General features: G+C 35.4%; 7 protein-coding genes and 1 non-coding gene across 13 annotated transcripts in view; 1 reads left to right on the top strand and 7 right to left on the bottom strand.

Annotated features, from left to right (window-relative positions):
* kmt2ba (lysine (K)-specific methyltransferase 2Ba) overlaps nucleotides 1-13,727 on the bottom strand; it is a 48,679-nt gene extending 34,952 nt beyond the window's left edge. For all 3 annotated transcript variants that reach the window (XM_056480557.1, XM_056480559.1, XM_056480558.1), the window contains exons 1-3: nucleotides 13,379-13,727; nucleotides 2,019-2,082; nucleotides 353-1,813 (exon numbers count right to left, since the gene is read on the bottom strand). In XM_056480557.1, the coding sequence (XP_056336532.1) occupies nucleotides 353-1,813; nucleotides 2,019-2,082; nucleotides 13,379-13,666 (1,813 nt within the window). In that variant the 5' untranslated portion in view covers nucleotides 13,667-13,727. The remainder of the gene's footprint in view (nucleotides 1-352; nucleotides 1,814-2,018; nucleotides 2,083-13,378) is intronic.
* A 2,635-nt stretch (nucleotides 13,728-16,362) lies between these two features.
* Nucleotides 16,363-16,435, top strand: trnam-cau (transfer RNA methionine (anticodon CAU)). The gene has a single exon. It is a non-coding gene; the product is annotated as a tRNA-Met (tRNA).
* Nucleotides 16,436-18,775: 2,340 nt separating this feature from the next.
* Nucleotides 18,776-34,182, bottom strand: ndufv1 (NADH:ubiquinone oxidoreductase core subunit V1). The gene is made up of 11 exons (XM_056479813.1): nucleotides 34,102-34,182; nucleotides 31,565-31,735; nucleotides 31,401-31,483; nucleotides 29,797-29,967; nucleotides 28,803-28,986; nucleotides 26,823-27,012; nucleotides 25,222-25,434; nucleotides 24,791-24,957; nucleotides 22,868-22,949; nucleotides 22,075-22,220; nucleotides 18,776-20,306 (listed from the first exon to the last, which is right to left on the bottom strand). The coding sequence occupies exons 2-11, from the start codon at nucleotides 31,727-31,729 to the stop codon at nucleotides 20,229-20,231; spliced, it is 1,479 nt and encodes a 492-aa protein (XP_056335788.1). The 5' UTR covers nucleotides 31,730-31,735; nucleotides 34,102-34,182; the 3' UTR covers nucleotides 18,776-20,228.
* A 5,173-nt stretch (nucleotides 34,183-39,355) lies between these two features.
* hcn3 (hyperpolarization activated cyclic nucleotide-gated potassium channel 3) lies at nucleotides 39,356-57,250 on the bottom strand. Its single transcript, XM_056479974.1, has 7 exons — nucleotides 56,905-57,250; nucleotides 46,235-46,667; nucleotides 43,276-43,437; nucleotides 41,922-42,140; nucleotides 41,696-41,842; nucleotides 39,848-40,088; nucleotides 39,356-39,612 (listed from the first exon to the last, which is right to left on the bottom strand). Exons 1-7 carry the CDS (start codon nucleotides 57,183-57,185, stop codon nucleotides 39,398-39,400), a joined length of 1,698 nt encoding a protein of 565 aa, XP_056335949.1. The 5' UTR covers nucleotides 57,186-57,250; the 3' UTR covers nucleotides 39,356-39,397.
* Nucleotides 57,251-67,075: 9,825 nt separating this feature from the next.
* On the bottom strand, nucleotides 67,076-74,521 carry si:ch211-81a5.8 (uncharacterized protein LOC560648 homolog). Its single transcript, XM_056479101.1, has 4 exons — nucleotides 73,829-74,521; nucleotides 69,573-69,884; nucleotides 68,433-68,520; nucleotides 67,076-67,855 (listed from the first exon to the last, which is right to left on the bottom strand). The coding sequence occupies exons 2-4, from the start codon at nucleotides 69,761-69,763 to the stop codon at nucleotides 67,715-67,717; spliced, it is 420 nt and encodes a 139-aa protein (XP_056335076.1). The 5' UTR covers nucleotides 69,764-69,884; nucleotides 73,829-74,521; the 3' UTR covers nucleotides 67,076-67,714.
* Nucleotides 74,522-79,033: 4,512 nt separating this feature from the next.
* clk2a (CDC-like kinase 2a) lies at nucleotides 79,034-96,240 on the bottom strand. 3 transcript variants are annotated; one of them, XM_056479325.1, is made up of 13 exons: nucleotides 96,131-96,240; nucleotides 93,496-93,695; nucleotides 92,031-92,298; nucleotides 89,549-89,639; nucleotides 88,678-88,744; nucleotides 86,966-87,082; nucleotides 86,676-86,842; nucleotides 86,442-86,536; nucleotides 86,199-86,328; nucleotides 83,942-84,024; nucleotides 82,566-82,645; nucleotides 81,875-81,965; nucleotides 79,034-79,882 (listed from the first exon to the last, which is right to left on the bottom strand). In XM_056479325.1, exons 2-13 carry the CDS (start codon nucleotides 93,693-93,695, stop codon nucleotides 79,691-79,693), a joined length of 1,581 nt encoding a protein of 526 aa, XP_056335300.1. In that variant the 5' UTR covers nucleotides 96,131-96,240; the 3' UTR covers nucleotides 79,034-79,690. The 3 variants fall into 3 exon arrangements, with proteins under 3 accessions (XP_056335300.1, XP_056335301.1, XP_056335302.1); XM_056479326.1 differs by having other exon boundaries at nucleotides 93,496-93,698; nucleotides 96,131-96,237; XM_056479327.1 differs by lacking the exons at nucleotides 89,549-89,639; nucleotides 93,496-93,695; nucleotides 96,131-96,240 and having other exon boundaries at nucleotides 92,031-92,121.
* A 2,244-nt stretch (nucleotides 96,241-98,484) lies between these two features.
* On the bottom strand, nucleotides 98,485-131,114 carry setdb1a (SET domain bifurcated histone lysine methyltransferase 1a). 2 transcript variants are annotated; one of them, XM_056479810.1, is made up of 21 exons: nucleotides 130,835-131,114; nucleotides 125,596-125,796; nucleotides 123,655-123,857; nucleotides 123,524-123,549; nucleotides 122,091-123,351; nucleotides 121,807-121,938; nucleotides 117,960-118,164; nucleotides 116,309-116,382; nucleotides 115,715-115,905; nucleotides 114,168-114,327; nucleotides 111,315-111,546; nucleotides 111,010-111,238; nucleotides 108,093-108,457; nucleotides 106,932-107,048; nucleotides 105,413-105,582; nucleotides 103,635-103,862; nucleotides 103,488-103,538; nucleotides 101,880-101,978; nucleotides 101,577-101,773; nucleotides 101,402-101,490; nucleotides 98,485-98,835 (listed from the first exon to the last, which is right to left on the bottom strand). In XM_056479810.1, exons 2-21 carry the CDS (start codon nucleotides 125,787-125,789, stop codon nucleotides 98,718-98,720), a joined length of 4,341 nt encoding a protein of 1,446 aa, XP_056335785.1. In that variant the 5' UTR covers nucleotides 125,790-125,796; nucleotides 130,835-131,114; the 3' UTR covers nucleotides 98,485-98,717. The 2 variants fall into 2 exon arrangements, with proteins under 2 accessions (XP_056335785.1, XP_056335786.1); XM_056479811.1 differs by having other exon boundaries at nucleotides 103,500-103,538.
* Nucleotides 131,115-137,637: 6,523 nt separating this feature from the next.
* Nucleotides 137,638-144,179, bottom strand: part of lrrc71 (leucine rich repeat containing 71) — a 15,722-nt gene continuing 9,180 nt past the window's right edge. Inside the window, exons 12-14 of the mRNA XM_056480336.1 lie at nucleotides 138,035-138,167; nucleotides 137,865-137,953; nucleotides 137,638-137,790 (exon numbers count right to left, since the gene is read on the bottom strand). Coding sequence (XP_056336311.1) covers nucleotides 137,653-137,790; nucleotides 137,865-137,953; nucleotides 138,035-138,167 — 360 coding nt within the window. The 3' untranslated portion in view covers nucleotides 137,638-137,652. The remainder of the gene's footprint in view (nucleotides 137,791-137,864; nucleotides 137,954-138,034; nucleotides 138,168-144,179) is intronic.

The following is a 144,179-nucleotide window of genomic DNA, read 5'->3' as shown; positions in this document are numbered from 1 at the left end:
CACACAAATCTTTTAGAAACATTGTCGTGCAAACATGAAAATTTTCAAAACGCAACAGAACAATCTTTCCATTTTTGGATACATTGTTGTCATATAAAAATTCAAGACCTAAAAGACTAAGAAGTGCTAATAAACTCATTTCTTATTGTTAGTTAATGCATAACCCCCAACATTAACAAATGCATTGTTACTATGCTATAGAATATAATAACATTTACTGTATTTTGTTATAAGAGCTATGACATTTTATGCGAAATACTTGGTACTTAATGTAAAATGTAAAACTCCAAAGCACTTTGAGCTGCATTTCTACTATAAAAGTGCTCTATAAGTACGACAGCAAAAACCTTACCATTCTCCTTAGAAGAGGCTTCCGCTAAAGAAGCAAGCGGTGTCTGATCTGAATGTTCCCCAACACGTATGGCTACTTTAGGCACCACTCCCGGTGAATACATGTCCTGCAGTTTCAGATCAGACTTTCTTTCTTGACTATCTTGGGTTCCTTCCTCAGTATCTTCCTCTGTTAGCCTGGAACTATCACCAGCCATCCGCTGCATCTTTCGTTTGGCCAGGCAGGCCGTGAGCTTCTTCAGCTTCCAGTATATTTTATAGTGGTCCGCGGATTGGCCAATTCTCCCACCTCTTCCCCGAGCTCCACCAGAGAGCCTCGAAGAGGTCAAAGCAGGTTTGAATTCCTGAGATTGCATTTTTTCTAAAACACTTTTTTCATCGTCGTTTACGATGTCCAGTTCTTGTGTGGCCATTAGCCTGCTGCCGGATTCAAGCGTTTGATAATCAGTATTGGGTTTGCTGAGATCTGTTGGGAGCTCAGTAAGAGCTGGTTTCTTTAGAGCTGCTCTTTCTGGAAGAGCAGACATGCGCTCGTCATCCATGAACCTCTTTGGGATCTTGATGACACGAGAAGAACGAGCGCTAACAGTTGGTTTGGTGGGGTGTTTCAGCTCATCAGACTGGCCTCCAGAGGTGGATTCCAGGAGTGCTTGTTCTTGTCCCTCCATTGGCTGCAGAACATTTGTAGGGTCTGTATCTGTGACGGAAAGTCTTTTTCTCTTTCTCGGTATACTAGAGGCCTGCCTCTGACTGTCAGGTACTTTGCGGTGAACTTTCTTTAGTAGTAACCTTCGCTGGCCACGCTTTCGTCGCCTTACGAAAGGCTTCCTTTGGGAAGAAGTTAACAATCTGTCACTTAAAGATGCTCCAACATCTGTGCCAGGAGATTTAAGAGCTACTTTGTCTGCTGCAGATTTTCTGCCCCTTTTCTGTTTGGCCATTGGTTTTGTGGAAACCTCCTCTGCCTCATCACCAGCGGTGACTCCTTTTGTCTTGACCCTCTTGGCATATTCCGCTGAAGCTCTTTGGCCTTGGGTGTCTTTAAGTTTGGAGGCTCGCTCTTTACCTTTAACCAGTGTCAGAGTCCACACTAATTTCTCCGCTGCACTGGAACCATGTGTCTGAGACTTTACGCCGGTATCGTCCTCATCCACCGTAGTTTTATCATTTTCTGTCTGTGACGTGATCCTTGTTCCCGCTCTCTGGTTCCTGAGTACCCTGCCATTTGTCTTGCTTGAGCTGCCCTGTTTCAAACGTCTATCTCCATTTACAGATGTCTTTTTTGTTTCTCTTTTGGTCACCCTTTTGGCTGCCACTTTAACTACCATTTTGGTTCTTACAGATTTTTGGTCAGTTCTGGAAAAGCGTCTGCCTCTCATACCAGGTTTTTTCAATATTGATGATTTTAAATCTGGTGCTGAGGAACGCTTCACCTTTGATGATGCCAATTTAAGGGCACGGTCTGTATAAAAGAGAGGTATGAAGAGAATTAAAACATTCGATCATTCACAATAAATACAAAATAAACCTAAAAAACACAAGAGAATGTCAAATCTGAAATGAATTGATCAAACAATTGATTAATAGAGTACAAAAAGGTGAATATTCGTTATTAAAAATGCTGATTTATTTCCATTAACAGCAAATAAATTAAATTAAATACTCACTTGAACTTTTCCCAGAACGCAAGGACCCCTGACCGTCCACATTAAAGCCAGTGAAATCTCCCTCCTGAGAAAGAAAGATTGATTAAAATATAACACCAGAGATCTACAAGTGCCCTTGAATGTATAATATCTAAAAATGAGAAGACAGGAGATTTTGACGTCTGCTGTTTCTCTGCACTGGCTAAAATTACAGCAGCTCTAAAAGTGTTTTTAGCCCATTTTACAACTAACTGATGACGAATAAATATCAAAATGAAATGGCAGCACTACAAAACCCCTGTCCTCATTAATAGCTCTGGCATAAACAAAACAACAAATATTCAATAAAAGCAACCATTTCCATGCATTAAACTGGCTTCAAATACAACAGTTCTGTATGTTACATCCATGCTCCATCCATCTACTTGACTGAGTAGTAAGACATTATGTACTAAACGAATATAATAGACTTAAAATAAGATAACAACACATTGCTGTTAAGTTTTCTTTTTCTAACTTGCCAACACAGATGTAAGCATCTAATATTTAAATGTAAGTGAAATAATATATTATCACTCAGTACCTGCCAGATTGATAACGAAAAACTTAATATAGTGCCCTATATTTTAATATTAACTGTCAAAAAAAGTTGAAATAAAAAATGCAGCCCACCCCAAGTACCGCTTACCGGACCATGAAACTTCTCTGCATTATTTAAAGTACCCTATTATACTTTCCAAATATTACCTTTTCTGCAGATAAATAAACGTGAAAAGTGACATGCTTTTTCCTCTCCATATGCACCAGACACCCTCTAAGCAACCCTTCTGGAAAAAAGAGTGCAATTTGCAGAGTGCTCTGAAGGTGAGTGGGCTTGACAAACCACCTATAGGACATACTTTCTCCTTACCATATGCACCAGACCCTTTCTTATCAACACTATGTTCCAAGAAAAACATTGTGCAATTCTTACTGAGCTTCATGTAGGAACTGCACATTAAATATAAAATAAATTTTTACATTTTCGAACATAATAAAGCAATAAACATGCTGGAAAAAATAAATAAATAAAATAAAAAATATAGCAAAATAGAGTGCACTGCCAAATTATGGAAAATAAGGTTGGGTCGATAGACATCACGATGCCAAGCCGGCATCGCGATCCTATGCCCCTGCCCACATCGCAAACATGCGGGCGAAATATACACACTTAGGTCCTGTTTACACCAACACATTTTAGTTTTAAAATGGCATTTTAGAACGAAAACGATCCACGTCCACACTGGCGTTTCATCTACCATTTCTGAAAAGCCCTCCTTTCACACTATACTGCTTAAAACACATCACATGACAGTCATGCGCTTGTCTGAGCTCCAGGCAGTCAGCGGGCCAGAGAGCAGTGCACGTCAGAAAGTTTATCAAGGATGTACCGCGGGATCACGTCTCACTATATTTGTTAAATGTGATATTTAATTAATCCTGTCTCTATTTAATGACTTTTCTGTTTTTTGAATCTATCAGGTAGCATGTCACAGTGAAAACCTCAGATACTGTTGGTTGGTTGCGCACCTTTTTACCAACCAAGTTATACTTGTTATACGACGCCATTATAACGACATAGATCACAGTGCCTATTGATGCCAGAGTCCCGTGGAAAAAGTAATTGACAGGTGGCAATTTGTGTGTAACTTATCTTTATTTATTTATGATTTGGTTATGGGTAGCTAAAACAAAGACCATGCGGGTCAGGTAGTTGAAACAGTAAGCTACAAATAATTAATTTGTTATAAATTAATTAATTATTTATAAATAATTCACCCCTACCTACAACGACGATGCCATTGTCCATCGCGATGTTTCACATTAGACATCATACGATGCCAAATTGTTCCACATCGCCCAACCCTTTGAATAAACACTTTAAAATAGCTTTAAAATAAATTGTACAAACATACACAAGGTTGTAAAAATGCCTCCATATTCTATCACCAGCCATCATTTAATTAATTATTAAAATATTACAACAATTTTTGTTTCATTCACCATTTATTAAGGTTACACAATATAATGGAAATTGCGATAATAAGCTCCAATTAATTACATTTATTCTATGTGCCAAGCTGTTTATCCAAATTTGACCAATCTAATGGGACCATACTATTTTTATGCCCGCTTCCCCAATAGGGGTTATTATGCCAATGGGTGGATCGAGCTCATAGGAGAGCCTAGTGTCTCTGAGCAAAGAAATGAAAAAAAAAAGCAGGCGTAGAGACAAGCCAAGAGGGGAAAAGTCATGTGATTTTGTTATAATATGGCTCGTTTCAACTACCAAGGGTACCCTTTTGGTGGGCGTGATGTACGACACAAAGTTTCAGTCGACATCATTTTCGCTCAAGAAAATGTCTACAGTAAAGCTGTACGGTTCGCTTGCATATCATATGAGAAGCACTTCTCACAAAACAGAGGCTTCATACACATAAATACTTCTGTATAAATGTTTATTACTAACTTTTCTATGTACATGAGTTGATTATAACTGCAGATCAATGACAGTGCAAAATAGCCTACTGTAACGTCTGTAATTATATTAAATAAATAAATAAATGCAACATATATAAACACATACAGCCCCTTACAATCTCTGATATGTTTCCAACAACAGAAGAACTACACACGACAGACATTTAGTTCTTATTTAGGTTCAAAAACAACACAAAATATAGCCTACAGTCAGTGTAAACCTCTCATCTGTGTCTGTAATCTCTGTAAGCAAGAAAGCTCGCGCTTCAGACTGGGTCGTAAAAACTAAGGGGCACAGGGTAAAATCAGCTCTTCTTCTTGGCTTTGTGGCTGTTCCTCAAGACGACGACGAGGTATATTTGAGCTCGGGTCGACCATGGCTCGTTATTATATGTATATGTAATTCTGCTGTAATCTTTCGGCTGTGTATTTTAAACATGGCTGGTTTTTTGTTTTCATTCTGGCTTGTTGCGTTAGCGAATGACGTATCTCTGTAAGCCAATAGCGTTCAGCTGCTTGTCTAGCTCTGCCTTTTGGTACCCTTTCTCGTATTTGGTACCCTTTTGAATGGTGCCTAAAAAGTGGTACGGTTCAGTACACCTTTTGACAGTGGAAACGGCCATAAAAGCGTACCAAACCGAACCGTACAACTCAGTGGAATTGGGTCAATAGATCATGTGATGATAAAAATGTGTGTGAATGGATAAACCAGCAGGTTGAGCACACTGTAAAACAATGTTGTTTTGGCCATTCTAAAAAGTCTTAACCATTTCAGTATTAGTGTTATTGCTCCACGTCTCACACCTTCAAACATCACCATGCCTTCATTGCATGTCTGCATTTGTCTTCTGAGGCGCAAGTCATTTAATAAATAAAGAAAAGATTCTCACAGCTTCTCCTACCGCAGCAACTTTGTTTTTACTTTTGATATTTGGTGCCAGTTAATCAGGAAGTGACGATGTAGTTCCCTTTGGCTAGTTGGATGGAAGCGCTGCTTTATTTGCATGTCTTTTATGCAATATTCCAGTTTTGCGCTTAAATTTAATTAGCATTTTTGGACGGAAACATAGCTAGTAGTAGTGCATCACTTTATCATCAAATGGAAGTTTCATCTTTTTGTGTCAATGTTTATTGAAAGCACCTCTGTGCTTAAAGGTATAAGTGTTGTCACAATACTGAAATTTGATATCAATCGGTATCGAAATTTTTAAATCATCCATTTACCGCAAACATTTAAAGTAAACAATGGTGAGTTCGGTGAACTGATGTCCTTCACGGCCAATCACAGTCTTTTATGTTGAGCACGTGAACACAATGGCAAATCAGCGCTGTTTAAGAGCTTGCTCCATAGCACTTAAACATTCACGGGAAATGGACGTTTTTTAAATTTCAGTACCGACTGGTATCGAATTCCAGTATTGTGACAAACCTAAAAGCTATATTACTAAATGGATAACATTAACACCTTGGACACAATCACAACAGCAGCAGCAGAAACAACAGAACATCATATGGCCAGAAGTTACAATGTGTACATTTACACCATTTAAGTATTTGTACAAACATCTGAGTTCCAAACTAAGCAACTTTTAAAGTCAGACTGAAATTATTAGGGATGCACCGATATAGATTTTTTGGCCAATATCAATAACCTATATTCCGATCAAACTGAATGCAATCTTACATCAACACATGGCAAGCAACGCGTTGATAATAACAAATAATCACATTAGATTACAAACAACCCAACAACTTGTTTAGCACGTGTGCATTGCTGCTGTTATGTTTAAACATGTAATATTTTTTTCCTGAGGTGATTTAAACCAAAATACACAGTTACACTTAAACACATCTACAATGACAAAGAACATGGTTACATACGGAGTTATTTACGCATAGCAAAACCACATAAAGAGAGATGACTTTGAAGAAATAAACAATGTGAGGAGAGATCCATAGTGCACTGGACAAGTCTGAACAAGTTCCGCCCAGGCATGCCCGAGGCAGATATTGACCTAATTTAGACATCTGATCGATAATGATAATCTTACAAATAGCATTTATCAGCCGATAACGATATGGCCGCAGATATATCGTGCATCCCTAGAAATTATCTTAAGTGCTATGAATAAACCCCAGAACCTTATTTCCAATGGACATTTAAACAATCCAGAGTTAACAATGACACAAAAGGCTGATTTATACTTCTGAGAGCCCGATGGAGCGAGTGTTTACAAGTGTGGAGTCCCGTGAAGGAGCTCCAGATTGAGACTATTATTTTGTGTTTACCTTATGATTAAAGTTGTTGCATGTCTGCCGGTTCCCGCCTCAAAACGAGCGAGTTTGAGCCACCTTCCGAAAAAACAAAACACCAGCGAAGAAACTCAACACAAAGGAACAAAACAACCTCACTGCCTGCTAGCGTTTCGGCAGTGTTATTGCAGAGCAACAGAAACAGCGTACAGAAGTATAAATGCACGGCAAAGTGCAAGGCATGCGCCGTGGGTTACGCCGATCACTCGACGCAGAAGTATTAAACCAGGCTTACAGAGAAATTAGTGGTGTAAAACTGCACACTAATACACAAGATAATTCAATATCCAATCAATGCAATTTAACCAGCTCAGAAAGTTTGTTTCATACATATTTTCATGCACTATGAACTCCTTACTCAAAAAAGGAAAAACTGCTTCCTCTTGAAATTCACGTTTTGTCTTTCCATTTTTTTAAAGGCAGCAACTCCTTTCAACGCCAACAAAAAATAAGTGTAGTTTCCTTTTACAATGGATTTTTACAAAGACACTCAAGTGCTAATAAGCATAAATTTCACGTAAGAGCTAACACTTTCATATTATCAGCAAATTTAGCAATGCTAAAAGAGTATATTTCCAAAAAAAAAATTTGGATGCATTACATAGATTAAAAACAGAATCTCTCTCAAGCAGGTCTACGCAGTTACACAGCAATGCATTTCCTTACACTAACCATTCAAAGGTACTTACTCATCATGGCTAAAGAGGATTCAGGCTACAGAAATCAAGTAAGAGTTTCTCACATCCTCATAAAATGCAATGTCCACTCATTCAAGGATGATGCTGGATTGCAGACAGCTCAGAATTTCAAAGCCCAGAATCAGATTGCATCAGTCTAGGTGTGATGTCAAAGCTTAAAGTGAGCTCTGTGCTGGTTCAGCTATAAAGCTTTTACTGTATTTCTTTTACTGTATTAGCCAGGGGGATCTCTGAAAATATCCCCAGTAATGATGAAAAGCAAAGTAATGAGGGTGTTCAGAACCAAATATTGATAAGTGACTGTCACTACTGCAAAGTACCAATGTGATTAAAATATGTAATAATAGTATTGTATCGTTTATTTAATGCCACGTAAGCTTCATCTTCAGGGGGAAAAAACTATTCAGAAAAATCTGAACATAATAAAATACAATAAAAACGTTCAAATAAACAAACACAAGTTATTTACATGAGACTTTTTACATTTTTATTTAATAAAAATAATAAATGTTTCCTGGCAAAATCTTACTGAATATTTAAGCAAGTTCACTTCATCTATCTTTCATCCATCTGTCCATTTAAATCTATCTATCTATCTATCTATCTATCTATCTATCTATCTATCTATCTATCTATCTATCTATCTATCTATCTATCTATCTATCTTCACTTCTTTATCCTGCAGAAGCAGACCTTACTATTTCAGAATATTCAGTATACACTAAAAAATTATTTTGTTACTTATTCAGACTACAACTTTAAAATGAGCTGACAACACAATTCCTGAGATTTTTTTTTGGGACAACATAATTGTGTTCAATCCACTTAGACGTGTTAACACAACATGAATAAATTTAGTGAAACCCTGCATTTGTTTTACAGCGTATGCTATAGTTTAAAAAGTAAAGATATTAAAAAGGTCAGACTTTATTTGATGGATTATTTATGTTTATTTCACATGTATTGTTTGTATGAAGGCTAAAAATAAATAAGGTAAACATTTATTTAATTTTACAGCTTTTTTTCTAAAGTATTATACAGTTTTATGGAAGGAGGGTTCATAGACTTGGCAAACTCCTTTCTCAAACTTTAGTGCACAATGGGCATTCTAGGCAGTTACTTTGAAGCTTTTTGAATACTATTTCTATATCGAAATTATACAGCATTGAAAAGTTATGAAATATATCATGATTTATGAATTTTGGCCTTAACGTCTGATCCTATAATATTGTAAATGCAATGAATCAACAAAAATTAGAATTAATAAAAAGTCAACAAAGATCAACTGGTGTATAAAAATACACAAATACAACTTCATAAAAAATCCTATTTGATTAAGTTAATTGAAAGGATTTCTGTAACTATTGTCAAAAAAAATTACTTTGTATTATATATTTTTATAGAAGCACCAGCTACAGTAATACGCTTAAAAAAATGTTTTACCACCATGTAAATAGCAAAATAAAACTAAATTATATATATATTTTCCCCTTACGCGTGTTTTTTTTCCCAGGCCAATTCTTTACTATGACTTGTAAGCCATAAAGCCTGATGTAAGAACATTACACATTAGATGTTTTAGTCTTAATGTTATCCCAATGACAGCCTTTTGTATGGCAGTCAAACATTATCGTTTTACTCTAATTTATTCTATACAAGCTATATCATATTTTAATGTATTTATAAATGTTGTATTTAAGGTGATGTTATGGTACTCTATTTGTGCAGTAATTATTATGTATTTATAACCTGTTAACCACTTATAACCCTGCATAGTCATTCAAATGTAATGTTCAACTCAGGCCAGACTTCACAGACAGGTTTTAGACTAAGCCAGAATAAGGTAACAGTTCAATAAGGATATTTTAGTAATAGTTATAAATGCACTTTAACAAAAAAATCCTTACTGGTGTCCCTACAGGGCACTGATACATTTCAAGATCAATCAGCACATGCTTCTTTCAGTTAAAACAGGTCAGAATTACATTTGAGTCTGGAATTAAGTCTTCATCTGTGAAACTGAGATATTGTTGTAAATGTTGAATGCTTTGGAGAGCAGACTTAAAAAGATTCACTAAAAATGAAAATTTACTCACCATTTAAGCCCCCTCAAGTGGTTGCAGAACTTTATCAATGCTTACCAGTTTCCAACATTTTTCAGATTTGTGACAAGTGAAGATTGAATAAATGATGACAAACTTCATAATATGAAAAATACATTAGTCAAATTAATTTAGATGCCACATTTATGTTCCGAAATCTACTCTTAAACTAAGCAAACTGAAGTCATAAATTTAAATCCAAATTCAGAGTTGAGAAGTCAAAATAAATGAGCTTTCAGAAAGCTTATAATTGAACGCACTACCAAATTATTCCACTAGACGAAATTAGTTTCCAGTGGCAACACCTATACTAATGCCCAAACCCAATTCTATTTTTGTACCCACTCCCCTTGGCCCTGGAAACAGTGTGAAGGAGAAGGGCTTCAAATTTTACCCCTAACAAGTGAGACAGCACTACAACACCTGCACGCGTCATCAAATGTCATCGCAAGCTCTGACTTCATATAAGATGGACAATAGCGACTGCTGTAGTTATTCCAGTTGTGTTATTTTTTATATTATTTTCAGGAATTACTGAAGAAAACGATATGTTCTCATAACGATATAATGTGGCAATAAGCTCGTAACTGTACTGTGCATTTACACCGCTGTGTCTCATTTCAGAGGCTGCATCTTCCGAAGGATGCAGACTCCAAAGGTGGGTACTTCGAAGTCCACACAGGCCGAACCGAGCGTTTTGAAATGAGACAATCTAGCCTACAGAGGACATATCTAGTCACCTAGCAGCCATAACAGCTGCTGTTAAGAAGCGGTAATAACATTTGTAATGACTTTTTTCCTCAGAGTGGTTAAAACTTATTTTAAGCGATCTGAAGGTTTACAGAAGCTGGAGATATAATTCCTTAGATCCATACATGTACACAAACATGTAAACTGTCTATAAAATCACTTTTTAGTAAGACATGGCATGCTCTTTTTGTTTTTTATCCAAGTAGATCCAGAGTTTTCTTTTAAAAACGCCCTGCCGTTATCAGCGCGCAACGAATCTTGGGACATTTGAGGCCGCAAAGGATCCACGGGTTATGTCCTTCATTACCTGGGAAACGAAGGATGTATTTGGAGGCTACATTTGAAGGAGCCTTCAATTATTTATTTTTTTAAAATGAGACAGCTTTTGTTGCGCCGCAATGACGCAGCGCCCTTCCAATGCATCCTTCGGAGGATGCAGCCTCTGAAATGAGACACAGCTACTGTAAAAAGCTTATGCCCAGCCACTAGACTTTTCTGACAGGGTATTCGACCGTCATCAAGTGATAGATGTGAAAGTATGTTAAGGGACCACTGTACAGGAGTTATTATTATTATGGATTATACATAGCGAAATTCATGACGGTGAAACAAACACCTTTATGAATGTATTAAGACATATGCTTGTTTGTTGTAAAAATTCGTAATAATGACAAAAGAACACTAATTTGTGCATCTGCTTACTTCAGTGTGCAGCCATGCTGCTGTTGTAACTGGTGTTTTCTGGGAAACTTTCATACCCCTCTATTTCGAGTATGGTCCTGAAAAATCTCAGTTTCAAGGGCTTTCTAGCCCTTCCCCTTAGCCCTACGCCTTCATGCTAAAGAGAACTGGGACACCCATACCCCTTCATGTGAATGCACAAAATGAGGAGTAGGGGTAAGGAGAAGGACTAAGGGGAAGAACTGGGATTGGGCCCAAGTTTGTTGTTTTTCTGATAATCATGATCATTATAATAAATTATAATAATCATTCTGACACACAAAAATTAAAAAGCAGCTTCTACAAAAATTAAGTTTTGCTGAATGAAAAACTTGAAGTGCACTTCTAAGGAAATCAAGTTAAAGTTTATAAACAATACTGAGGTAAAGTTGGTTTTATATTCACACATTTGGACTTTCTCCTAAACTTAAATTTCAGAAAAGTATTTCTTAAAAATTCTAAACAATGAAATAATATTAGCAGCCAATGGCTACCAAAGTACAACATTGATCACAGTCAAATAAAGTGATAGCGCTGTTTTCAGGTCATACTTTTTGTGATTTCAGACCAAATATTCAAATTACCATGGTAAACCATATTTTGACAACCATAAGTTGTCACTAAACGAATGTGCAAATATAAATCCGACTTTACCTCAGTATAAACAATCCTGCCTGACACTGTACAAGCAGAGTAGAATTATTAAAGCCCTCATCCGAAATCAATTCCCTGCTGAAACACAACTTAATCCAGCCTAAGATGGTTGGCTGGTTTTAGAGGAGTTTTGGCCATTTCCAGCCAGGTCTTAGCTGATTAGGCTGGAAAATTACCAGCTAAAACTAGCTTGACCAACCTGGTTTAAGGTGGACATAGCTGGTTTTGGCCGGCCCCCCAAGCTGGTTTTAGCTGGTCATCTCCCAGCCTGACCAGCTAAGACCAGGCTTGGAATAGCTGGAAACCAGCCAGGAAATGGCCAAAACCAGGCTGGTCGACCAGCTAAAATCAGCCAACCATCTTAGGCTGGTTTAAGCTGTTTTTAGCAGGGTTCTGGAAAGAAAGAAAACATTCATGTAAAATACATACCGGGTGCAGACCACGCCTCCTAAGCATTTAAGCTAATTATACAGCCAAAATAAAGACAAACAGACCCATCAGCTATAAGGTCAACGAGTCTGAAAGCTGATAACTTTACTCTAACTCCCTAATAACTAACCAGCGCGCACCACAGTGTCACTGACCCACAAATACACACAGTATCCCCGGCAGCACCGCCAACCACAGCTAAATGCCCGCCTGGAGAGCCCCTTAAGCCCGGAAAATGATCAAGATATGACGGGGACCCTTTAAAATTGAGGTAAATATTTTCTCGCATCCGTTCACTTTTGAACAGTGGCAAATTGTGACACGTTACTTTGAATATAGAGTCTGAAACCGCATACAAGCACTCCAAAACAACATTATCACTATTTAATTGACTGTAAACAATGTTGTAAGTTACTTTGATAATCATTGGCTGCTAATATGATTTCTCCGTTCATAATTTGCACATAATACTTTTCTGAAACGATATTATAAAACCAACTTTACCTCAAACTATTTATTTTTATAAAGTTGTTTATATTTTCTTACATTAGTTCATTCTTGAATAGTGACAACCTGTGACACGCTACTTTGTATATTGGATCTGAAACCGCATGTTAGCACTTCAAAACATTAGCACTATTCAATTGACCGTGAACAATGTTGCACTTTGATAGTCGTTGGCTGCTAATATGATTTCCCCATTTAGAATATGCAAAGAATACTTTTCTGAAACTATACAAACGAGAAAGTCCGAATATAAATCCAACTTTACCTCAATCTCTTTATTGAGGTAAAGTTTTTTATATATTTTCCCATCTGTTCACTTTTGAACAGTGGCTACTTTGAATATCGAGTCTGAAATCGCATGTTAGCACTTCAAAACATTAGCACTATTTAATAGACTGTGAACAATGTTGCACTTTGATAGTGATTGGCTGCTAATATGACTCCAAAATGTAGAATATGCAAAAAATACGTTTCTGAAATTACATTATTGAGGAGAATGTCCGAATAGAAATCTAACTTTACCAAAACACTTTTCAGAGGCACCATCATTTCTGTAATCTGTAAAGCTCGCGGCCGTGCGATCAGGTGGCTGCATCTCTGCAGGAACTGACACCAGCAACTCGCCGACATGCTAAAAGCTGCACTTTAAATGCCCATTCGTGGTGTATTTTAGGAAGTAGGCGCTCACCTCCTCGTCGCTGGTGCAGAATCCCGCCTCGCGCTGCCGCCTGTGTTTCTCCGCGAACCCCAGCAGCCGCGACAGAAACGGATCTTCTCTCAGCGTCGCTCCAACGTCGACGGGCCGCGGCCCTTTTCTGTCTTCAGCCCTCACCCGACCGACATGAGAGCGTTTCTCCGTCCTCTGCAGGCTCCGGGCCGTCCATGGCCGACCTGGGAAACGGCAGCGAACGGTGGCGGTGGTGTTCACGGTCGCTCCAACAGCCGAGGCTGCTAATCCGCCTCCTGCTGCCGCCATTATTACATACCACAACAACAACTACGGCGCTGAGCTCTCGAGAGGAACAAGATGGAAAGGCGCGAGATAGCGGAGGAAATGAACGGCATTATGGGAGATGGAGTTTTTTCTTTTTCAAGCGTCATTCTGTAAATATTTCTAAAGGCAAGACACTAACAGTTATCACCATACTTCCCAAATTGATTGAGTACATTAATGCTGGTAAAAATTGCAGTAGTTTAAATTAATTTTAATTATTGTTTACATATGCAAATTAAGTAATTAAGTAATTTACATATTTCTAACACAAAATAAAATGTGTGAACTTTGGATGAAGGCAATTTCAAAATGTTGATGTCTTTTTTGACAGTATCTTATTTATTTCTCCATAATACAGAAAATACACCAAAAAAACTGATCACAACTAATCACAATTTTCTGTATTTGAGTTCAGGTTTTACAACGTATAAATATAGATATGAATAAAACTATGAATGTAAGTGTTGCTGAAGTGGAGGTCTATGCAAGAGAAATGTTTTTTTGTGAATATGGCTTTTATCTTTTATAAATAATTATTTTAATTCATATTGTAATTTATATCTTAAACCTGTAAATCTCAAAGTTGACAGGTGTGTGTAAATTCCTTTTTGTTTGCTTTTTGCCAAACATGTTTCCAAACATGTTGCCAAACATGATGTCATTCTGTAAATATATTTAAAGGCCAGACACTAACAATTATTACTTCACCTTTTGATTACAATTTTTCTAAAGTGTTATTTATATAAATGAAGATGCATTTATTTGCATATATTTTACCACAAAATAAAAAGATAAAAAAAACATTGAATGAAGTCAGTTGAAGTCAGAGATGCATATCATGGAAATGCGTATCAATCCATAATTCATAAATACTGCAAAAAAGTAAAATAAAAATACATTTTCACAATTTTCTGTAGTATCTCTCTCTCTCTCTCTCTCTCTCTCTCTCTCTCTCTCTCTCTCTCTCTCTCTCTCTCTCTCTCTCTATATATATATATATATATATATATATATATATATATATATATATATATATATATATATATATATATATATATATATATATATATATATATATATATTCACCGGCCACTTTATTAGGTGCACCTGTCCAACTGCTGGTTAACGCAAGTTTCTAATCAGCCAATCACATGGCAGCAAGTCATTGCTTAAAGGCATCATGTAGACATAGTCAAGAAAATCCGTTGCAGTTTAAACCAAGCATCAGAATGTGATAGAAAGGGGATTTAGGTGACTTTGAATGTGGCATGGTTGTTGATGCCAGACGGGCTGGTGTGAGTATTTCAGAAACTGCTGATCTACTGGGATTTTCACACATAACCATCTCTAGGGTTTACAGAGAATAGTCCAAAAAGAGAACATATCCAGTGAGTGGCAGTTCTATGGACACAAATGACTTGTTGATGCCAGAGGTCAGAGGAAAATGACCAGACTGGTTCCAGCTGAGCAACAGTAGCTAGAAAGACAACAGTAACTCAAATAATTACTCGTTACGACTGAGGTCCAGAGGAGCATCTTTGAACACACAACATGTCCAACCTTGAGGCAGATGGGCTACAGCAGAAGAAGACCACACCACGTGCCATTCCTGTCAGCTGAGAACAGGAAACTGAGGCTACAACTCACTCAGGTTCACCAAAATTGTACAATAGAAGATTGGAAAACGTTGCCTGGTCTGATGAGTCTCGATTTCTACTGCGACGTTCAGATGGCAGGATGAGTATTTGGTGTCAACAACATGAAAGCATGGATCCATCCTGTCTTCTATTAACGGTTCAGGCGTGGTGATGGTGGTGTAATGGTGTGGAGGATACTTTCTTGGCACACTTTGGGCCCATTAGTACCAATTGAACATTGTGTCAACACCACAGCCTACCTGAGTATTGTTGCTGACCATGTCCATCCCTTTATGGCCACAGTGTAGCCATCTTCTTATGGCTACTTCCAGCAGGAATAACGTGCCATATCATGAAGAGCAAATTATCCTAGACTGGTTTCATGAACATGACAATGAGTTCTCTGTACGCAAATGGCCTCCACAGTCACGATATCTCAATCCAATAGAGCGACTTGGTTGATTTGGTGAAACGGCAGATTCACATCATGGATGTGCAGCTGACAAATCTGCAGCAACTGCTTGATGCTATCATGACAAAATGGAGCAAATTCTCAGAGGAATTTTCTAATACCTTGTTGAATCTATACCACAAATCTTGAAGGCAGTTTAAGGCAAAAATGGGTCCAACGAGGTACTAGTAACGTGTACCTAATAAAGTGGCCGGTAAGTGTATTATCTACCAGAAAACATCCAGAACATATCTATGTTTGTGTAAGAGATGCTGAAGTGGACATTTAATTCAAATCTAAAGACAAAAAATGAATAGATAATAAATGGATAGTAAATAAAAGGATAATGTTATATTTTGATGTTTTCGTCTCGCCTGCAATATCAAAAGCTCTCGTTAGAGGTCGCAACAGTCTTATTTTTCGCTTAGAGGCCATTTCTGGCAACCGATTTAATAAAAGCAAATAGTATCTTAAAAGAAAAATAAAACGACATTTTCAAAAGTATTTAAGGTATAAATAAATAAATACATACACATTACGTCTGTTTGGGTTTGTATTTACCCAGAAACCATTGCAACTATTCCATCACCGCCTCGTTAGCGCAGTAGGTAGCGCGTCAGTCTCATAATCTGAAGGTCGTGAGTTCGATCCTCACACGGGGCAGGAGAATGTTTTAATTCTGAGTTTCACAGATTAATGTTGCAAGTAAAATAAAATAGTAATTGCAGGTGTGGTTTATGGATGTATCGATCTAGTGGTATGCACAGCCATAAACATATAACAGACATCTAGGTACACAGTCTGTAAAATAGAAATTTTCTAATGTGTATGTTAAAATAAATGCGTTGGTCGACGTTAATTGGTCCATTCACGTTGAAGCATGTGTCGTTTGCAATCACGTGGTTGGGAATGGGAGAGTGCATACATTGAAGTAGATTGATAAATATGGTCTTATTTTACAGAAAATCCTCTCAATTTTACAATGCATTCAGGATATTGCTGATTTTTGTCGATTGCATTTTAAGGTTTTATTTGTGTTAGGATCTGCTTGGTCCATCTTATTTCTAAAGGTGTCAGTTTATTCCACTGGGTGGCAGTAATCCTGTTTTGAACAAAAGAAAAGGTTTCTGTATTACAAAAATGACATAGTCATATTATTATTGTTGCCATTATTGTTATTAGATAGATATTTAAATGTAAATGTAACATTACTAAAAAAAAACATCAGTTTTACCAATTATCATAAAGCATGTTTTATTTCAGCATAAATACCAGAAAATCACAAAAAAAATGAGTAATCTGCTTTTGCAAATGAACTCCATATATTTTCATCATTTTTCATAACCTTCTATGGCTGCAAAATATAAATTTTCAGAAAATAAACAAAATATGAAAGATGCAGTCTCAGCTTGCATCATCAAGGCTCAAGCAGATACTATTGCTTCTCTCCGGTAATCACCCTCTGGAAATATTTTAAAAAGAATTAAACTTTTCACAGGAAGGCTAAGACAAATAAAAACCCAATTGAGGTGTTTAGAAAGAGTATATTTTATTTAGTTTGACCTGCAAAATCATTTGACAACAACGACCTAAAAGATAAACTTAGGAACAGAAAGAAAACAAAAAAAGCTATTATAATGTGCGCTCATGATAAACCGCGGTGCTCTTGACCGTTGTTCTGAATCGAGGATGGATTGACAACTCTGCTAAAAACAAAAGAGAACATCACAACATTCCAACAAACAGGCATACACTTACCATGTTTCTATTTTAAAAAATAGTAAACTAAAGTTTGAAACTATAGTTTAAAATAGACGATGAGTGGGCCATGCTGCTCACACCCACCGTAACCCTGGCAGCAGGTCCCACTACCGGCCTCCCGTGTTTCCCTGAGGGTCCTCGAAGCCCCGTGTAGCAACCTGCCTAACATGCACAAGCAAACCGGGCGCTGGTTACACCGAAATATTGCTTGGCGGCACAATTTGAGCAACAAACACAAACTATTCTTCGCGATATTGCGTTTACAAACGCAAACCGCGAAGAACTACAGCACAGACGGCCCGAGTGAAGCTTCACGAAGCGGACTTCGTGAGACTGGCGTGGCTCGTATACCGTCGGTATTGAATTCACCTTGTTCAAGTAAAAACAGCAATATTGAGAGAGAACTGATGAGATTTATGGGAATGCAGATCGAACGTTTAGAACGCGACGTCACTGGCTGAGAAATGACGTCAATTATAAGTACTGAAGAATTTTAGATTGACACACACACACACACACACACCATTTCTTTTCTCAATGGCAAGAAATCTATTCGCTTAAGGCTAGCTGAAAAGCAAATAAATAAACAACAATAGAAACCTGATAGAATCCATCAAAGGATTCTATGAACACAGCCAGGGATGAACACATCAAAGAATTCCATGAACACAGCCAGGTTTACTGATTTGTCATGCACATTTGTCATTCCAATGGTTTTCAAAAATATGCATTATGTTTATATTAATGGAATTTTCAATAAGTCTGTGAAGTTTTCTGAATATATAGTTTTAATTCTGGCTTCTTTAGCTTCTGAGTACTAGAAGTTTGTACACAAATATTTATACGAAAATATAATTTTGTTTTAACCATTAAAGACCGCAGTGATGAATGATTCTAAAAAAAATAAGCTCAAAGATCTCAAAAACTAAGCTTTATTGTACTTTTTTATACTGCTTTTATTTAAACACACAGCAAAAGTGCTTTTCTTCAGAGTTTTTGTCTTGTTTCTTTTCTCAATTATTTAATTCTTCTTAAATCAATAAACATTTTATAGATAATAGTTTTTTCTTGTTTTCAGAAATACACTATCTGACAAAAGTCTTGTCGCCTATCCAAGTTTTAGGAACAACAAATAATAACTTGACTTCTAGTTGATCATTTAGCAGCATCAGAAGTGGCTTAAATGAAAGGCAAAGGCCTCTAGATTACGCTTATTTTACCAAAATAAAGCATGATCATGCCTTGATTTTTAATTATTTAATTAAGACAGTAAGGTCTGACTTTGCTTAGACAAAATTCTTGTCACTTAACAGAAATAATATGCAGTATAGAATATAAAGTCATGCTGCAGTGGAAGAAGAGTTAATATGGTGTATGACTCTTATGAGCTTGGAGGACTGCATACATACGTTTTTGCAATGACTCAAATAACTTATTAATAAAGTCATCTGGAATGGCAAAGAAAGTGTTCTTGCAGGACTCCCAGAGTTCATCAAGAGTCTTTGGATTCATCTTTAATGCATCCTCCTTCATTTCACCCCAGACATGCTCAATAATGTTCATTTCTGGTGACTGGGCTGGCCAATCCTGCAGCACCTTGACATTCTTTGCTTTCAGGAACTTTGATGTGGAGGCTGAAGTAAGAGGAGCGCTATCCTGCTGAAGAATTTGCCCTCTCCTGTGGTTTGTATTGTAATAGGCAGCACAAATGTCTTGATACCTCAGGTTGACGATGTTGCCTTCCACTCTGCAGATCTCTCGCACACCCCCATACTAAATGTAACCCCTAACCATGATTTTTCCTTCACCAAACTTGACTGATTTATATGAGAATCTTGGGTGCATGTGGGTTCCAATAGGTCTTCTGCGGTATTTGTCATGATTGGGATGCAGTTCAACAGATTACTCATGGGAAAAATCTACCTTCTGCCACTTTTCCAAATGATCAAAAAGTCAAGTTACTATTTGGTCCTCTGACAAATGGGATTGACGACAAGACTTTTGTCAGGTAGTGTGATGTGTCCAAATTAAGTGAGTATTTTTCTTCAAACAATCAAATTAATCAGCCGGCGGGGTAACTTCATATCAAAAACAAGATTATGTTGCTTGTTTTAAGTAAAAAAACTCAATTTTGAAACATAACTTCTGAAAACAAGACTATATTTTTTTTATTCATCTAGAAAATGCTTCTTCATTTAAGAATTATTAAGCATTTTGACTAGAAACAAGACAAAAACTAAAAAAGAATCACATTTTTTGAAGTGTCTACCAATGTTCAACACAAACCCAAAATACCAAACATTTCCCTCAAACCGCCGATTAATGAACACCATTTTTTAAACGTCTATGCTCTTTATTTCCACAAATAAGTGTTTATACAGTGTACGATTTTCTTATCAAGAAAAACAGCATCAACATCAGTATGAGATTTAGCATAATTACATTAACCATAATCATTTTACTCACTGTTTATGAATACATCTGCTCAGTTTTCACTCTTTAATGCATCGCGGGTATAATCACCACGACAGGACAGACTCTGTTAAAATATTTGAACGTTCTGACTGCTTCTAATGGATGTAAAAGAAAGAAAAGGTGGATGGGAGCATTTTACACAGCAGCGAGCAAGAGAATTTGGTTTGCTTAAATAAATGTACTGTAAAGCGTCAGGGTGAGTGAGAGCAGTGTGGAGTCTTCAAGCGCGTGCCTGCTGTTTCTGTTGGAAGTCTGCGATTCTGCTCTCCATCAAAGGGCGGAAGTGACGGATCAAGCCCTGCCAAGGAAGAAAGGCACGTTTAATTAAAAGGCAGCATTTAGCGACGTTTGAATTATTCAGATATAATAACATGACATGGAGCGTTCCCACTTTAAGCCAAATATCAAATTCCAAGACTTTTTCCTGACTAACACGCTGAATTTGCATGACATCTAATAATGGAAAAAGCAGGCCGTTGTTGTGCTTCTACATTAGCGATACAGTGGGGGAAATAAGCTTTGAACATGTCATGTTTTTTCCTAGGAATAATATTTCTAAAGGAGCTGTTGAACAAAAACAATACAAACATAAAAATCTGAAAAATTTGTTGTGTTATAACAATGAAATGACACAAAGTGAAAGTACTGAACTACTGAAATGTATTTAATACCTTATATAATAGGCTTTTTTGGTGATGACAGTTTAAAGACGCCTCTCATATGGAGAATGAAGTCACATGCATTGCTCAGCTGTGAGTTTTTCACAGACTTCAATGGAGTGTAAAAATCTTGATAGTTCTGTGCGTCTCGTCTATCAAATCTGATCTTTATTTTGTATTTTCTATTGGAATCATATCAGGTGATTGGCTGGGCCATTCCACAGCTTGATTTTCTTTCTCTGAAAGCATTTGAGAGTTTCCTTGCCTGTGTTTTGGATCACTGTCTTGCTGAAATGTCCACTCTGGTTTCATCTTCATCCTTATGATAATGTAGATGTTAGACTGAAGCAGCTGATATTCATTTACAACGACGAAGGGCAGAGGGTTGCTGAAGAACTACTGAAAGATTTCAGCTGCTGTCTGGGCTTTCACTGCCTTTCTACACCTCCCTTTCTTCATGTGTTCAATACTTTTTCCCTGCGCCATTTCATTTTATTACACACAACTTAATTTGTAAACTAATTACATTTGTTTTCCTTGCATATATGGATGCTTCTTTGGTTGTTACCCATATCTGTGGAAAATTTCATGTACCTTTAGGAAAAATGGTGATGTCTTCAATACTTATTTTCCCAGCTGTATATTCAAACAGTGTTATTTACGTTAATTACGATATTTAAATCGAATATCATTCTGCATGACTTTAATAGCCACTATGAGAAAAAAAAGGCATTATTTAATAAAACAAAAACATATGGGGGAAAAAAATCTTACATTTAGGTTTTTTGTCATCCAAGATTGTTTTAACAAACTAAAACAGAGTAAAACTATTGGTCAAAAAACATTTTAATTGAAAACAAATGAAAAAAATAAAGTACAAAATAAATAAAAACTGACAAGTAAATGAAATTAAATAATAATTAGCAAAAACAACACTCAAAAATAACTTTTACTGCTTGTTCAAACTACTTAAAATGAGTTGAAATAACCCAATTGAAGTTTCTTGGAGACAATTTAATTGCTTCATGTGTAATCCATTTAAATTTGTAAAAATGATTAAGTTAACTTAATCGATTTGTGTTGGGACAAGAAGGAATTATATGGAACACAGCATTTTTTTAAATAGTGTTCAGAATTAATAAACACTCATTCTGTGGTGTAAAATCTTTATAAAAACACCTGAAGGGGCTTTTGGCAAAAATAATCTAGACATTTTTTAAGATATCAAATGAATAAAAGTCAAAATTCTGAAAAATTAGGACTATCTTTTTCATATTAAGTTTTCATAACTGACAAACAACATATAATAATGTCCTGACATTCAACGTCTGGAATAAACCTTTTAAAATTCCATGATATTCCATGACCCGTGGGATCCCAGGACATAAAAATAGACATTTGTTTCACCTGAACAGGCCATGCGGCTCCGTCTCCTAAAGCGCAGATGGTGTGTCCCTCAATCTGCTTGCTGATCTCCCAGATCATGTCTATCTCTGCTGACCGCGCGTCGCCTTTCACGAAGCGCCACATCATCTTGTTCATCCAGTCCACTCCTAAGAGCCACACCACACAATGACTGACATGTAGTAGATCGTGCATGTGAACACGTTTATTCATATATGGTTGAAGTCAAAATGATTAGCCCTCTCCTGTGATTTTTGTTTTTATATAATATTTCTTAAATTATGTTTAGGAGAGCAAGGAATTTTACACAGTATTTCCTATAATATTTTTTCTTCTGGAGAAAGTCTTATTTGTTTTATTTCAGCTAGAATAAAAGCAGGTTTTAATTTTTTTAAAGACATTTTAAGATCAATACTATTAGCCCCCTTAAGCAATTTTCTTTTTAAATGTCTACAGAGCAAACAATCGTTATACAATAACTTGCCTAATTACCCTAACTAACCTAGTTAGGCCTTTGAATGCCACTTTAAGCTGAATACTAGTATCTTGTAAAATATTATTTACTAACATCACAGCAAAGATAACAGAAATCAGTTGTTAGAAATGAGTTATTAAATCTATTATGTTTAGAAATGTGTTGAAAAAAATTGTTCCGTATATACAAAAATAAAAATATACAGGAGGGCTAATAATTCAGAAGGGCTAATAATTCAGGAGGGCTAATAATTCAGGAGGGCTAATAATTCAGGAGGGCTAATAATTCTGACTTCAACTGTAAGTGCTGATTTATTTTTACCCTCTCTGCAAGGAGTGCACTGCCCACAGCTCTCATGCTTGTAGAATTCAATCAAACGGGCGATAGCTCGGATAACGTCAGTCTGTGAAGTGGAAAAAACATGAAATGATCACATGCTCAAATTATCAGACATATTATTGATAAAAAAAAAAATGCAAATATTATATTCTTAGTCTAGCAGAGATAGTATGTTATTCAGCATCAGTAGCTATATTTACATCTAAAGATGCGAAAAACTTCCAAACTGGAATAACAACGGCACATACATTTTTCACACATTTTTTTCTTATCAGATAAGTCCATCCTACCCAGTTGTGCACATAAGCATTTTATGCTCATTTTCACAATTTATGCACATCTTGGCACGATACACCATAATGCGCATAAAATGGGTGGATGGATTAACGTCATTTTTAATGACGAAGACAAAAAAAAAATGTTTTCAGCAAAAAAAATTCAAAATTTACAGCAGAAAATTGCATCATAGAGGTAAAAATCTGTGATTTTATAAGCTGGTGATATTAACAGGACTGAGTTGCTTTTGCTGTTGGTAATTTGTTTACCTTTTACCGTACAGTTCTATGGGCTGACATAGACATAAATAAATGAAAAAGAAAAACACTAACAATTACGATAATGTAGTATAATATAGTTTATTAGCACTATTGCAAGACCATGTGGTAATTCTGTAGCAGCTAGACAACCAGCGGAGATGCATTAACAGGTTCACGCCTGACATATTTTTTAGATATATGTGCATTCGCCATCTTCTTGTGTTTATGTCTGTACTAAACATGCTGAAAGACTTCATGCACATCCTCACTGCATTCTTCTGTGATTTTAGACCATCCTGCAGCTTGGTTTGTTTGTTTGTTTGTTTACAGTGCCGTATATACTGTAGGTGTAGAATACATATCACACCATTTTAAACCAGTTTTACAGTTTCCATCAGACATTTCAATAAATGATACATGTATGAGTGCGAAACTTTTAGAATCCCAGAAAAACAAAAAACACGGATCTAGCCTTATGGATCTAGCCTAAATACAGCCTAGTAATTAAAATAACTGGCTAATAAACTAGCCGGTAACATGGTACTTGAACGGGGTGTTCATAAGACTGTCATGAAATCTTTATAATCATGACTTAACACATGTCATGAACGTGAATGAGATTATATGCATGCTTATACCAACCATCATTAAGTGTTTGTTATGACAACTTTACCAAGACAATAAAACCTGTCATAAACATGATAGTTTTTAAATCATTATAAATGTCGTGAATTTTATTACAGCTTCATTAATATAGTTTTTGACCTCAACTATAGTTGTACAAGCTGAATATGTCATTAAAATGTTTTTATACAATTATGACGCTCTTAAAAATGATTTGAGAGAGTAATGGAACTTTGAATGAGACATTTTAATGACAAATACAGTTTGTTCCGCTAAAACGTGATCAGAAAAAAATATTCATGACACTCATGTTTATGCCAGATTTATGACTTATTTACTTTATTTTTGACATAATTAGTTATGGCTTCCATACTCATGTTTATGCCAGATTTAAGTTATTTTGTCTTGGTAATGTCAAGTTGTCATGACAAAGACAAAAACAGGTTGTGATGTATTTGTTTATGTCAAGTTGTCATAACAAACAATGTCATCTTTGATTTTAAAACAATATAACTGAACCAATGACACCTAATAACAGTTGTTATCAGCATGCATAAAATCTCATTCATACGATTATAAAGGTTTCATGACAGTCTAATGAACACCCTATTTAAGTGTTACCAAATATCCTATCAGTGCACCTCAATAAAAACTATCATATTAAGTGAACAAAAAAAGATGGTCAAATATTAAAGTGTGTCACAGAAACAAAACCGATAGCATGTTACTTTACAAATGAACTCACCGATTTATCCATGACAATAAGTGCTGCAGTGCCGAGACCAGTCTGAGCCTGAATGAGGGCATCGAAATCCATGAGAACGGTGTCGCACACATGTTGTGGGATGAGTGGTGTGGAGGATCCTCCGGGAATGACACACAGGAGATTATCCCAACCACCCCGGACACCACCTACATGAAAACCATCAGTTAAGACTCCATAATCACCTCAGGAATAACCATTTCCATGTCAAATTCATATTTGATTTGTCACATGAACAGTATGATATGCAACAAATTGCTTACAGAAACATTTGTGACTTTGAAATTAGTAATAAAAAGATTGAGGTTATGCAAATTAAAATAAAAGCAAATATAAAGACTTTAGAAGTGCATCAGAGAGGAAGGGGTGTATCCTATAGGTGGTATCTCACGTGCAGCTGGCCTGAGGTGTACCTGCATGTCTTTCGATCAGCTCCTTGAGGGGAATGGACATCTCTTCTTCCACTGTACAGGGGGTGTTGACGTGGCCTGAAATGTTGAAGAGCTTGGTGCCGGAGTTTCTTTCTCGGCCAAAACCTGCAAACCATGTGCCACCACGACGGCAGATGGTTGGTGCCACCGCTACGGTCTCAACATTAGCAACAGTCGTGGGACAGCCAAACACGCCTGCAACAAGAACATGTCATATTAATAACTGATCGAATAAATAAAATACACATTTAAATCAGGTCACTTGAACAAATAAGAAAAACATAAAAATAAAGTGAAATATTATCATTCCAGTAGAGCTGCACAGTTTAGTTTAAGTTAGTATTATGGTTTTAGTTAGTTTTTTCCCTTTTTACTTCATTTGCATACTATTAATGTTGCAGAATTTATTCCCCACAGTATCCAAAATGGTATCGAATATCGATATTTTTCAAGTTATCGTATCGAAGTTGGGAATTCCAGTATCGCAACAACACTACAACACAAGGACAAATACAATTATGATGACATAAAACCCGAAACTATTTATAACAGATCAATTACGCTGAAAAAACTACTATACATTAAGACCTTAATATAAATTAAATGAAGAAATGTTCAAAATTCCATTAAATACTCCAGCTATTTTCCCCTTTTTACTTCATTTGCATATTAATGTTGCTGAATTTGTTCCCCACTGTATCGAAAATGGTATCAAATATCAATGTTTTATAAGGTATCGTATCAACGTTGAAAAATGAACAAGGACATACAAATATGATGACATAAAACTTTAAACTATTTATATCAGGTCAATGATGAGAAAAACAAAAATCTACTATACAAAGACCTTAATATAAATTAAAATACCGAAAAATTCTATTAAATACACATACCTAAAAGATCTCCTATATAAATAAACTAATAAACTACAACCCAAAATCTGGGTTATAAATAAACCCAAAATTAAAAAAAATAAATAAATCAATAAAATAACATAACTCCCCATTGTTAAAAATAAATAAAACTGCAAGTTAACCATGTTTATATATATATATATATATATATATATATATATATATATATATATATATATATATATTTATATATGCCTTTTGTAAAGCTGCTTTGAAACAATAATTTTTGTAAGAAGTGCTATACAAATACACTTGAATTGAATTGAATATGGCGACGAAGTGGCGCAGTAGGTAATGCTGTTGCCTCACAGCAAGAAGGTCGCTGGTTCGAGCCTTGGCTGGGTCAGATGGCGTTTCTGTGTGGAGTTTGCATGTTCTCCCTGCCTTCGTGTGGGGTTCCTCCGGGTGCTCCGGTTTCCCCCACAGTCTAAAGACATGTGCTACAGGTGAATTGGGTAGGCTAAATTGTCCATAGTGTATGACTGTGAATGAATGTGTATAGATGTTTCCCAGAGATGGGTTGCAGCTGGAAGGGCATCCGCTGCTTAAAACATGTGCTGGATAAGTTGGCGGTTCATTCCGCTGTGGCGACCTGAGATTAATAAAGGGACTAAGCCGAAAAGAAAATGAATGAATGAATTGAATTGAATATAATGGTTATTGACTTACCCACATCAGCAGGGAAAGGGGGTTTGAGACGAGGTTTTCCCTGTTTCCCCTCGATGGACTCGATCAGAGCAGTCTCCTCGCCACAGATATAAGCTCCCGCTCCACGCATCACAAACACGTCAAAATCATAACCGGAGCCACACGCATTTTTACCGATCAGCCCGGCTGCATAAGCCTCATTAATGGCCACCTGAGAGAAACACACAGAACCACAAGAGTTCAATACAAATCAACTACAGTGTAGATCAGTGGTCTCAAACTCAAATCCTGAAGAGCCACAGCTCTGCACAGTTTAGCTCCAACCACTTCCAACTACTTCACCCGCTTATTTGTCTGTAGTAGTCTTGAACACCTTAATGAGCTAAATCAGCTGTGTTTGATTAGGGTTGAAGCAAAACTGAGCAGAGCTGCGGCCGTCCAGGATTCCAGTTTGAGACCTATGGTGTAGCACAATCAGCCACATTTATATGGGAATTACACTGGAGATTTGACTCACAATTAATTGCAATAATGGTTGACAACAATAAGTAAAATATGCCATTTTTTATTTTCTCAGGCAAACACAGTGAATACATTTTAATTTTTGAGCGAAGTAACTCATTAATAAGCATTGCTTAAAATAAGTGGACGTGACAACATTTTAAGTCTTCAAAAGAACAAAAAATACTGGCCAGCATAAATGAGTACAGCCTGATAGCATCAAATTTAATACCATTTAAGGTTGTTAAAATACTATTATAAATGAAATTTCTGACTTATACAGAGCTAAATGCTAAGGATTTTCTAATGGCACGGTTGTGCCAATGATTTTGACTTGCCTCATCGAAACAATTTTAATTTTGTTATTACTTAACCACAAATTTTTAAAGTGTCAAAACAAGCAACATCTAGTTAAAATATTTACAATTTAAAAGACTATATAATAAACTAAATTTATGCACAACGGTCTGTCTAAAATACATGGGGAACTTCTTAACAAATCTTATTATAAGGAAGATAATTACACCAAGTTTTATGGAGGTAACTTTACATAGACAGAGGACATTAAGACCTGTTTAAAATGATTTAAGCCCTACAACACAACATTCAAGTAAATTTAAGACCTTTTAGAACCTAAACATTTGTTTTTGATATTAATTAAGAGTTTTTAAGACCCTGCGGACACCCTGAATACATTTCTATGAGACAGATTCGTCTCTCTTTTAAATGAATACTTCCTATTTATTCTACATTAGATAATTCGATGTCAAAATTTAAGCCATTTCAAAATAATTAATGGTGGTGATGCAAAAATGAGCATAAACAAGAAACAAGGAGGACACAAAAATATTAGGTTTGGTTGAATTTATTGTAGGGTCTAACTGTTTTTGAGCACCTCAATTTAATACCATTAAAAATATAAATACCATTTTTAATGTAATCGTGGTCACTCCAATAACAAAATTAGGCCAATATCTTTAAGCCGATAAATAATTTAAAAGTATTTTTCCCACTGGTTAAACCACTTCAAGTGCTTTCTGCCCACCACTGCTTTATTATTTTACTGGTATTTTTATTTTGGTTAATGTTTTATTAATGCTGTTTTTGTTTGTTTTTTTTATAAAAAGAAAGTTGGCCAAAAATATGAATAGTTGATTAATAGAAGTTCAAACATCAGTTCTGAGGCTAAGGTTTTAAAATAAAATCAGTTGTTTACCTTTTATGTTTGCAATCATGCAAAAAAATATGAAAATATAACACATTTATCGGCCGATATATCGGCTCTCGGCCTCCAATATCGGTTATCTGTCACAATTTAAAAGCATTATTTTTCTTATTTTAAATATCTAAAGTATCCACAATCTTTGTGTTAATGAATGTACATGTTTAATAAAACTGTTATGCAAGCATGCAGCAATACGCATAGTAATGAAGATGTAAATAAATTAATCAATAAATAAAGATCTTATTTTCGTCTGGGCTCGTTTTCTGCCTCCTTACCTGCAGGTTGGAGGACTCATTGTAAAACTCTCCGCGGATGTAGATGTAGGCAGCTCGAGCTCCCATGGCCCTGCCGGCGACCAGGCAGCCCTCGATCAGCTTGTGGGGATCATTACGCATGATCTCTCTGTCCTTACATGTCCCAGGCTCTCCTTCGTCAGCATTTACCACCAGATATTTAGGCCTGAGAGGAAACAGAGTATTAGCGGGGGCTAAGCTTTCACATCTGCCTACTGACCTTATTCTGCAGTGCGGAAGTGTGCTTGATTTTGTGATAGTTTAATTCAGTGGCCTATAGCAGTGTTTCCCAACCCTGTTTCTGGAGGCACAACAACAGTACACATTTTCAATGTCTCCCTTATCTGACCCATTAACTTCAGGTGTTGGAGTCTCTTCTGATCCTCTGCTGAGTTGATTCAGGTGTGTTTGATTAGGGAGAGGTTGAAAATGTGGACTGTTGGTGTGCCTTCAGGAACAGGGTTGGGTAACACTGGCCTATAGGAGAAACAACTAGTAATAATAAATGGCAGAAAACTACTTGCTTTACAAACAAGTGTGTTCATGACTTCTACATAAAAAGTAGAATAATATCATAAGAAAATACCAGTTTGCAACATCAAGCAGCATAACAAGCTGTTTTTAATGTCTAAATATCAATGTAAGTGAATGAGACCGGAAGTCTCAAGCCAAAAAGAGTAAGTCACTAAAGGGTCATGCCATATGTATGAATGAATGTTGTCATGATACTGGAATTCTTAACCTATTGATTCTCAATACTATGTTTGATAATAGAAATCCAGAGAATTAATGAAATAAATTAATGCCATAGCACAGAAAAAAACAGTCAGTATAATAACCCACGATTATTGACTTTTCAATTGACTCTTGCATTTCATCTTTAATCTTATAAAACTTGGACACAATATGGACATTTTTGACAGTCCTGGTATGAACCTGAACTGTTAATTGTTGAGTTGTGGTGGTGAAAACGTACCTGCCGTCACTGGGCTTGTTCATGAAGCTCCACTTCATCCCTGTTGGGAATCCAGCACCTCCTCTTCCCCGCAGCCCGGAGGTCTTAATCTCATTCAGGATCCAGTCCACTCCTTTATCCAGAATCTCCTTGGTCTTGTACCAGTCACCTCTCCTCAGGGCACCCTTCAGTCTAAAATACAGACACCATTCAGCAGATTAAACACAGCCACTATTCCAACAATAATACTTTTTATAATGCTTCATTGTGTACTATAAACATGTACCTTATGTATAAATACAAGTCAAAGAAAAGATGTCCCATCAAGCAAAAAAAAAAAAAAGAAAATAGATTTTTATATACATAGTAAACATAGAATATGCATTTAAGGTGTATAGTATTTTAAATAACTTTCGTGACAATAAAATGTCAAAATATGAGTGAAATTGTACACTGTAATTCAGAAAAATAAATATATTTAAGTTAAAAATGAAACATTAATGTTATTTTAATCGGTGCTTATTAAAATCTATAAAAGTGGTCAAACTAAATTTGATTCTAATTCTGTTGCTTTGAAGGATACATTTAATAAATAAAACAATATATATATACACACGTACATATACATATATACATATATATATATATATATATATATATATATATATATACACATACATATACATATATATATATATATATATATATATATATATATATATATATATATATATATATATATATATATACACACACACATATATACAGTTGAAGTCAGAATTATTAGCCCCCCTTAATTATTAGCTTCCTGTTTATTTTTTCCCCCCAATTTCTGTTTAACGGAGAAAAGATTTTTTCAGCACATTTCTAAACATAATAGTTTTAATAACTCATTTTTAAAAACTGATTTATTTTATCTTTTATCCCTGATGACAGTAAATAATATTTGACTAGATATTTTTAAGACACTTCTATACAGCTTAAAGTGACATTTAAAGGTTTAATTAGGTAAATTAGGCAGGTTAGGGTAATTAGGCAAGTTATTGTATATTGATGGTTTGTTCTGTAGACTATTTGACTTAAGGTTTTTAATTTTTTTTTCATAATTGATTTATCAACTTTTAATACTTTTTAAGACCCCGCGGACACCCTGTTTTAAGAAGCCTTCAAAAACTAAAGTCTTGTTATGTTCCAGGTTTTTTAATCATCTAATAAAAAGACAACAATAAAAAGTGTTTAATAAATAAGATTGGTTAGATGGAAAATACAGTGAAAAGAGTAATAGTAAAAAAAAATTATTATTCCTCTGGTGGATTTCTATTTTCAAAACTGATATTACTGAACCTTTATTAATAACCAAGCATAAAATCAGCAGATTACAACAATTTATGAAGGATCAAGTGAAACTGAAGCCTGGATGAATGGATGTGATATGAATAAATTAAGCAAAAAAACAAACAAACAAACACACAAGTCACACATTTATTTAAATAAATCTTGTAGACACCATCCAGAAAGAAAAAGAAAAGTGTGTATAATTTCTCTAATGCTTATAATAATTAGAAAATACTCAAATCAGCCCTCAGTTTTACATATAATTCATAATACAGTTAAATAGATTCTACCTCCAATCATGGCGTCCATACAGGTTAGTGAATATTCTGTCCTGGTCGGCAAGAGGCCCAAATTTGGTCTTCTTGGGTGTTTCCTGTATGACACACAAACACACTGATTATTGTTGTTGTGCACTAATGATTAGTGATGCAGCGAGTGGATCAGAGTGCTTCACCTGTTGAGCTGTGCTGCTGTAGCGGAGCAGAGTCCTGCAGTGTGGAGCAGAGGTGGAGGACACAGAGCTGCGTGAGGCTCCAGCTACAGCCACAGCCACAGGAGCACGGGACACCCCGCTGCTCAGAACCCGACTAAGAGCTGGAGAGCCGAGACACGACAACATCCTTATCTGGAAAACAGGGATGAAACGGAACAGTGAGCATCCCTCAGAAACAAAACTGTAGAAAGCATTACCATTTAAAATAACACTCCATTATTTTTTTTAAATAGGCTCATTATGCTTCTCCCTTCGACAAAAACAGTCGAGGTTCACTATTTTTTTTAATTGATTCAGACGATCTTCGTGTCTGGCGGAGGCACTTTTAGCTTAGCTTAGATCATTGAATCAGATTGGACCATTAGCATCTTGCTCAAGAATGAAGCAAGATTCTTGATGAAGCTCTTCTTGTTGAATCGCTGAATGCCTCCTCAATTGTAAGTTGCTTTGGATAAAAAGCATCTGCTAATTTGACTTAATGTAAATGAACAAATAGTATGGATAACTGTCCTATTTAAAGACTGATGGAAAATGAACAAGTTTCATTCAGGTGTAATAATCAAGGAACTTTGCTGCTATTCCATGACTGCAGCAGGCACAATGATATTACACAGCTCAAAATAGTCCTCAGCCAGGTAAAAACGCAGTGTAATGTCATTGCATCTGCTGCAGCCATAATACAACAGCAAAGTTCTGTGATTATTACGCTGTAATGAAAGTATAGTTTCTAAACATATGAGCATAGAAAAAAAAATATTTTCTGTATGTCTTTATGTTATTTTCGAGTACACATGTAACTACAGTAGAGTCAAGCTTTAAATAGAAAATTATTGAACCTTTTGAGTTTTTTGAGCAAGATGCTAATGGTCTAATACGATTCAATGTTTTATGCTAAGCTAAGCTAAAAGTGCTCTTGTCAGACCCAGAGACGGGCTGAATGGATTAAAAAATGAAATTGTTTAATGCTGGGAGACATACAGTTGAAGTCAGAATTATTAGCCCCCCTGTTTATTTTTTTCCCTGATTTCTGTTTAAAGGAGAAAATTTTTTTTAACACATTTCTAAACATAATAGTTTTATTAACTCATTTCTAATAACTGATTTATTTTATCTTTGCCATGATGACAGTAAATAATATTTTACAATATATTTTTCAAGACACTTACACTATACAGCATTAAGTGACATTTAAAGGCTTAACTAGGTTAATTAGGTTAACTAGGCAGGTTTGGGTAATAAGGCAAGTTATTGTATAACGATGATTTGTTCTGTAGACTATCGAAAAAAAGTTGGCTTAAAAGGGCTAATAATTTTGTCCTTAAAATGTTTTTTAAAAAAATTTTAAAACTGCTTTTATTCTAGCCAGAATAAAGCAAATAAGACTTCCTCCAGAAAAAAAAATTATTATTAGACATGCTGTGAAAATGTCCTTGCTCTGTTAAAGATCATTTGGGATATATATATATATATATATATATATATATATATATATATATAAATTCAAAGGGGGCTGATAATCCTGACTTCAACTGTATACATGTATATATAATCATTATTAATAATTATTAACAGTGTATTTTTATTTAGCTTAACTGGTCAAAATAAGTAAATGACAAAAAACCAAATCATCAATTATTATCAGTTACTTACAGTTACAGTTAATTATTAACTAAATAAGTAACTGAAAAAAATAAACCAAATTTTTTGAGCAGACAACTGGTCAAAATAAGTAAATGTTTCATTTGTCATAAATTAAAAGGTCTGTGTTTTCCCAATAAATATTGCTTTCTTAACTTTTCTGGTTAAACTATTTAAATTGTGTTGTCTAGAAAGGCATATAAACATGTCTGAAAACATGGCATGCTTTTGTTATCATCTCAAACTTTCATTTTGTGCTCTAAAAAGATTTTTTTTGTTTTACAATATAAAGAAATGTCATTATTAGTTCGCAGAACATTTTTTTAAAACTCAAACACACTAAAATGGTTACTTTTATTTTTGCAGCTTTACACATAGACAACCAGAGAAAGCGTTAAACATCTAGATAAGACAATCATATTAAATTACTTCACAACATAAGCTTTTTGAATTTCAAAATTATAACAATCCATAAATAAAAAATAACAATCAAAACGTCAACAAATGTCATGAACAGTTAACTAACGTACTCAACACTACAAATGACCAACACTTAGCTCAGCAGCAGCCATAAACACACAACATTTAGTTCAAACACAACTTTAAAATTAAACATTACTGCATAAACGAACTAATTAGGTTTAACTCCTTCAGCAAGATACAAGTTTACTCGTTAAAATGGACTCGTCCCGCAGTGACCTCCATATTTACGCTCATGACATTTGAGGGACTGCGGCATTGAACAACGCTTAGTTACTTTATAATCTGCCGTGACATATTACACTGATTAACGTCAAACTACAGGAGCAAAATGTCGAAAAATTAAAACAGCAATAAGAGAAAGCCGAACCGCTGCTTACCTTCGTGATCTCCCTGGATCAGCGTTATGAAATAACAGCGGAAGGAATATAGTGACCGACCCGGATGTAATAACAGCGGCGGCCTGTTTGTGCGCGGAGGCGCTGTTGCTCACAATAAAAACAAAATAAAAATGTGATTCAAATAATCAACTGAATAATATGTCTGTTAGAATAAAGCCAAATGAGCCATATATACCATCGTGTAATAAGCATGAAAACACTTTTAGACTTTCTGCATTTTTGTGAATTCACATAGGGTTCAGAGAAAAAAAATCTAATTAATTTGACACTTGTCTAGTACAAATGGTTTTGTTGAATAATTACAGTGCAGTTCTTTCACTATTTACTCAAACATATATAAGGGAAGTATGAAAACACAGCTATAAATCTTAATTCAAAGCATATTCGGGAAAAAAGACTTTGTTAATGTCATAAAACTGTATAGCAGTTTGGAGATTAAAATAAAAGCAATTTTTTATGTCAAATAAACACGAAAATGATAAACACGAAATGATAAACACGAAAATGATAAATAAACACGAAATATGGGCTATTGCTTCTATAGTTAAATATGTAGCATGTAGTTAAACATGCTAGCCTATTTGGAAATGTTCAAGCCAGGCAGGCACACATCATCATAAAACATTAATATTAGGTTAGCTTTAGGTCGTGACGCCACAATGCTGAAAAAAAAAAACAGCTTAAACCAGCCTTGGCTGGTTGTTTTAGCTGGTCGACCAGCCCGGTTAAAAGGGGTTTTGGCATTTCCAGCCTGGTTTCCAGCCATTTCCAACTTGGTCTTAGCTGGTTAGGCTGGGAGATGACCAGCTAAAACCAGCTTCTATCCAGGCTGGGAGTCCAGCCAAAACCAGCTATGTCCAGCTTAATCCAGGCTGGTCAAGCTGGTTTTAGCTGGTCATTTCCCAGCCTGACCAACTAAGACCAGACTGGAAATGGCCAAAACCCCTCTAAAACCAGGCTGGTCAACCAACTAAAACCAGCACTAGCCTAGGCTGGTCTAAGCTGTTTCTTTCAGCAGAGCAGGTGACCAAAATTAAATGTCTAGTCAGTGTCTAAGGGCAATGTTATTTTGACGTCCAATAACGACATCAAATGACGTTGATATTTGGCTGATTTTTAGTTGTGTTAGAAAGGTTGTGACCAAAATCCAACATCGAGCCAACATCTTAAACCAACGTCATGTCAAATACTGACATTTATTTTTCAGGTATGGCAACCAAAATCCAACATCTGATAAACATCATATTGGTAATGTCCACACAACGCCAAGCTGCAACATCATTAAACGTTGATATTTGGTTGATTTTAGGTTGGACGTTGGACATTGGCACCTTGGGTTCTGACATCAACCCGATTTTCATTTCCAAACAAAATGCAATGTCCCCACGACATTAGGATACAACGTCAATCTGACGTCTTGTTGATATCCTGTGTCTGCTGGGAACCAATGATACCTGATAGGCTATTATGTTTTTTTAATTATATTATTATTTGGAGCCACTCTAGTGAAGTCATATATAATTTCACCATTTTATTTCATATTATATGAAAACAATTAGGTATAAATTAAACGACAATTCCTTGAAAATAATCATCACATATTGTGCAGGTGAACAGATGTACTTTCATAATTTAGTGATGTGGAAAACATTCAATTTCATAACATGCAGGCTTATATTCACAATCCAAGTTGTTCATCAATAACAGTCATAAATCAGCTCCAGGTTTTACACTTTAGGGGGGGGCAAAATAATACATATTTTTATTTCTATCCACAGAACAGACATTTTTCTAACAAAATCTTAATTTAAAATGTCCTTGTCCTAAAGCACACATCTGAAAGCAACCTCTTCTTAAAGGGGTTTTAACTGATTATGACAGATAAGTAGGACTCAGGGCAAACGGAAATGAGTTTAATCAGTGATTATGTGACTCATATTGTTTAATACTTTAATTTGACGGTAAGATGACACTGGGCAGTACGTCTCTGCTCAGCCTCGTCTTTCTGTTAACAGGCCTCTTTTGTTTCAATGCATGATCCTTAAGTGCTCGAGATCGATCTGGAATTTAGCGTAATCTCAATTATTATTGTATAATAATAAAAAATAGAACTCTAATTGATTGTTTACCTCCATAATTAATAAATGATCAAATGTCCTTCCACCAGCAGCACAACAGTGATCAATGTGTCAATAAGTGCAACAGGCTGCTGGATGGATTTTCAATGTAAACGATGTTTAAAAATGAGTTATGAGTTGCGTAAACGTATGCAAAACTATGCAAAATGAGCAGGGAGTAAATCTGAAGGCTGCAGGAGCTGAGTAGTAACTACTGTATATGTTCCCTATGGCAAGTCAAATTAGCTTAAAAAGCACAGTGTCACTCATCATAATTACAATGGAAGTGCAGAGCTCTTAAATTCAATTGTTACTAGTAATAATTTCAATTAGGGAGCTCTCTAATTTAATTCCATAAGAGCTTTTCAATTAAACACATCTTTAATTTATTGGAGAGCTCTGTGATTGTATTCTGAACTGAAGCACTGCATTAAAGAGCTCTGTAATTGTAATTGTTATTAGTAAAAAATTACAATAGTACAAACTCAATTGTAGCGCTCTGTGATTATAACTGAATAGAAGTCAATGGAGACATGTTACTAGTATAAATGTTATCGTAAAGCTCCCTGGTTGTAATTCTGTAAGAATTAACCGAAAGGGCTCTCTAAATTTAATTGTTACTAGTAAAAAAATGAATTACAGAGCTCTCTATTTGTATTTGTTACTAGTAAAAATGCAGGGGAAATTAGAGAGCTCTGTAATTAAATTCTTGTGAGCCATTATGATGAGTGATGAGTGGCAATTTTAAGGTAATTTGGATATACTAGCCATATGTTCGAATTTGTAGTTCAGTTCTGATTGGTCCAGTGTTCTGACAATTACATTTAGTCCTGTCATTTTTAGCACTGGGCTAAACCAACTCATTCTATGTGTGCAAATGCAGGGAAATTTGTAACATTTAAGGCCTTGTAAAGACCTTAAAACTTGTGTAAAAAGTCAAAAGAGCAGCAGGAATCCCCCTGACTCATACACAAATGAAAATCTGTTGCAAAAAGACATGTTTTTAATGGTTGTATTGAACAACACTGCCCCTATGACATTAAAAAAACAAGTTTGCTAGAGCATTCTGCCCTTTAAATGGTTATGTCTTATGAAATCACATCCTGTATTTGGTTTGTATAGCTTTCTTTGGTCTGTGTTGTGCTCTTTTTTCATATTTCGAACCATGTCAGAGCTCATTGGGAAGTGAATGAGATCTTGTTCATTAAATGAACTGCATTAACAGAGCGAGTGCATCAGAATTTGTTTTAATTAACCAAACCTGCCAAGTGTGAACACACCCTTAGAAAAAAATAAACGAGTAATTTTGGGGTGTGTTTTTTACATGGTCATTTAATTTTAACATATGAATATTGCTTACTAAATATTGCTGCATATATGCTGATAATGGTTTATGTCTGAAAAAACAAATCATAAGGATCCAGTTTCTCAAAAGTCAACTACAAAATGCTGGGTTCACACTAAATATAAGCATTCGTGGGAGTAAATTACCCAGCAGGCACCGGACACCACAGACATAAACTTGATGTTGGACTCCAATGTCAGACTAACTTTGAATTTTGGTTGTATATGAAAATCAGTTTGACGTTAGAACCCAACGTCAGTTTGAGGTCAGATTCCAATGTCAAGATGATTACACAACATAAAACCAACCAAAGATAAACGTCTACTGATGTTAGACTTTGACGTTGCATATAAGTCTTATCATAACGTTAAGCTGATGTTGGATTTTGGTTAGTTAATGCCACAGCCTAAAACCAAACAAATATCAACGCCAGCTGACGTCAGTATTAGATATCCACTGATGTTAAATTTTGCTCACGTGACGTCGCAACCAAAATAGAAATAAAGGTCAATGTCATATGATGTTGTGTGCCTGCTGGGTACCTACAAAGTCAATGGAAACGTGGAAACAGAAGCGAATGTCTACTGACTGCACAAACGGCGCAGAATATGTGATGTGTTTGCATTAAATGTGCAGCATTCGCCTAAAATTAAAAAGAAAGTGAAGTTCAAAAAATAAACCCTGAGTAAACTAGAACAAGTGACACAATCGCGTGTTCTTTTCGCGTTTGACGAGAACCCAGCATAAGTCTAATCTTATTTAATGCCTGACAAAAGTCTTGTCGTCGATCCCAGTTGTAAAAGTGACAAATAATAACTTGACTTCTAGTTGATGATTTGGAAAAGTGGCAGAAGGTAGATTGATCTGATGAATCATCAGTTGAACTGCATCCCAATCATCACAAACACTGCAGAAGACCTATTGGAACCCGCATGAACCCAAGATTCTCATAGAAATAAGTCAAGTTTGGTGAAGGAAAAATCATGGTTTGGAGTTACTTTCAGTATGGGGGCGTGTGAGAGATCTGCAGAGTGGATGGCAACATCAACAGCCTGAGGTATCAAGACATTTGTGCTGCCCATTATATTACAAACCACAGGAGAGGGCAAATTCTTCAGCAGGATAGCGCTCCTTCTCATACTTTAGCCTCCACACCAAAGAAAATCAAAGAAGGTCAGGATTGGCCAGTCCAGGAGGCATTGAAGATGAATCCAAAGAATCTTGATGAACTCTGGGAGTCCTGCAAGAACACTTTCTTTGCCATTCCAGATGACTTCATTAATAAGTTATTTGAGTCATTGCAGAGATGTGTGGTTGCAGTGGTCCAAGCTCATGAGAGTCATACACAATATCAATTCTTATTTCACATCTCCATGACTTTATATTCTATACTGGACATTATTTCTGTTAAGTGATAAGACTTTGGTCTAAGCAAAGTCAGACCTTACTGTCCTAATTAAATAATTAAAAATCAAGGCATGATCATGCTTTATTTTGGTTAAATAAGCGTAATTTAGAGGCCTTTGCCTTTTATATTAGCCACTTCTAATACCAAATGAACTAGAAGTCATATTATTATTTGTTGTTCCTAAAACTTAAAAAGACGAGACTTTTGTCAGGTAGTGAATTTTTATATATCATATAATCATAAATCACTATTTGAATGAAATAAATCACACCATACTGCAACTGTACATTGTCATTAAAGTCAATTATTTGGAGACAATAACACTTATCCTGCATGTTTTCCCTACATCGTTGGTCTTCCGTGAGTCTCCGCTCAGTCAAAGTTCACAGAGAGTGAAAGAATACATTAGTCCCCGTCATCCTCCATGTTCTTGTAGGAATGTTCATAGCCGTTTGACTCACGGCCCAATCTGTTGACTGCTACGTTCTCAAAGGCCCTCCTCATTAACGGATTCTCCTCCAAGACTTCATTGAAGCTGTCCACGCTGAGAGAGTAAAGTCTGCAGTAAGTGTCAGCTCTGACGCTGGCTGTGCGGCGTCCACGCGTCAGCAGACATATCTCTGGAATACAAGTGGAAAATGATGAATTTATGCGTGTAGCTGTCCACATTTTGATTTATTATCACGTTTTAGGTTGCCTTCAAGTGCTCATGGATATTTTACACCAATAAGTGTCAGAAATGTCTCATCTTATCAGAAAGCATTATGGGACATGAGATTGAGTGAATTATGACAGCTTTTTCATTTCGGAGTTAACTAAACCTAAATTTCGTATCTAAAAAACAAACAAACTCACCCCCAAAGTAGCAGCCGTCATTCAGTTTCTTTTCCTTGTTGTCTGAAGTGATCACACTCACACAGCCATGCTGGATGAAGTACATCTTACGACCCAGTGTCCCTTCGCGAATGATGACATCACCAGGCTGAAAGACCTCAAAACGTAACTTTGAGAGGAGCACTGTGACGAAGTGAGGATCAGCGTTTGCAAAGAGGGGCATGTTAGCCACCAGCCCACGGCAGTTATAGTTCACAATCTCCTGCAGGCCAAGCACACAATACAAGATGGGGAATTAGGAATACTGCTACTAGCCCTCACAAAAACTGTAGCATTTTGCTTGGTTTAATTCATTAACCAGGACTCTTGTTGTGAGATTAAAGTGTCCTCATTTATAGATGTGACTGACACTATGCAGCTGGGGGGATTCCAGCGGTTATGAATTACATAGCGATTTTACTGCTTTTACAACCATGCTGTTTTAAAAACTTTTATACTTGTAAAACTCATTCTTGAGGTGCAGCTGATCACAGAAGGTTGGAACAGATCTTTTAATCCAAGTTTCTTTGCAAATCCAGTTCTGTGGACATGTTTATACAAGTTACTATGGATGTTAATACACGCCTGTCAATAATTTGTGGGCATGAAAAAACGCACTGATACATCACGTTGTGGTGGGCCTCAAAATTTTGAGATTTGGATCCTATTTTAACATCAGGAAATTTACCTAAAAAGACTTGTTGTGCGGGCAACACAGTGGCGCAGTGGGTAGCACAATCACCTCACAGCAAGAAGGTCGCTGGTTCGAGACCTCGGCTGGGTCAGTTGGCGTTTCTGTGTGGAGTTTGCATATTCCCCCTGTGTTCGTGTGTTTCTTCCAGGTGCTCTGGTTTCCCCCACAAGTCCAAAGACATGTGGTAAGCTAAATTGTCCGTAGTGTATGTGTGTGAATGAGTGTGTATGGATGTTTCCCAGTGATGGGTTGCAGCTGGAATGGAATTTGCTGTGTAAAAACATATGCTGGATAAGTTGGCGGTTCATTCCGCTGTGGCGACCCCTGATGAATAAAGGGACTAAGCCAAATGAATGAATAAATGAGACTTGTTACGTTTATATCACTTCAATGGGACTATGGACACACTATACCTACACACATTTCTGTCCAAACAGCTTCCAAAAGTTGATTTTACATCGTAGGAGCCCTTTATTAATGTTTTCAGAAGCTAGTAAATTTTTGGTACGTAAGTACAGTAGGTCCCAAATTTTATCAAAACCATTATAGTTATATCCAAGTACTAAGGATACGCAATACTGGAAAAACATATGCAATATAGTTGTTGAGTTTTGCGATAATGATCTTTCTAACAATACAACATTTCCCTAGAAAAATGCTATTTTTGTTAGCTATGTTAAAAAATTATTTATTTATTGATATTAAAATAAACAGATAAAAGGTGTTTTTCAGATCTAAAAAACTGTGTCAAGGTCCAAACATTTAGTCTTTAAAACACTTTGAATGAGTGTAAACCGCAGCAGATATTGTGATTCTTATTGGCTGTTGTCTATATAAGTATTTATTTTCATCTCTGGGTTTACTCCAACCAATAGCAGAACAGCAACTATTGGAGAATGGGGTAAATATAGTAAGGCCCCATCTGAACAGTCAAATTTACATAAACAACCAATGCATAAAATAAATGTAATTTATCCCACATGTCTGCAATATGTATATTTCATAAACTATTACCATGCTAAAGATAATTTAACAATATATATTGCAGCCCTAATAAGTGCACCTAAATATTTAAGAAAATAAACATTTTATTGTCATAATATCAATAAATTTAAAAGAAAATGTCTAAAGGTAACCTCTTTAAGTGGGTCGCTGAGCTCTTCCAGGATATTCTCCTCATCAAACATCTTGCCCTGGAAGCGGTGTTCATAATAATCATGGATCCTCTGCCTCATGTCAGCCGGTAGCTTGTGGAAAGACATGTACTGCTCCACCTGCTTGTACTGTAACAAACCAAGCAACCAAACTGTTGACAAAACAAGAAAACGATGTCTCAAAAACGCTTTACTTAGCAGCTAGTACCTTTTCTTGGTACTGGCGATGGGAAGCATCCAAAGACTGGACCAGGTTGGTGGCATTGCCCAAGAACATGGCATAGCAAGTGGCGCCAATTATCATGCTGATCATTGTGAGCCAGACATCAGTGGGTCCCTCAGGAGCCTGAGCACCATATCCGATACACAACATGTGGCTCATGGCCATAAACAAGGCATAGGAGTATTGGACATCCCAAGTGGAATTCTGGCATAGTAAGACATATAGCAAATTTATAAATATTTATCAAGGAGTCTTTATTAATATCCAAATGTAGTTTTACGTAAAGAAATTTAGCAGTGCATCACTAAAATTAATTCAATATAGACATCAACACAATGTACAACACAAAATATATAAAAAATACAAGCCATGACAAAACCCAAAAATCTCGAGCTCAATAACAACGTACTAATGCTAGCAGGGAATGTTCTCTCCCTCCTTTATTATTATTTTTATTTCAGAATCAGAATCAGAAAGAGCTTTATTGCCAGGTATGTTCACACATACGAGGAATTTGTTTTCGTGACAGCTTCTACAGTGCAACAGGATTACAGAGACAGGACAAAAAACAGATAATAAATATATTTTAAAAAATAGAAGTAGGTAGTGAATGCAAATATACAAATTGACAAGTGTATGTACAGGTATATTACTATATACAACGTTATACGTGCAGCTGTTATGTGCAAATTGGCATGTAAAGTGTGTTGTTAAATAAGTGTATATGTGTATAAAAGTGTATAGCAAGTAGTGATGTTGGTTTCGCAATTATTATCATCAAGTGTTGATGAGATGGATTGCCTGAGGGAAGAAACTGTTTCTGTGTCTGGCTGTTCTGGTGCGCAGTGCTCAGTAGCGTCGACCAGAAGGTAAAAGTTCAAAGAGGCAGTGTGCTGGGTGTGAGGGGTCCAGAGTGATTTTGGCAGCCCTTCTGCTCGCTCTGGATAAGTACAGTTCTTGGGGAGTAGGAAGGGTTGTACCAGTGATTCGCTTAGCAGTCCGAGCAATTTAGCAATTCGATTGCTGCTGGGACACAGTGGTGTGAAGATACGATGTTCCAGTATCTTCCTATACATTTAGGACTTCCTTTAGGAAAGGGATGAGCATTTTTTTAAAGCAGGCGTGCCCAAACTCTGTCATGGAGGGCCGGTGTCCTGCAGATTTTAGCTCCAACTTGCCTCAACACACCTGTATGGATGTTTCTAACAAGCCGAGTAAGAGCTTGATTAGCTAGCCTGGGTGTGTCTGATTGGGGTTGGAACTAAACTTTGCAGGACATCGGCCCTCCAGGACCGAGTTGGGGCACCTCTGTTCTGGAAAATCTATGAGACAAACATACCACCATGTTGTTTTTGGAGACCCAGCAGGTTGGAGGGAAGTCTTGTAGCATTGGCACCATGAACTGCATGCAGCCATCCCAGTGGCACAGCAGCAGCATCATCCCAATCAGATTCACTATGCGAACCACCGCGCTTGCTAGGTCATAGGTCATGTGGAAGATCTGTAAAAAACAACAATAAAAATAAGTGAAATGGACAGCTAGAATAGATCTGAAGTTGTGGTCATGTTTTTTGATTTCATCTTTCTGGTCACACTCAGTTATAGCAGGTTTAACCTGGCATTCCCCAAGGCTCGGTTTTTGATCTTCTTCAGTTCACTGTTATTTATTGCGTTTTGATTATACATATAAGAAACATGGTGTTCATTATCAATGTTTCCACCTAAATTTGAAAATTTAAATTATGCACTAAAATAAAAATTGCATTTGCGAATAAAGTACTGTTCACCACATATTTAAAAAAATAATTATGATTTATATATCAAAACTCAAATTTTATGCATAATGTAATGCGTGTATTTATATATTGCATTTATGGTGTAAGGCCATACACCCAAAGCGCTTCACACCAACACCAGTGTACAGCATCCACTTGGATGATGCAACGGCAGCCATAGGACAACCAGCACCAGTGCGCTTACTACACACCAGCTATTGGTGAAGTGGAGAGAATCGGTGGATGGGGATGATTGGGAGGCCATGATGAGTAAGAGCCGATGAAGAGATTTTGGCCAGGACACAGGGGTTCCACCCCTATTCTTTTACAATAAGTGCCATGAGATTTTTTTATGACCACAGAGGGTCAAGATCTCAGTTTAACGTCTCATCCAAAAGATGGCGTTTACTGACAATATGGTGTCCCCTTCACAGTACTGGGGCATTAAGACTCGCACAGACCACAGGTTCAGCACCCCCTGCTGGCTTCACTAACATCACTTACAACAGCAACCTAGTTTTTCCATGTGGTCTCCCATCCAGGTACTGACCAGTCTCAAGTGTATCTGTCTGCGGATTGTAAGACAGGGGCGTAACATGAAGAAACAAAACTTATCGTAAGTTAGAGAGGCGTAACTTGCAGTTATCAAGATTCCATTAAACCATGTAAGATGTCACAACAAAATGTTGTTTGCAAATGTGAGTTTTCTCCAAATTTATCCACAACCAATTCATTAGATACATTATTATATTCATTCATTTAGCAACTCCACCATGTAACTCGCTGACTTCATCCGTTTTGTCACGACAGTTAGCCTACTCTGCGTCACCCCCTGTGGTTGCAAATAACAGTACAATGGCAAGCGTGTCAAGTAAGAAAGCCTCCACAACTTTCGCACCTGTACCCTAATAACTATGATGGTTGGGTTTAGGTTTGGGGAAGGTGTAGACGTTAATAACTGTGGTAGTTGGGTTTAGGGTTGTGGTAGTATAGACGTTAATAACAGTGATGGTTGGGTTATGGGTTGGGGTAGGTGTAGACATTAATAACTTTGATGGTTCAGTTTTGGTTTGGGGAAGGTGTAGATGTTAATAACTGTGATGGTTGGGTTAAGGGTTGGGGTAGTTGTAGACGTTAATAATTGTGATAGTTGGGTTTTGGTTTGGGGAAGGTGTAGATGTTAATAACTGTGATGGTTGGGTTAAGGGTTGGGGTAGTTGTAGACGTTAATAATTGTGATAGTTGGGTTTTGGTTTGGGGAAGGTGTAGATGTTAATAACTGTGATGGTTGGGTTAAGGGTTGTGGTAGGTGTTGACTTTAATAACTATGATGGTTGGGTTAAGGGTTGGGGTAGTTGTAGACGTTAATAATTGTGATAGTTGGGTTTTGGTTTGGGGAAGGTGTAGATGTTAATAACTGTGATGGTTGGGTTAAGGGTTGGGGTAGTTGTAGACGTTAATAATTGTGATAGTTGGGTTTTGGTTTGGGGAAGGTGTAGATGTTAATAACTGTGATGGTTGGGTTAAGGGTTGTGGTAGGTGTTGAATTTAATAACTGTGATGGCTGGGTTAAGGCTTGTGGTAGGTGTAGACATTAATGACAATGATGGTTGAGTTTAGGGTTGGGGAATGTGTAGCTGTTAATAATGAAGATGGTTAGGTTAAGGGTTGTGGTAGTATAGATGTTAATAACTGTGATGGTTGTGTTAAGGGTTAGGGTAGGTGTAGACATTAATAACTTTGATGGTTGTTTTAAGGGTTAGGGTAGGTGTAGACGTTAATAACAATGATGGTTGGGTTAAGGGTTGTGGTAGTATAGACGTTAATAACTGTGATGGTTGGGTTTAGGGTTGGGGAAGGTGTAGACATTAGTAACTATAATGGTTGGGTTAAGGCTTAGGGTAGGTCTAGACTTTAATAACTATGATGGTTGGGTTAAGAGTTGGGGAAGGTGTAGACGTTATGTAACTGATGTAACATAGTTTTGACGTGGGTCTCCATAACATCAAGTTACGCCTGTATTGTACTAAAAGTTACACCCCTTCATGTTACGCCACTGTTTTGCAGTCCGCAGACAGACCATACTTACCAGTCTCAGCCCTGCTTAACTTCAGTGAGTTACCGGTCTTGGGCTGAAGGGTGATATGGCTTTCGCTATGTTTGCATTTTGATAATATTATCTGACTAACATGTTTGCATTTTGACTGATAGCTAAAATTAATAGCCAACAAAAGTAACAAAAGTTGGAAATTTAAATGATTGCATTTACAAATAAAGTACTGTTCACCACATATTTAAAAAAATTATTGATTATAGTATTTTCAATCATTTAAAAAATAACAGATTTAAGTATGAAAACAATATAACAGTCAACAAAGTCTTCTTAATGTTAACATACAAGAAAAGTAACTTCTTAGGTGGACCAAGATATTACATTAACCTTGATAAAAAAAAAACATAAACTAAAAAGTGTAAACTAACAGTTTTTGCTATCCTAATCTAGATCTAGAATCGGTTGCTTACCTCCTCCCACTGATGAATGTACCGTATAAGTCTGGACAAGCGCAGCAGTCTGAGCAAGCTGAGGATCTTGGTGAAGCGCACAATACGTAAAGCCCTGGCGGTGCGATACACCTCTGCTGACTCCAGCCGGGACTCTATGTCCACTATCAGGAAGATGTAGTCCACTGGTATGGAGGAGATGAAATCCACCAGGAACCAGCCTCGCAGGTAACGCCGGCTGATGATTTGCGGGTCTAGGATGATTTGGGAGTTGTCACCCTCCATAATGCCGGTGCGAAAGTTGAAGACGAGGTCGGCCAGGAAAAGCGTGTCAGAGGCTACGTTAAAGGTGATCCACGGCAGGGTGTTCTGGTCCTCAAAGAAGGTGATTCCCCATGGAAGGATGACCAGGTTCCCCATCATCAGGCAAAGCATCACCAAGTCCCAGTAAAACCTGTGTGTGAAGATGCATGATGTAAGGAACAAAGGATGGATTCTGGGTATAAGGCTGCACAATATTGAAAAAATCTGACATTGATATATTTTATTTTGCCACAGTATATATTGCAATATTAATATAACTTTACCAGATGATTTGAATAGCTCTATTAGGAAAGATTTCATTCATTTAGATCAACTGGGATGATCAAGTCTTTTTCTATGCAGTGTGTATGCATAAAATATAATCAATTATAAGCAAAAATAAATAAACAGTGCTTTATGGTTTTCTGGCGAGTCTAACCATATCTAAGTACAGAACCTGAACATTCATTCATTTTCTTTTTGGCTTAGTCCCTTTATTAATCAGAAGTTGCCACAATAGAATGAACCGCCAGATTATCCAACATGAAGGAGGTCCTTCCAGCTGCAAGCCATCACTGGGAAACACCTATACACTCTCATTCACACACGTACACTATGGTCAATTAAGCTTATGGAGCAGAACTTGAACAATCAAACGTAAAATAACATGGTTATTATTGTATCAAAAATTAAAAAATAAGCATATTTAATAATATCTTTATCTTTTAATCTTTAGTAAATAACCTAATCCTGCGATGTGACTTTTGCGGATACACACATTGCGATATCGATGCTCAAATGATACATTGTTCAGCCCTAATTCTGGGGTATATTGTATAATAAAACTCTGTAAGAATCTGTAATTTAAAAAATCTAATTACATTTTTATGCAGTTTTATGTCAATTTTATGCAGATTATTATGATAAATGATAGTAATTATTATATATAAAAATTGGGCAATAACGTAGCTAATTTTTAATTCAGAATTTTTAGATTTAAGTTTTAAAAGTGTTTCTTTGACTTTCCAAATGAGTGAAAAATATTGAGAGATTAGAACAGAGAGTTGTGGTTGATCATCTACTGTCTTGGAAACATTCACGCGGCTAATTTACACTGCAAAAATGTTTTTCTTACTTAAGAGTTTTTGTTTTGTTTCTAGTCCAACTTCAAATTAAAATTAAGTTGTTTTTTCATTAAAACAAGCAAAATAATCTGCTAAAGGGACAGGTAAAATAATTTTGCTTTTGTTTTGAAGAAAACAAAACATGAGGAAAGCATTTTTGCAGTGCAATGCTAGCATAATAATTGTAAATTATAGCAAAATTAAAAAATAAATAAATAAAAATAAATAAATAAATAAACAAACAAAAAATAATAATAAATAAAATAAAATAAAATAAAATAAAATAAAATAAAATAAAATAAAAAATAAAAGACTTTGGTCCATTTACAATATTATTAACTATCAAAACAAGTCATCAGTATATAAAAATGGTCCATTGTTTTGTTTTGTTTTGTTTTTAATTAATTGTTTACAGTTACTAAAGTAAACTGAAAATAAAACAAAAACACCATGAATTACAAGTAGGTATGAGCATTATTTTTGTACAGTATGAAAAATTTTGTTGCAAATGGCTTTTAACAATATTTATATAAAACAATACGAACCAATATTATTAAACCATAAAAATATGTGCAAGATTTCAGCTGTTAGACAAATAATAATTGATCTTCTGAATTCATTTCACACCTTTCAGTAGCCAATGCTGCGTCTACACTAAACATATATCCCATAAAAACTGTATTAAAATATAAAATGTAGAAAAATCCTTGTGGCCTTTCAGACCTACATGTAGGCGTGTAGCTTAAAGGTTGCAGGTGCTATAGGGTGACCATCTCTGTAACTTAATACGCTGCCGTTTCATGGAAATATATTCAACAAGACATTTGCACATAAATAGAAGACAGTTTTTTAAGAAACAAATAAATAACGTACAACAAAGTTTATTCATCACAAAATAAATCATAAAGTCTGATTCAGAAGTTCAATCACTCAATGAAGTGTTCACTAAAGTCATTGTTAATTGCTAGGAGTTGTTATTAATTACTGAAGTGGTAATGGAGAGTGGTAACGGAAATGTACAGTATGTGAGTGTTTAAACTGGATATGCAGCCTTTTGCACACGAGCAGCTTAGCATGAGGCATGTACGTGTGGTTGGGGATGGGTTGGAGTTTCCACCTGTGCTCATATTTTCCAAAGCAGTGTCAGTCACATGGCATGAATAGGTATCTGAATACTCTCATGTCTCATATATTATGGTGGCTCATATCAATGGTAAATAATATCAGACAACTCCAATGATGACAACTGAGCACAATGAAGATTTGCATTCAAATCAAGGACATTCATAATATGACATTTCTGCCGCCAAAATCTGCTGACAGCTTTGAAAATGTTTTGAATTAATTTTCAACAAATAAAGTGATTTTACACAACACTGCTTTTAACAAAAAATGAAACAATTTCAAATGAAACATTACATTTATTTACACAACAAGGGCATTTTGTCGAGCATGAAAATATACGATTTTGAAAACAAGATTAAACGTGCAAGTTATAAAAATGATATGGCTTTCATCTCGGAATATGATTTTGTTAAAATGGTGATATCATATATGCTAAATATTTCCTCTATAGTACAACACGGTTTAACAAACATACCCCGAGGTATCTTATTGACCATTAAATTTCGGATTTATTAGCTTTCAATATTACTGCATTTATATACAATTATCAGAGTCCGGAAGTGCCGTCAACTTATCTGGGCTCAGAGGCATCTGGGATGAACCACCACACAGTGCAATCGTGTACTGTGATCAGTGAATCAGTATTTCAGGTATTTTTTGGAAGCAATGGAAGCCCTGTGCTCCCGACCAAAGAAACGGATCATTCAGCCCTTGCCAAAGATAACTTGCACTTCTGTGATGGCACCATTAGTGCTGAAAATTATAGATTTTGGAGCACAATAATGCTGCCTTCTTTTCCAGTGTTGTCCAGGCATATTTTAACAAGACAAAGCAAAACCACATTCTGCACACATTACAAAGCCCTGGCTGCGGAGGAAGAGGATACAGGTAATTGACTGGCCTGCCTGCAGTCCCGACCTATCTCTTATAGAGAATGTGTGGCGGATTTTGAAGCACAAACGAAGACCACATACTGTTAGCCACCTTAAAACTTGTTTGCAGCAAAAATGGGACAAAATTACACCTGAAAGGAATGGAACTTTTGGAAAGGAATGGCAACATTACAACGTGGTAAATGTTTTACCGTTCCAAAATAAATCACGAGGAGTACATTAAATCATTTTTGTTGTATTGTCTGCATTGAAATACAAGTCATTTAGAAATCCGTACTTTTTTATTTGTGGTTTCCTTATTTTGATTTGGTGTTTTTTTTTATTGTTAAAAAAAGTGTTAAAGTAAACACCTAAAAATGAAAATTGAATTCTATTTAAGTATGGAGTAACATGGAAAAAAAAATTTTGGACATTTTTACATTTAGAAACTGCTCGTAAATTTTGCAAGTAATTAGCAAAAACCAGCAAGTAATGCACAATATGGACATTTTAGCAGCGATATTTTGATGTGGAAGTCAATGACTGATAAACGGATCAATAGGTATAAATATTGATGTGGATTTTTCTCATCTTGAATGCAAAAGCAAAAGACAAACAAATACGGCAGACAGCTGATTTTACACTTTAAATTTTAGCAGCTTGTTCAAACTAATTTAAAATGAGCTAAAACAACAATTCTTGAGCTTTATTTTGGGACAGCTTAATATTTTATGTTAAATCCACTTAAATTTGTTAACTTAATCAATTTGTGTTGGGAGAAGATGAATGAATTGTATGGAATCCTGCATTTTTTAGTCTACTTTAAAAATCTAAATGGCAGAAAACAAGGAAAGATCATCACAAGATCATTTAAAAACCATACCAATTTACTGATACCAATCAGGTACGTTCATTCTTTAAGAAAAAGACTGAAATAGTATTTGTCTAAAGTCTCATTTATTTCTTTGGATACTGTGTATGATTCAGTTGTGGAGATTAGGAGTTTGCATTACCGACCACGGTTTGCTTTCCGCAAACACAATCCGCTTATCCTCTGACATCTTGCTGCTTTCTCTGTGTACAAGTTTTAGACAAAGAGCATCAACCTGACACTCTGTAGCCAAGTGTCTTTTTACGGCCATCCATCAGCGCTGATAGCCTTTCTGGCTAATGGTAACTCTATAAGGGAAAGCGCTGTAACTGACCTGTGCACCGTTATTATTATGCTTTACTGTGCTGATTGATTGAGTCGTACTTTAACGGCCTGATTTGCAGTGTAATTGCTTGTGGACATTGTGCTTGTGGACAATTAATTAAAGTTACAAGGGGTTATATAAGCAGCGTTGGGTGAGTTACTTCAAAAAGGTGGTTAATTACTAATTAGGTCACTATTTAAACTACTTTTCTTAATACTTTGTTTAAAAGTCATTTAATTATTCAGTAAGTAATTGAATTACTTGGGTCAAGCCGTGTTTACACAAGTGTGGTTTCATTTTAAAAAAGGAAAAGAATTTTAGGGAGAAAACTCTTCTTGTTGCAGCACGGTGGCTCACTTGGGATTTAATGGATCACGGTTTATCCATGATTCGCTTGCATCACAACCCATGGTTTGAAACACGAGTGACCCGCAGATTAAAATTTTTTTTTACTGGACTAAATTTGTAACATTCGAATTGAGATCACCTCTCGCATCATTCAAATTACAACTTTGAAAGCATTTAGGCTTTCCTGTAAAATATAATGATATCGGAAGAAATTGTGGTAAGTTATTCGGGATGGGGTGGGTTTCTTAGGTTATTAAAGGTGTTTTCTGTCACTACTTGTTTAGCCTGCATTAATGCATTCAGTGTACGATGCACGATTAATCATTAAAAGATTGAGATCTCAACAACCACGCAACATAAATGATAAATGATGGTGATTTGCAAATGTTTATTAATCCTTCGAATCGCTACATTCAAATCAAGTGTTTGAAAATGCACAAATCAAGAAAGAGATTCAGTCTTTAGTCTTTTAAGTTACTGGGATAACCGTTTATAGATTAGGTAAAACCACTGATTTTTATGGTAAAGATTAAAACCACCATCATATGCATTTAACGATGCTCAAAAATGAAAGTTGTAGGCAGCAATTACATTATTTAACCAATAGGTGGCGACAACCAGAAATCACAAATACACCGAATAAATCTTCAAAAATGACACATATAGCAATGAACGAACTCTGTCCGCACTATACAATATAAATTGCATGATACACAACCATTCATGCTCACTGTATGCACATCTGGCTGGGTAAATGCCGTCTATTGGTTGTGTAATGGCCATATGAGAGGGGTTGACGAATCATGAAACGATACGCAATAGTGATTGTGGACTACTTTTATTCAAAATTTTCCATTTCAGCCCATCTATACTGAAGCTAACATCTTTTCCAAACTAAAACAGGCTTCTTCATTGTTCAAAATCGTACATTTTAGTTGGTCAGGGATGCCAGAGAAGCCTAAACGTTTTAAAATTAAAACACACTAAAATGACTTTTGCTGCTTGTTTAAACTACTTATTTAAAATGAGTTGACACAACACAACTCTTAAAGGGCACCTATGATGAAAATCTTCTTTTGTAAGCTGTTTAGACAGAACTGTGTGCAGGTATAGTGTGTCCACAGTCATATTGGAGTGATATAAACACAATAAGTCTTCCTGACGTTAAAATAAGATCCAAATCCCTCCCATTTTGAGACCCGTGATGTAGTAGTGCAGTTTCCCCGCCCACCGAATTGATTGACAGCCACGTATTAGCATGTCTCCATAGTAACGTGTATAATCATATCAGCAAGACAGGACATGCGCAAAGCAACTGGGATTAAAAGATCTGTTCAGCTCTCTGTGATCATCAATCATCATCAAATGTGATCAAGAATGAATTTGACAAGTTTAAAACGTTTTTAAAACAGTGCATGTTTGTAATAAAGACAGTAAAATCGCTGTAATTCATCACCACAGCTGCATGTCAGTACAATTATAAAAGAAGTAGCTTCAATCCCAGTTTGTGGACATTAAATTAGGTTTATTTTGCAATGGATAATAACGTGTATCCTGTCACATTTACAGAGCAAAAACAATGCAAGGTTAAACGCGCGCTGTGTGTGTGTGTGTCTGTCTGCTGTGTTTTTGTGTGTGCGTGAACTTGTGTAACGACATTGTGTGTGACTCATCGCAGAAAGGCTTGAATTAACTCCACAACAAATACATCGAATAATCATTGGGAAAGTTCTTACTGTAGTATTTCTCACAAACGTTACGTGAGATCTGCTTCCTTCATGTCTGTCACTGTGCTGTTTATCTGACGCAGCCGGAGATTCAGGCACACTCTGACAGGCACGTCAGAGCTGTGGGCGGGGAGAACCAGCTCATTTGCATTAAAGGCACAGGCAACAAAAACAGCTACAATGTGTTCAGAGCAGAAAATTTCAATAAAATTTCAGATTCCAGAAAATGTTAAATTCTGAAAGGTATAATAAATAGTCTGACTTGTGTTTTGAGCTGAAACTTTACAGACACATTCTGGGGACACAAAATACTTATCTTAAATCTTGGAAAAGGGGTAAAACAGGTGCCCCTTAAGAGTTTTTTTGGACAACTTAAACATTTTATATTCAATCCACTTAAATTTGTAAAAACTGTTAAGTTAACTTAATCGATTTGTGTTATGACAACGTGAAGGAATTATGTGGAACACTGTATTTTTTGCAGTCTAGGGTAAACACCATCTCAATACTACATAAAATCAAGACGCAATAGAAATGAAAACTCTTAGTTTTATTTTACGAAATGCCAATACTTAAGTAAAGTTATATAAGATTACAGTATGCTTATCAAAACATAAAATTCTTAATGACGCCATATATTATCATTAATTTATAACTCAATTTATTGTTTCTTAAGCATATGCTGTTGTCAGATAAATGTCTTTAGTTGAAAAATTGATTTATTTGGCTAAATATACATTTTAAAAAAGTATGTGTTAATTAAAAGTTTCCCTACTTCATGATTCACAAGTGTTTTCTGTTTATTTACTGATGTGAATTGCATTATGGGATGTTGATCGCTGCTCTGTCGACTTTTGATGTTGAAAATTCAACTCTACAGTTTAACAAAGTGACTTTTATTGACATTTTAGTAGTCTGAAATAATATAATGTATAAGAAATAGTGAAATAAGTCTGTAAAATGCACTGGCAGTTTTTTACAAGGTTTTTGTACTGTTATATACAACACCATCCCAGATGTTTGGTTTCTTGTAAGTTACATGTATAGTTGAGGATGATCAACACATTTGAGGCTGCAGGTCACTGATTATTTTTTTAAACAATTTTGTTGTTACATCACAGGAGATCATGTCACTGCTTAACAGTCATATAATCTAAGCACTGAAACGTAACCCTTAACACACCTTTATGTGAAACACTAACAGTCAAGAGCCTCTAAAAAATGTCCCCAGAGAATTCTGTAAATACATTTGACCCTTATTTATTTGAAGTACTCTTTATTTTCAATTCTCATTTTAGTGATTAACAATTCTGTTTTACCTCACGTATTCCATTAAAAAATGAACATGGATCAGTAAAGTTTTATTCACTAAAAATCTAAAACAAAAGAAATAAAGGCCAACTAAAATGAGAAATATTACAAATATTTTTGTTCCTATACATATATCTTATATTATATATTTATTATTAATATTTTACTGTATATTATTAATTTCATTCATTCATTTTCTTTTCTGCTTAGTCCTTTTATTAATCAGGGGTCGCCACAGCGGAATGTACCACCAACTTCCAGCATATGTTTTACGCAGAGGATGCCCTTCCAGCTGCTGAGCCCTTCCAGCTCACTGAGAATATATTATTTATTTGATTATGAAAAATAGAACACTTACACTTTACATTAATAAAACTAAAACATATTTATATATACTTATAAAATGGTTAAAAAAAAAGCTATAAAATAAATGAAAATTAGCAAAAATAAGTATGAAAACACTTTGGATGGTCACTTTGGATTAACCATCTGCCAAATGATTAAATGTAAGCATAAAAACTTCTGGAAAACACATGAAATGCATTAAACTGCATCATTTAAAAATAAAAAAAATAAATAGGCTGCAGCTGTGCCAATAAAAAAGGAAACATAATTATTTATGCCGAGTGCATTCTGGGAAGATAGCAAATAGATCATTTTTGAGAGGAAGCTAATTTAAACGGTATATATATATATATATATATATATATATATATATATATATATATATATATATATATATATATATATATATATATATATATATATATATATATATTTACTATATATACATTTACTATATATATTAAGTGTCAGAGTGTCACTATGTCTGTTTTACATAGTAACACTTATTATTGTTATGAAAAAAAAAAAAAATACTATGGTACATTCATAAATATCAACCTTGCCATGAAAAAATTTAGTTTTCGACAAAATATCGAAACCGTTTCTGCGTTTTTTGTGTAATCAAGTATTTTACAGTGATTTAACAATACTCAAAAATGTCTCTGTCAATGTTGTCAAACTATTATATTATATTATATATTATATACACTATTATATTGTATCTGTCACATCCATAACAAAGCTTTTTCCTTATAAATGCAAAAAATGTGAAATAAAGCAAAATATTATAGTTTTTGTTCTATAGTGAGCCAACTCTTGTCCTTTTGATTAGCTTTGTTTCTTTTGGGTTTTGTAGTTTAATTCACAGAATTTCTACAAAGTATGTTGTAGACTGTAACTTGCATACCTTTTTAGGCACATCCATAGTGCATGTTTATTTTCCTCATTTAAAATATAAAACATATTTACAGACTGATCTTTTTCTGATCCCATAACTCTGTGGTTGTTTGTTTTGAAAAATATAAACAGATGTTTCAATATAATGTCAGCATATACTTTCTATGTGAATGTATGTTTTAAGATTTTACTGCAAATGCCACATCCATAACTCTGGATTTTCTTTTATATACTTGAATATGAGTACATCTTTATTTTGGGGCGACCTGTCCCTTTAAAAATGAGCATTCATTTTGATGCATGATAATTTATCATTTTTGTGCAGAGTTTGGTTTATAAAAAATATGTTTTTACTTAGTGTAAAATTGATTTCTGGAAAGACTGTTGACTGTTTACTTTAAAATAATAATAATAATAATAATAATAATAATAATATTAATAATAAATAATAAATAAATAAATATGAAAATAAATATGAAAATAAATATGAAAATAAAAAATAGAGTTAAATTAAAATATTTCTTAATGAGAAAAGTCTGAATTGTCTTATAAGTGTATTAAACGTCCATTTGCTTGATCTACACTCAAAAATTGACATTTGCAATTTGTTCAAACAATTTATTTAAAAAGAACTAAAACAACACAAGTCTTGACGTTTTTTTTTTTGCGACAACTTCATTGTTTTATGTCCAATCCACTTAAAATGGTAAAAACTAATATGTTAATTTAATTCCCTCGGGTTGTCCCAACATATTGTGTGGAACTAAGCATTTTTAGTGTTAGAATCGTTTCTACAATTGAGACTGATTTCCACAACAACATCGAGGTCCACAATGGAAATGAGCCAATGGCTTTTTTGTGTATTTCATCAATGACAGTTTTTAAAATATGTACGAATCAAGTCTTATTGGACTTGTTTGTATGTTCTTGTTAAATTGTCAAGTAAAAACAAACAATCCCATGACTCTTTAAAGTGCATGAACCGGAACCGAGGACCGTTTTTTTTATTGTGATGCAGTTCCTAGAGAAGTGGAATGTTAAATGAGAAAACAGTGGGCGTGGCTTGTTTTTCTACTGTGAGCTGATTGGATATAGTAAAGTAGGCATTTCATTTCATTTTAGTTATTACAACCTAACAGACCTCCTCCCCATCATTTCTGTTTGTTGTCAAAACGGACAGTTGGAGGGGCGTGGTTAAATATGTTAGCCACGCCCAATACCTCAGACAGACGTAATCGGACAGTTTAACTGAAAACAAACAGTCCAGTGCATTGTCAGATTTCAATTAAAGATTAGAAGGGTAAACATTTTTTTTCTCAATGACATGCACAGATGAAGTGTGTCACAACTGAACCACAACTAGAGCTATCGAAATCATATGGTTAGTTTTGATTTCATGTGTACTTCAAGTCATATATTCCTTCCCACTTACTCGTCACTCACCTGAAGTCGCTGTATGGATGTATAATCCACACCCCAAATGACTTGACCCTATCCTGCTCGGCCGCGACCCCTTTAGCGCTCCCAAACATCCGCAGGGAGAACTTATTAACCCCAGGCTGGAGCATGGAACTAAACTGCCTCTGGAGGAACGTGGACTGGTCAACAAACGGCCCGTCCTCTGCTTCAGACGCCACAGGGGCTCCTGAGGACTCGGGCATGGCTTTATGGGGGCGAGGCGGGGTGGCAGCGGTCACGGTGGTGGTGGCTGTGGTCCCGTCCATCCCTGCTGTTACCTCCAGGGACTTTGATGTGGGACTGGCCCCTGAATCCGAGCGCTCCTGGTTGTGGTTTACGATGGACAGCAGTCTCCGGCTCACATCCTCGGCTTCTCCTCGCAGTAAAGTTCTAGAGGATGAACGCCAGCCGGTTAGGGAGAAACTCCCTCTGGAGCGAAGCTTGGAGTCCCCGTTTGAAGCCGGAGGTTGACCATCGCCGTCCATATTGCAGATCTACTGATACTCCTGCAGGTTCAAGACTAGTTTGACAAGAAGAATAAAATGAGGACACCCAAAAACACACAATTCTACACCCCAAAACATGATGTTTGCTGTTTGTTCAAACTACTTAATTAAAGTGAAGTTTCACGAACTAATTTCGAGAGGAGCATGTGATATGATTGATCACAGCTAGTCTCTCATCTATAATCATTAGTAAGCCAATCAGATTAATCCAAACTCACTATAAGTAGCCTGTCTAAAACTTATCCCTTATGTTCATTTTCCGAAGAAACCCCCCATCCACCCCATCTCCCCTTTAAAGACCAGGGGGAGCTTTCGAGAACGGCCTGATCTCATACCCCCCTTACATGCTCATTGACCAGGCGGGAGCCCTGGGTACAATTATCTCCAAGCTCAGGGTTCTCTCCTGGGACAGCATGCCAAACCTGCTATTATTATCAAGAAATATTTAAGTGCAAACTCTAAAAAACACAATTGTTTTATGTTCAATCCACTTAAATATGTAAAAACTAGTAAGTTAACTTAATTCCTGTTGTCCTGACACAAACTGATTGTGTGGAACCCAGCATGTTTTACAGTGGAGTGACAGCACCAAATGTTTCAACTAAATAAGCGATTTTTTTTTTTTCAAACATTCATAATTTTCATACAACCAGACCTATATGACATCGAAAAGTATCTGTCTATTTATATGCTCTTTTTGCTTGTTAACTGTGCAGTAAGGTTCCGTTTGCTAAAATCAGTTCATTTAACTGAACTACTTTAACATTAATTTACCGGCTACTTTATACTGTCCACTTTCAGTGTTTCCTCTAGGATTTTTTCCAGCTGTGGCGGCAGGCCTTTTTTTACACACTTTTTTTTTGTGGCGTTATTTCAATGACAAATGTTATGAGCGCAGTATTAGAAGTCGAGATCGCATTTATGTAATAGCCTACAGCATGCGAATCTCTTTGCTTGCGCGCTGATTTTCTCTGCTCGTGCACAAAACTTCTTGCACGCCCTCAAATACACGCTGCTCAAGCGCAGATCTTCTTGTACGCTCTCAAATGAACGCTGCTGAAGTGTGATTTAGTGCGTTTATGTAACAAATATGTCTCCAACATTTATTAGATTTGCTAGGAATATTTATGAATGTCTCCAATAGACCTACAGAGCAGTAATATTGCGTCCTGAAGTAAAGTGAAACGACTATACGTCGTGTTTGCTGGCCTCACGTGTTTGCAGTCAGTCAGTCAGTCAGCACGTAACCTTAAAGGGTTAAACAAATGACGCACAGCACTACTACAGTCGGTTACAGAAAAGTTCGAACTGTTATAATTCATTTACCCTTTATTGCGTTTTGGTGCGATTATCACCCGCTATTAAAAAAATAAAATGTTTTAAATGAGAAGCTGTAATGTAGCCGTGGCGGGATGAATTTTGGCATGGCGCCCCGCCATGGAAGAATGAATGTAGCGGAAACCATGACTTTATTAGGTACACCTGTCCAACTGCTCGTTAACGCAAATTTCTAATCAACGAATCAGATGGCAGCTACTCAATGCATTTAGACATGTAGACATGGTCAAGACGATCTGCTGCAGCTTAAACCGAGCATCAGAATGAGGAAGAAAAGGTGATTTAAGTGACTTTGAACGTGGCATGGTTGGTGGTGACAGACGGGCTGGTCTGAGTATTTCAGAAACTGCTGATCTACTAGGATTTTCACGCACAACCATCTCTTGGGTTTACAGAGAAGGCATTAAAATCAATGATGAGAAAAAGAAATATTATAAAGTTGATTTCAAAAATACAACAGAATTTTACTAGTTATTAGCTCCATTTAATAAAATGCTTATGACTTTTGATTTTACTGCATTATTCGCCATTAACTAAGTAATTAACATCAGCTAAGATTAATAAATGCTTTTGTAGTTGTCAATGCATTAATCATAGTTAAAAGAACAGATTTTAGCAGATGAAACCTTACCGTACAGAGTTAATGAACATAGATCATATAAATCGCATCATTTTCAATGTCGTATAGGCTAGATTATGTAAAAGTATTTGTTTGAAAATAAATCGCTTATTAAATCTTTAAACATTTGGTGTTGTCACTAATTTATTGTTAAAAAAAGAGGGTTCCACACAATTTATTCATGTTGTCCCAACAAAAATTAAGTTAACATATTTAAGTGGATTGAACATAAAACAATTGTCACCCAAAAAACAAGAATTGTGTTGTTTCAGCTCATTTTACAGAAGTCATTTAAACACGACACTAAATATTTTACTTTCTTGAGAGTACAACAATCTGAATATCATTAAAGTAAATTAATAATAATAATTAATAATATGAAGTGCACAATCTCAATATGGTGCATGTTCACTATCACCATATATTGAATTGTATATCGACATATATCTAATACTTGTAAAGAATTGTTTGAGTTTTCAAAATGAAAAGACAAAATTGGATTTTAACACTCTTTAAAAACACCAATAATAAACGTAATAAATGGTAATGTCACTTTACCACTTATATATCTTTATAACACTTATTTGAACAAAATTACAAATGTATATGTGCAGTGGATATGTACAATTCAAGATGAATTAATTTCACTTCGTTGCACTAATTAATCTTGAATTGTACATATCCACTGCACATATACATTTGCAATTATGTTCATATCTGCATACCTCTGATTATTAATAGCAACCAGTACATACATTCATCTATTGTAAATCTGTGTTCATAGTTAATACAACCTGTATATAATCTGCAAGTAGTACCTATAGTTTTTCTATAATCTAACTTATACCTATATATCCTTATAGCCTTGTACATGTGTAATGACAATAAAGATGAATTAATCTAATCTAATGATGAAAACCTAACTGATTACATATGCTACAAACTCTTTTACATGTATTATATAACGTTAACTCAACTCAGCACTCTCAAAAAGCTCAAACATATCTGTATTTACTGTAAGTTTACCAGTACAAGCGGACTCCGGAAAGTTCCAAGGAGAACCCAGTCGTTCCCCGCTGTGTAATTCATCCGCCCTTGGAAAGTTCCTCAGGGAATAAGTGCATTTATTGTCAATATTATTCCTTATGCATTTTCCATTCCTAAAACATCTCGCGCGCGCGGGAAAAATGAAGCTCCTCGTCTTGTCAAATCACGCGTCGGTTATGAGATGAGGAAGCGGATGAAAGCCGCAGAGGTTTGCGGATAATCGGCTTCTTGATGGCAGACGCTGTATTTATCTCTCTCTCTCTGCTGACACCTGCGTGTTTTACCGGTCTGGATGTACAGGTAAGGGACTTGAGCGTCACATCGCAGTGGAACAGATGGGAGGAAATGGGCTGGGCCAAACCTGTGCTGAGGACACGACGCTCACAGGTGTATTTACCTGATAATAATCACAGCTTTTTAAATACATTCTGCTCAAATATACTGTAATTTAGGGAACAAAATCTTTCATATTATATTATATTATATTATATTATATTATATTATATTATATTATATTATATTATATTATATTATATCATATTATATTATATTATATTATATTATATAAGCCTATATTCTTGTCTTATTTGTGTGTTTTTAAAGTCAAATGTTGACTACTATATACACACTGTAAATGTTGTCATGTTGTCCAAACCAATGATGGTCCCAAAAAAAATCGATTAAGGTAACAAATTTTAGTGAATAGAACATAAAGCAATTACGTTGTCTCTAAAAAAATCTCAAGAATTGTGTTGTTTCAGCTCATTTTAAATAAGTAGATTAAACTAGCAGCAAAACATTTATTTTTTGAATGTATACATATATAAAAGGATACTTATAATCACATTAGCATAACATATTTGTAGGAATATAATCTTATTATTCATTCATTTTCTTTTCGGCTTAGTCCCTTTATTAATCCGGGGTCGCCACAGCGGAATGAACTGCCAATTTATCCAGCACGTTTTACACAGCGGGTGCCCTTCCAGCTGCAACCCATCTCTGGGAAACACCCATACACACTCATTCACACACATACATACACTACGGACAATTTAGCCTACCACAATTTACCACATGTCTTTGGACTGTGGGGGAAAGTGGAGCACCTGGAGGAAACCTACACAAACGCAGGGAAAACATGCAAACTTCACACAGAAATGCCAACTGACCCAGCTGAGGCTCGAACCAGCGACCTTCTTGCTGTGAGGCGACAGCACTACCTACTGCGCCACTGCATCGCCCCAATCTCATCATCCAGCAAAAAGGTCACTGGCTCGAGCCCTGGCTGGGTCAGTTGGCGTTTCTGTGTGGAGTTTGCATGTTCTCCCCGTATGAGTGTGTATGAGTGTGAGTGTGTATAGGTGTTTCCCAGAGATGGGTTGCAGCTAGAAGGGCATCTGCTGCGTAAAACATATGCTGGATAAGTTGGCGGTTCATTCTGTTGTGGCAACCCCAGATTAATAAAGGGACTAAGCCGAAAAGAAAATGAATGAATGTATGTATTTACATATTTATTAATTCAATTTATACTCTTTAAAAAACGATTATTTGGTTCAGTAATTATGAATGTCATGTCACCCAGCGAAACTTAATTTAATGTCAAATTTTATCAGTTTGGTAGAAGCTTGATGAACTGAAAAAGCCTATATGTTTTAATTTTTAGCATGAATTACATTAGTTAAATGCATTTATTAATGTTAACTTCTACAGTAAACAATTCAGCAGTAAACGGTAAACAAAACAGTCAGTTCTAATTATATATTACAAGCTAATTAGTCAGTTCATTCTGAAATAACACAAACAAATTACCCAGCAGACACACAATGTCAAAAGACATTAATGTAAGGTTAGATTTAAGTCACCAGTATCTAAGGACAATGTTATTTTGATGTCCAATAACAATGTGAATTGACCTTGATATGTGGTGGATTTTAGGTTGTGGTTGACGTCGAGCCAACATCTTATTCCAACGTCATATTGATGTCAAATACGGACATTTATTTGTCAAGTATGGCAACCAAAATCTGACAGATGTCATATTAGTAACGTCCACACGACGTCAATCTGTAAGATAATTAGACGTTGATATTTGGTTGTTTTTAGGTTGCGTTGGAAAGTAACCAAAATGCAACGTCTGTCCAACGTTGGACATTGAAGTCAGCTTGACGATGGGTTTTGACGTCAGCCCGATTTTCATTTCAAAACAAAATGTGGATGTTGGGATGCAACGGCAATCTGACGTCATGTTGACATCCTGTGGCTGCTAGGCATAAACATGATCCTGTATTTTTATTAACAAATAAATCGCTCATTCCTTAGTAAGCCTTAGTTAATGCACTAACTAATATCAACACATGGGACTCTAGATAAAAAGTGTTACCACTTAATCAAGATTTAATCAAGATTAATTGTAATTATAATTTATAGATTATTTGTGTCATACATATAATTTATTTGTAAATATAAATAAACATTTCTCAAATATACGCATGCGTGTATTTATATATACATAATAAAAATACACAGTACACACAGATATTTTATATCAAAACAACCTTTAGTAGGTAGTGCTGTCGCCTCACAGCAAGAAGGTCGCTGGTTCGAGCCTTAGCTGGGTCAGTTGGTGTTTCTATGTGGAGTTTGCATGTTCTCCCTGCGTTCGCATGGGTTTCCTCCGGGTGCTCCGGTTTCCCCCACAGTCCAAAGACATGCGGTACAGGTGAATTGGGTAGGCTAAATTGTCCATGGTGTGTGAATAAGTGTGTATGTGTTTCCCAGTGATGGGTTGCAGCTGGAAGGGCATCCGCTGCATAAAACAAATGCTAGATAAGTTGGCGGTTCATTCCGCTGTGGCGACCCCAGATTAATAAAGGGACTAAGCCGAAAAGAAAATGAATGAATGAACAACCTTTTGTTTTTGACGTAATTAATCGGGATTAATTTTTACCCAGCACTAGTTGTAACTTACAAATGAAGTAAAAACTACAACTACTTCCTAAATTACTTGTAGCTCTACACCAAAACAGTTGGACATTTTGCACACCATTCTTGAAGTTTTACTGTTTCATTTATTTTTGCTGTTTTTTCTGAGCGCTTCAATGGTGGTTCATTGACAGTTTACTGTACTCATTTTTGCATACCGTCTCAAATCAGAGTCAAACTGCAACACTGACAGTGTGAAAACGAACTTATCGTAAATCTAATCAATATAGTTTAAAAAAAAGAGACAACTACAGTCACATTGTGTTTTAAAGGGACAGTTCACCCAAAAATAAAAGCTTTCTAACAATTTCCTTGAGTGGTTCTAAACTTTTATGATTTTCTTTCTTCTGTTTAACACAATAGATGTTATTCTGAAGAGAGCTGGGGAAAAAGAAGCCATTGACGTCCATAGTAGGAACAAAAAGAAAACAAACAATGGAAGTCAGTTTTTTTTCACCAACATTCTTGATTATATCTTACTTTGTGTTCAACAGAAGAAAGAAACCCAAACAGGTCTGGAACAAGCGAAGGGTGAGTAAACGATAGCAGAATTTTACAGAATTGACATTTACATACACAGTTTACTCTTGTAAAATAACTTTGTTACCTGTCGTCGCTCACTTGAGGGCATCAGTCGGGTAAATACAGCGTCTATCTAACATATATCTAGTTTCGACCACTGTCAGTCCTGTGAAGTGCTGAGTATCGTGTTCCCAAGTCGGAGCATAAGTGAGACGCTTTACCTTTGGTGAGTGAGAGGAAGACAATAAAAATAATTAAAGACATGACCTCTGCTGTACAAACAGATGCAGAATGGGGCCAAAAGATCCAGATCATGTCCTTCAAAGTTCTGTGTGCACTGATGATGTCTATCAGTATCCAATAAATTAAGTCTTACATAAAAGTCGTTTTTTTATTTATTATTAATTTAAAGGGTGGGGTCATCATTGTAGTGCAGTGGATAGCACAATCCCCTCACAGCAAGAAGGTCGCTGTCGCTTCAAGTCTCAGCTGGGTCAGTTGGCATTTCTGCGTGGAGTTTGAATGTTCTCCCCGTGTTCGAGTGGGTTTCCTTCGGGAGCTCCCATGTCCCCCACAGTCCAAAGATATGCTGTACAGGTGAATTGGGTAGGCTAAATTGTCTGTAGTGTATGAGTGTGAATGAGTGTATATGGATGTTTCCCAGAGATGGGTTGCAGCTGGAAGGACATCCGCTGTGTAAAACATATACTGGATAAGTTGGCGGTTCATTCCGCTGTGGTGACCCCTGATAAATATGGAACTAAGCCTAAAGAAAATAAATGAAGGAATGACTGTCTACACTCAAAAATCCGCATGGGACGAACACCGTTTTCAAGGTTTACCGCGGTTTGGAATATTCACGGTTTTAAAACCGCTAAAATTTTCTGCTGTACCGTTCCCATGGTATATGTACGTTTTGGGGTTTTTTTTTTAACATGTTTTTTACAACTAATTTACTTAGTATTCTAGTATCTCCAGCAGAAAATGTCCCTCCATATCAAAATCTACTGGTCATCCCACAATTCAACAAACATCTAACAAACAAACATGCTATTGACCTGAACAGTGCAGTGGCTTTACTTTATATCCAAAGAAAAGAAAGATATCCAAAGATGCCTTTCCAAGTTGTAGAAAATCTGTTTATGAAAATTGTTGAAATACATTATCAATTCCATGTGTGTTCAATAAGAAAGGATTTTTTTTATTGTAAGGAGAGGATTTTCTTAAATGTAAAAATAATACTAATTTATTAGGTACAAATGAATGATTCGATAAACAGAATTCTCGGTATCCTGAATCCAATGCAAGAATTACATTCAGCAGGTGCACAACCACTCTATATTTCCTGACTCCAGTATTTATACACAGCTGAAATTAACAGGTGGAGTTTAGTGGAATTTGTCAAGTGTCAATAATTCTCCAGTCCTCCATTGGCCGCACCCATACATACTTCCTCTTCTTCGTTTAGCTGCAGAGCTAAAGTTAATTTTAGACATTCAGGCCTTTGCATTTTTTAGTAGCTCTATCTACTTCTGCAAAAACACTTCATTAGTATGCAAGGCATATCCCACTCAGAGAAGAAGTTTGGTTAATACATCACCAAAAGCAATTCAAATGTTTAATAATAAGAAAAGAGACCAAAGGAATTAAAAATACATTCCTTTTTTTTAACAACAAACTAATCAAGACCGCAAAAATCAGTGATTTAATTTAATTATTTACCCTGACATGTTTACTGATCCAAAATATTGTTTTTATTTATTCATTCATTCATTTTCTTTTCAGCTTAGTCCATTTATTAATCAGGGGTCACCACAGCGGAATGAACCGGCAACTTATCCAGCATATGTTTTATGCAGCTGATGCTCTTCCAGCTGCAACCCAGTACTGGAGGTCACTTAACCACTAGGTTATTAGACAGGCAAATAAACAGAAAAACACTATTTTTAAATAAAATTTCAAGAGGTCACACTTAGCTGATTCTCATTTCCAGGGTGAGAGGGGAGTTTGAGCTCAGGTAGATCTCGAGAACTCCCCTGCTATTGTAGCTAAATTAGGGATTGCTATGAAGAGATAACTACTTACTAGAAGCACGTCTATATTGCCGATTTAGATTTAGACAATTAACTGAAGTCACATGTTTTTGGATGGTGGGAGAAAACCGGGGAACCCCACATGAGCACGGGGAGAACATGTTAACTCTGCACAGAAACGTCTACTGCCTTGGTAAAGACTAGAACCAGAGATGTTCTTGCTGTGAGGCAACAGGGCTAACTACTGGGCTGCTGTGTCGCCCATCTAGGAAAGGAGGAGGATTAGGGGTGGAAGGGGGATTCTTCAAAACAAAGATGACTGTGGTATGGAACTTTGGCTATTTATGGAGACTAAGGAATCATCTGATTGGTGAATCATGAATTGGCTAATGCGGGACCAGCTATGATCAATCATAAGCACGTGATCCTCTCAAAATAAGTTCATAAATAAACTTCACAATAAAATTCTATTTATAGAGTGTGAACAAAGTCTGATATTGGGGACAATTTTAAGGAGCCACTAACTATATCAATTTTCTATATCAAGTCTTTTTTTTTTTTTACTTTTTATTAGTGTGCCATAATAAATATTCTTTATTAGCGTAACCGAAAAAAATCGGAAAACACCACCTAATAATATACATATAGAGTGAGAGCGATATATCTTCATTGTTGGATACTTATCAGCATGTAGTGCTATTTACTTTGTATGAAATTGTGATTTTTTTTTTCTTTCTCAATGACTTCTCAGACTTGTTGGACATTTTCAATACATAGAGGTGTCACACCAAATGACAACAAAACTTAATTTTATAGTGGTTCAAAAAAATATACATTTGTAAATAAACCTAAAACAACAAAAACTTGCACATAATGGGCTTTAGTCTATTAAAATTTACTGTGGAATTGGAGAATTAAAATCCGAATATAGTGTCACACCAGAGGACATCATTTACAGTGGCAAAATGCATCAAGTTTCTCTGGTTTTAGAAAAAATGATTACCATCTACTAAAATATCCACTTGTGAAATTAGTTCACAAGTTAATTAGGAATTTATAAGAGTTGTAATTTATTGAATAGAAGAAAATTCTATGAGATTTGGCTCAAAAACGTACAAATAAAAAGCGTATGAGCAGTTTTCATAACAAGAGGTTCAAGGAAAACTGCATTTTAAATGATGATAATATTAAATATATTGATTTGTCATTGATGACAGTGAAAATGCAATGGCATAACCCATAAACAGCACCAGGGATTGGCCTAATTATTGATCTGCAAAACTGATCTGGAGCATCTTTATTGGAAAAATCGTACAGTAAAAGAAAGCCAGACACATGAGCTGGTTCAATAGTTTTGCAGCAGCTAAAGTAGACACAGAGCGTAGTTTGAGGCATCTGAGAGGAGATAGGAGTTCAACTGGAGTTCATCTGTTTTGAAGTGACTGAACGTTTTCAGCGAAGAAAATAACAAAAGAATTTTTAAAAAGTACAGAAACATGGACAAAACGTGAAGTGCACATACACTTAAATGTTGGTGAACAACATAAGTAACACAAAGAAATGAATGTAGAATTTTATAGTAAAAATTTTAAAAGGGTATTTTCACAATAACTGGTTTCATTTTCAACCTTGTTTCACCACAAGTGTAAAACTGATATAAATAAAATAACAATCACCATTTGGGTGTGCGTTACCCTTTACATTTCATAATTGGACAATACTCCTGGAGTGCAGCGTCTCATCGTTCACCTCAGATACTGAACAGAGTTTGTGATGGAGGCTTGTGCTGCGTTCAGGTTCAGACTGAGCCCTTGGAAGGCGCCAAAAAGAGAGTTGTCATTTTTGCTGGAGGTCTTGCTGTTTAGGTTTGTCCTCTGAACCGGTGCCTGAAAGAAAATAGAGATCAAAGTTAGCCGTATTAAAATATATTGCTATTTCAGGAATAAAATGAGAACCCAGTCCAGGAGACTCATTTTGGAGACTCATTCATTTATCCTTCAGCTTAGTCCCTTATTAATCTGGGCTCGCCATAGCGGAATGAACCAACAAGTTATCCAACATATGTTTTACACAGTGGATGCCCCTACAGCTGCAACCCTGAACTGGGAAACATCCATACACTACAACCAAATTAGTTAATTCAATTCACCTATAGCGCATGTCTTTGGACTATAGGGGAAACCGGAGCACCCGGAGAAAACTCACGCGAACACAGGGAGAACACGCAAACTCCACACAGAAATGAGCCGGGACAAACCAGTGACCTTCTTGCTGTGAGTCGACAGTTCTATCCACAGAACCACCGTCTTTGGAGACTCATTTCAAGCAGAACTCCTTTATTTAGACATGTTGGTTGTCCTGCAGTCAAACAGTGTCTCCAAGAGGATCTCCAAGATGAGTCTGCTGGACTGGGTTCTCATTTTTTTCCAACACAGTGCATGAATGTGAATTACAGAAAAGTACCTTGGCGTAGCGGTGTGGACTTCTGTAATGCACCCTCATGGCGGCTCTTTCTGCGTTCTTCTGTGCAAATTTGACTTGTCTGTGTTTCCTGTTTAAACAAAATATTATCAATTACTTCAAGTGAAGCAATAAAAAAGGCTGTTGCTATATTATAAACAGTGTTGGGTAAGTTACACTACTTAGAAAAAAGTCATTCATTACTAATTACGTCATTAAAATTGCATTTAAATTACTTTTTGTAATTACTTTGCCTGAAAAGTAACTTTAAATTTAATTAATACAAAAAAATCCACATAAAAGGCAAAGACAATGGATATTAAACTCCTCTGTCGATTTTATTTATATTCATTAAAAACACATATTTTAAATAAGATGCATATAAAAACTCAAAATGTTTCAAATGACAGCATATTTCTAGACATTTGTAAAAGATTTCATGTTTTTTAAGCATGTTTAATCATCAGATGAATATATCTGTGGTTAAAAAATGTCATTTTTATGCAAATTATAATAAATATTTACTATGGTTTTCTGAATTTATACCTTATATTTTAATGAACCAAATGCTCAAGTCATATTTTTATTAAGAACATGCAATTGTCTTGATAAATATATCCTTCTTTAGTTGAAAAATGTATTTATTCTCTAATATATATTTTGATAACAAAAATATAGTTGCTTTTCTGAATTGATTTAGAGCAGGGGTGCCCAAGCACAGTCCTGTAGGGCCGGTGTCCTGCATAGTTTACTCCCAACTTCCTTCAACACACCTGACTGAAAGTTTCTAGTATACCGGGAAAGAGCTTGATTAGCTGCTTCAGCTGTGTTTAAATGTGGTTGAAACTAAAATATTCAGGACACCCGCCCTCCTGGACCGAGTTTGGGCACCCCTGATTTAGACAACTGTTGTTTTTTGTACAGTATCTTAAGTATAATACAATTAACTTTAATTAAATCACCCGAACTTTAAAAGCGACACCTTACTTTACTTTTTCAGAGCAAAAGTTTATAACAATAACTCAATTTGTAACTAATTACACACCGTCGGTTATAATATCGTTCATTTTTGTATTCGGTTTAACTACTATTATTAGTAAGTATAAATGCAGATATTATCGCATTAAGAACGTGTTTTGGCACCTTTCTTTGTGCAGTTCGGCTTGGTAAGTCCGTAGCCAAGATGAATCGTGTGCGGTCGGCCCGTAGCAGCAGGGGGCGCTCTTCCGGCGCACAGCCTTTCCTTTTCGGCTACAAGCGTCCTGATCCCCGGTCACGCAGCTGGTCAGCTGTCGGAGAGGCGCTCCAAGAGATTTCTTCACCACAGCACTCATCACTTCTTAACTTCGCACTTCTCTTTAACTCGAAGATACTGAAGGGCAAGAGTCAAGGTTGCTGGTATTTCACTGTTTTCCCGCTTTTTAAACAGGCCAGTCTCATAAATGATTGCAAAAGCTACAAAAACAAAGACAGAGATCAGTTAATAAGAGACAACACAAAAACTTCTTAAAGGAAAGAAGATTTGGATCAGATTTCATACAAATGGCTCCTTTTGTCAGAATAACACAAACTCTTCCTCACTTATTTTGGTCATGCAACTACAGCGCTCAGCATAATTGAGTACAGCCCATTCTGAAAGTGAATATTTGTATTCATTTCTCAGTGAATATAGGCAATGTACTCATTAAAAAGATATATTTATTAAAATAATATTTTAGTCACCAAACATTTTAGAAATTGAAAGATAATACTAATTTAAAAAGGTTGTATTTTTTTTTCAATATTTTGCTTGAATTTAATTGTATCTAATATTTTTCTATAACATATATTTGGCTGTACTGGTTTATAGAACGTTATTCCAAGTTATTTTGTTGGAGAAGCTTCAGATTTGGCTTCAGTACTGACTAATCTAATATATATGCACAAATATAATATTGTAGAGCTTCCTATTAAATAATGAATTTAATAGATAAATGCGTAAGGGGTGTACTTATACATGCTGAGCACTGTTTGTTCCAATATTGGCAAGATGCTAATTTATTTATCTCTTATTACTTTACAGAATTTCAAAAAGCAATTATTTTAGTTTTACTACAAATTTTAATGTCTGCTTTATAATAAACCTTATTTATTTATGCAAATTTTATATTCATAAATGTAAATTTTCAAATGCGAGCCAATATTTAAAGCATTTATACAAGATTAAAAATCATTTACAACCCTAGATTCACTTAAGCACTCAAAGCATGTCCAATTTTCACGACCTTTAAGATGTATGATTATTAAATCTCTAAATTGCTGTTATCTTCTTTTTTTGCCCTTTTCACTTTTTAATTTCTTTATCTATTACATCCATCCTCAGATCAGATTTCTTTGGTTTTTTCCTCTTGTTTCTGATTCTTTATTGGCACCATTGTAAATAATCTAATGATTATTATTCATGTAAATGATGTGGACCAAATATATCTTTCTGTTATACAATAAATGTTCAAAAACAACAACAAAAACACTGTGGGGAAAAAAAATACAAAAACTGCTCTCATTTATTTATTAATTAATTACCTATACTATTACCTATAACACAGTATTTGCAACAAACATTTTTATAGGCTATCAAATTTATAATCGTATGCTTTTACTGACGATTAAATATGAAATAATAGTGTATTAAACTGCAGCGTTATTTCAGAGCATATCAAATGCAGCTTTTCATTGATTAAAAATGAGCTGAAACAACAATTCTTCAAGTTAGTTTGTGAAAACTTAATTGTTTTATGTTCAATCCACTTAAATTTGTTAAAAACTTAACTTTAATTAATTTCTTTATGTTGTCTTAACACAAATCGAGGATGTGGACTCCAGCATTTCTTACTGTGTATACAGATAAAGTAGATGTTACACTCTACCGGATGTGATGTTGTTTATTGTATTCTAATAAGATATAGGTATAATAAATAACATGTTTTTGTCATTTTGTCAATGAGTTTGCCTTATTATATTATATATTATATATCCAACTTCATACACTGCAAAAATGACTCATTGGATTGACAAAACTGTAAGCCCACAATCTATTTGGGCTGAATTTAAACAAATTAAGTGGAATTAGGCATGTGCCGGTATCACATTTTCATGCTGCGATTAATTGATTGAGCTTTTATCACGGTATACGGTATTATCACGATATTGTAATTTTACTAGAGAAACAGGTAAAAAAACACAAAAAAACTTCAGTTTCGTCAACTTAGTAACTTTAATAACTTTTTAATTAACTAAAAGTACTTCAAACATTTAAATACAAATAAATATAAATAAAACAATACACAATATAAAAGTAAACTTGAGCAATTATATCAAAGTGAATGTGCAAAGGGAAACCGTCTTCGATCAGCAATCGTGGAATGAACTGCCAACTATTCCAGCATGTTTTATGCAGCAGATGCCTTTCCAGCCACAACCCAATATTGGAAATCACCCATACACACTCATTCACACACACTCATACACTACAGCCAATTTAGCTTATTCAATACACTATTCACTCAGCCTATATTCAATAATAAACATAACAAAAACTGCCTGCTAATGCATGGGTAAATCTTCAAAGGGAACAGTGTTACATTTTAACCTCTTTCACCTCATCCTGCTTGCTGTTTCACTATCTAAACAATGAAAACATAATATAAGTCAAATTTGTTTTATTTTGATATTATGATTAACAGACACCAAACAGCCTCGTGTAGATGCATATTTTTATGAGCATCATCTTCACACTGCATATTTATAACAAAACAGGGCTTAAATATAACTGTCTCCTTTCATTTCCATTGAAAAGAATGAACTTTACCCTGTCTCTTTTGCAGAATATCAGTTTTAATAACCAATAATGGCCATTATAACAGTATAACATGCATTAAATTTAAACGATAAAGGTAAGCAATCAGTCAATGTGCAGAATCAGTGTATGTGGTTACATAAATTAATATATTAGCTTATCTTTGCACTCAGCCAAAACAGTTAACTGAGAACAAGTGATTCAAAAGACAAGAATTGTTAGATAGAGACAACAAGATGAATTCAATATCACGTTTAACAACTATAGTGAGATGAGATCACCCAGCAGATGAACTGTCTGACATGCACTAAACTCTCACCTGGGGTTTATGCTTACCCGCTGAACTAGTGGCTGCAGCTCTGGGCAGAGAGTGTGTGCTCACGTGATTTGCGTTTTTAGCCGTGTACTAGAATGAACAGAGAACTTTTCAGAATCGCTAAATGAACCGCCGGTGTATTTCCCGCGATTTCTCTGCGCCTCCCTTGCGTTTCTTCTCTCTGACTCTCGACTATTTTGACAAATACACACAGACGACGCACGCTCACACGGAGTCCAAAATAGGAGTTTGTGATTGGGCCAGCCCAATGTCAATACCGAAAAGAACCAATGGGCTGCAGAGTGTCACATGGACCGGCCCGGTCTGTCTGTCCGGGAAAAAAAGCATCTACTTTCAGAGAGTCACAGATCACAGCAGCGTCAATCAATAAGGCAGAAAAAAACGATAGGCTGCTAAGCCTTTTATGGGCCGATCAAATCATAAAACGATGATCTGCCCGGCCCAAAAAGTACGTCGGCCCACCGGGAAAGTGCCCGGCCTGAGTGTGAGGATTATAGTGCGGTGGCACCGGCGGCACACAGGGTTTCTACATGTGGGGATTGTTTACATCAGAGTGCGCATCAGTTCTGCGCAGCATATACGCAGTGTTTCTTCAAGCGGTTGATGGAAAATAAGCTAAGGCGCGTTCTAAGTTTATAAATTCGGATCTATTATTTTTCCACGGTATTTTGAAGTGCCCGCGATAACAATATCGTGCATATTCATTACCGTGATTTATCGCATTACCGAATACCGGCACAAGCCTAAGTGGAATATTACTAAATTTAATTAGTTTGTTTAAATTCAGCCCAAATAGATAGTTTGCAACCACTTACCTTAAAATTTTTCTTGTAAATCGAAGTAATATTTTTTTTCAGTGTATATGCTATCATTTATTATTATAGTAGAAAAAAAAAAAAATAAATAAATAAATAAATAAATAAATATATATATATATATATAAAAAAATAAGCATTCAATATATAAAATATAAATATATATTTATCTACACACTGTTTATCGTTTGTAGTCTGATATTGTGTCAACAGAAACCAACATTCACCACATTATATACACAATAGTAATGGTAAATTACATTCTTTTTGTATGTTATTGTATAACTGTATAGTAAAAATTATATTAAATACAATTATAATGAGAGATTAATCGCATTTAATGAGGGTTATCGGCTAAAATATAACATCATCCATTCATCCATCCATGCAATAAGTGTGCACAAGCACATACCTGTAGTCAGAAGCTCTTCAGATGCTCATATTATGACCCAGGAATCCACCTTATGTCCAGAGTCACTCACTCCCTCACAGTCTTTCCTCTGTCTCCAGCAGTCGTCCTGAGCTACATGTTTTTAAAGCTCGTTCCCTCCCCTGCATCTGTGCTCAGCTAATTCCCAAATGACGTAATTGTTTATAATCACATTAGTTTCACAGCCATGTGAGAGACAAGAAACCACAGACATGCTGTTACTCAAACTGCAGCTATTTGGTGTCAAAAGTTAGCATTTATTTTAGCCTGAATTTTTTCAAACTGTTATTATTAATATATAGGTTTAGTCTTAAAGCTGCGAAAGGCCAATAGCTGCTGTATGATGTTTGATCTTAACAGATTAAGGGTAAGATCTTTCTTTCCAACAGACGGCAGGAGGGAAAACAGATTGAGGAGGTTTAGCGACAGCAAACATGTGAATGGAGTTGGTGCTGAAAGAATGACGCGACCTGGGCATTTTTAACAGCAACAGCTGTTACACTGTTCAGCCTAAAACAATCTGTTCATTCACAAACTGATGGATGTTTTACACACACTAATGAATGAAGTGCAAGTCTGTGATTTGACTTAAATTGACGTAAAAATTGACTTAAATCTAAATTTATCAAAATTTTCTTCGATGTTTCAGTGTAATTTCTTTAACAAATTTAAATAAATTATAAAAAACACATCTATAAAGCTGCAGAAAGAATTAAGACCAACTGGAAATTCTCAGTTTCTCTGAATTTACAATTTAATAGGTGAGTGTTTGTGTTAGATTTATAATAAAAAAGAATTCAAAAATTGTTGAAGATAAAAATGCTGTCATTTAAAGGCAAGAGTTAATATTGGGTCACAAAAGGCATCAAAAAAGATGCCATGTTTTCTGACATATTTATATACATTTTAAACTAAACATCAATGTTTTAGAATCGTAGGGAAAAGGGACAACGAATCTTTACAATCTTTCTATGAGAAATCAGTTCAGGAAGCAGCTATTAAAAGATTAGATGACCCCTTCGCAGTTTATTTTGTATGAGTTACTGCCTTCTGGTTAAAGATACAGGTTGCCTGTGTGCAGAATCATTTTAGGAAATCTTTTTTACCTACATCAATTGGTCTTAAATACGTAACAGTTGTTAATGATTGAATGTTGATTTGTGTTTTTGATGTCTGTTTTTTTGTTCAGTGTATGTGAACCAAGACAAATTTCCTTATTGGGGACAATTAAGTGTAAACAAACAAACAAACATACATCGGAAGAGTAAATAATACAATATTCCAGCAATATTTGCTTAAAAACACTGAATGAATGAATGAATATTTGTTATTCTGAGCATCTGTTTTTTTTCCTGAAATTGAAATGAGAATTTTACCTTTGTAGTATAAAATCTAATAACAACATTTTATAATTGATAGATAGAACGATAAAAAGAACGATAGAACAAATGAAAAAAATGATAGAACAAAAGAAAAAAATGATAGAACAATAAAAAGAACGATAGAATATATAAATTGATTATAATAATAGAATGATTCATAAATAGAATAGAAGGAATTATAGAACGATAGATAGAAAGACAGAAAAGATGATAAACCAATAGAATGATTAAGCAATAGAATGATAGAACGATAGATAGAATGACAAAGAATGCTAGATAAATTGAGAACAATAGATAGAATGAATGATAAAATCTTTAAGGAGATAATGATAAACAGATTGAAAAAATGAGAATAATAAAACAATTGATAGAATTATAGAACAATATAGAACGCTAGAATAGATAAATCAATTGATAGAATGACAGAACAATAGGAAGATAGAACGACAGATAGATAGAATTACAGAATAGAATGATAGATAGAAGGAAAGAAAAAATGATAGAACTACACAACGATAGAAAATGATAGATGGAACAATAAAATAAATCGAATGATAATTACCACGACAGATAGACAATAGAAGGAATGATAGAACGATAGCTAGAAAGATAAACCAAAGAATGATCAAACAAAGAATAATAGATAGAACGAATGACAAAGAACGATAGATAGATAGATAGATAGAATTATAGGACCATAAAAATTGATAGAAGCATAGAAAGATGGAAAAAAAATGATAGAATGATAGAACAATAAAAAGAACGATAAACAGAACGATAGAAAGGATAGAATAATAGAACAATAGAAAGAACTATATATAGAATAGATAAGTCGATTGATAGTTATAACTACAGAATTATAGGTAGATAGAACGACAGATGACTAGAATCATAGAACAATAGAAAAAAATTATAGAACTAGATAGAACGATATAAAGAATGATAGAACAATCGATTGATCTATTCGATTGTTCTTTTTATTGAGTTAGAACGACAGACAGATAGACATAGATAGAAAAATAAATAGAACAGTTGAAGGAATGATAGAATGATAGACAGAACGATATACATTTTTATTATTTGTGAAATACTAAGTAAACAGTGCTACTATTAAAAGTGAACACTACTGCTGCTCATCAATGGTTGAAATCGTCATTGACTCCAGTGATTTTCCTGCTCTTTAGCGAATATCTGATTAAAGCTGTGTGTTGGTTACATTTGGTTTGTGATTGACCAATAGGTCTGGAATCAGTAAATGACTGTATTAGATTACGTCTGCCAGTGTGTTCTAAATAAAGCTGGTCAGAGAAAAGGTGCTTGTAGAAGAGCTTTACTGTGATTGACTACAGTAAGCTGAGCTCTTTAAATCCGCTGGCCATCAACGAGGTAAAGAGGGCCAATGACAACAAAAACAACCCTAAAATACCGCATGTGTGTGGCCTTTTCCCATTCTTTCAATAATTTAATGCGTTTTTGTTTTTTAGGCTCATTTTAGATAAAAAATTAAGTAAAATGCTGCATTATTATTGTAATGATGGATTTAATAAGTTGAAAATATTGTAAATGACTCAATTTCTCCAGACACCCTGATCAGGTTTAACCACTTACAGCAAATGCATTTAGAATAGGTTGGAAGATTGTATTAATACTAGCATACAAACGGTTGCTCATGATAAGACCCACACAGAATCTGCGCTCGCAGAAATCCGCAGATTTATAGGCCATCATTGTGTCTGTTTATTTACTTGTGTAAATGTGTAAACTTAAATGGATTCAGTTTTTAAATTAGTTTCAGTAATATTGTTAACAAATATAAAAATGTTCATATGATTTATTTACATTAGTGTGTAAAGTAATATTTTCTGTCTTTTAGTACATTTACATTTAGCAGACGCTTTTATCCAAAGCGACTTACAAATGAGGACAAGGAAGCAATGTACACAACTATAAGAGCAGCAGTAAACAAGTGCTATAGACAAGTTTCAGGTGTGTAGATATGTTATATGAGATATTTGCTTTAATTACAAATTAAGTGCATCTATTAGCTTTGCATTATAAACATTCAGTAAAATTAAAAAGGTATTACTTTTTAGTTTATATAATAAGTTTAGTTATGATACTCCCAAAATTATTCCGCATAAATCCGCAGATTTGACAAAATTCTGCGCAGAAATAGCAAAAAAAAATGTCTGCAGATTCTGTCTGGCCCTACTTATGATATACAGAATTACTACAATGTTAATTCATTTGAACAGAAACGTAAAACTGAAAGCGTTTTAAGTATGTACAGTAAAATGTGAGTCAGCAAAGGTTTATATTATTGCGATTGAGGAGGTTTCCAGACGGTAAACGTGTGAATGGAGTCAGTGCTGAACGAATGACGTGACTAAGGGTTTAACATCAACAGCTGCTACACTGTTTCACCTAAAACAATCTGTTCATTCACAAAGCGTCAGGAAGTTTTCAGAAGGTAACATTATTCAAATTTTTTTTTTATGAGTTTTTTTTTGCTAAAAGTAAATGAAGGTGGAGGTCAGGGGTGGGCAATTAAATTTTACAAGGGACCACATTAGAGAAGCAGTTATTTGTTTAAAAAAAAAAAAAAAAATATATATATATATATATATATATATATATATATATATATATATATATATATATATATATATATATATATATATATATATATATATATATATATATATATATATATATATATATATATATATATAATAATAATAATAATCCTGTGAAACTATTCAAACATTTATAAAAAAAACTACAAGTATAAAAAAAAATAAAAAATAAAAATCAATTTTACACAAAAATTATTTTAAAGAGCAGCATCACAATATCAACTTCATATAAATGCCACAGGGTGGTTTGTTTGATTGTGTCACCTCAGTCAATTTTTATTTATTTATATTTTTACGTTCAGTGAGAGAATTCTAGCCTGTGTTGGGCTAAACAAGTGCAGGTTGAATGTGATGTAATGATCATCAGAGAGGATCTGTATCTGGATTTGTTAAATCGTTAATCTGAGGTAATTAGTCTACCATTATTACTGTGTAATTCCATACAAAGCGTGAAGCTGCCTGGTTGGTTCCTGTCACACGAGTAGTGGTTCGCTGGCAGCACTCTGAAATGTTTTGATTTTTTTTCAATTTGCCTCGCCTGGAAACACGAGCGTGACATACCGCGTGCGCATCCCTTCTGATTTGCGTGCTGAACCCGCAAGTTATTATTGAGCATGTCTGTGGTAAGATGGAGGAGGCATTGAAGATGAATCCAAAGACTCTTGATGAACTCTGGGAGTCCTGCAAAAACGCTTTCTTTACCATTCCAGATGACTTTATTAATAGGTTAATCGGAGTCATTGCAGACGTGTATGAAATGCAGTCTTCCAAGTTCATGGGAGTCAAACACAATTATCAATTCTTTTTCCACATCTCCATGACTTTATATTCTCTACTGGACATTATTTCTGTTAAATGACAAGACTTTTGTCTAAGCAAAGTCAGACCTTACTGTCCTAATAAAATATCAAGAGATGATCGTGTTTTAACTTTGGTAATCTAGAGGCCTTTGCCTTTCATTTAAGCCACGTCTGATACCAAATGATCAACCAGAAGTCAAGTCATTATTTGTTGTTCCTAAAACTTGGATAGACGACAAGGCTTTTGTCAGGAAGTGTGTGAATGTGTACATTTTTATATTTCTTTAAATGCATTTTTATAAAATCAGCTACAAAAATACTCACGTGCCTTACTAGAGTCAATCTAGAAATATGACAAGAACGCAGCGATTGTAAAAACGTTTTGTCTGTAGAACCTCTGTGAAAACCCATTCACAGCAAGCACACAGACAGCCCCTTTATTCTATAGTCACAACATATATTTATTCATATTTACACATATTTATACAATCCGATTCATACAAAGACACAAAAAGAGATGCTAGTTATCTAAATAAATACTGTAAACGTGTGCTGAGGGACGCTCTTGCTCTCGCTTACTTGGTTTTAAGTGAACTGAATACAAACGTTGTCGTAACGCATTTTTGATTTGCAGCTGATCGCTAAAAATGCGCAAAACGTATCCCCTGATCCCTCAGCTGTAACAGCGATACTCATTTCGTCAGTTATTTTCAAAAATGGAGTGTTAAGTTAATGCTGTTTGACCATCAGACCACTTGTGGAAGTCCAAAAATTGGCCAAACTGGCTGGAAGAACAAACTCATTCCCATCCCCCAATGTCCAATCAGTCATGACTGTTTTCTGGGATCTTCTTCACATTTTCATTCTTGACATGGAGCTGTCCTCACATTATGGAAGGATGACTGAAAACTCATGGCTTTATTATCTCTTGCTCTATAAAATGAATGTCAGTGCAGCTCCATGTAATCCTGCCTGCATGCGAGTCCTTTTTATTTTTGGCATTGGTTGAAGACGAGAGAGTCAGTGTCACCGGCTGATGTCACGGTTTGCCTCCCAGCTCTTACCTGCGCTCAGTTCACTGCTGCTGATGCCACTCTGGAAAAATGGATGCCTGAGAGCTGCGGCGAGAGTCAGACGCTTTGATGGCTCGTACTCCAGCATGGCCTCGATCAGGTCGAACAGCTGATGATGCTCCTCAGCTTCAGACAGAAGATATCTCTGAGAGGAGGAGAGGGTGAAAATCAGTACAGTTGGGGGCAAAATCATTAGCCCTGCTGTGCAATATTTATTCGTTTTCAAATATTTTTTCTAGTGAAATTTAAGGAATTAAGGACATTTTCCACAGTATTTTTTCTTCTGGAGAAAGTCTGGTTTAAAAACCATTTTAAGGTCAATATAATAAGCCCCCTTAGGGACAGAACAATCTATTGTTATACAACGACTTGCCTAATTACCCTAACTTGCCTAATTAACCTAGTTAAGCCTTTAAATGTCACTTTAAGCTGAATACTAGTATCTTGAAAAATATCTAGTGAAATAATATGTACTGCCATCATGGCAAAGATAAAAGAAATCAGTTATTAGATCTGATCACATTCAAATAATTAATTTTGAGGAGTGTAAATATTGCAGTTATGACAGAGTAAATATGTTCAGATGAAGAAAAAAAAACAAACGAAAAATCATTTGATCACGTTAAAATGACAGTTAATATGTATTTCTTACACATTTATTCACACTTTTGCATTACTGAGAGCAGGAAAGAGACAGGCAGCACTATCTCCATAATATCGTTTAATTAAAATAAATGATCAATAAAATTATCTGCCATGACGGTCTCTACAAGACATTATCTACACACAATATAAATGCCCAATTAGAAAAATACTACTAAAATCACAGACCAAAATCCAATTGCCCAACGCAAGCAGGCTGCGTTACAGATCCGCTCGATGACGTATAATGTCTCCGACACCGCCTGTAGTCCCATTTTGCAACCGCCATTTTAAAGAAGCGTAACCAATTTTAAAAAAATCAAGAGTGTGATGTAGCTGATGTGTTTTATGTCGTAGAATAAAACGTGAATGTATCTTGAGTTTGTGTTAGCCACGAGCCTTATTTAAGTGATTTACCCAAAATCCCATTGAAAAAACCCATTGACTTTGGGACAAGCGAACCGGAACTGCTAAAATGCTAACTCGCTTTCGAGTTTTTGCATTCAAATTTATGTCTTTAGTTTTTAGTCTTTAATTTAGTTTCTCCACTCTATTTCTATCCACTGTTTACTACGACAGTGGATTAACATGTACATTTCTAGGCCAACTGCAGTCATTTACATGAGTTAATAACTCTTAAAATAATGTAATTAACTATTTAACTATTAACTAATTAATTTGGGATGCACTAAATTTTGGGCCATCGAAGATTATTGGTAGAAAATGGCAATTTTTGGTTTTCTGCCAAATTAGAATAATAGCGAAAATTGAAACCAAAAAAAGCCATATTAACTGCCCTGTTGAGTAGCTTGTGTGTGCAATAATCTGCTCTGTGGACATTCCATATCCATATTAGCTCTCAAAAATAACAATTTACTGTCAATAAAATGTAATAGTTTATTGGTTTGTTTTAAAGTCATTGAATTACATTTTAAAAGCCATGTCTATTATGCTTACTAAGTTACCATGACTTACCCTGTCTATTGCTCTGCATTTACTTGAAAAATAGAGTGAAAAAAAATTATATATATATATATATATATATATATATATATATATATATATATATATATATTTTTTTTTTTTTTTTTTTTTTTTTATATATATATATTTTTAGATAGAAACGATAACTTTTATTCAATCAAAAGTAATAGTAACAAATTGTATAATGATTCCATTTCATAAATGCTTTTCACTAAACTATTGACTATTAAACTATTAATAACTATTGACAACCAATAAACACCAAATTAGCATATTACAACATAACAGATATATTTCTGTAAGTTTAAACTGGAATAAAGAAAACAAATTGTCTAAATATCAGTTAAAACAGAACTATTTTGGTGTATTTCAATCAAATCAATTCAGCCTTGAGTATCACAAGCAAATAAATAAATAAAAAAAATTAAAAAATCTATCCATCCATCCATCCATCCATCTAAAATTTTATTTCTAGCTATAGGAGACTTAAAAATAAAGCCTAAAAATATACCCGTAAAGGTTTGCAGTTTTCTCTGACGTATCTTCCTGCTGAAGAGTTCTCATCCCAGTCCAGGCGTCCACGATAAAAGTACTTTTGTTTCCTGTAGAGTTTATAAACATCATTCATGTTTGTATAGTAAAATTTCCAAGGAAACTAACTTTAAAAACAGGCTTAAAAAAAAAAAAAATTAAGGTTGATTTATACTTCTGCGTCAAGCAAACGCGTATGCTCCGGCACAGCCTACTCACCATGGCCGTCGTCGATACTGACACGCACCTCTCAAAAATGTAACTACACGTCACAACGATGCGTATGCAAACTCTGTGATTGGTTGGCTTGGTATCCCTGACGAGTGTAGGCAGAGGTCAGAGCCACGCGAGCCCAATGAGGAGGAACTCTAGATGGATCCTGTTGTTCTGTGTTTACCTAATGATTAAAGTTGTTGCATGTCCATCGATTACTGCCTTAAAATGAGCGAGTTTGAGCCACTTATTAGCATAGCATTCAGAAAAAAACCAAACACCACCGAAGAAACTCGACACGGAGGAACGTAAAAACCTACTGCCAGCTAGTGGTTCTAAAGCGTTATTACATGCACAGCGTGCAGAAGTATAAATGCACGGCTACGCGCATTGCATGAGCTGTGGGTCACGCCGAGCACTCGACGCAGAAGTTCAAACCAGGCTTTATGAATATGCACCTAGTTTTCCGAATCATTCGGGAAGGAACAGGGCCCAGAATTCTCTCCATCATAGCTAAATGCTCCCGATTATCATGAGTCTGTGAAGCAAAAATAAAAACAATCAAATTATACATCTTTACAAGGACATTACATAGGTTAGACTCCCTAGCAATACATTTTGGCATTGGTTTCACAATACACATACAGCATATTTAATATGTCAAGATTGGTAAGGTTTTGCATTTTTTAATTCATATATTACTAAAATTACTACAAAATTACTATTATTTTGCTGTAAATTTCAGTTTAGTTTTAGTTTCTTTAATGGTTTTGTTAGTTCAGTCTTTTTGAACATATCTAAATGTAGTTTTTATAAATGTAGTTTTAATAACTCTAGTTCATCAGGGTTAACAGAACACTTCCGGTGTCAACCAATATAAGGTTTAGTGTTTTCCCAGTTTACATGAAATCAGGCAAACCTAATAGTAATAAAATAAATAAAATGCGTTGACCCAACACAATTCAACACCACACACATGCAACTTAAATGAAAAAATAAGCATTATGAAGATCTTAGACAAACTTCTTCATATTAAGTATGTACGGTAGTTAAATATGTCTAGTTAACATTTTTTGGCAAATTACATTTTTGTCAGGTCAGATTTTCCGCAACATTAATCATAACAATAATTATAAAAAATAATAATAGTAATTTCTTACATTTATATAGAGCTTTTGTGGACACTCAAAGCACTTTACACATAGGGGGGGAATCTTCTCATTCACCACCAGTGTGCAGCATCCACCTGGATGATTAGACGGCAGCCACTGCACCAGACACCAGCTAATTGGTGGAGAGGAGACCGAGTGATGAAGCCAATTTTGATATGGGGATGGTTAGGAGGCCATGATGTATAGAGGCCAAAGGACAAATTTGGCTAGGATGCCGGGGTTAAACTCCTACACTTTTTCGAAGGATATCCCGGGGTTTTTAATAACCACAGAGAGTCGGGACCTCAGTTTAACATTATCCGAAAGACGCAACATTAAAAGTTAAACATTCTAAGTATTAATTCTGAAAACTTTATTATTTTTGCCAATAATCATTTCTTGTTTTTCATTTATTTACTGTGAATTTATTTTACGAAAATACTTTTTGACCAATTAGTTTTAGTGTACTAAAATTACCTTGGCGTATGTGCGAATAAGAGAGAGAGCATTAGTGAGAGCATGTGAGGTCAGAGGGTGAGCAGCAGGTGTTTGGCTTCAGCGCATGTGCGTACATGAACACCTGTGACCTCTTGCTCAGAGTCGAACTGATCTTAAGCTGCTTACTGAACACAAACAAGAGTGGCTGTGTGGAGGAGCTTGCTGTCATGACTCAGATGGTCTACCTGGAAGAGGGTGAAGCCGAGGTAGTACTCGAAGAGGATGGAGCCTAAACTCCATACGTCACACGGCTGACTCCAACCCAGTTCTACAAGAAAAGAAAAGAAAAAAAAAACAGCTCTGAGTTGTGGAATCATCTAGTGGTGACGATGTGGTACTGCCTCAGAGCCTCAGAACATTTCAAGACACAATTGAGTGTATAAAGAGCTTGAGGGAAACACTTTTTCAGAAATTGCTGTTGAAATGGGTGAAGTAATTAATTTCTAAATGTAATAGTAATAAGAAATTTTGCAAATACATTTTACATTTAAAAACATTTATATAGTTTCATTAGTTAACGCATTTACTAACATTATTTATGAACGCTACCTGTCGATCATTTATTAATCATAGTTCAACATGTATTAATGCATTATTAATATCCACCTTCATGCTTGTTAACATTAATGCACTGCGAGTTAAACTAACAATGAACAACTTTATTTTCACCAAAGGTATTTTTAACTAACGTGAACAAATACTGTAATAAATGTATTGTTCATTGGTTGTTGACTTTGGTAAATACATAAAATAACATTAACTAATACAGCCTTATTGTAAAGTGTTACCTAGATTTCAAATAAATATTTCTATTCACTAAAGAACCGTGAATAACAGCGTTGCTAACTTTAGCAGGAAATAACTAGATGAGTAAATAAGAGTTTACGACAAGCTTTGATGATGGCTTGACAAAGCAGGGTCCGGTAACTTTTAAAATAACTGAACGATATTGCAATGTTTTAATATGCAATAGTCAAGTCGCCAGATATATAATGCAGAGTGTTTCTATCACTGGGTCTAAAAATTAAATACGTGAAATCACATGGGGTGTAACAGTACACTGAAGTCATGCTTCAGTGCATCTTGTGTATTTTGGCTGCTAAGTTGTTGCACTGATGTGGTCTTTTCTGTGACAACCCAGATTAAAAAATTATTTTAAAAAAAAGCAAATGGAGTCTTTAATTTAGTTGATTTCTATTTGCCACAGAAACATTCAGCAAATTTCCTCATAGATTAAGGGTGGGTAGCGGCTTTCATGGCAACCGACCTTACGTTGGTGGATTCCCTGCAGTCTACTGAATGAAGTCACTGCAGTCTCCAGCTGGCTCTAATTAAATTCCGTGTGGTGGAAAGGAAGAAGCTAATCTGCTGTGTTGCTGCAGTTATTAACTCACTTACATGCTTTAACAAGTCTCACTTTACATTTATAAATAAAACATTACACACCACCCCACAAAAGTCTTGTTGTTGATCCCAGTTGTAAGAGCATCAAATAATAACTTGACTTCTAGTTTATCAATTAAAAGAATGGCAGAAGGTAGATTTTTCCAATGAATTATCTGTTAAATTGTATCCCAATCATCACAAATACTGCGAAAGACCTATTAGAACCCACATGGACTCGAGATTCTCATAGAAATCAGTCAAGTTTGGTGAAGTAGTCATGGTTTGGGGTTACTTTGAGTATGGGGGCGTGCGAGAGATCTGCACAGCGGATGGCAACATCAACAGCTTGAGGTATCAAGACATTTGTGCTGCCCATTACATTACAAACCACAGGAGAGGGCAAATTCTTCAGCAGGATAGCTCTCCTTCTCATACTTCAGCCTCCACATCAAAGTTCCTTAAAGAAAAGGTCAAGGTGCTCCAGGATTGACCAGCCCAGTCACCAGAAATGAACATTATTGAGCATGTCTGGGGTGAAATGGAGGAGGCATTGAAGATGAATCCAAAGAATATTGATGAACTTTGAGAGTCCTGCATGAACACTTTCTTTGCCATTCCAGATGACTTCATTAATAAGTTATTCCAGTCATTGCAGAAATGTGTGGATGCAGTCGTCCAAGCTCATGAGAGTCATACTCAATATTAATTCATTTTCCACTGCAGCATGACTTTATTTCCTATACTGGACATTATTTCTGTGAAGTGAAAAGACTTTGTCTAAGCAAAGTCAGACCTTAGAGTCCTAATTAAATAATTAAAAATCAAGGCATGATCATATTTTATTTTGGCAAAATAAGCATAATCTAGAGGCCTTTGCCTTTCATTTAAGCCACTTCTGATACCAAATGATCAACTAGAATTCAAGTTATTATTTGTTGTTCCTGAAACTTGGATAGGCGACAAGACTTTTGTCAGGTAGTGTAGTTCAAATCAGTTTTTTCTTTAAAAGAAAAAAAAAAACAATTCGGGTCAACTACATTGCAGGATTGTTCTTACCTAAAATAACTTCAGGAGCTCTGTAGTGTCTGGTGGAAACAATGGTGCTGTGGTGCTCGTGGTCAAAGGTAGCGCTGCCAAAATCAACCACTCTCACTGCGGTGTTCTTCACAGTGCGCTCATCTCGCTTCTAACTCAGAGAAAGACAGGCATTGTCCATTCACATGCATCTCCTTCAATCTATATGCAACCAATGGATTGCTACTGTACAGCAAAAATCTATTCAAAAGACAATGTCCTCACCTTCTCCACATTATATGTGACTGAGTAGTCAGAGTTCACAAATAGGATGTTTTCTGGTTTCAGGTCTGTGTGAGTCAGTTTGTTTTCATGCAAAACTGGAAAAGAGGAGAAAGAGATCACAATTAGCAGATTGACAAACGCTGTGAGCTGCTGTACTGGCCCTTCAAGACACCAAAACTAGAGTGCAACCTGCTTTATTTTTGGAAAACATATATTTTATGTAATGTTACTTACATTTGACAGCCAGGCAGACCTGGTAGGCCATATGACGGACTTGGTTGATGGAGTACGGCAGGTAATTGTTTTCTTTGAGGAAATCGAAAGTACTGAGAGCCAAGAGTTCGAAACTGATGCACATATGGCCATGATAATCAAACCAGTCAAACATCTGCACACATAGACTAAAACACGAGAAAAACATCAAGTTATCAGTTCATTTGGTCTATCTTGAAGTTGACACCAACAAAGCGGCATGCAATTCTACAAAACATGCTAAGTTGTGGTAATTATGCAAAAAAGCTCACTTCTTATTCTCAGGATCCTTTTCGTTGATCCTTTCCAGTACGTTGATCTCCAGGCGGGCGGCCTCTTTGTACTTTTCCACATTTTTGATGATCTTCAGAGCGACGTGTGCTCCACCCCTTAACCAACAAAAGGAGCAAGTATTTAAACACTGCAGATTTTACTTCTCTGCTGTATGTTCTATTCGTTCAATTCTGCGGTCCAAAAATAAATAAACTAAACTGAATTAACTTGATCTCAATATCTGCTATTTTTAGAACTGGAAATCACTGGAAAAATTTACATGAAAATTGCTCGCTTTTATATTGAAAAATAAGGTGGAGTAATGACTTATAGTTAATTATTATTATCAACATCATTACTACTACCATAATAATTATTATAGCTTATATTTTAGTCTATGCAACAGTTGTCTGGTTCTCGAATCTGATTGGCTGATAGCCATGAGATATTAAAAGTAATATCAGCACTTGGACAGCCTCTTCACCCTTCAAGAAGGCTAAACAACTCTCTACACAGTTTGACAAATATTGCAGCTGTTGGTCAACATAATGGACTTTTGAGGCTTTTTTACTCGAGAATGTAGTTGTTTAGATTGCAACTACGCAGGTTATTGATAGTGCCTATTTGAAAATAGGTTTTCATAAATTCAGGACTTTCAGTACATCTGCGACTGTCAGCCTGTCATATTGCCCGTCGGGTGTCTTTAGATATAGCCTGAACAAATAACATTTTACGGTAAAATAAAGGCAATATTTTGGTCACAGTAATCTGTTATTTACTCCAAAGCAAAGAGTTTTCACTGCAATGTTAAAGTCCCCAAGAAATAAAAACTAACCATATGATTTTGTTAGCTCACATTGACAGTCTCATTGACTCATCTGTGCATGTCTTTAGGGAAAAAAATGTATGGGCTTCTAGTCTTTAACTGAAAACTGCAAATGTACTTTGTTTGTTTTCAGTTAATTTATCAGATTACATGATTGTGAGGTAATGGGTGTGGCTAACGCTGCTCCAACTGTCAGTTTTGACAACAAACAGAAATGGTGAGCAGGAGTCGTCTGTTAGGTTGTAATAACTCATCCAAAACCCTTTTCCGATCATTCTAAATGAAATGCCTACTTTACTACATCCATGCAGCCCACGGTAGAAAAAAAAACAAGCCACACACACTGTTTGCTCATTTAAAAATCAGTTTCTCTAGGAACTGCGTCACATTACGAAATTAACAAATCGCAGCTTACTGTTAATGGGGACTTTAAGTTTAGCTTAATGCCGTGTTTCCTAAAAGGTTGAAAACCGCTGCTCTACATAATGCAGGAGAATCATTCAAATACTAGTTCTAAAGTGAACTGGCAACGGTTTCTGCTGTTCTGATGTCAGCTGCAGATGTGAATGAATGGCGGAAAAAAGTAATTCCTTGAACAAAAGGTTTTTTGAGACTCTGTGTTTGATTTTATTTTTTATACACACACGATTATCATTTACGTCGGATATGATCTTACAAGAAACATGAGTGTTCCATTTCTTTCTAACTGAACGTAATCATACGCTGCATTTCTGGCCACCAGAGCAGATATTTCCCAGCTTAACAACTAGACAGATATTTAAACAGCCAAGCAACACTTTTTTTTTATTTTTTTTTTATTTGACGTTCACACCATGCTGGTTTCGCAACGAAGCAGCTGATTGGTTGCTAAGTGATGATGCTCACCTGCGATGATCAATACATTGCATCACCCTCCCGAAGGTGCCCTCGCCCAAAGTGCTGACAATCTCATCTAATAGACAAGTACAGGGACAAAGAAGTAGAGAAAGGGGAGGGGGAAATTTAAAGACAGCAATTAGACAATGCATTTAAAGGGGAAAAAAATTCTAAAGATTTCCTAAAAATCACAACTTTAACAGTAACTGTGACTATCTATTCGAGTTAACCTAAAAAAAAAAAATTAGGCGAGTTTTAATATGCACACAGTCGAAGAAAAGAAGATAGATGTTTTTTTCCATCAATAATAATAGCCTGCACTTTCTAAAAAAAAAAAATCTGTCTGATGAACAAGTATAAGGAGAGTTTGTTCAATAAAAAATGGATTTAAAACTACAGGACTGATTTAAGCAAACACAAAAAGTAATTAAAAGGCTTTATCTATGAAAAAAATGTATATATTCTAAACGTCACACAGCAAACAGATCCTTAAATCTACATGACTGACAGAATACGATGTTGGGGCGATGTCAATCTTGATGTAGCCAAATGCTCCAACAAGACCATAATAAAAATGGCACTTTTTATGGAGACTCGGTAATGTCAAGATAAAAATAAATAAATAAAGGGACCATAATTCTACACAGCAACACAATCAGCCCATCCCCACTGAAAGAATAAATAAAGGAGCGACTAAAGACATGTTAGACATGCCTTCCCCCATCGCCTGTGCCGGCAAAAGGGGAGAACATTCATCATCATCATCACCACCATCATCATCATCATGACCTCCCCTGTGTGTGTCTGCTGTGTGCTGGTACTGATAGGGAGAAAGGTTACGATATAGGAGTAGAGGAGTAGTAGTAGTGGCAGTGTGTACATCTCTCTTGCAGGACGTCGCCACTCCGACAGATCAGGTGACCTTCCTCGTCGTCCCTCACACACAGTGCCCTCGTCCCGCTGTCACTCCGCTGCTTGGGCCACAGGTCAGAGATCAGGAGGAGGGGGAGCGGGAGAGTGCAGGGGGGCAGCCGTAGCCAGTGACGACGATGAGCAGTGTTGTAGTTGTTGTAGGTAGTTTGGTGGTCATGGGGCGATTCGTATGACACCACGTGAGGAGATATATATAACGATAGGGATATAGTGCAAGGGATCAAGTCAAAGATAACATTTTACCCCTCCCTTCTTGCTTGCTTACATTCTCCCCACTCATCCCTCAGCCTAGCAACCCTGACAAGTCACAAAAAAAGCAACCTGCATCAACATTTACTCAAGAGCACATGAGTAAAGGCATAGCTAATTCACAACCATCAATCCATAAAACAGGTTGCTCTAGTCTGAGAGACTGGAAATTAAATTAAAGAGCCAAAATTATGAGTATCTTTTTTTTTTTTTTTTTTACATCTAAACTGTGTGAAAGTTCTATAGGTGTGTAGTAGGGATGCTCCGATTTTTTGCAGCCGATATCGAGTACCGATTCCTTGTCGTGGTGATCGGCCGATACACAGTAGTGATTCTAATGCTTCAAGCTTTATAATGCATTAAGCACATTTTCCCTCCAAGTATGAAACTTAAGAGTAGATCTCACCTTACTTAAGAAAATAAAAGAGGATGTATATAATACCTTTAACACGTCTCTTATAACCATTTAGGTGTGAACATGTCATGGCCAGAAGCAGCTTTAGGCTGTATAATTATGGAGTCAGATCAGTCTCAAAAGTAATTGTTTAGAATTTTCGAATTTTATTTGCATATTTTAAACAGTTTTTTATATTTACAAATTTGATGTGTGTATTTTTGATTAGTTTCTTTTAATTAATTGGATTTGTGTATTTTTGACGAATTAATTACGAATCGTGTTTTGAATTTACGAATTGCATTTACATATTTTTCAATTGTTTCGAATTTTCGAATTGGATTAGTGTATTTTTAGATTGTGTTTTGAATTTACGAATTGCATTTGCATATTTTTTAATAGTTTTTTTTACAAATTTAATGTGTTTTTTTAAGTTTTTTTTAATGAATGAATTAGATGTGTATTTTTGATGAATGAATTGGATTTGTGTATTTTTGAACCGTGTTTTGAATTTATGAATTGCATTTACATATTTTTGAATTGTTTTGAATTTTCAAATTGAATTTGCATATTTTTAAGTTTTTTTATATTTACAAATTTGATGTGTATTTTTGAATAGTTTCTTTTAATTAATGAATTGGATTTGTGTATTTTTGAATCGTGTTTTGAATTAAGAATTGCATTTACATGTTTCTGAATTGTGTTTTGAATTTTCGAACTGGATGTGTATTTACTAATCGTGTTTTGAATATACGAATTGCAGTTACATATTTTTGAATTATTTAGAATTTTCAAATATTTTTGAATCGTGTTTTGAATTTACGAATTGCATTTACATATTTTAAGTTTTTTTTATATTTACAAATTTGATGTATTTTTGAATTGGATTTGTGTATTTTTTTAATCGTATTTTGAATTTATGAATTGCATTTACATACTTTGAACTGCGTTTTGAATTTTCAAATTGAATTAGCATATTTTTTTAATAGCTTTTTATATTTACAAATTTGATTTGTGTATTTTTTAATCGTTTCTTTTAACTAATGAATTGGATGTGTATTTTTGAATCGTGTTTGGGAGTTATGATTATTAGTTTGTAAATGTATTTTTGAGATCTGGCACCATATATAAACAGTCGATAGACTGTATAAAGTCGCATCTGTGTATATTTTAGTGACGTGAGCGCACCGATCGTTCATGCTCCCGTGCATCATTTACCTTCTCACATGTTATGGCTGCTGTAAACTGTGTGTAACATACGGGAGTGTATGTGTGTCTTCCTCTGCTTGTAAACCCCTAAACAAACACCTGCGATCGGTTCATGAGATCAGCCAGATTAGCGAGAACTGATCAAGTAATGAAATGTGATTATCGGCCGATACCAATCTTCGGCACATCGATTGGAACATCCCTAGTGTGTAGATAGAGAATGGATGAGATTTATGACTTAATTAATTAAAGAGGCTCTAGCAAATAAAAGCATTACTATTCATGTTTAGATTAACATCTACTGTGATTAACTAGAGCCTCACATTAATTTATGCTAAACATAAGGCCAATTCCATAATACAACACTGAAAGCCAACATATGGACTATCACTATTTAAAAAAAGACAAAACATCAACAAAAAGAAGAACATAAAACAAAGGAGTTCATACTTACCAAATCCTGGGGCTGTGGAAAAGAACAGCGTTATGGGGAAAGAGAGACAGGAGCGTGTAGAGGTGGAGATAGAGAAAGGGATTTGGGGAGGGAAAGAGCAGGCTTGGGTGTTGAAGTACTCACCGAGGAGGATGCGCTATAGGACCTGGTTCTACGCCGCCTTCGTTTGTGCTTACGCCTGCTGCCTTTCCTCCGGTATGAGTCCTCGCGGTCCCGGTCGCGTCCCCGACGGAAGTCGTAGCTGGGCGAAGCGTCGCGAGAGTAGTAGTTGCTTGGTGTCCGGTGATCCCTGTTTCGATCCCTGTCCCGTTCCCTGCTGTGGTCCAGGCGCCGGTAGCTTTCGCCGTAGTGTCTGTCGTATGGCCTGCGGTCTGAAGAACGGTTGTCGTAGCTGAGGAGAAGATGAGAGCTATAAAACCAGATGCACCTCTGATAAAATGCTAAACTCTTAATTAGTTGTGGATCGGGCATAGCAGAAAACAAAGTTTGCACTACAATTCAAATTGAAGTCATTAAAGGCCTCATGAAATTTACATTTTTTTTTTAGATGTTGTATTGTCAGTATGTTGATTTTTAGGATATCTATAAGCTAGTGTGCTACAAAATAAGCGTTTAGAAATAATAAAAATTCTAAAAGCTTGAAGTTTGTCACTTCCGTCTAAATGAATCAATGACTTTTCACATCCCTTCTTAACTCAGTTTCTCATCAAATCTTCTGACCAATGAAATGCTCTCTAGTATCTGAATGCCCCGCCCCCTTCAAGGTGATTTTCATTTGATGCGCTTGAGCTCGACCACTCACTGGCAGATTTGAAATGATATACAATACTGTTGGCTGTTTTTTTTTTTAAAAAGGTGAGGGTCTACTCTGTCCCACCCTCCATTTTTCTGTTGAGATCACGTCAAATATTGAATAAAACTTCACAATTCAAAGCACTTTTTATGGAACTAAAATGAGACATTTAAATTCAGAAGTGACAACAAAAATACTGATTTAGATCATTTCATGTGCCTACTATTAAACTGCAGTAAACTTATGCATCAGTAGACATTATTGATCATATAAATCTGCGGATGCATAAGTGGAAAGCAATTATTTTGCGTAAAAATAAATAAAAAAATGGTGATAAAAATTTTTGCTGTTCTTGTGTTAATACAAAAAGTATTTAATAAATACATTACAAATTGCAATTTTATACTATTCAATGATGATATTTTAAATATTATAACAAATTACATTTGTAATGACAAACACAACAGTATAAGTTCAGAAACAATTCTAATATGCTGATTTGGTGCTCAAGACATTTTTGCAGCTTAATTAGTTAAATTATTTACTGGAAATGATTTACAAAATCAAAGCAAGAAAACATAAGTATTGCAACATTTTCAGTGAAAAAAAGCCTCATTATCCTATTTTTGTTTACAGTACAACTAAACTGATGAGTTTGATGGTTAGGACAGACAGCAATCTTATTACTTGAAAAATCTGCTCAATTACTGTCAGTGTGAGGATTTGAGCTCTATAATAATAATAAACTGGTGAAGTTGTTGTTTTTCCAGCATAATTCAGTGGAATTGTTCATACCTCCTGGATCTGGCATAGCCAGTGTCCTGTCTGTGTCCTCTCGCTCTCCTCTCATGTTCACTGCTAGAGGAGAAGGTTGGAGAGCGGCGATGTCGAGGTTTTCTTCCTCGATCTCTGTCTCTGTCCCGCTCTCTGTAGCGATCTTGATAGCTGCTGCGGCTGGCCCTCTCCGAGGACGGATACCGCCTGGAGTATGGCATCTGCTTGAGTTAAAGCCAAAAAAAAAGGGGTAAAAAAATTTTCAAAAATCAAAAGGAAAAAGTAAAGCATTTTTATGTTTAAACATAACATCATTGTCGAAACAAGACTCATTGGATTTTTTCTTCAAAATAAATAAGCATTTTAATAGTTTTAGCAGCGAAAATCTGGACAAGGTGAAACATGTATTGTTTTCTGATGAGTCCACCTTCACTTTCTATCCCACATCCGAGAGAGTTATGGTGTGGAGAAGCCCCCAAAGCAGCGTACCACCCAATTTGTTGCATACCCAGAGTGAAGCATGGGGGTGAATCAGTGATGGTTTGGGCTGCAATATCATGGCATTCCCTAGGCCCAATACTTGTAGTTGTAGGGATCTTTATACATGTTTATTAGGTCCGGGCATACATAAATATTGCGTACATGTGGTATAAGCTGTTTTTGAATTTTTTTCGCTGAGTTTGAAAAAATTTTAGTATGTAAGTTGATAAAAGACAAGCGCTTGGGTAAGCTAAATTGTCCATAGTATGTGTGTGTATGTCCTGGTGCTCCAGGTTGGGGGTTGAGCGTTGAGCCAACAACCCACCTCATAAAAACTAGACGTTACAAAACACCAATATGGTGTAGCTAAATATCAACTTCAATATAAATCACCCTGGAAGTATGAAAGTTTTGATGAATCATGATTTGTTAGTGAAAACAGCCCTACGCACATTGCACACTTAAATTTGTGTGTATGCATGGTTAGTAAATAAGACCTATTATTTTTAAATCCTAATTGTCAATGTCCTTCAAAACACTAGGTTTTTCCCTGTCAAAAACATGATTTTAAACATTTAAAATACAACTTTTAGTATGATAAATTACTAAATTACATATGTTAGTAAGTATAGATCAGAACAAGCATATTGTTTTACGTTTAAATCAATATATTAGTAATGCATAATGATGTGAGAATGTCAAAACACGAGTGAAATAATATTATTTTTTCACAAGTTATGAGAAAGATTAAAGTTGTAACATTTGTAAAGTTGTAAATGTTGTAACATGGGACATCTTATTATTAACTCTGGACTTTAAGAAGAAACAATATTTTCAAGCTAATATCTGAAAAATAATCTAGGCCCGTCATTAAAGGGATTGTTCACCAAAAAAAGAAAATATTTACTCGCACTCAAGTGTGTTTCAAATCTTAACGAGTTTCTTCGTTCTGTTGAACAAAACAAAATATTTTGAAGAAAGCTGTAAACTTGTAACCTTTGATTTCCATAGTAGGAAGTAAATGGTTTCCATCTTTCTTCAAAATATCTTCACTTTCTTCTGAACACAAAAGAAACAGGCTTGGAACAAGTGAAGTGTGAGTAAATGATGACAGGTTTTCAATTCGGGTTTAATCATCTTTAAAAAAAACAAACAAAAAAAAAAGCTTAATCATCTTTTGTCTTTTATTTTACAGTTATTCAATTTAGGACAAATGTGACATTTGTGGAGAGTCAATTGGGACATGATAAAACGGGTGTTAAGATGACACTTTGGAGTACATGTTAAGATATTAGCATGAGAAAATTTGAGATTTTAATAAATAAAAAAAACACATTAATATTTATTTATTTATATATTTATATAAATAATATTATAACTCAGGTCTGCATGGAAACCATTATTGAATACTACACATTAAAAATATTATACAGACTTCTTTTTAATCAGGGTATTTAAACACGTTGGTATACATATTAAGGGTATAGTAAAGCTTTAGAAAATGAAATTCGAGTTAAGAAAATAAATTAAGATTTAAAAAAATAAACATTTACCCGGACAGAGGGGGATTTTAAACTAAGGAATTTAAACAAATAATCTAAAAGCTGTAAGACATGCAGCACTTTGAAATGCTACGTTTGTCTGAGAGAAATTCAGCCGCAAACTATATCAAGTCCCAGTTATTCGAGCACACTTCTATATTTAGCCTAAAAACTGCAGAGCCAGAGGTAACACCCAAGCTAATTCTTTTAACTCGTAAATAACGATATTTAAAAAAAACAGACGTGTAATAACGTGTAGGTGTTTACTGTAAATTATGACAAATTAAAAAATCTGCTGTAAAGACAAGGTAAGCTAACCTACTAACGCTAGCTTAACTTGTTGTTTATAATCACAATTTTCATGCACGTTAATTTCACGTAAAGTCGCTATATATATCAGTCGCCTTTATAGCGCAAATGTGAACTACCGTTTCTGACGCAAATACAAGGCATAAGATGATGTCGCAACGTTTGAAAACGACAGCTAAATGTGAATGTTTTTCTAGCAGAGTAGCTGCTATCCTCGTCGTCGGCCATTTTGAGATCTTTTAATCTTCAACGGGCCGTTTGTCTAAAACGCTCCTGAATATTTGAAGGGGAAAGTGACAGACAGCGAAATAATGATTCGTAATCACCGTTTTAGCAGCCAGCCCTGTCCGTTTATCCCAAAGAAAATCCGTGTTGACACTTCGGATCCCAAATTCTCGCTCAAGTCTAATTAAACGGTGAAGAAAAAAAACACTTCCGGCCCCTCCTCCCGACGCGACTTTATACCTAACGCGCGCGTATCACTTTCAACGTGAACTCGGACAGTATAAACAGTCTAATATTCAATAACGAGTTATGGAGTCTATAAACAGTCTCAAGATATATAATATTAACTGCAAATTATTATCATGCTAAAAACATATTTAGTCATACTAGAAACTTGCAAACAACATACTAATACATGATAGCATCAAATTAAAACTAATTTAAAATAAAAGCTAATTCATGCTGTTCATTTTATCCGTCCGTCTATCTATCTATCTATCTATCTATCTATCCTCAAACTGTTTTAAACTAATAAACTTACCAAAATGCTTTCTCAAGCCAGACTGAGTTTGTTTCGACAATCTAGCTTTAATATTTCGATATAATTTTTTCTACTTTTAATATTACGTACTAATGACATTTTAAATTGTATGTTTCTTATTTTTGCTCAGATACAAAAAACTTTGAACAAGAACACCACGCTAATTTTATAATAGTAATTCGGAAATAATAAGTGTTGGGGGTAACGCTTTACAAGTAACGCGAGTTATAATATTATCACTTTTCTAAGTAAAGTGACGCATTACTTAATAAAAGCAATAGCCTATTTAAGTTACATTTTAGTTTAATTGATTCACTATAATAGTTCACAATGAATCACGCAGTCAATGAGAGAATTTGAAGAGATCTGATGCAAAAACTTCGAAATGCCATCTAGAATTTTCAATATTGAGTATTTTTCTCAGCCTCTTGTGTTTATGTTAAGTTGTTTTATGTTAAAAGCAATGAAAACAACCTATTATTTGACATAAAAGTTAAATGACTGAATCAAGACAAAGGAACCTGAGAAAAATTTTAATATTATAAGAAAATTTCAGAGGTTCTTGCATCTAAACTCTCCATTTGTTGATTATTTTGAACGCTTGGAAGAAAAGGAATAGGGAATTGTCTCAATGGACAGTGATATTATTTAAGACAAATAATACTAAAATAGCTAACACATTGGGTTAAACTTTCAATAATCTGTATATACGACATGCATAGCTCTGGGGTAAGGAAGTTCTCAGATAACATCCTAAAATATTATTTTTTGATGTTTATTAAAGGTAAATAGAGTTGTAGGTTACATAATGCGTTGTTTATACAATAATAATACAAAACTTTATTGTCAGACTTAAGATTTTCTTGCATAACAGCATGATAAATACTCCTACAAAGAGACAAAGACATGCAAAAAAAGAATTCATTTTACACGGACCATATTCACCTCCAAGACAGCCTGATTTACAAATGACTTTTTACATTTCATTTATTAAAACTTGGGACTCTAAAATCAACGGTAAGACTTCCTTTAGATGTTCCTTGCCAGCCTTGTGGGGTTCTTGTAATACACACGGTATTATAACTTCTCAAGAAGCTTTCCTACTATTTTTGAACAGATTTTTATAGATAGATTTTTATTTTTATAATTGCATTGCAGAGCTCCTACATTTAAAAAAAAATACTTAAACACATTACTTACCGTAAAATGTTACTAAGTAACGCTACTAGTTACTTTTGGAGAGTAACTCAATATTGTATTGCATTACTTTCAAAAGTAACTTTCCCAACACTGAAAATAAATGTATTATTGTTCAGTTAGCCAAATTCATCAGTTTAACTAGGCTAGGCATGGGCCGGTATAAGATTCTGATAGTGTGATAACCATAGATAAAAAGATCAGTTTCACGGTATTGTGATTACTGCTGTAAAATAAAGTCTTTTTAAATGTCTGGGTAAAAAACTAAAATGTTTCCCCTTTGAACACAATATATTTTATTTTAAGAAACATTTAAAATATTTTGGAACAGTAAACATGTCAGGCTAAATAAGTCAAATGAATCATTGACTTCTGCTGTCTTCATTTGTTTCAAATACACAGATTGCTTTACAATTTAAAATGGCATGTTTGGATATCTTTTCTGCTGGAGATACTGTCGTTCTAAAAACAAACAAACAAAAAAACGTAAATAAAAAAATCTTACATGCACAGTGGGAACGAAATAGCAGAACATTTTGATGGTTTTACACCTTGAAAACAGTAATCATCCCATGCCTAGTTTCAACAATGAACACCAAAGTCACCACAATAAGAAAACTACAGAAAAATAGCTGTAATCGTCATTTATTTTAAGATATCATTCATAATCTCCAAGGTTTCCTCACACACTTGATAAAAAGCACAAGAAAAATAGTGTTTGAATATTTTCAAATTTTATTTACACAGTTGACTACATTGCGAGTATTCACATTTGTTGTATACATTAAAAACAATAAAAACAAACGCAACAACACAAACTTTAATACATTTTACTACGCTTTTTATATCCACTGGGTTCATGTGACAAGAACGCTCCTCTGAACAGCACCGTTACCATTTCAGATAGGCTGGTGAAGCAGTCTATAACAAATGAGTGTCGTGTTTTATTTTCAGAGCAGCCTTCCAGTGCAGCGCAATGAGCCACAGCAGCAGAGCAGCACCTTTCCCTCCACACTGCCCACCTCATAGTTATAATCCCACGTCAACTCTGTACCTGCCTTTATGCGCCTGGTAAAAAGAGATGGAAAAGAAAATGCATTAAAACACGTCATATAATCGTCTACATGATCAATAATATACTGTATGGTTAACAATTCAGAGCATTAATACTTTATAAATTAGATTTTTATGTACAGTTTGTTTTAATGTCTTATTAGTGGCATTGACTTTATTGATAGAAACACTACTAATAAATATTCAATATATAATTTACAAACATAGCAGCTTCTTAACAAACAAGAATTATATAAATATAAAAAAACATATGACAACAATACTGATAAAAGATAATAAGATCTTTAAATTCAAATTGTTCCTGGAGATAATTTCTGAACAAAACATTCTCTAAAATAGTTACACACAATTACACTACCTGACAAAAGTCTTGTCGCCATTACAAGTTTTAGGAACAACAAATAATAACTTGACTTCTAGTTGATCATTTGGTATGAGAAGTGGCTTATATGAAAGACAAAGGCCTCTAGATTATGCTTATTTTACCTAAATTAAATATGATCATGTTTTGATTTAATTAATTTATAAGGTCTGACTTTGCTTAGACAAAAGTCTTGTCACTTAACAGAAATAATGTCCAGTATAGAATATAAAGTCATGGTGCAGTGGAAAAAGAATTAACATTGTGTCTCCCATCAGCTTGGAGGACTGCATCCATACATCTCTGCAATGACTCAAATAACTTATTAATAAAGTCATCTGGAATGGCAAAGAAAGCATTCTTGCAGGACTCCCAGAGTTCAGCAAGATTCATCTTCAATGCCTCCTCCATCTTGACATGCCTAATAATGTTCATGTCTGGCCAATCCTGGAGCACCTTGATTTACTTTGCTTTCAGGTACTTGATGTGGAGGCTGAAGTATGAGGAGCTCTATCCTCCTGAAGAATTTGCCCTCTCCTGTGGTTTGTAATATAATGGGCAGCACAAATGTCTTGATACCTCAGGCTGTTGATGTTGCCGTCCACTCTGCAGATCTCTCACACGCCCCCATACTGAAAGTAACCCCAAACCATGATAATTCCTTCACCAAACTTGACTGATATCTGAGAGACTCTTGAGTCCATGTGGGTTCCAATAGAGGTCTTCTGCAGTATTTGTGATGATTGGGATGCAGTTCAGCAGATACCTACCTTCTGACACTTTTCCAAAATATCAACTAAGTCAAGTTATTATTTGTTGCTTTTACAACTGGGATCACCGACAAGACTTTTGTCAGGTAGTGTATACATAATAAATAAATAACAGAAAAAAAATTATATATATAATTATATATAAATAAAATAGAAATAAACATACATTCAACTAAAATGCAAAAATATTTAAAATCAGTAAATAAAAGTCAGAATATTTTTTACACAAGTCACAAATTGGTCTCTCTTGTTCTTTCAATAAACGAGTGGTCAATTCTACATCTAACTCTACACTCATTTAAATTCATATTTTCTATAGGATGTTTTACAATATTATATGTGTGCATATACATTAGACTAGTCAGTACTGAAGCCAAATCTGGAGCTAATCTAACACAATAATGATACAACAGCTTGATGATGATCCAAAAAGGAGTAGCTCAAATTTATGCAGGCTAGCGCAGAATCTCCATTGAAAATACTGGGGTAGAATTAATTTCCATATTTTAAAAGATATGGCATGGAAAAATATAATTTAATGTTAGAAAAAAAGAAAAAAAAAAGAAAAAAAAAAAAAAAAAAAAAAGAGCAAAAATTAAGAGAAACTAAAAATTTATTAAATTGTTGACATTTTGTAGTTTGTAATTAGCAGTATTTCACATTAATTTAAACTATCTTTCTTTTTCTAAACATGTTTGACTAAAATATTATTTCAATATATTTATTAAAATATTATTTGAATAAATATATGTTTATTAAATCGGTTTCATTTAAATGCAGCAAAATATATTACTATTCACTGAGAAATCTATGAAAACATTCATTTTCAAAATAGGGTGTACTCATTTACGCCGACCACTGTATATACAACCTGGGGTGCATTTCTGAAAACTATCGTTAGGCAACTTAGGTCACAAATTCTGTCGTTACAAACAGTTCGTTTCCCAAATCCATCGGCCCTATATGTGCCGTTTACATACATTTCAAATAATATGGAAAACGAGTGCCTGTTTTTACTAAAACTAATATTGGATTTATGTTTTTCAATGTGTGCGCTTTTAAAACAATTTGCATAAAACAGTTATAAGTTGTTCCTCCACCCATTTAGAGTGTTATTATGAAAGTTTAACGTTATAACTAATGTGGTTTAAACGATGGATCCATGACAAAGAAACTACATTTTTGGGAAACATTTGTCACTACATCGTTCTTTTCCCAAACGATGCATCACACAATGATAGCTCAGCCGGAAATTTTGACGTTGTTTGGGAAATGTACCCATGGTTGTGTCAAAATGGTAATTATTTATTTAATTTACTAACGTTATATGAAATGCAGTTCTCAAATCAAACACTCATTTTTAACGATGGGTGATTTATCTGCACTCTTTTCACATGAAAATCAGATTGGTGTGAATTAAGACACTGACTTGCTAGCAAAGAAAGCCACCCAAGGGAAGCGTAGGTCGTGTGTGTCCACAAAGACGTTCTGGACAAATAAATTGGGGCTGCAGCTATGCTGTTGAGAGAAATGATAAAAATGTCAAAATTAAAGCAACATTATAGCATCGTTCATTTTTGAAAACAACCATGACTTTTGCTTACGTTTATATAACGGCCGAGGTTTCCCTCTTGCCGAGCATCGATGACGTAACAGGCGTCCTCGTCGTTGAACAGTCCGCGTGTGTTTTTGGGAGCTCTTTTAGCTTTTTCATTCTGTGCATCAGTAGTTTCTAGTGGTTTGACTCTTCTCTGGAATGACTTTATGGCGAAGCATCGCTTTGGGCCTGAAGCCTCTTGTCCTGATTTTTGTAACACAAATTACAGACTGAGCAATTGTAATGCATGCTAAAAGCAGAAGATGAGAAAGACAAAAGGTTTATAAAAAAATAAAAATAAAAAACTGACCATCATTTCTCCTTGGCTCACAAATTTTCTTCCGAGTATCTTTCAGTGTTTCATGTGGTTTATTTGGTGGTTTTCTCTCATCTAAATGTTTGTCATGGACTAAACAGAAACAAAAACAAGGCGAAAAAAGTTAGTTGCTAGATGTAATTTAGGATAAGTCTATATATCAAACAATATGGAGAGTCAAAAGTAGCTGCATCAGCATTAAAATACTGCTGATTTAAGTAATAACAACTTTAGATCATGTACACTTGTAATTCAAAGCATAGAGTAAAATTGCAATATTACCTTTAAATTCCAAAACAAAATTCATGTGCAACCAAACATTCACTGTTACAAGATTTATGCATAACAAATGGTTCACATCGTTACGGTTGAAAATTATTACTTTGCTGCTGCAGTGGAACAGCTTGAATGGGTACTGTGATATTAAACTAAAACATAAACAACACATGTAATAGAAGCTTTTAATCATTTAAAGACAAAGTAAAGACATAATTAAGTGTAAAAATGGCCTAAAGAAATATTCATTTGCTAAATAAATTAACCCTTGTGTACTGTTCAAATTGACTACCGTTTCAGTATGTTGGGGGCTGTTTTTGCCCCATCGACTTCCATTATAATGACATTTTTTGACTGCAAAGCCAAGTTAAACTTTTAATTTTAACTGTCGATCATTAGGTGGCAGCATTAACCCTTTAAATAGAGCTGTGCAAAAAAAGTTTCTAGCTTTTATATGGAGTAAAATTATAGTGCGCGTGAATAAATACACTTACTATGTTTACTATGATCTGAGAGCTGGCTTATTTTGAAGGTCTCTCTTACACTTTCACATGTCCTACCACACACACAAACTATACTTAATATAATTTTTATCCAGAAACTAAGCTTTTTTTTCCACTGCAACTAATAATCAACAGTAAAAATGAAAAGTTTTAGCTCTTTCCAACAGGGAAAAACACAATCAAGACTGCATAATGATTTGGTGTCATGGATTTGTAATCAAAAAATGTCATTTTAATGAAAGTCAATGGGGCAAAAACAGCCCCGAATATAACGAAAGGGTAGTTAATTTGAACAGAGTGTATTGTTGCATTTTTTTTAAATTTCAAAGCATTTTCCAAAAATATGCGTCAAAATCAGATTCATCACCAAAAATCATTTCATTTGATGAAACAGAGAGAAAAATTAGGCCAAATTAAGACTCAAAATTACCCGAGTGGATGAAAACATCCCCAACAGCACAAACTTTTCATATTCTGCTAGTTTTTTTAAGATGCAGATACAATCGCTATAGGTATCAGCATCAGAGAAAATCTTTTTGAAAAAGTTGCATTCCTAGTAAAAAAATCCATTTTAATAATTTTTTTGTATGAAGACTGAACAACTGTTGCTAATATTAAATAAATTTTTTTTTTTATCAAAATATTAGTTAAAAAAAAGTCATTATAGAAAATAACTAAAATTTGTTCAAATTGAAGTATTAAAATGACTAAATCTCACCTAAAATTAAAACCGCAAAAATAAAATATAAATACAAAAAAAAAAATCAATTATATAAATATATAAACTGTGTTTTGTTTATAGTACATAAACATTAACATCTACCTTGTGTCTTACCTTTCACTTGAACTTTTGCTGTGTCCACCTCCATAGGCTCTATAAAAAGAAAGAGACAAAAAGGAAACCTCATCGATTGACTAAAAAAACAATAAAATCACATGACTATTAAGTTGAATGTTCACACACACACACCTTCACCGCTGCTAGAGTCCTCCTTATAAAGTGAATTTTTTAATAACGGCCCTGTTTTCATGGTTATGGTCTTCTTGCTGCTTTCCACCTCAGTATCAGAGCAATAGGCCTCGCTCTCATAACCCTCTTTCAGTTTCTCCACACCTTCGATGAAGTCGAGATTAGCCAAATACTCATTGCCGGACACCGTGTCATCTTCATTCATTTTGTCTTCGTTCACTATTTTACCTGAGAGAGAGTGAGAGAACTGATCAATTATTTATCATTAAAACAATTAAAAGAAAAACAAATGCTTTCTGGGCAACACGGTGGCTCAGTGGTTAGCACTGTCACCTCACAGCAAGAAGGTCGTTAGTTCGAGTCCCGGCTGGGTTACTTGGCATTTCTGTGTGGAGTTTGCATGTTCTCTCTGTGTTTGTGTTGGTTTCCTCCAGGTCCTCCGATTTCTCCCACAGTCCAAATACACACGCTCTATGGTTAATTAAATGAACTAAATTGGCCGTAGTGTGTGTGTGTGAATGTGAGAGTGTATGGATGTTTCCCAGTGCTGGGTTGCAGCTGAAAGGGCATACGCTGTGTAAAACATATGCTGGATAAGTTAATGGGTCATTCCTCTGTGGCGACACCTGGTGAATAAAGGGACTAAGCCAAAGATATTAGTCAGAAATGCTTTCTGAATATCACCTCTGTGATCATGACCTAGAAATAAGAAAAAGGCAGTCAAAAAAAATCCTGGATTCCTAAAAAACAGACACACGCTTCTTTCTTTTCAGCCACAAATACACCACACCTAGAGAAATATTCCTCGTCCCAAAAATGTATTCATTTTTTGACTTTACCATGTATTTGGCGAGGATGAAGTGTCATCTAAACTGGCTGCAAAATACATATTTACACCATCCAGAAATGGTTCATCTAAATTCATGTCTCATTTAAATAATCTACACTTATTTAAGTTCTTATAATTATTAGAGAAAGTATTCATTTTTTTCTCTTTAACATGTATTTTTATTTACTGTACATTTTATTAATTTGATGATGTTAATATATTACATATTTTATACATTTTGTTGGAATGTTTTACCTAAATTCCATGTGTGTTCAATAAAAAGAGAGGATTTTCTTTGATGCAAAATCATTATTACTTATATTATTAGTCATTTATAATATGCAAATGAATAATTCAGTTACAGAGCTCTGTGTTGGTATAGCTAAACCCCATCCATTACACAATACCGACTGACTGCCTAAACTCAGACCCAAATATTTATACAGACAAAAACAGAGAGATTGAAGAGAGGGGTTGTTTGAACTCATGTTTGAATATCAGCTTCTGTGCAGATATACTGTTATTGCACCAGAAATCTGCTTCCTCTTTTCTGCAAACTCTCTGCACAAAGTTAAAAAGCATAAGACTTCTCAAATGCCCTGCAAATATTCTGTGTTCAACTTAAGCAGATCTCTGCTGCACATGGAACCCTTAAGTAAGAAGTTAAAGTTATTTTCAGATATTGATGTCGCTGTATCTTTCCAGCCAGCGGAATCTACTTCTGCAAAAAAGCTTATTAGTATTCAAGAATGTCAAAGAGAATAAGTTTGGTTAATATATCACTAAGCAAAATATATATATTTAATGAAAAGTAAAATAAATTCATTTTCCCCCCATAATTTGCTTTTGCAATACTGTAAAAAATGTCATACCAATAAAGCAACTTGAACTTTGACTGAGTTGATGTTTTTGTCTAAAATGGTACGGATTTAAATTTGTGATGGCTTACCAGTGAACACGCACACAAAAGTGCCCTTGGCCACATCATCTCTGCAGCGGATGCCCCATCCCTTGTGTTGTGTCATGAAGAGCTCCAGCCGCAGCTGCATACCATGCTGGACCAGCCTGTTGCTGCACATTTTCGGGTCACAGCGGCAGAGAGGGTTACACTCATACACCCTACATGGAGAGAGATGGAGAGCGAGAGAAAGAGAGAATTAAGAATTTTCAACACACCTTTAATATAATTTTTACCAAAAACATTATACAATGGTTTCCTCTACATTCATTATTCCATCATGGGGCGCCACACCAAAATTCATTCCAGCTATCGATATATTACAGCTTCTCATTCAAAACCTTCAGTTCTTGCAGGGTTTTTTTTACAGCAGGTTATAATTGCACTAAATTGCACTTCAGTACAGTTTACTTGAAGAGCGCACAAGAAAATCAGCACTTGAGCAGCATATATTTAAGGGCGTGCAAGAAGTTTTATGCACGAACAGAGGAAATCGGCACACAAGCAAAGAGATTCGCATGCTAGTATTACATGAATGCAAACTCAACTTGTAATACTGCAATTATGACATTCATCATGAAATAAAACCATAGGTAGTGTACATGGAAGATCCGTGTAAAAGGCCTGCCGCCACATCTTGAAAAAATTCTGGAGGAAACGCTGTTATAATCAAATGTTACACACACAAATTAAAATAGACCAAAAAAAAAATACATGCATTTGACAAATGCAAATATATATATATATATTTTCACACACATACATATACACAACAATCATAGCGTTTCCAATTAAACATCTTAGAAAAACATTCCATAAACAGTTACTTAAAAATGTAACTGGAACATTTTGAGAACATTATTAAAGATCAGATAGCTTTAAAAAATAGCACTCTTTGACCATAATAAGAATGTTGCGAGAATGTTATCTAAAGGTGTATGTTATCTAAAGGAACCCTGTAAGCTTGTTTATTTATCTGTTTATTGAATAAATAAAAAAAATAGCAGGATAGTTTTACAGGAAAATAGAAACAAATATTATTCCTAGCCCTTTTCCCATAAAAAAAATTACAAACACAAACAAATATTAAAATAAATAAATGTTAGTTGCTAGGTTACCAATACTACAGTCAGCTTCTCTAACAACTTTTTTGAAGTCATCTCTGTTGTTGAGGCTGTGAACACAAAACCCAATCAGCTGTGTTTAAGAACAGTGCTCAACTGTTCGCAGGAAATGGGTGTTTTTAAATATTTTAGTACCAGTTGGTACTGAAGTGAGTACTTTTGTCAACTCTAGTTTTAAACTTTTTGATATTTAACTAGCATTGGGGAGCATAAAAGTCAAACGGAATTGATTTGTGAATGCTAGTGTATAGACAGTAATGACAATAAAATGAACAAATGTAACAAAGATATGCTTCATCTTATTGTGTAATGGTTATTCTGCTGTAAACGAATGAGAAACAGACAGACAGACAGACAGACAGAGACAGACAGAGGATGTTACAAACCCTGTTGATATGCTTGTTGGCAGCCTCTTATGCGTGTATCCAGCACTAACATCCACTGGACCTCCTGTGCATAGGGACGTGGCCTCAACGGTCAGCTTGTGGCAAGCACATTTCGACCTGTCACATACCAAAATACTAGATGATCAAGGAATGTGTGCATTTAATCAAATTTATGCATTTAATTGTTTTTTATAATAATTTTATTTTTAAGCCCCCTGAAGTGTGATTCATTATATCAAAAAATAAAAAAGTACAGTTAGTTGCAGAGAACAATAATAATAATAATACAAAATCCACACAAATTCTGATTCTGGTTAAGAACTAGGGGATAAACAGGGATAATTGTTTATCCAAAAATAATTATTTGTTCAGAGTCTATGTTGACTGCTTTAATCACACCATAAAAAGAAATAGCTATATCTAGAAATAGCTCTATATATTTATCCATCCATCCATCCATTAAATATTTTTGTTGAAATTACTTTTTTGGAAACATAACCTGAATGATAAGCCTAAAGAATTTTTTAGAGATGCACTGAATTTTCAGACGCTAAAATTTTTTTGCATTTTTGGGTTTTGGCCTGAAAGACGGAAATGGATAAAAAAAAATAGCTGTAATAAAAAAAGCCTATGCTACGCTAGGCCGCACTGCAGAGCAATGTTCAGCAAAAGGTTTTCACACTGGACAAGGTAATGCCATATGAAACCTGTTCATTTCAATGTCTTGCGACGCGTAAGGGCAGGTTGTTGCTATGCTGACCAAAGTGCAATTGCAAAAAAAATAAATAAATAAAAAAATAAAAAAAAAAGTGAATTTTTTTTTTTTTTTATAAATAAATCAAAAGTTTGACATAGTATAATATTGCTCACATACACTTATCTATATATGAATCGTGCATGCTAATCAGAAAAGCAAATTAGGCTCGAACAACTTGCAGACAGGACATTTATACTGCATGTAGTATTCTTGCCTGAGTTAAATTTTAAAAAGTTTGACAAAAATACTTAATTTATAAATAAAAATTATTATAAAGCATTTTCAGTTTTCACACAATTTTCATTTCAGTGCATTCCTAGTATTTTCTGCAGAGATTTGCAACATCTCACATATTGAGAGCTGGTAAGAAAGCTTAAACTCACAGTTAGACTCAAAAGCTGTACCTGTCTCGACAGCCGTCTGTGCAGTCACAGCCGACCATGAAGTCTGAGCTTGTGTTGATGAAAACCCCTCGCGCTGGAACCCTGTCTTTAGTGTAAGTGACATTAGGGGCGAGGGTATTGTCCACTTCATTCACACAGGGTACTGGCATCACCTCTTTGCCCTCAGAGATGTCCGGCAGGTACAGGTGAGGTTGTCCTGTGGTTGTTGAAGGGGGTCGCGCACGGTTCACAAGAACAAATGGGTCCATACAGAACATTTCCAGGAAGAGGAAGTCACAGCGCGTTTCAAACAAGTATTCTTGCACTTCCTGCATGTCACACAAGCTTCGCCCACATGGAGAACGATAGAAAATGTGGAAAAATAGCTAAAGAGAGTAAAGAGAAGACATAACGATTAAAGAAATACAATAACACTACCATTTAAAGAGATTTTCAGACAATAGGAACTTTATCATAGTTTCATAAAATCATTTGGCAGGTTTGCACAGAAGGATTTAAGAATGATTCAAGGAACACCATTTGTGAAAGCATTTCCAACAGTATATAAAAGACAACACGATCTTATGTGCTTTCACACTTTCACACCCCCCTTGCCACCTTCTCGGCTGGTTTGAGTTCACATTGACTTTTATTCTTTAGAACCCCGGTACGCTTGCTTCATCAAGCTGCTATTGTGTGTACAGCTGTAGCTAGGTGACGGTCACAAAAGCCAAGGTGCCAAAATGGAAAGACGCATGCACATCGCGGTCGTTCTGCTTTTACTGAATCTTTAGGTTTTGGACATGCAGAGAGCAACTTGTGTCTATCTGCCGCGAAAATATTAAAAAACATTCAGAACATAACGCGATGTCTGCAGAAGCTGTTTTTGGAGGAGACAAGCAGACATTATCACTGTGTTTGCCCTGGCTCAGTCCTGCTTGGCACCAACACACGCGAATAAACATTAAGAAGTTTGCTGTACAGTTAGTGGTTCAAATCAGAAGTGAACCGGACCAGAGTTAGCGCAAACCATACCCCAGACCACCTCTTTCAGGAGGACTAATATACGGTTCACAGGTGCGCACCTGAGTTCAGAAGACAACGTTTACACTAGCTAAACGTATCAAACTCTGACATCAAACGAACCCTGGTGCGGACAAAAGGTGCTAGTCTGAAAGCACCATTAATGTGTATGTAAACTCTAATGTTAGTGGTATTTGTCTAGTGTCGTGTTCTTTAATCACCCTTGATGAACACTACACATCATAGTTGATTCAGTTACAGTAACTACTGTTGGAATATCTAGCCAATTCTATGTGTGTTCAATAAAAAAAAAAGGTCAGCAGTGGGTTTCCTTCAATGTCAAAAATATTAGTAATTTATTAGATACAAATGAATGATTCGATGGCAAAGCTCAGAATGGCGTTACCCCAACGCAATACAAGAATTACATTCAGGAGGTTCACAACAAATCTACATTTCCCTGACTCCAATATTTATACACAACTGATATTAAAAGGTGGCGTTTTGGTGTAATCCGTCACTTGTCAATCATTCTGCAGTCCTTTGGCGGTCGCACCCAATCATACTTCCTCTTTCTGCAACCCTTCTCTGCATACCAGAACTGAACAGTTAAGTGCACCTTCAATATAGTTCACAACTTCTTCAAGCATCCAGATCCTTGCGATGGTAAACATGTCTAAACATCTTGTTACAGGAAGTCTGGAGCAAGGCCCCCCTGAATTATTTTAATTCTACGCTATTTCCCTCTTATCAGCAGTTCCTTCTAAGAAATGTTGCATTAGTATGCAAAACAGTAAGAAAGAAAAAGTGTGTCTGGTTTATATATCGTATCATACAAAAGAACATTTTTTCATTTTTCCCCAACAATATCTGATGCAAAAGCGCCTAAACTTATTATTTCTTTATAAAGAGACTTTTTTTTTTATTAAGCAAGGATACATTAAATTGTTCAAAAGTGACTGTAAAAACCCTATACAAGATTTAAATTCAAATGCATTCTGCTTTATTTATCTATCAAACAATCTTAAGAAATGTTTCTAGAGCAACAAATTAGCACTAATGGATCGCTAATGACTGAAGTAATGGTTGCTTTGCCATTACATTATAAAATATACTAACAAGTAACCATTTATGTTAAAGTGTAATAATATCTTACATTTTATTGTATTTCTTGAACACAGAAAGGCAACCTTGATCGCTTTAAGACATTATTTCAAAATCATGCTAACTCCAAACCTTTAAACAGTGGTATACATTTAGGGTGCACTCACATTTTACTATCCGAATTGTGTCAAGGCGCATTTCCCAGTTTGTTTGACAAGTGTGAGTGCTCATAATCGGGCCCAAGCGCGGTTCAGTTGGGTGTTCAGTTGGGCGGTGTGCTTGTAGTGAGTGCAAAGCGCGCCTGAGCCCAAAACTGAAGGCGCGACGTCAATTTTAAGGCACTGTTTCATATGGATTTATTAATCATTCTTAATTTTCAATGAACCTGAACTGTCAGTTTATTAAAGACGTAAACCACTCACAGCACGTCAGCTGCATCTTCAGCAAATCTCCTAATACCTGCAGCACAATTATTTTTATGATAATTTACGAACGTCAAAAGTTGTGGATATGTTTGGCAGAATATTTGACTGCGTGTCACTGCATCCCAAACGACTAAAACGATATAACTAAAGCAATATAACTAAACCACCGTGCTGAGTGAGAGCTCTTCTCTTCCAGTTAAACTGAACAGTTGCATCATCAATTATGTAAGCATGCTTAGATTCGGAAAACTAAATGCAGTGTGAGTGCAGACCGTCGGGGAGAGGGGGACAATCGCGCTGTCACGGTTTAAGGCAGCTGTACCAATGTGAGTACACCCTTAAATTGTTCAATAGTAAATAAAGCAACTTTCTCAAAGACCACCCACCTTTCCATCAATGCGCCTCCGAGCCGTCATTCGCCGAAACTTAAAAAGCAGTGGGATAAGAAGTGGATTTTTCCCATGGTGTATGTCTACTTGATGCGGCCTCACCTCCTCCAGACATGCAGGACAACAACGCTGATGTAAATATACAGACTTATTCTGCTCTAAAACCTCCACTTCTTCTTCAGAAAAACACTCATCTTCTTCATCAGGGGCAGGTCGTTTTGCACTTCTGGAATACAAAACCAGATATTGGCTATTAGCATGACAAAAGACAGCATTTTAACCAATACAAGCTCAGTACTCACATTAAGCTTGAGTTAGTGTTGCTCTTTGATACACTGGCAGCTGGTGAGACGGGCGAGGGCAAAGATATTTTCTGGAGAACAACCTTTGGCTGAAAAGCTGGCGACATGATTTTTTGAGGGCTAATAGATGATGTTTTGGTTTTATCGTTCTGTCTGATCACACGTGCAGGAGACACACTATCTGAAGAGACGGATGAAGCATTGGCTGAGGTTGTTGAGGTGGAAACTGTGTCTGAAAACAGCAAAATACAAAAACAATGTTAAGCATGTGATGGTGACATTTTTGTGGTATATACACTGTTAAAACCTTCATTGAACAGGTAAAAAAAATGAATGGCAATGTGTCTTCTTAAATGTAGTAAAATATGGGCACTATCATAAACCCCGGCGCAAGATGTGTTTGGCGTGCTTTGTTGCCATTTTCAGACCAGCGCAACCCTTATTTTCACGTTTTGCGCCACGTTGTTTAAATAGCAAATACATATGCGCTACTTTGTGGACTCATCATTAGTAAGCCGTTCTATAAAGGCCGGTCTACTAAGGCGCATTGTTGGTGTTGCTATTCTGAGAAACTGAAATAGACTGCGCCATTGACCATGTAAACGCAGGTCTAAAGTCCATTGCAGAGTTAGTTATGCGCCTGTGCAGGTTCAAAAGCTTGATACACACAGCAATACACGAATATCTTTACATATGAGCAAAATTAAAGGATTAAAATGTTACAAAAATTACTATTTACTACATAGATCTAAAAAAAAAAAACATTTGTATAATGTTATTATTATTCAGTATTATTTATTATATGAATATTTATATGTAGGCTAATGGACATCTTCAGTGGAGTGTGTACAGCACTGTTTCCTTATCCATGAAAGCAAAGCAGTAGAGTAAAGAACAAAAGTAAAGAGAAAGTAAAGAGGCTGAATGGAGGAGGCTCGTTCTTTATCCTCGCGCTGCAGATGGTCTGTTTAACTGTTCTCACTAGTGAAGCATTCAGTTTTTCCACTTACAAAGTCCGCCCTGTAAATAGCAAATGTGCCATGGCGAGACTCTTAAAGGGAATGGGAGGTGAGACTCTAATTGGTTTAATGCATGTTATGCTCAAAACACACCCATAGCTCATTAAAGAGAACAAGTACAACCCTGTTAGACCATGCGTCATGGTGCAGAGCATATTTTTCTGTCCTTAAAACAGCAAAAGTTAATTCGGACATGGTCTTTAATGCTTTTGCGCCATGTGCTTTAGACTTTGACACCAAGAGCATTGAAATAGAGCCCATAGAGTGTAAAAGAATGCAGCCTATTAGAACATTTTCAATCCTTATCTGGAATGTTTAAGAGTAAAATGTGTAAAGTTTTAGATTAAAAGTTGAAGTGTTTATATTGTTTTTATTCCCCTGTGAAGTTACAGAAGTAACTGAAATTGCAATTCACCGACTGGCCTTTGGGGGCTGGCTACAGAAACTCCAGATTTTCACTGACTCTCATGCTAAATTGGCCATTTTTACAGCTGATAAAAACATGTTTACACCCTGGTACAAATGATGGTTTTGGTATTTATAGCTAATAATACCCTTCATGACAACTGTGAGAAGGGTGAATATTTTATAATCTATTTTTTTCATGTATATTAAGTCTGTATAATTAAGGGCGTGGCCACCTAAGTCCCCTCAGAATTATTCAGAACGCAGATAGAACCTTATAATTCTAAGGTGACGAAATGTTAATATATGCACTTTTCTATAATAAAAATATATGCATGCATGCCTCATTTTTATGTATATAACAAATATGCACAGTACACACAAAAATAACATGTTAACAAACTTTTATTTTGTATGAGATTAAGTCACAATTAATCATTAAATGGGATTATATATAGTATTTTTTTCTGGAATATAGTTCATCTTTTAAATCAACTTAAATGTGCTATACTTGGGTGACTTATGCTGCGTTCACACCAGACGCGAAAGAAGCGTCAAGCGCAAGTAATTTAAGTGTTAAGTCAAATGTAAAGATGCGAATAGACATCCTGCGGCACGATACGCGCGAATGAAGCAGCGTGAGTTGAGCGTTTCGAGCGATTGACGGGCTTAACGCGCATTTTGCACGAATCGCTCGAGTTGGAAAATCTGAACTTCAGCGGACATTTGCGCCGCATTAACCAATCATGAGCTTTCTCTTGTAGGGGTGTGCTTATGATGTAGCGCATGTTGTTGGTGTCCCGAAGGAAATCCTTCTGCCGACACTGGACAACAGTTGATCAAACTGGGCTCGGCTCAGTCGGAAGCACTGCTGAAAGCTTCCATCATCCAGGTTAAGTTTCTGGAGGAGTTTATGAACTCAGAGCTGAGTGCACCTCTGAAAGTATCTAGTAGACTCAGACACGTTTCCAAACGAATCAACTCTGTTTTACAGCCTTAATAAAAGCACATAAACACAGTTATTCTCTCAATGTTATCTATTTAGCGACGAAGCTACAGTCACCGGGCAGACATAAGCCCCGCCCATGATGCGAATCCACGTCTATTGCTCAGTGAATTTGATGCAAGAATGAAGAGATTAAACTATTTTCGTGCCTTCTGGAATGGCGAATAGCACGATTTATTCGTGCTTGCCTGTGTGGGGTGTGAACACAGCACCATAGTGCACATATGCAAAAAAAAAAACACAAAAAAGTTTGTATTGGTGCAAAATTAGACACAGACTTTGTGTATCTGATGTACTTTTATACTGCATTTCCATAAACTGCTTTAATAAATGTTTAGGTTTAACATTTATAACACATGATAACACATGACAAAAAAAGCAGGAAAATTGTATGAATCCCCCCAAAAAAGAGCTAAGAGCTACCTGATTTAGAGGAATGTAGTGTTTTGGGTTGAGAAGATTGTGTTTTCTCTTCAGGTGAATGGTGTTTTTTGTGAGAGAATTGTTTGTGACGATTCTTGATAGTTAAAATATGCTCCAACTTGTCTGATCCTTTATAAATCCACTCCTTCTGCTTGTCATTCTGAGAAAGAAAAACAAAAACACAACAAATAAATTCAATCATCAGCTTCAAAGTGGCCAACCTGAAAACGAGACCCAAAATTGAAATATTTTTGAATAAATGAGTGATAGTGTAAGTAATATGTTGCGGATGCAATCCTATATAAGTGACGACCCTTTTACGATCTCAAGGGCTATAAACCAAACAGTTGAAATATCTGATAAAAGGTCATTTTAAAATCCTGTTTCCTGCTGAGCTAAGTAAACGCTAAATGCTTTTATTTGCAGTTTCTATAAAGTATGATCTCACAGACAGATGCTGAAACGCTGAAGAAGCCATTTTCATTTTAAAACGCTGCTGCTCCATGTCAGTGTGGATGGAGGAAAACGGAGACATCTGAAAATGGAGCTCAGAGTGTGTGTGGGGCCAATTGATGTGCGTTTTCAGTGGTGTAGTGTGGATGGTGAGCTGTTCAGAAATGCTAGGTGAAACGCCAGTGTGGACGTGGATCGTTTTCATTCTAAAACGCCGTTTTAAAAACTAAAACATATTAGTATAACGGGGCCTCAGTAAAGATTCTTGAATAGGGTATCTGCAGGTTTCTTCAAATGAAATTTAAGACTTCTATGAATGAAATTTTTGACTAATACAGGGCTAAACACTAAGGATTGTTTCTAATGGCCCAGTTACTTCTATTTGCAATCCACCCAACCACAGTTAAGCAAAATACAACAAAAATCTAAACAATAAATAAGTAATGTTTCTTTACAAAGTCATACAGTATGATCATATAGTGGCCTTCTATGATAAAATACAGTGTTTTCAGTCATAAAACAATAGTCTCATGAAATTGAAATTTCATGGGACTAAAATCAAAAGTTTTTTTGATGCTAGTATCAGTATTGTTTGTTTTTAGGATATCTATAAGCTAGAGTGCTCCGAAACAGCGACAATATTAACGCTTAAAAGATATAAAACTGATATATAAACATGTAGTTTGTCACTTCTGACTGAATGGATCAACGTTTTTTTTTTTTTCACGCCATCTCATACTTTAGTTTTTCATTAAATCATAACCAATCAAATGCTCTCTAGTATCTGACATGGCCCGCCCCCTTCAATAGCTTTACATTTGATGCGCTTGAGCTCAACCATTCTCACTGGCAGAATAGTGATAAAAAAAAGGAGGAGCTACTCTACTTTCACCCTCACTTCATGTTTCGGTTGAGATCACATCAAACATCGAATAAAAATGCAAATTTCAAAGAACTTCACGGGATCTTGAAACAAACTTCACAACAAAAAAACAACTAAATTTTATTGTTAATTAGTTAATTAGTAGTGTTAATTTGCCCTTAGAATAAAGCCGAGACTCCCATATTGACAGAAAAAAAAACTAAAGTTTCACCTTATAGCAGATCTGGACCAGGCTGCCGTCTAGTTGAAGCACCGTACAGTCCTCAAACTGGCCATTTCGCACTGCCTTGGTCTCTTGACCCAAGCGAAGCACCACAGCAATGGGGTTGGGATAGACTTGAAGATAATCCTTAACCTGCTTGCGAGATGACTCATCCTTGATGTCCCTCCATACCTTTTTTGCTGAAAGAATAATAAATAAATTATTTACCCAAATAAACATTGAGAAATAAGAAATAAGGAAATTTTAGAGGGTCTTAAAGAGATTGTTCACCCACAAATGAAAGTTTTCCCACCCTTCACTTGTTCAAAACTTGATTTTCTTTCTTCTGTCGAACACAAAATAATTGAATAATGCTAGTAGCTGGCACACATTGACTTCCATTGTAGCATTTTCCCACTCTGAAAGTCAATGGTCCCAACAGCCAGCATTCTTCAAAATATTTTCTTTTATGTTCAACAGTAGAAAGAAACTCATAAATATTTAAAACAACACGAGAGAGACTAAATTATGAGGGCATTTCTCATTTTTGGGTGAGCTATGCCATTAAGTTAAGACTATGAGTAAAAAAAGAGAATTACTTACTTTGTTTGCAGACAAAATAAAGGTCTGGAAGGGCCAAATAGGTTGCCAGGCCATCATCAAAAAACACCAAGAACCTAATTTTAGAGAAAAGTAAAAACACATCTACTAAAAGACACAACTATACACTACCCAACAAATGTCTTGTCGTTGATCCCAGTTGTCAGAGCAACGCATAATAACTTGACTTCTAGTTGATCATTCGGAGAAGTGGCAGAAGGTAGATTTTTCTGATGAATCGTCTGTTTAACTGCATCCCAATTATCACAAATACTGCAGAAGACCCATTGGAACCCGCATGGACCCAAGAATCTCACAGAAATCAGTCAAGTTTGATGAAGGAAAAACATGGTTTGGGGTAACATTCAGTATGGGGGCGTACGAGAGATCTGCATAGTGGATGGCAACATCAACAGCCTGAGGTATCAAGACATTCGTGCTGCCTATTACATTACAAACCACAGGTGAGGGCAAATTCTTCAGCAGGATAGTGCTCCTCCTTATATCATCAAAACATCAAAGATGCTCCAGGATTGTCCAGACCAGTCACCAGACATGAACATTATTGAGCATGTCTGGGTTAAGATGAAGGGAGGAGGCATTGAAGATAAATCCAAAGAATCCGGATGAACTCTGGGAGTCCTGCAAGAACGCTTTCTTTGCCATTCTAGATTACTTTATTAATTAGTTATTTGAGTCATTGCAGAGATGTATGGATGATGCAGTCCTCCAAGCTCATAGGAGTCAAACACAATATTAGTTCTTGTTCCACTGCACCATGATTTTATATTAGACATTATTTCTGTTAAGTGACAAGACTTTTGTGACAAGCAAAGTCAGACCTTACTGTCCTAATTAAATAATAATTAAATATTAAGGCATGAACATAATTTATTTTGGTAAAATAAGTGTAATCCAGAGGCCTTTGCCTTTCATATGAGCCACTTCTGATACCAAATGATCAACTAGAAGTCAAGTTATTATTTGTTGTTCCTAAAACTTGGATAGGCGACAAGACTTTTGTCAGGAAATGTATTGCAAAATGATGCATATAACCCAGATAGGCAAAATGCACACAGATTTGGACTCAAGCTGAGCAATTACTTACATGAGGATTTAAATAGTGTTTTCCCCTCATATTGCTATTTCTATTGCACTTTTAGATAAATCTGTTTGGTCTTGTTGTATAAAAAAAAAAATTAGTATGACAGTGAATACCCCTTTCAGTTCTCCTTTTATACTTCCATTTCCTCTTTCTTCTATCATAAACACTGTTAAATATAAATAATTTTACTCATTGAGTGAGAGGAACTAAAACATTTTATCATGTTCATAAAGTTTTAGTTAGATTTTTTTTACATTATTTATGAATGAAACTATAAGAACTGACTTGCATACCAATGCAACTTATCTGGGTTTTATCTTTCAACAATGCAATTTTAACCCACAGCCAGGTGCAAATTATTATCCAGAAAATATGTGATATAGCGCAGTCATATATAAGACTAAACTAAATGAGGCACTGTTAAAAAATAAATAAATAAATAAATAAATAAATAAATAAATAAAAAATTCACATAAAATTAATTAAACTCATTTAAAATCATTACGCTGAATTCCAAAAGACACGAGTGAATAACTGAGAACAATTTACCTCATGCGATTCTTGCGCTCAGGAAGCTCAACCATCACACCAGCATTATACAGGCTCTTTCCATTTTCAGATTTGGCGCTGGCCACAACCCGACAGCCGATATACAAATCCTTGAGCGAAGGAGGCTTGAAGGCAGCCACATGATTAGCAGACAGCACAATGGTTTTACCCTTCTTAAACTCCACCTTATACTTATTGCCATTATCTAAAAGGAAAAAGATATAAAATAGCATCAAATATAATGGATAATCTCAGCTCTTTGCCTTTGTATTGTGCATTGAAAGGTCCCATGAAGTGCATTTTTAAACTGAAAAATTAAGTAAGGGTGGGACAGAGTAGCTCCTCCCCTTTTTAAAAAAATCAGCCAATAGCGTTTCGTTTTTATCACAGCTCTGCCAATAAGTGGTGGTCAAGCTCAAGTGCATCAAATGGTAACCGTCTTGACGAGGGCGGGGCATGTCAGATCCTAGAGAAAATTTCAGTGTCTTCTCTAGGATTTTTTCCAGCTGTGGCGGCAGGCCTTTTTTTACACAGATCTACAAACTACCTGTGGCGTTATTTCAATGACAAATGTCGAGATCGCATTTATGTAATAGCCTACAGCATGCGAATCTCTTTGCTTGCGCGCCAATTTCCTCTGCTCGTGCACAAAGCTTCTTGCACGCCCTCAAATATGCGCTGCTCAAGCGCAGACAGTGTTGCCAGGTTGAGCGGTTTTGAATTTATTTTTGCGGGTAAAAAGTGACAGGCGGGTAGTAAAAATTTCAGTTTTGCAACGGCGTGCCCGCCAGCCCCGGTCTGCCCTCATAAACCTGTTTTGATCTCCCAAAGAGATACCATAGCCCCCGTTCTTCGCATGCATGTGCTTAGAACAGTGTATAAACACTTGTGATCTCGACAGCTTTTGGGCTGGAAACAGTCAGCATGATCTGGCAACACTGAGCGCAAAACGCTGCTGAAGTGTGATTTAGTGCGTTTATGTAACGAGAACGTCTCCAACATTTATTAGATTTGCTAGGAATATTTATGAATGTCCCCAATAGACCTACAGAGCGGTATTAACGCGTCCTGAAGTAAAGTGAAACAGCTATACGTTGTGTTTGCTGGCCTCACACATCACGCACCTGTCAGTCAGCCAGTCAGTCAGTCAGCACGTAACCTTAAAGGGTTAAACAAATGATGCACAGCACTACTACGGTCGATTACAGAAAAGTTCACGCGGTTATAATTCACTTACTCTTTAATACGTTCTGGTGCGATTATCACCCGCTATTAAAAAAATTAAATGTTTTGTATGAGAAGCTGTAATGTAGCCGTGGCGGGATGAATTTTGGCGTGGCGCCCCACCATGGAAGAATGAATGTAGCGGAAACCATGAATTTGATTGGTCAAGGTATTATGACAGGGTTCATACACATTTTTACTACTAAAATTCCAAGACTTTTCCAAAACTTAAGTAAATTTTCATGACCTAATGTTTCATGCAATGTCTATATATGCGTGATAAAAGAAAAACAGTGCATATTCAAATTTATTACAGCTTATCGTTAAACATGCAACAATCTATTTAGTTTCTATTTATATCTATGTAAAACTGATTTAGATAATGCTTACACCGCACTAATAATGTGAGACTACGTGATTGCCCAAGGACAGAAAAGAAGTAAATAACCCATATTTAAGTATACAGATATTTGTTTTTCATGACTTCTGTTTTTTCAAAACTTTTCCAGGCCTGGAAAATGCCATGTCAAAATTCCATGACTTTTCCAGGTCTCCATGACCGTATGAACCCTGTTATGAGGTGATGTGACAAAACAATGATCGATTTAGGCGGAAGTGGCAATCTGCAAGCTTTGGATGCTTATATCAGTTTTATATTTTCTAAACACAATATTATCCGTTTTGAAACACACTAGCTAATAGTCATCCTTAACTTACAGACTAAAACTAATGTGTTTTAATTTTATGGGACCTTTAAAATTCTTAAACAGACTGCAAGCTGTTGATTATCCTGCTTATCCCATGGTCATTTGCCAAGTTTTACAAGTAAAAAACAAAATTTGCTCTTTGGAGTGCAATATTTGGCAGAATTTTCATCAGTTGTTACATGTTACATCTAGTCCCTGTCCCTGATCACAGGAAGATAGAGGGAGCGTGCACCAGGGGCGTCACTAGATGCTATTTACTGCAGCATGTACTGCAGTTAAAATAAAAAATAAATAAATAAAAAAAATTTGGCAGTACACCATTAAATGCTTTGAAATATGATTTACTTTATATGCAAGTGTATTTATTAAGAGTGGTAATCCCGGCATAAAGATGTTATTCTCTATGTGCAACCGGTAAAAGCAATGTAGTTTGATCAAAAAGCAAACTGATGCATCTCCTGCGCTCCACGCACATCACACGGACGCGCTGCTCTTCTCCCGGTTTAAATCCTGGTTGTCGGCACGCAGTGAATTTTGCAAGTCGACAAAACTAAAGATTAAATAATATGATTGCATTCTTACTATTAGGACTTAATAAACCTAATTCTCTGCCATGTGTCAAGTCTAAGACAACAGATAATTCTATAAAACATTTTTTGTATTTTATACAATTGTCTATATATATATATATATATATATATATATATATATATATATAATTTTTATTTTATTTTATTATTATTTTTTTTTTATTATTCTAATTTTTTTTTTTGAAGGGGGGAGGGCATGCCCCAGTAGAGCTTTATGTCCAGCAACACCCCTAGCGCGCACACAAGTGAGAAGAGATCACGTCTGTGCTTGTAAATGACATGGGCATATTTAATAGCTCATTGTCACATATCAGCTACCTTTTCACAAACTTTTCTGAGCATATTTGAGAATTGGTTGATCATCATTGGCATCTGATGAAGTCAGTGTCCAGAGTGTCAAGATTAGACAGAGAAAAGCTCTATCATCTGTCATTCAGTTACTATAATTACTGCTAACGATTTGAGGCAGGACTTCTGCAGGTTTCACCAAGGTAAATTTAAGACTTTAAGACCATTATGAAGGAAATTTTAGACTTATGAATATCCTAGTTGGAAAAATATTTCACTTGCCCTATCAAATTTTATTTTAATAATTTAATACATTTAATAATACAACAATAATAATTTAATAATATAAATTCTGCGGACATCCTGTGAGGGAAGTGCATTTGTTTCGAACTGTGATCAAAACTGACTAGAACTACTTTTGCATTAAATGTTCCATGAAGTGCTTTGAAATTTGCATTTGTTATTTGATGTTTGACGTAATCTTACTGAAAAAGGAAGACAGGGTGGGACAGTAGCTCCTCCCCTTAAAAACAAAACAAAAAAAACAACTAATAGCGTTTCGTTATTATGACAGCTATGCCAGTGAGAGTGGTTGAGAATAAAGCACATCAAATGAAAAGCAAATGAAAAGTGTCTTGAAGGGGGTGGGGCATGTCAGATGCTAGAGAGCATTTGATTGGTCAAGATTTGATGAGAAACTTAAGTATGAGGTGACGTGAATAAAACCATTGATCCATTTAGGTGAAAGTGACAAACTTTGGATGTTTATATCAGTTTTACATTTTCTAAATGCAAATTTCGTCACTGTTTTGAAGCACACTAGCAAATAGATATTGTTAAAAGTAACATACCTTCACAGGACCTTTAAATGGCTTTCCAACCAATATGAATTAAGAATTCCAACAGACCAAGTAATAATTCAAAATATAAAAACCACAAAGAACAACAATTTCAAAAAAGAAATATCTGGAAGTAAATCCATTAGATTTCCTCCTGTATTATATTTTTGTGGTGATTTGTAGAAAAGCTCAGTCTTGCCTTCTGTCTCGACTTCTTGCACTGTTCCTCGACTCCAATGGTTGTGTCTCTTTTTTCCTAAAACTGCCGCCCCGACCTTGAGTTTGATCTCTTTAAGTGCTTTAGAGGACTCGCTGGATGAATGCTTGGAACCTAAGAAGATCAGCAGCAGAGGATAAACACAGTTAATAGACTTAAGTATAAATGATTGTAGTGGAGTATAGTAGTTGTGGTATGTCTGCCCCAGATTACGCAACACTGAGCTATCATTATATATCATGAGTAAACAGTAAAAAATAACTTACTTTTCTTAGCTTTGGAAGATTTAGCAGGAGCATCATTGCTGCTGGTCTTGTCTGGAGTTTTTGTTGGTGACACAGGAGGTGAATTAGATGGTTCATCAGGCGAATCTTCCATGTCAGCGGACTCATCAATGCTCCCTGACGGCGATTGTGCCCTTGCCGTTTCCTTTTGGGCGCTGGACGTCTTTGTGACGGGTGGACTTTTTGAAGACCTCAGCTCACTTTCGGGACTTGTTGTGACCACAGAGGGTCTGGCAGATTTGCTCCTTGTTTGTGGCTTTTCGGTTTTGTCTGTGGATTCTACATCACTCATATTTTCAGCTTCTTCAGGACTTCTTGGCAAGGTCGACTCTTCAACAGGAGTCTCTTTAGTCAATTCGAGATCAGTCTGGTTTGTGGATGCTGTATTGTCAACAGCAGGAGGACTTTTTGAGGGTGGAGGAGTTCCTGAAGGGGTCACCGGCCTTACTTTAGGATCAGTCCGATTTATTAATGCAGATGCCGAATTATGACTAGATTTTAGCTTTGAGCTGGCAGTGATTTCAGAAGATGCTGCTTCTGAGGGTTGAAATCTAGCTTTTGTAGCTGCTTTGTTATCAAAACACAGAATGTCTGACTGTTCTGAATCACTTTCAAGTAAATCCACTTCCGAAACCGATGCCTTCAGCTGAGATTCATTCTTAATTGCTGCAATGGACAGTGAATTGTGATTTTCAAATAGTTTTGAACTGCTTGGCGGTGAAGACAGTTCTGTATTTACTTGTGTTGACTGAGGCTCGGACTTTATTTTTGTTGTGGATTGAAAACTGAGTTCTGGTTGTTTGTTTGGAGTCCTTACTAAAGGGGTCACTACTGTCGACTGGGGTTCAGTCTTAATTAATTTCTCGAATGGAGATGAATGACTATCTTCCCAAGGGGTTAAGGGTGTCCATTCAGGTTCTGTCTTAATCGTTGGTTTAAAATATGAATCATGATCGGTGATAGAATTGCATTGTTCTGAACTGTTGAAAAGGGAGGATATTTTAGGAACACTTGACAGAGACTCGGTCTTGACTATTGTGATGGAGTTAGTTATTTCCAGTTTTGGTGTGACAGACTCAGGACGGCCGATCTCAGGGGTTGAAGATGATGAGGGTCTGTTGATGTCAGATGATGATGTCGACAATGGTGAAGCTGCACCCATAGAGGAGGTTTTGCTCACCATCTGCACCAAGTCTTGAACAAGTTTGGATGACTTCTGAATGGCCACGGTCACCTTTTCAAGCTGAGAGGGATGTAAGAGTGATGTAATAAACAAAAGGGAGAAATAAAACAGTGAAAATAAAATAAAAAACATTTTAAAAAGACAAAATTGGACAAAAGAAGATGAAAAAAAGGTAGACAGAAAAGAAAATGTAGTTCGTAAAGTAGCATTTGATTTTGGTTAACATCCTCACCATTGGTTCCAAGGTTTCTTTAGTGGCTGAAAAACAAAAACAGTTGAAAATGTAAATGATCGCATAATTTTATATACAATGGATTAATTTACAATAAAATACCCAAGCATTTTCTAATAAATGTCTCTCACCGCCAAGATCAATAACAACGAGATCATCATCATCCTCTCCATTACAGATAACATTTCCCTGTTGTTCTGCCTCATCATCTGCGATCTGGATGACATCATGTGGTTGTCCTCCTCCTCCTTCCTCTTCAGAGTCCTCGTCTCGATAATCCAATCCCAGCAATGCATAAAGACCCTTCATCACAGACTCGCACTCCAGGACGGATCTGATACAGACACAAAATGGCAGGACTCGACAATAAGGAGTAGCCAGTGCGAAGAAAAAAACAAAGATCTGTTTCTTGCCTAATCAGGTCACAGTAGAACATTTCTTTTCACACCAGCGTGAACATTCAAGTGATCTTATACCATTCATGACTTTATTCCCATCATTGAGTCTTTTTATTTAATTAGCTAAATGTGTGTAAACATACTCGTTTTTTTATTTAATTTCATAAATATAATTGACTAATATGAAAATGTTTATATGATTCATGTGCAATGCCGTTTGTAAAGCAATATTTTGGTAACACTTTAAAATAATGGTCCATTAGTTAATGCATTTACTAACATCAACAAACAATTAGTAACACATTTATTATATTCATCTTTGTTAATGTTAGGTAATGTTAAGTTAAACAACATTAGTTCATGCTTACGTACGGTGTACTAACTAACGTGAACAAGCACAACTTGATCGCAAGCTGACAGCTGCATCTCAACCAGGGTGCAAACATTGAATTGAGCTCTCTGTTGCCTCTTCTAGCTTTTAACTGGACAAATACACCAAAACTTATTACATACAAGTTGATTTGGTAATTTCATAAATTGAAAGTAAACAGATGTGTATAATTCAGGGCTCCCAGAAGTTAATTTCAAATTCAAGTACCTCTTAAGGACTTTCCCCAGTTAAATACTCTCAAATTCAAGGACTTAATGAGGGGGAACGATTCAAATGAGAGCAAGGTTACATTGTGTTACCTTGTAAGATACATTGTTGCACTTCATAGAATGTTTTTTTTGGGGGGGAGGTTTTGGCCAAAAGGTTTTTGCACATCTAATATGTAATATCATTTTAAAATGATCCGATATTAAATTTTGCATGAATTTTATTGAAAATAGCTTAAAAGCTAGAAGACATATTCTTTTTCTTGCCTCCTGGATAACACAAAATATATCATGTGGAAAACACTTAATGTGTATAGAGCAATACATAATGTAAATCAAGCAAGTTGGTTTGAACAGGCCACAAACTGTTGGTGGAATAACACATTAGCAGACCAGAGGGAACAACATGGATTTCGCAAGAAAATCTAAAAATAAATTTGAGTACCTTCAAGGACCTGTATCTATGTATGAGCAATTCCAGCGTTATGGATGTGACATTTGCAGTTAAAACTCAAAACACGAATTCGCATAAAGTATACGTTAACATTATATTGAAGCTTTTGTTTATATTTTCCAGAACAACAGCCCACAGAGTTACGGAACCAGAAAAATATCAATCTGTAAACATGTTTTGTACTTTAAATGAGGAAAATAAGCATGCGTTATGGATGTGACAAAAAAAAAAGTCTGAGGGGTTTACTGTATACAACATACTGTAGAAATTCTGTGAATTAAACTGCACAACCCAAAAGAAACAACCATCATCAAAAGGGTAAGAGTTGGCTTACTCTAAAACAAAAAATATTGGTTTTCATGTAATATTTTCACATTTATGGTGAAAAAGTGTCGTTATGGATGTGACATCTCTACGTTATGGATAAGACAGATGTGAAATTGCCAGTTGTGTGACTTTGGTAAGTGAAATATAAAAGTTTGAAAACACTGACAGGTGCTTTTTTGAGTATTTCTAAAGTACTGTTAAATACTTGCTTCCAAAAAACCCCCAGAAACGGTGTCCATATTTTGGTGAAAATTACAGCACATTACTTGCATCAGCCACTAATAAACACAACTTACTCGCAGGCGTTGCTGTACAGAAGGCGGGTGCATGTGCCGTCTCTCTCCTTCTGCTTCACCCACTCCTCCACCTGCGCTAGCTGCTCGCGTCTCTGCATCAGATGAGGGTTTCGGTCCACCTCCGCCTGGATCCAGCGCTGCAGGTCATCCTTCGTCATCCTCAAGAGGTTTTCATCATCCTTTTCTCGACTCATGGCTTTACTGTTGGAACAGTTTGATGAAAAACGTCATATACGGCTATCCAGTTGTGCATTTCTTTTATATTGCAAAATGTAAATGCAATGACTGTCAATCTGAGTGATCAAATTCAAGCTAAGATCCAAGAAGACAATGAGGTAAAGTTGGTTTCATAATCGCACATTTGTTCATTTAACGGTCCCTATATTGCGGTCTAATAAAACACACAACATATTTAAAGCATCTTTCGTGCGTTTCCTGTTTTCTATAAAACCAAACTGTACATGGAGATTTTATGACGCCAATAGCATGAGCATGGTCCAGAATCACAAGTTAAAACTGCTTTAGAGAAATTTCATTTAAACTGTTACTAGGGCTGCACAAGCATCAGTTTCAGCATCAATATTGCAATGTGATCATTCGCAATAGTCACATCGCAGGATATGCAATGTTGAGTTTGTATTATAATTTAGCATTTGCATGCATTTTTAATGCCTGTAATTGTATAACTTAAGCATGTAGGTATAAGAAATTGTACCATTTGTGACCTTAACTACGATTCATTTTATTGAATCATTTTTATCATTCAGTTGATTCAGTCACTGTAAAACACTCTATTTCAATTGTATCTTGTATTTATAGATTGTTATGCATGAACATATTACCCACACATGCAAATACAGAAATTCACTGGAAAAAGCAAAGACCACAACGGAAATGTGTCGGGGGAACCCAAAAATTTTATAGATGGTTTCTTAGATTTTATGGAGAAGCACTGCAGAATCATCCCAATCGATCTAACATTGTAAATTATTTCCAGGTAGAAATATTAAGTCATCTAGTGAAGTTGTATTTATACTGAAATATACACTTACCGGACACTTTTTTTAGGTACAGTTTACTAGCACCGGGTTGGACCCACTTTTGCATTCAGAACTGCCTTAAAGGGAACATAGTTTACCTCTTTTTTATGATTTAATATTAATATTATGGAGTGTGCCAGTTTAGGTTCAGTTCAAAACACAATTCAGATTTTTTTTATTATAATGTGTTAAAAAGTGTCATGTTGGGGGCGTGTCCACAGTTCGCTGATTTAGGGGTGTGTTGCTTCACATGTAAATTAGTTTCGGCTTCCCGCCAACGTAACAAGGGAGCGGGGCCATGAGCTCACTCACTCTGCGTTTGCAACACAGTCTGACAGGCAGACGGAGAAGGAGAGAGAGGATCACCATTCAGTCGTACATGTACGACTCTGACACAGACCAAGCAGAGAGTACAAAATCATTTGTGTCTTTGTACAGTTTTACAGACAACTGTGTGCTAGTTTCAAGTGCCGAGCTTGTACAAAGAAACTAATAACCACGCACACTGAATTAACTTTGACTGAGGCACCGGATGCGCCGCTCGAAGCCGCGACACGGCACACCAGACACTCTCTGTAGCGCGGCAGAAACATCAAGTGTCCCGAATCGTCGCGCCACGCATTTTTCAATTCTAATATAGGAATTATAGGAGCATAGGTTTCTGCAGCGGTCCGCAGCGCCCAGCTGTCTACTTGAGTGTACCCTGATAGAAACCTATGTTTAGAATTCTAAAACGCATGCTAGTTAAGATTACAAGGAGCTTCTGGGATCGCGAGAAAAACGGCTGAAGTATAAGGTAGACTCAATGAGAAGTACACATGTTTGCAAACCTACCTAAAGATACAACCAATAATTCCGATTAGATCGATAATGTGGAGAATATTGCTCTTGTGTTGAGCCCAATGAGCCCTGCATCTAAAAATAGAGCTAGGGTGTTCCTTTAGTGATATTGCTTCGACTCACGGTGAAAATGGTGGACGTGAATTAACAAACTGAGGATATGATGACGCGCCAGTCAATCAATATTGGTGTGCGGAGGGACCGCTCTCCTACGTCAAGTAGCGGTCGATTTGAAAACAGCTCCAATTGGTCCACCATTTTTCATGTTGTTAAATTGAAAAAAAAAAAAAAAGCACTGGGTGTGCTTATATCACCCCAATATGTCTATACACCATACATGCACATATGTCTGTCCAAACAGCTTGAAAAGTAGATTTTTTACCATAGGTGCCCTTTAAATATGACAACAAGATGCTGCGGTGGCAGAAACTTGTATTATTGTCAGCAGTAACTAGGGTGCCTGATAACATAACAGTGCCTGTGCCTCAATGTGCATACTGTCTACCTTAAATTATTGAATATTACAAATGTTAAATACCATTTAGATCAGAAAGGTGGATGTGCACCTTGAGATGCAGGGGTATCGATGGTTCACACGAGTCGGATTCAAAACAGAGATTCATTTACAAATGAATCGCTCCCTTTGTCAGAATGAGAGGTGAAAGCAGGAGAGGGGGGTGCGTTTCAGGACACAGATTAGATCAAATTTAACAGGGAGGGAGGATAATACATTTCCATGCACACAAACACTCGCTCTTTGTCTGTAATGCCCGTGCAGTCACTTATCTATCATTGTAGAAAAGTGATTGTAAAACTATAATTTTCGTAATTTAAAAATATATTTGCATACAGACCACCGGGAAAACTCAGATCATAGATATATGTATAAATGTTTACATATCTCTGGCTCCGGATGGCCAGTCCTCACTACATCTTGGTCCTACATTAATTTTAAAGGGCCGCTACCCTGCACTAAAATATTGACCTTATTGACACATTCCTTCCAATAGACAACAGCAGCATAGGTGACATCTAATGAAAATATCTATAGGGTAGAACGAAATTGAGCTCACTCAATTGGCTAGTAAGACTGTCACACACAGATGGCAGTCACGCATTTTCTCAGGGTGGGGGAAATTATATAATACATTTAATAAATTTCATATCGCATCCTCCTGCGATTAACTAATTGCAACATTTCAAATCACGATTGTGATCGGATTTCAATTTATCGCACAGCACTAATTTCATCCCCCTTACAATGGATTAAACCATTATGAATGCATAATCGTGCCAATCAATGTCAGGAAAAATATCATTCAGCCGTCTGAAACTGGCAGTTCTAGAGCCCCAAAAGTCATCTCAAGTATTGCCAAAACATGTTTCTTGTAAAATAGGTATTTATATCTGCATGTAGCCTAAAAAAGTTAAATTAGACACATCATTAGTATAATTTGACCAACAGTAACCTCTAAAATAGTCACTAAATATCCCTCAGACACTAAAAACGTAAACATTTTATTAATAAATACAATGTTTACGCTGTATACCACTTGAAGTTGTGGATTTTTGAATTGTGCTGTGCATTTATACATTTTATGAATTTATTTCTAAATTCATAAATGTATTAATTTATATAAAATATAAGAATTTGCACAACAAAACGCGTTGACATATAGTTAACATGGTATTGTTTACTTGGTATTTTTCCTGTTGAACAACTGAACTTGGTATTGTTTTGTATTTGGCTAGTGACCCGTTTCCCATTACTGGGTTGCAACTGGAAGGGCTTCCCCTGCGTAAAACATATGCTGGATAAGTTGGCGGTTCATTCTGCTGTGGCGAGCCCTAATGAATAAAGGGACTAAGCCGAAAAGAAAATGAATGAATCAATAGTTGTGACCTTTTCTACGATATACTAATTATCATATCGTTTATAATTTTGACCTTTCTTTCAGTCAGAACGGCGATCAGCTTTTGATATTAGCATCTGTTATTTAGTCAAGTACTTTAAAGTTCACTAACCAAAAAATGTCTAGTTGAATAATGCTGCTTGTAGTAGTATAACATTCAATAATATTACGATTAGAATCTAATCAAACTAACTCTTTAATTGAGTATTTGTACTATTTTTTGACATAATAAACGGTTTAGGGCTTTTTGTAACTTTATGCAAAATGTTTGTAGTTCTTATTGTTGTTACCCTGTCATTAATGTAAAAAAATAACTTAAAATGGCGTATTTCTATAGATTTTAACATTCTTCGAAATATTTAGTATCATGCAAGTACAGCAAAAAAGTAGTGATGGTAATAATCGTTTTGGATGTATTTTAATGAACAAAAAATTACATATTTTGCCTACAAATTTGTGCTATATGTTAATGTCTGATGATGCTACACAACAAAAAGGGTTGCCATATACATGGTATTGTTTACTAGGTATTCTTACTGTTGAACAAATGAACTTGACATTGTTTTGTATTTGGCTAGTTGTGACCTGTTTCCCAGTACTGGGTTGCAGCTGGAAGGGCATCCGCTGCATAAAACATAAGTTGGATAAGTTGGCGGTTCATTCCGCTGTGCAACCCCTATTGAATAAAGGGACAAAGCCAGGGATGTCAAACTCAATTCCTGGTGGGCTGCAGCCCTGCACATTTTAGTTCCAACCCTAATTAAACACAGCTAATCAAACTAATTAAGTCTTTCAGTCTTGTTTGAAACCTATACAGGTAAGTGTGTTGAAGCAGGACTGGAACTAAACTGTGCAGGGCTGCGGCCCTCCAGGAATTAAGTTTGACATCCCTGGACCAGAGGAGAAAATGAATGAATCAATAGTTGTGATTTTTTCTGACATGATTCAAGACTAACCATTATGTATGATTATTAAAATATAATTTTTTTATGAAGACATGTATTATCAGATAATTTTGACCTGTCTTTCAGTCAGAACGGCTATCAGCTTTTGATATTAGCATCTATTATTTTGTCAGGTATTGTAAATTCCACTCACCTAAAAATGTCTAGTTAAATAATGCTGCTTGTAGTAGTATTACATTCAATAATCTTACAATATCTAACTAAACAAACTCTTTCATTGAGTATTTGTACTATTTTTAGACATAATAAAGGGTTAAGTGCAGATGTCCAATATTCAACGACAATACTCTTGACTGACAGTTCAAACTGATGATTGACAGATCAAGTAAACGGATAAAAAGACGTCACTCATTAGATACATACCACAAACAACGTCGTACCCTTTACATTTAGCAAAACTAAGGCCTATTAAAACCATAGTTGGCTACCGTATGCTTTGGTATTATGGCGTAGTGTTAAATAAGAACAAAATGTGACTTACATACTGTCCAGTCTTCCTAATTTACCGCTGCTGTTGTATGTTTGAATCCTGAAAATGCTCACATATCAAAATAAAACTAACGTAACGTTTAGAAAAAATAACACCAACAGCTTCAGGAGTATACGGCGCACAATATTCTGTGTTAAACGTTATATGTCGAAAATGATGCAGGGTCGCTGCTTTACAGATAGCCTACAACCCCCCAAACCACATGGAAAACTAAAAGGGGCGCAATAAAAGAACTAAAAACCCATGGAGGGAAAGCATTTCCAGTGTTATCTATGGTAGCGGATGCAGAATCTACTAGATGCGTTCTGATTGGTCCAGTGTACATTGACGCGGGAGTATTAGCCACTCCCACAAAACACACCAATTTCTTACAACACGATGATAAACAAAACCTAAAATAGGTAGACTTGGCGGAGGTTGTTGGCTGTAATGAGTGTAAGTATGAAAAGAATTGTAATGTATTATACAAACGTGTATCTTTCTGTGAAATGTCTGTTTATGGTTATTATTGAATTCATAGTGTAATTTTTCAAGGTTGTCTAAAGATGAGACACCGTCACGTGATATCTGTTACTTTTCTCAGCGCTGTAAAACAGACCAATCACATTTGTTTTATTAACCCTTTAACTGCCCCACCTGCAATTTGTTTTTGGATTAGATCATATAAAAATAGGACCTACATTAGTAATACCTGCTACACCTCCTTGGTTGTTTCAAATGCCACTAGTATATACAGGTACATAGTAAAATCAACACTGTAAAACCAAAAAAGTTAAGGTATGTAGGACTCAAATGGTCCATTCATTGCATGTTCAAAAATTGACGGAGACCTGAGTTGAAAATTAAGAAGTTTTATTTTGAATGCAAGAAGTTAGAGAGTACAAGTTCTGCGCAGGAGAGATGTACTACCGTATCAGCTCTGCCCTATTAGGCTCTCCTTGACCATTCAGCAACCAGATGTTCCTCTCTGGTATCTTCTCTTGACAGTTGACTAGGCAAATGTTTCAGAGCATGTACACACAGCTCATACATCTCAGAGCTCTCTGCACTTTCCATACACCCATACCGATAACAGGATGGGCTGTTCTCAGCAACCTGCAACACTTCTCTATTCTATGCACATATGGCAGTTAACCCCTCAGAAAAAGAAACCCTTTATGTCTGTATTTATTAGTAAATGTTAACAAAGCCTAACAATAAAAAATGCTATCCTTCAGTTAACACAAATCATTTGAGGAAACCGATTGAAACAAACCATTTAAGTTCAAAAACTAATCCTAATGAGTACAGTGAACTTAATCCATTTGACTAAATGAAGCAACAGTAAACCCCAATAAATGAAGAGAACTCAAACTAACTGAGTACTGTAAAACCCAATAAGTTAAGGCAACTCAAACCGTTTGAGGAAACCGATTGCTACAAACCATTTAAAGTAAAAAAAAACAAGTCTATATGAGGACTGTGAACTTACTCCATTTAAGCTGAAGTAATCAGGTATTTAATTAACTCATTACCTTCAACACTAGTTAAGAGATTTAGAAATGAATGTCATCTCAATTAAAGAAATATTTCAAAATCCACAGAAACTGTAAGTCTGATTTTCTTTTAATATTTATGAGGAGTGCAGGTTTAACAAACAGAATTTTTTTTTAACTTTTTTTTTTTAATAATAACGATTATGCAAAGAGTTGTCCTTTCGCTCATTGAGGTCTCACACTCCAACACAGTAGGTGGTGGAAATGCACCTTAAGCTGGTTTGCAATCCGCCATTAAACCAAAAAGAAGAAAATTTGGATTGCAATTCTATACTCCTAATGTCACTAGTTAACACACTCAGTGCATTTTTTTTCAGCACATCCCATAATTTCTAAAATATCAACCTCTACCAAATAGTTAATATGTCGGTTTATGGAAAAAGTACCGGAATTAATAGATATACTATGAAAAATATGAAGTGTAAGACCAATTTGTGTAAAAAAAAAAGAAAATAAAACATTTTTGAATACCAAATCATCTTTGTTTGCACTAAATTATCTTTATTTGTGTTAGAAAACCAAAGGCCTCTTCAAGTCGTAGAGCAAATCATTCAAATCTGGTGTCTATTAAATGTAGATCTGAGACTACTGTAGGGAAAATAACTAAAACTGATAAGTTAGCAACAATACGTCACTTCTAATCAATGATTTTATTCTTTTAAATGAAACTTGGCTAGATGATAGTTGTAGTGCAGCAGTCCTGAATGAAACAAATCTTATGTCATTATTTAAAATGTTTAAAATGTTCAAATATGGTCAACCATTTGGTAGAGCAGGCATTTAAATGGTAAATGAAGGAGCTCAGTGTATTAATGAAAAAAGAGAATATACTTAAAACGATATTTCTCCCAAAAATACAAATTTATTCACCCTCAACTGGTTCCAAACGTTTACGTGTTTTCTTTTTGTGTTAAACCCAAAAGAAGATATTTTGAAAAATGTTAGAAACCTGTAACTGTTGACACACTTCAACAAAAATACTATAGATGTCAATGGTTACAGGTTTTAAATATTCTCAAAATATCTTTTGTGTTCAACAGAAAAAAGAAACTCTAGCAGGTTTGTGACAAGTGAAGGTTGAGTAAATTATGACAGATTTTTAGTTTTAGGTGAACTATCCCTTTAACCCTTTAACTGCCGTCTCTACCAAATGGTTGACTATATTTTGACTGTTTTAAATAATGACTGTTAAAGATGAGAATCTGGGATGAGAATCATTTGAGAATCAAAGGTGGTTTGCCATCTCCGGGTTGGAGGAAAGTCCTTACTCCAGGTGGAGGAGTTCAAGTATCTTGGGGTTTTGTATGAGTAAGGGAAGGATGGAATGTGAGATTGACAGGCAAATTGGTGCAGCAGCAGCAGTAATGTGGTCTATGTATTTGTTGTGGTAAAGAAGGAGCTGAGCCGAAAGGCAAAGCTCTCGATTTACCGGTCAATGTACATTCCTATTCTCACCTATGGTCATAAGCTTTGGGTCATGTCAGAAAGAACAAGATCTTGGATATAAATAAAACTTGATAAAAGATAACCATCTCTGTCTTCATTGTCTACCCACGTGAATGAATACCAGCCCCAATAATATGGAAGCTAGCGCAGCACTAACCGGAAGTACACCGGATCTATTCGCTGGTATGGTCCACACCATGTGACAGACGTTGCCTTCCGCACCCTAGAGCGCCACTTCCAACCCGGTGGTCACCACGAGCACTCCACTTGCTCGACCCATGAGTTACTCGGGTGAACCGAGCACCTGCAATGGTTTTCTCCTCCAATGTTCTCTGTACATGGAAGCCAATGCCCTACAATGTCCTAATGAAATTTCAAAATTGTTTCATAATATCCCTGCTTTCAGGTCAAGTTCTACAATGGGCAGATGCTTTGTGGAGTACCAACAGCCTGGTGATGACCACTACACAAATGTTTGTAAACCACTTCAAAGAGGTATTTGCAGTTCCGCTCACTCCCTTGTCAGTACATGACGAACTAATTAATCTTCATCAAGGAAATCTCTCCATCCATAAGTATACACAACAGTTCAGAACTCTTGCTGCCAATAGTGGGTGGAATCAAGTAGCCCTTCTAGTGGCTTATCGAAAAGGACTAAAACCTCATATACGTAAACAGATGGTCATTTATGACGATAATGCTAACCTTGAGACCTTTATCAAGAAAGCCATCAGTGTGTCCCAACACTTATCTGCTTGTTCTCCTTCCCCATCTGATAACCCCATATCACCTCCTAGAGCTCCATCACCGGCGCTGGAGACCGAGGAGCAAATGATTATGGACGCAAACCACTTGGAATCCTTCGAACGTCAGCAACGCATATGTCACCAGTAATGCCTGTACTGTGGAGAATCGTCTCACCTCATCTCTGCCTGCCCTGTTCGTCCGCCTCGCCTAATGGTGAGTAAGGTTCTACTCACTCCTTCAGTATCTCAAATACCACACATGCAAGCCGAATTAATTGTGAACTCCCAAACTTTTTCCATACATGTGCTGGTGGATTCGGGAGCTGCTGGAAACTTCATCTCATCCAACTTTATCTGTCAACATTGTATTCCCTCCATCCGGAATGAGATGCAGTACCAGATTACAACCATACAAAGTTCACCATTAGGCAATGGCAAAATTACTCAACAGACCAGAGAAGTAACTCTCATTTCTCCCCTTAATCATCATGAAAAACTTACCTTGCTCATTCTGCCTCATGCCAATGTTGACGCCATCCTGGGTTGACCGTGGCTTAAGCAACATCAGCCCCACATCAACTGGGATACAGGTGAGATTCTTGGATGGAGTGCCACCTGTATAAGCCACGGTCATACTACTCCCTCTATCGGTCACTCTATTACCCATTCAATCCACCATCGTTGAAACTCCTCACTCATCTTCCAGCCTCACCATTCCCTCCATTTATCACTCATTCATTGACGTCTTTAGCAAGGAACGAGCCACCCAGCTACCCCCTCATCGGTCCTGGGATTGTAGCATCGACCTGCTGCCCAACGCCAAGTTACCGCATGGAAGATCATCAACAAGGCTCTCCATCAGGGATTCATCAGACTCTCTACATCTCCCGCAGCATTTAGTTTCTTCTTCATGTCCAAGAAAGATGGAGGATTATGGCCCTGCATAAACTATAGAGTGCTGAATTCTGCAACTGTGAAGTTTGCTTACCCGCTGCCACTAGTGCCGGCCGCTCTGGAGGAATTGAGGGAGGCATGCATCTTCAGCAAACTCGATCTTCACTGCGCTTATAATTTAATTCGTATCTGCAAGGAGGACGAATGGAATCCGCATCTGGGAATCGACTTTGCCACCGATCTGCCTCCATCATAAGGATGTACCACCATTCTTGTAGCAGTAGTTCGATTTTCGTGTAAACTAATGGCGGGCGTTCTTCTGTCTTCTGGGTACTACCATCAGCCTGTCTTCTGGTTACCACCTGCAGACGAATGTGCAGACGGAGCGTAAAATCCAAGAGATTTCCCGGTACCTGCGTCCGTACTGCAGCAGTCACCAAAACACCTGGAGCCAGTATCTACCGTGGGCTGAGTATGCACAAAATTCTCTTCGTCAAACCTCGACTGGTCTAACCCCCTTCCAATGTGTCTTAGGGTATCAGCCATCCTTGTTTCCCTGGACAAGGGATACATAGTAAGTGCCCGTGGTGGATCACTGGTTCCAAGAGAGCGAGAGTGTATGAGACTTAGATCATGTCCATCTTCAGCAAGCAGTGCTGAGGTATACGACTCACGCAACTCGTCGCCGCCTACCGAATCCTACTTACCAACCAGCGGATAAGGTATGGCTATCCACCAGAGACACCTGCCTCCGCCTGCCCTGCAGAAAGCTGAGTCCCCGCTACCTGGGACCATTCACCGTACACTCCCAGATAAACCTTGTCACTTACCGTCTCAACCTGCCACCACACTACAGAATTTCACCATCTTTTCATGTGTCACTCCTTAAACCCTTCACTGATCCTGTTTCTCCTCCCTCCACAGAACCGGAACCCCCCCGACCCTTCCAACCAAATAGAGATTGTTGGTGACAATATCAACCAGGTCAAAGAAATCCTTTACTCCCGGCGGCGGACTGGCCAACTTCAATACCTCGTAGACTGGGAAGGCTTTGGTCCTGAGGAGAGATCTTGGACACCCAGCGATGACATCCTAGATCCTACTCACCTTGAAGAATTCCACCAGAGTCATCCCGATCGTCCAGCTCCCAGAGGACGTGGCCGTCCCCGCCGCCGGTCTAGGGTGCCAGGAGTCACCCGTCACATCCCCGGCTCGTTGCTGCTCAACCAATCATTGTTCTCCCTGATAAACCACCTCCATCCAATCTCGTGAACTCTCACCAGCCTTCTAATGACTTGCACCTTTTCCCCGTCACCAAAGGACACTATAAAGACCCACCTTTTCCTCTCAGTCATCGGCCGGTATTGAACTTAGATGGTTGTCTTCATCTTCACTTCTTCGTTTTCTTCCCTTCTTACATGGATGTTCCTTATGCGTCTTCAAGTTCTTCATACTGATCAAGAGAAGTGATTATTCTCACCTGATGTTTACTAGAAGATCTGCTATCACTCTGATGAACTGTGCTTGTATACTCATGAACGGATGACCATTGCATGCTTACTGATCCTTCTCACCGATCTAGAGGAATGTTTACACTTGTGTAGTGTTTACCAGAAAATCTACTAGTTGAACTGTGTGTCTGTATACTCACCTGCTGTGTCTCCCGAGAGTGAACTTCAAGTGAGATCGATAACATCTACTGTTTACACTTCTATTGCTGTGAACGGAGATCACAACAGCATATATATTAACCCTTTAAATTCTTTTGTGATTAGTGACTTTGTTTTGAATAAACCTTGATAAAAGATAACCATCTCTGTCTGCCTTTTCTACCAGAATGACATCAAAGACATAGGTGAATTGGCTGTAGTTTATGAGTGCGAGTGTCAATGCGAGAGTGTATGAGTGTTTCCTAGTACTGAATTGCAGCTGGAAGGGCATCCACTTCATAAAACATATGTCAGAATAGTTGGTGGTTCATTCCGCTGTGGAGACCCCTGATAAAGAAGGGACTAAGCTGAAGGAAAATGAATGAATGAAACGGACAACAGATACTTTTTGTCATATTAATAATAATAATACCAATAATAAAGAACGATTTAACAAAATATTGACTTATAATGATGATATAACTGAGTTGAAACAGTAAATGCTCATGTACATTTGTCTTTTCTTGTAAGTTACACTGTTAGGCTGGGCTTATGGTCTTGGCTTCACCATATTCGTCCTCCACCTGACTAGAGCTGTTTTTGCTTAGAGGATGCTTGTGAGACATCATTTCCTGTATCTTCAGGAAGGTCTCACAATCTGAGGGAAAATGATTCTTCTGAAAAAACAAAGCTTAAATTAAGAGACGCTTTTAAAAATGAGCTTTTTTAAAAATAAGAGGATGATACTTACGCTCAGAGAAAGCCGCAGGAGTCCACCTTCACATTGGCTCTCCAGAGATAAGAGAAACACCTTGAGTGATTGCTCGGTTAGTTCATTTCCTGAATGAGGAGAAAGGAAAGTTACAGGTAGAGCATTTGAGTCTCATTGAGAAATGAAATTTAAGTCTGAAATGAAATCACCTGAAAGATTTAAAGATGTAAGGCATGTGTTTCCAGGATGAATGACTTTTCCGCCAGTGTGCACAATTCCAGGATCCAATAGAGGAATCACTGTGTCAACTGTCACCTCCACAGCCTGACTTGAAGATGTTCCCTTGGTTAATGGGAAATATGTTTAATTGGCAAGAACAATCTTTGTCTTCTTATTTTGGAAAATGTTATCATCAAAAACGGCAAAATGATAATATGAGTCAACATTTGAATTAAATGTGCCATATAATGAAAATCAGGATATATCTATGCATAGTTATACACAGTTGTGATGAGAAGATTCCCTTCAACATCTGTAAAAGCACGTTGAGCATCCAGAAAAGTGATTTATAAATGTAAGGAATTAATTGATTTATTAATAGTTGAATAATAAGCGTGAAAGAGCATGAAATCAATTGAATTCAATCCCTTCACCATTAAACTGGCTTAGTGAAGTAAACAATGTTTGAAAGCAACAGCGTTTCTCAGAGCAAGTTTAAGTCAGCTTCTCTGTCAACTCATCCACTTCTACTAAGCATAAAAAATGTAGCTTAGAGTATAGAGTTTGTACAAATTTCATACAGAAAGTATTTTCTTGAAGATGATCCCTTTAGTCACTGTAAAAATCATTCAATGCAGATAATAAGTTGGAATATTATACTGTATCTCTTGATTGTGAAAATTGCCACCATCTCTTAAAATTTTTGCAATTGAAATCTTCAATTCTCAGTGTAAAACATACGTTACTGTACATGAAGTATACAAAAAACACATTTACAATACTATCATAGATGCAATTACATACTGTAAGAAAGAAACATTTACATTTATAAATATTATCTTGGATGTAACTACAAAGTAACGACACAGTAATTGCACACTAGATAAAAGTTTGTAATTACATATGTACTGTGCATATTTACGTATGAATAGTGCATATTTACGTATAATAATACACAAATACAGTACATGACATATACAGAGAAACATTTACATTTATAAATATTATCTTGGTTGTAACTACAATGTAACGACATATGTAATTACAATGTAACAACACAGTTTTTGCACACACAAACATGTTTATAAATCAAGATTAAAGTTTGTAGTTACAGATTACATACATGTGTCATGTGCATATTTACTTATAACTATAAATACACAATGTACATGAAATATACTAACCCGTTTGTGAATCTTGGATGTAATTACAATGTAATCACAAAGTAATTAGAATGTAACAACAAAGAATTTACATCCAAGATAAAAGTTAGTAATTACATATGTGTACTGTGTATGTTTATAACTATGAAACACAAATATTGTACATGAAATATACAAAAACACGTTGACAATACTATCATAGATGTAATTACAATGTTATAACAATGTAATTACAATGTTAATACATAATGTTTACAATGTAATTGCATCCAAAATAAAAGTTTGTAATTACATATGTACTGCATATATTTCCGTACAAATACATAAATACTGTACATGAAATATATAAAGGAAGATTGAAGTTTATAAATATATTCTTGGATGTAATTACAATGTAATAGCAATGTAATTACGTTCAATATAATAGTTTGTAATTACATTACATGTGTATTGTGTATATTTACGTTAATAACTATAACTACACAAATAAAGTACATGACATATACAAAGAAACATTTACGTTTATAAATAATATCTTGGATGTAACTACAATGTAATGAAATTACAAGTAATTTAAATGTAATGACAGTTATTGCACACATACAAACATGTTTATAAATCAAGATTTAAGTTTGTAGTTACATATTACATACATGTGTACTGTGCATATTTAGGTTTATAACTATAAATACACACTGTACATGAATAAATACAAACACGTTTGCAAATCTTGGATGTGATTATCACAATGTAATTACAATGTAACGACAAAAAATTTACATCCAAGATAAAAGTTTGTAATTACATATGATGTGTACTGTGTATATGTGTATATCTATAAAACACATATACTGTACATGACATACAAAATCACGTTGACAATACTATCATCGATGTAATTACAATGTTATTACATAGTAATTATAATGTAATGACAACGTAATTACATTAAAAAATAAGTTTTTAATTACATATGTACTGCATATATTTATGTTAAAATACATACTGTACATGAAATATACAAAGAAACATTTAGGTTTGTAAATATTATCTTGGATGTAATTACAATGTAATAGCACTGTAATTACAATGTAATGACATAGTACATAAGTTTGGAATTAAATGTGCACTGTGTATGTTTATGTTTACAACTGTAAATAATCAAATACTGTACATGCAATAATCAAAGAAACATTTACATTTATAAATATCTTGGCTGTAACTACAACGTAATTACAATGTAACAACATAGTAATTACATCAAAGAAAAAGTTTGTAATTTTACGACGTGTACTGTGTATATCACTATAACTAACACAAATACTGCACATGACGTACAAAAACACAGTACTATCGTAAATGTAATTACAATGTTATAACATAGTAGTTATTTTGTAATAACAATGTAATTACATCCTAAATTAAAGATTGTAATTACATATGCACTGCGTTTACGTATAAATACACAAATATCGCACATGAAATATACAAAGAAACATTTACACTTATAAATATTATCTTGGATGTAATTACAATGTAATTACAATGTAATAGCAATGTAACGACATAGTAATTACAATATAACGACACAGTAATTGCACACAAGATAAGAGTCTGTTATTACATGTGTACTGTGTATATTTACATATAAAACAATTAATAACCAATTACTGTACATGCAATAGTTTATAAATTTTATGTTACAAATTTTATCTTGGATGTAACTACAATGTAATGATTAATGTAATTACAATGTAACAACACAGTTATTGCACACATACAAACATGTTTATAAATCAATATTAAAGTTTGTAGTTACATATTACATACATATGTACTGTGCACATTTAGGTATACAACTATAAATACACACTGTACATGAAATGTATAAACGCGTTTGTAAATCTTGGATGTAATTACAATGTAACGACAAAGAATTTACATCCAAGATAAAAGTTTGTAATTATATATGTGTACTGTGTATATGTGTATATCTATAACATACAAATACTGTACATAAAATATACAAAAACACATTGACGATACAATAATAGATGTAATTATAATGTTTTAACAATGTTATAACAATATAATTACAAGGTTAATACATTGTAATTATAATGTAATGACAATGTAATTACATCCAAAATAAAAGGTTGTAATTACATATGTATTACGTATATTTACGTATAAATACATAAATACTGAACATGAAATATACAAAAAAAAACCATTGAAATTTATAAATATTATTTTGGATGTTATTACAATGTAATAACAATGCAATTACGTTGTAATGACATAGTCCATAAGTTTGGAATTACATGTGCACTGTGTATATTTACGTTTACAAATATAAATAACCAAATACTGTACATGCAATATTTAAAAAAACATTTACATTCACAAATATATTGGCTATAACTACAATATATTTACAATGTAACAACATTGTAATTAAATCAAAGAAAAAAGTTTGTAATGTCATATGACGTATACTGTGTATATCTACATAACTAAAACAAATAAATACTGTACATGAAATGTATAAAAACAGACAATACTATCATACATGTAAGTACAATGTAGTTAATATGTTAAAATAGGCTAATTACGATTTAAAAACAATGTTATTACATAGTAATTATAATGTAATGACAATGTAGTTACATCCAAAATAAAAACTTGTAATTACATATGCACTGCAAATATTTGCATATAAATACAAAAATGCTGTACATGAAATATGCTAAGAAACATTTACGTTTATAAATATTACCTTGGATATAATTACAGTGTAATAGCAATGTAGTAACAATGTAACGACAGAGTAATTACAATGTTATGACGCAGTAATTGCACACAAGTTAAAAGTCTGTTATTACATGTGCACTGTATATTTACATAAAATTATTAATAAGCAAATATTGTACATGCAATATACAAAGAAACATTTACGTTAATAAATATTAACTTGGATGTATTAAAGTGTAATAGCAATATAATTACAATGTAATGACATAGTACAAAAGTTAGGAATTACATGTGCACTGTGTATATTTACATTTTCAACTATAAATAATCCAATACTGTACACACATTAATCAAAGAAACATTTACATTTATAAATATCTTTTCTGTAACTACAATGTAGTTACAATGTAACAACATAGTAATTACATCAAAGAAAAACGTTTGTAATTTTATGGCGTGAACTGTGTATATATAACTAACACACAAAAATACTGTACATGAAATGTACAAAAACACAAACGCTATCGTAGATGTAATTACATAGTTAAAACAATGTAATTACAGTGTTATAACAGTGTATTTGCAATGTGAGAACAATGGAATTACAATGTTATTACATAGTAATTGCAATGTTATTACATAGTAGTTATGATGTAACAACAAAGTAAATACATCCAATATAAAATATTGTGATTACATATGCAATAAGTATATTTTCGAATAAACACAAATACTGCACATAAAATATACAAAGATACATTTAAGTTTATAAATATTCTCTTGGATGTAATTACAATGTAATAGCAATATAATTACAATGTTATAGCAATTTAATAACAATGTAATGACATATGTAATTACAATGTAATAATACAGTTATTGCACATGTACAAACATGTTTAAAAATCAGGATTAAAGTTTGTAGTTACATATTACATACATGTGTACTGTGCATATTTAGGTAAATAACTATAAATACACACTGTATATGAAATATACAAACGCGTTTGTAAATCTTGGATGTGATTACAATGTAATCACAATGTAATCACAATGTAATGACAAAGAATTTACATACAAGATAAAAGTTTGTAATTACATATGATGTGTACTGTGTATATGTATATAACTATAAAACACAAATACTGTACATGGAATATACAAAAACACCTTAACAATACTTTCATAGATGTAGTTACAACGTTACAACAATGTAGCTACAATGTAAATACATTGTAATTATAATGTAATGACAATGAAATTACATCCAAAATAAAAGTTTGTAATTACATAAGTACTGCGTAGATTTACATATAAATACGTAAATACTGTACATGAAATATACAAATAAACATTGAAGTTTATAAACATTATCTTGGAGGTAATTACAATGTAATAGCAATGTAGTTACATTACATTACACGTGTATTGTGTATATTTACATAAACAACTATAAATACACAAATACAGTACATGACATACAAAGAAACAGTTACATTTATAAATATTATCTTGGATGTAACTACAATGTTATGAAATTTGTAATTAAAATGTAATGGCACAGTTATTGCACACATACAAACATGTTTGTAAATCAAGATTTAAGTTTGTAGTTACATATTACATACATGTGTACTGTGCATATTTAGGTATATAACTATAAATACACACTGTACATGAAATATACAAACGCGTTTGCAAATCTTGGATGTGATTATCACAATGTTATTACAATGTAACGACAAAGAATTTATATCCAAGATAAAAGTTTGTAATTACATATGTCTTGTACTCTGTATATGTATATATCTATAAAACACAAATACTGTACATGACATATACAAAAACACATTGCCAATACTATCATAGAAGTAATTACAATGTTATAAAATGTTTTAACAATGTAATTACATCCAAAATAAAAATTTGTAATTATATATCTGCATATTTTTATGTAAAAATACATAACTAAGGTACATGAAATAAACAAAGAAACATTTACATTTGTAAATATTATCTTGAATGTAATTACAATGTAATAGCAATGTAATTATGATGCAATACAGTACATACGTTTGGAATTACATGTGCACTGTGTATATTTACATTTACAACTATAAATAATCAAATACTGTACATGCAATAATCAAAGAAACATTTACATTTATAAATATCTTTGACGTAACAACATTGTAATTACAATGTAACAACATAGTAA

This window comes from Danio aesculapii, chromosome 19 (assembly GCF_903798145.1).
Source record: "Danio aesculapii chromosome 19, fDanAes4.1, whole genome shotgun sequence".
In the NCBI taxonomy this organism is placed as follows: domain Eukaryota; kingdom Metazoa; phylum Chordata; class Actinopteri; order Cypriniformes; family Danionidae; genus Danio; species Danio aesculapii.
The sequence above is the reverse complement of the archived record's forward strand: the minus strand, read 5'-3'. Positions and strand labels throughout refer to the sequence as shown.

Coding starts and splice junctions, on each gene's coding strand:
- ndufv1 (XM_056479813.1), bottom strand. CDS start 31,729: ATGTTGTCGTGTCTCGGCTCTCCAGCTCTTAGTCGGGTTCTGAGCAGC. Junction 31,484..31,564: donor ACAGCAGCACAGCTCAACAG/GTGAAGCACTCT, acceptor TGTGTCATACAG/GAAACACCCAAGAAGACCAA. Junction 25,435..26,822: donor CCCTTTCCCTGCTGATGTGG/GTAAGTCAATAA, acceptor TTCTTGTTGCAG/GCGTGTTTGGCTGTCCCACG.
- hcn3 (XM_056479974.1), bottom strand. CDS start 57,185: ATGGACGGGACCACAGCCACCACCACCGTGACCGCTGCCACCCCGCCT. Junction 46,668..56,904: donor CATCCATACAGCGACTTCAG/GTGAGTGACGAG, acceptor CTTCACACACAG/GTTTTACTGGGACTTGGTGA. Junction 40,089..41,695: donor TCAGCGACCCACTTAAAGAG/GTTACCTTTAGA, acceptor CTTGGCCTGCAG/GAGATTGTGAACTATAACTG.
- si:ch211-81a5.8 (XM_056479101.1), bottom strand. CDS start 69,763: ATGAGTGCTGTGGTGAAGAAATCTCTTGGAGCGCCTCTCCGACAGCTG. Junction 68,521..69,572: donor GCCGAACTGCACAAAGAAAG/GTGCCAAAACAC, acceptor TTGTTTAAACAG/GAAACACAGACAAGTCAAAT. Junction 67,856..68,432: donor GTCCACACCGCTACGCCAAG/GTACTTTTCTGT, acceptor ATTTTCTTTCAG/GCACCGGTTCAGAGGACAAA.
- clk2a (XM_056479325.1), bottom strand. CDS start 93,695: ATGCCATACTCCAGGCGGTATCCGTCCTCGGAGAGGGCCAGCCGCAGC. Junction 86,537..86,675: donor GGTCTGCCTGGCTGTCAAAT/GTAAGTAACATT, acceptor CCTCTTTTCCAG/TTTTGCATGAAAACAAACTG. Junction 84,025..86,198: donor AGCTCCTGAAGTTATTTTAG/GTAAGAACAATC, acceptor CTTTTCTTGTAG/AACTGGGTTGGAGTCAGCCG.
- setdb1a (XM_056479810.1), bottom strand. CDS start 125,789: ATGAGTCGAGAAAAGGATGATGAAAACCTCTTGAGGATGACGAAGGAT. Junction 103,539..103,634: donor GGACTCTAGCAGCGGTGAAG/GTGTGTGTGTGT, acceptor TTCTTTTTATAG/AGCCTATGGAGGTGGACACA. Junction 98,836..101,401: donor GTGGCTTTCTTTGCTAGCAA/GTCAGTGTCTTA, acceptor TCTTTTTACCAG/GCGCATAAAGGCAGGTACAG.